General features: G+C 43.0%; 3 protein-coding genes across 22 annotated transcripts; 1 reads left to right on the forward strand and 2 right to left on the reverse strand.

The window, feature by feature from the left end:
- Positions 1-762: 762 nt before the first annotated feature.
- On the reverse strand, positions 763-12,579 carry CBX3 (chromobox 3). 4 transcript variants are annotated; one of them, XM_015447621.3, is made up of 6 exons: positions 12,455-12,579; positions 10,984-11,035; positions 7,555-7,697; positions 5,531-5,693; positions 2,346-2,440; positions 763-2,023 (listed from the first exon to the last, which is right to left on the reverse strand). In XM_015447621.3, exons 2-6 carry the CDS (start codon positions 11,005-11,007, stop codon positions 1,897-1,899), a joined length of 552 nt encoding a protein of 183 aa, XP_015303107.1. In that variant the 5' UTR covers positions 11,008-11,035; positions 12,455-12,579; the 3' UTR covers positions 763-1,896. The 4 variants fall into 4 exon arrangements, with proteins under 4 accessions (XP_015303107.1, XP_005550003.1, XP_015303108.1 ...); XM_005549946.4 differs by lacking the exon at positions 12,455-12,579 and adding an exon at positions 12,189-12,266; XM_015447622.3 differs by lacking the exon at positions 12,455-12,579 and adding an exon at positions 11,551-12,266.
- Positions 12,580-13,276: 697 nt separating this feature from the next.
- Positions 13,277-23,920, forward strand: HNRNPA2B1 (heterogeneous nuclear ribonucleoprotein A2/B1). Of its 15 annotated transcripts, none has more exons than XR_006696506.2 (14): positions 13,277-13,451; positions 16,193-16,228; positions 16,327-16,437; positions 16,599-16,745; positions 17,040-17,250; positions 17,395-17,496; positions 17,570-17,650; positions 18,146-18,208; positions 20,334-20,453; positions 20,688-20,810; positions 21,473-21,555; positions 22,401-22,629; positions 22,923-23,058; positions 23,587-23,920. XR_006696506.2 is itself a non-coding variant. In XM_015447302.3 (12 exons), the coding sequence occupies exons 1-11, from the start codon at positions 13,446-13,448 to the stop codon at positions 21,532-21,534; spliced, it is 1,062 nt and encodes a 353-aa protein (XP_015302788.1). In that variant the 5' UTR covers positions 13,277-13,445; the 3' UTR covers positions 21,535-21,555; positions 23,587-23,920. The 15 variants fall into 15 exon arrangements, 4 of the variants coding, with proteins under 4 accessions (XP_015302788.1, XP_045243553.1, XP_073891428.1 ...); XR_010585725.1 differs by having other exon boundaries at positions 22,923-22,995; XR_012432586.1 differs by having other exon boundaries at positions 22,401-23,058.
- Positions 23,921-27,709: 3,789 nt separating this feature from the next.
- On the reverse strand, positions 27,710-57,767 carry NFE2L3 (NFE2 like bZIP transcription factor 3). 3 transcript variants are annotated; one of them, XM_005549948.5, is made up of 4 exons: positions 56,894-57,767; positions 36,072-36,251; positions 30,254-30,337; positions 27,710-29,472 (listed from the first exon to the last, which is right to left on the reverse strand). In XM_005549948.5, the coding sequence occupies exons 1-4, from the start codon at positions 57,464-57,466 to the stop codon at positions 28,228-28,230; spliced, it is 2,082 nt and encodes a 693-aa protein (XP_005550005.3). In that variant the 5' UTR covers positions 57,467-57,767; the 3' UTR covers positions 27,710-28,227. The 3 variants fall into 3 exon arrangements, with proteins under 3 accessions (XP_005550005.3, XP_073891427.1, XP_073891426.1); XM_074035326.1 differs by having other exon boundaries at positions 27,710-29,681; XM_074035325.1 differs by lacking the exon at positions 56,894-57,767 and adding an exon at positions 40,257-40,605.
- Between the last annotated feature and the right edge of the window lie 86,084 nt (positions 57,768-143,851).

Below are 143,851 nucleotides of genomic sequence, written 5' to 3' on the forward strand. Positions count from 1 at the left end.
CACAGAATAACCTGACTTCAGCTCGCTGATTTTTGGACTTCTGACCCACAGAACTATTTTAAGCCATAAATGGGTTAAATTTGTGGTAATTTGTTAAAGCACCAATAGGAAAGTAATACAAACACGAGTATAAAAGGACAGTATTTTAAAAAATTTTTTGAGAGACAGAGTCTGTCATCCAGGCTGGAGCACAGTGGCATGTATATACTGTCTTAAACTCCTAGGCTTAAGGGACCTTCCCAAGTAGCAAGGACTACAGGTACAAGACACCACACCCAGCTAATTTTAAATTTTTTTGTAGAGGTGCGGGTCTCGCTATGTTGCCGGGCTTATCTCAAACTCCTGGGATTCAAGTAATCTTCCTGCCTTGGCCTCCCCAAATTTTGGGATTACAGGACATCAGTTATTTCCTTTTCTGTATGGATTTTGGAAATCAATTAAAATGTGTCTATCATCACACTGAGCCCTATCAGAATACTTTACGTTCTTTAGAAGACAGTTACAACCACCAGATTTTAAAACCTCATTTTAATGAGACAATTCCTCCTAGCGATCACATGAAACTAACTTTTATCTCCCAACTGTGGAAACACTCCTGTGGAAATACATATTCAAGTTTAAAACTCATAAGCTCAAAAGATCTAGGATATGTACTCTAATGCCTTACTGGTATCATCCAACTTATAAACAAAGATAATCCAATGAGTGTGGGCGTTTCTATTTCTATCGTAAAGGCGTATCAAATAAAGAAAAGTCTAATAATTGCATAAAGGAATATAAAACTATTTATTAACCACTGTTCACCAGTATTTACAATAAAGTAAACAATATACAGTTGGATAACACTCTGATTACTACAAAGTTGTTCTTCCTGGCTTTTGTTGAACCAGTAAAGCAAATAACTGAAGATTGAGCCTACATGTAAGGAATCAGTTGGGGTAAAGAAAAAACATGCAGGTCAATAGATTAGATTACAAAAGGCTGTTCACACATTTATGGCAGCAGGTCCTCAACTGCCAACATCTCTAACCATCTGATTAGGTTTTTATGAGCCAAATCTTACATATTCCATTCATCATTACCTTTCAGTCAATGTAGCAACAGGGATTTCAACATTTTGTTAAGGAATGGCTCACTAGGGAAAATTTTAAATTTTCGTTTAACTTAAGTTTTGTTTAGCTAGTTAAAACACACTAGCATTTGTCTAGTGTCCTCATCTGGATGAAGAAACCTGCTGTGACGGCAGTGATAAAATTTTTCCTTTTAGGAATTTTGCAAATAAACCACTGCAATTATAGATACTTTAAAATTATCCAATTTAAATTGTCCTATTTAGAATTACTTATTCTACTTGAAATGTATGGCTTCAGGAAAAATTTCAATTTAACTTGAAGTGATTATCTCTTATTTTGGTCAGAATAATGGCATCTCAGAAACATGGGTTTACCTGTGATTTTTTGTTTGGGTGAATGCTTAAAAACAAAGAAAAATTTACATATGCATTTTATGGATACACACACACACAAAAACATGTAAAAAACCTAAAATGGTCCTTAGGCTTATGAGAACACAAGTTTTGATTAATGACTATGGACATTTCCCCCAACATTTAGAAAAGCTGTTCTTCAATGAAGAGGAAATAATATACCATGGTATCAAATGTTCTTTTCTGATAAAGGAAGCAACTACAGAAAGCTTTTATTTATTTGTTCAAAGTAACCAGTGCTATAGATGCAAAAAAACCCCCCAACAACTCTTCCAACGCTACTTTCAAAACAAACATATCAAACTTGATTTTCATTAGGATGTAGTTATTTCGTCACACTAGTAAATCAAAATCCAAGACCCAAATTTTATATATATATATAAATATATATAAAAAAACAATGTGAACAATTATTGAGCTTCATCTTCTGGACAAGAATGCCAAGTTAGTCTCTCTTCATAAAAAGCAATTACAATTTGAGGACACTTCATATTTGCCTCTTTCGCCAGCACCAAGTCTGCCTCATCTGAATCTTTCCTGTTTTAAGAAAAAGAAAAATTCAGTTACAAGTCTAAGTTGTTTGTCAACTGACAACCATTCATTTAAAAAAATAATAGTCCAAACAAAAGGTATTAAGTGCTCCAGGAGGGTTATATATGTATACTTGTTGCTATGTTCTAATAAACTTCATTTTCAAAACAGGCCACAGTGTGCTGACCCTTGCTTTAAAACACTACTAGTAAAACCAGAATCATCCTCTCGGCAGATAATTTTTCCCTGCCTAATGATAAAAACCATTTCACAAATTAAAAAAAAAGTCTATTCTTTCTTTCAAATCTAACAGTCCCTGCATACTCACCATTTCATAAGAAACATCAATTCTCCACTGCTGTCTGTGGCACCAATTATTCTTTCAGGATCAAGACCTCTGGCAAATCCTCTTGGTTTGTCAGCCTGTTTAGAAGACATTTTTTTCATACAGCAAACTCAAGAGTATTAAATTGTTTTCATGGCATTATTTTAAATAAACACGTTCCAATAGCGAGACAGACACGACTACAGCAAGAACCCATATTTGGTAATTAAAAACATCTGATTTCCATTAACTTTACAAGTAGAAAAACAACCTGAGTTTGATATGCAGAACACTTAAAATTTCCAAAAACATTCAGAATCAAAACTCAAGAAAATTACTGCGTTCAGTGACACCAAAGGCAGAGTTGTGTGGGCATACAGAAAAACTAATCTCTTTATTTCTGGTAATAATAAAGTCTTAAAAGTTAATATATTTCAAATTACTTCCAGGAATTAGTCTGAATTACCAATGCATTTTAAAAGCATAAACAAAACACAAACAGTGAGAAATATTAAAAATGTTAAAACTCACACCAACTATCTGTGATCATTCTAAATGATAGGAAATGTTAGAACAAACTTGTCTAACCTGCGGCCCAGGACGGCTCCGAAGGCGGCCCAACACAAATTTGTGAACTTTCTTATACTGAGACTTTCTTGGGATTTTTTTTTTTTTTTTTTTAGCTCATCAGTTGTGGTTGGTGTTAAGTCTATTTTATGTGTAGCCCTAGACAATTCTCCTAACGTGGCCCAGGGCTGCCAAAAGATTAGACGCCCTGCATTAGAAAGTACTTAATATAAACCAGTGGTTCTCAAAATGTGGTCTACGGATTCATTGGGGATTCTAGAGTTCTTTTTGGGAGGGGGTTGTGTAAGGCCCCCTTTTTTCACCTATTTGTGACTTTGGATTGTCTTCATATACCTCCACCAAAACAATACGCCACAGCAATCAAATGTGTTTAAGTAAAATTGCCTTAAGACCCAAGTCGAAGATTTGTAAAAATGTAAAACGCTACTCAACTTTTTTAGAAAGTCATTTTAGAAATTTGTTTTAATTTCTACTATGTTAGTATTGATAGTTATAACCCATACAAACAAAAGCTCTTTGGGGATCCTCAATAATTTTATTAGAGTGTAAACAGGCCTTAAGACCAAAAAAAGTTGGAGAACGAATGATATCAATAAATCCTTTATTCCTGTCAGAGCTTTATGTCAATGTCATAGGCTCTGGAGTAACACTGCCAGGGTGAGAATGATGGACCTACCCCACTTACGAACTGTGTGGCTTTGGGCAAGTTAATCAACCTCTTTGTGGTTTCACAAAACAGAATTTTAGTATCTACAGCACAGGTATTTCACAGCACATTAAAAGCAAAAGATTTGGCACAGAGTATGGCACATGGTAAGGGCTCAATAAGTATTGTTAAAAGTTGTGCTTGATTTATTATTTAATAATTTTTGGAGACAAGGTCTTGCTCCATTGCCTAAGCTGACGTGCACTGGCATAATCACAGTTCACTGCACCTTCAACTCCCAGGCTCAAGCAATCCTTCTGCCGCAGCCTTCCAAGTAGCTGAGACTACAGGAGGCATCCACCATGTCTTGCTGATTTTTTTTTTCTTTTTAGAGATGGGGTCTCACTAAGTTGCCCAAACTGGCCTCCAACTCCTGGGCTCAAGCAATGTTCCTGCTTTGGTTTCCCAACGTGCTGGGATTATAGGCGCGAGCCACCGTGCCTGGCCAAAACTGTGCTTCTGTTAAGCATGTGATTTACTTTCAAAACCAAATTTGTAGTCATTCTCTTGTTTCCTCATCTGTAATAGCAATTATACCTATGACCTTATACAGAGTTATCATGAAGGTTGTACTTCTTTGCTTCTAGTTCAAATGATCAAGTTTTAAATCATGTTTATAGTGCCTAAGCCTAGAACCTAATTCAGCACCAAGATGTTTCCCCAAATTGCCACATTAGGACAGTGGGCAACATAAGTATAATCTGTTTTACAGTCAAGGATGTAAGTAGGAAGTTACCTGACTTGCCTGAAGCCACAGAGACATAAGTAAAGCAAAGACTGGACCAAAACACACGTAGAGTGAATCAAATGAATGTCTCAATTCATGTCAAGAAAGTGTGTAACGATTATCAAAGATTATAGACTTCAAAATCAAGGCACTGTTTGGCAATACAAAGATGACATGCAAATACTTTTTGGTGGTCAATGCCATTAATGGACTATAATCAGAAAGTTCTATTTGCATTGTTTTTACTATAGTGCAAAGGCTTTCAATAATCCAATCTTAGTATTGTTTGTACCTAAGATTGCTAGCCTGGGATCACAGGTAATTAATGGGTCTACTCAGGGATCAAATCCATGAAACTAAGAAAAATTGCACTAGCACAACCTAAGTGGCATAAGCACTTACTGCACATTTAACACAATGTAGGCTAAACCATGCCCATCCTTATTGTCCTAAATATTATAATATTTAAAATACGATTAAGAGGCCTTTTATAAAAGTATCTGAGTTTTAAAAAAGCAAGCCATCAAAGCTGGGCTTGGTGGGGTGCCTCACGCCTGTAATCCCATCACTCTGGGAGGCCGAGGCGGGTGGATCACCTGAGGTCAGAGTTCAAGATCAGTCTGGCCAACATGATGAAACCCCGTCTCTACTAAACATACAAAAATCAGCCAGGTGTGGTGGCGCACCCTTATAATCCCAGCTACTCTGGAGGCGGAGTGTTGCAGTGAGCGGAGATAGTGTACCACTGCACTCCTGCCTGGGCGACAGAGGGAGACTCTGTCTCAAAAAAAAAAAAAAAAAAAAAAAAAAAAAAAAAAAAAAAAGCTGGGTGTGGTGGCTCACACCTGTCATCCCAGCACTTTGGGAGGATGAGGTGGGAGGATCACAAGGTCAGGAGTTCAAGACCAGCCTGGCCAACATGGTGAAACCCTATCTCTATTAAAAATACCAAATTAGGCGGGAGCCTGTAATTCCAGCTACTTGGGAGGCTCAGGCAGGAGAATGGCTTGAACCTGGGAGGTGGTGTTGCAGTGAGCCAAGATCATGCCATTGCACTCCAGCCTGGGCGACAAGAGCAAGTCTCCATCTCATGGGGGGGGAAAAAAAGAAATCAAGCCATTGACGTTTTACAGAAGGACAAGCTGGTGGGCAATATTTTATACTTACAGCATCTCTTTTCTTCTTTGATTTGCTGTCATCAGATTCACTGTCAGATAAAGATTTTCTTTTTGTACCATCTTTTTCTTTGCCAGCTTTCTGAGAGTTAAGAAATGCTTCAATCAACTCTGGACAATCTAAATTTTCTTCAGGTTCCCAAGTATTGTCAGCACTGTTTAGTTTAAAAAAAAAATTTGATTGAATTAGACACGATTCATCACCATTATCCAGATCCATTTTAATAGACACCTGGGGGAATAAAAAATCCTCTGTACTGCAGATACTAATAATTTCCTCCTTCCCTACATTACCCCACCTCCCCGCCTGCCTCTGCCAAAGACAGGGTCTTGCTTTGTTGCCCAGACGGGAGTACAGTGGTGGAATCATAGCTCACTGAAGATTCCAACTCCCGGCTCAGGCAATCCTCTGCCTTAGCCCAAGTAGCTGGGACTGCAGGTATGCAACACCATGCCCAGCTAACTTAAAACACACACTTCTTTTTTTTTTTTTTTTTAAATAGAGAAAGGGTCTCATTTTGTTGGCCAGGCTGGTCTTGAATTCCTGGTTTCAAGTGATCCTCCAGCCTTGGACCCTCAAAGTGCTGGAATTGCAGGTGTGAGCCACTGCACCCAGGCCCTACATTCTAATTTGAGACTCTAAATTAGTAAATCCAAATTACTGGGTAGAGAACAATAAAAGTCTCTGCTCTGTAATATTATTTTCATTAAAGTCTTCTTGGCTGGGTGTGGTGGCTCACACCTGTAATCCCAGAACTTTGGGAGGTCAAAGCAGGTGGATCCCTTGAGGTCAGGAGTTTGGGATCAGCCTGGCCAACATGGTGAAACCCTGTCTCTGCTAAAATACAAAAATTAGCTGGGCATAGTGGCAAATGCCTGTAGTCCCAGCTACTCGGGAGGCTGAGGCAGGAAAATTGCTTGAACTCGGGAGACAGAGGTTGCAGTGAGCTGAGATCACGCCACTGCACTCCAGCCTGGGCAACAGGGCGAGACTCCGTCTAAAAAAAAAAAGAAAAGAGTCTTTTACATTACTTATTACACTGCACATGGCCAAATGCAGTATAATTTTGCTAGTGGCCTTAAGTTTTGGGAGAAGAAAAAGGGAGGAGCCCATTCATTTCCTAAAGTTTTGCTGGGTAAAAATAATTTTTCATGTTTCATGGGCTTAATAAAGTATGGACTTATGATACATACTTAATTTCAACTAAAAACACTGGAGGATAAAACAGGAAAACGTAAATCTCCCATTCAACTCATATTTCCCAAACTGCTATGAATTAAATGTGAAGAGCAGGGAAAGCACGAGATAACAGATATGTGAAGCCCAATCATTTGACTACCATATGCTCTATCTCCAGCAAGCTCAGGAAATTGATCTCCACCTATCCATTTTTAATTGTCACTGCCTATGGAGCTTTGTGGTGTAACAGGGAAGAATCAAAGCAGATAAGCACAACAAACACCAAGTGTTAAAGTATGTAATTGCTGCATGTTCAAGTTATTCACATTTTGTGAAAATTATCAAGAATCCGTATCAAAGAACACAAGGAACCAGAGAGCTTAAAACAAGCCCAGGCTCTACTTCTTAGGTATTAGGACATAATAAACTTAGTATAAAGCCTAGATTATAGGTAATCCTGTATGAGACCCACTAGTCTATACTATATAGCTTCAATGTTTTTTAGTACCCTCTGTGTGGAGGAAAACAATGCAGATTGTTATAATCAGTATAATATCTAACCACATTAAAATACATTATATAGTAAACTACACTCTATAATTTTACAAATTTGACTCCCCAGGGTAATAAACTAGTCTCTAGTCTGCTCAGCTTCAACTGTACAATAAAGTTTTGGTTCTTTTTAAATAGACTTCAAATAAGATACCTAAATTCAAGGTGTCTTTACATTTAAAGACATCTATGGGAAAGCAGGTAAAAGAGTCAGGTTAAAAACAAATTCTAAAACCACTTAGCTGCAGTCAAACATACAATACAGATGCACTAAAGTTTCTTACTCTGTAAATCCCTTCCACTTCAGGAAATACTCCACTTTCCCATTCACTACACGTCGATCTAGTACTTTTTCCACCACAAATTCTTCAGGCTCTGCCTCTTCAACTTTTTTACTCTTTCCATTCTGTTTTTTCCCCATTTTTTGCTAAAATAAAACAAATGAGAAATTAAGAAATATTCTTCTTGAATTTTGGGTACATTTTCAAGGCTCAATTGCTTACATTATTATTACATTCAACATAAATTTTTACTTTTTACTTCCACATCCCAGGGCAGACAGGGAAAGATTAAAAGTCAACAGACAATAAAATAAAAGAATGCTTTATTTTGTTGATTTAGCTCAAACTTATGACCCACCACCAAAATAATACAATCAAAAACACTATCTGGAAAAATTACTTTTTTTCCAGTCTTTTTTTTTTTGAGACAGGGTCTCTCACTCTGTTGCCCAGGCTGGAGTGCAATGGCGTGATCTCGGCTCACTGCAACCTCTGCCTCCCTAGGTTCAAGCAATTATCAAGCCTCAGCCTCCCAAGTAGCTGGGATTACAGGCACATGCCACCATGCCGGGCTAATTTTTTTTGTATTTTTATTAGAAACGGGGTTTCACCATGTTGACCAGGCTGGTCTCAAACTCCTGACTTCAAGTGATTTTGCCTCCCAAAGTGCTGGGATTACAGGCGTAAGCCACTGCGCCCGGCCCTGTAGTCTTAAAAGACCAAGTTTACTAGAGTTTTCACTCATTTTAACAACACAGCAACTATGCAGGAAGTACTTACAGGGTGATACAGAGAAGAAAATAGTAGTGACAGGTCTTAGGTGAACCAACGACAGACCTAAGAGCCTCCTTCTCAATTCAAATACTAATGTCAAAAGCTTCAATAATACAAATAAAAGGTAAGCGCAGAATGAACACGTGGTTCACAATCCTGATACCAACTGCAAGGTCAACTATGGAGACCACTAGGAGGTTAAAGGACAAGATTATTTTTCCATCTCTGTAGATAATATTTCCTACCACTTAGAACCTATAAAGCTGTCACTTCAAGAGGACAAAAGGGGAGATTTTAATTCTCTAAGGTGAAAAAAATCCTTCCTTCCTGGTTTCTCAAGACAAAGTCTATATTGGTAGCCAACTTCACTTTAAACAGGCATTTTTTTGTATGACACTATTTAAGAGAAGCAGGAAACCAACCTCAATCAGCTCTCTTCAATAGCTCAAGATTTGCTATGAGAGGATTAAAAATGGGGAAAATTTTTATGAGATTAAAAATGCGGGGGAAAAACCCCGAAATGGTTAATCAGAAGATCCTATGGGCAGAGAAGAAATCCACCTTAACATTTCATCTTAAAACAAATGCTACTGCCAGGCGTGGTGGCTCATGCCTGTAATGCCAGCACTTTGGGAGGCTGAGGTGGGCAGATCACCTGATGTCAGGAGTTTGAGACCAGCCTGACCAACATGGAGAAACGCTGTCTCTACTAAAAATAAAAAAGTAGCCAGGCATGGTGATGCATGCCTGTAATCCCAGCTACTTGGGAGGCTGAGGCAGGAGAATCGCTTGAACCCGGGAGGCCGAGGTTGCGATGAGCCAAGATCACGCCATTGCACTCTAGCCTGGACAAGAGAAAAACTGTCTCAAAAAAACCCCCCCACAAAACCAAAAAACCCAAATACTATCAAAAAAAGATAAACCTTAATTGCCCAGTCACTAAAGCCATCCCACAAGTAAAGCAGCAAGCAGAAAAAAGTTAACAGCAACACCTCAAGGCTACAAAAGGACATTTCAAGCTATGCAGGCATATGAAGTGCGCAGACACACATGTAAGAAAGGCCTCAAGACTGCAAAATGACATTTCAAGCTATGCAAGCAAGCATATAGGTAACACACACACACACACACACACACACACACACACACACACACTCCCCTGGAATACAAAAAAATGCAGCAAACACCTGACTTTCTCGGATACCATTTCCAAGTCAGGTCTTATGATTCTCATTAGTCAAGATACTTGAGTACTGGGCCCAAACAGATTTCTGTCATTGTACAGTACAAGAAGGTAGAAATAATAGTGGGAGAAGCAAAAACAAATTGGAAGAGACAGAAGTGTATTAGATACCTATACTACATGAAAAACAAAACAGCTACTGCCACAAAGGGAGAAGGCTAACAAAATAAAGAAGTAAAAAATAAGTATAGAAAATGAAAAGGATACATACTAAGGTTAAAAAAAAGAAAAAAAAAAGGGGCAGACAAAATACCATACAGTATTTACTACTATGGCATTCATAAGCTAGTTTCAAATGCTCACCATTTTCTTTTGTAGTATATGTTTGGCTTAACCCAGTACTTTTTTCCAAATGTGGATTTGAGTCAAAATAAATTTCCCATTATTTAAGTGAAATTAACAGTACATATATCTCACAACACTAATGAATTTTTAAAATGAAAAGTTAAAAAAAGTTTTAAAGTGGCCAACCTGTGATCCCTCACAAAATAAACTATTTAAATACCAATAAATAACAGACCCCAAAGAGTATCAATTGCATGCAAAAACAAATTCTGTTTTCCAGGGTATCTGACTTAACATAGAATCTAATGATGGCACAAATTAAAAATCACCAACGTGCCCTTTCTAGTGTGAAACCCAGAGAGAACATATACAGACCAAAAACAAATGCTTTACTTTACCTAGGAGACATTAACATTCACCTTTACGCGCTTAAGATTAATGCAATATGTTGAGAGTTAAATATTGTGAAAACTGTAACTTTGAATTTCATGATTTTTATGTGAATATTCCAAGGTTTTAAAAAACTTGTAACATGACATAGCTGAAGAAGATACAAAAAATCTAGCCTTTTCTCCCTTCTGGATCGTATTTGCTATTTCGATCATTTTTTTTAAAAAAAACAAAACACCGCAATGAATTGTATTCAAGATTCTTCTATATTTCAGAGTAAGTTAAAACAAGATAAAGTGACCAAAGCCATTTGAAAGATTCACTAACTTGCTCCAACCTAGGTGCACAAGGTACCTGGTTCTTCAAATTTGGCTTTAATGAAAATACTTCTCCAGAATTCTGGGGATTTAAGGAAAATTATGCCAACCAACAAGGGCTTTATTATTTTATGTAATATTTTGCAAAAACGTGGGTATTTCTATCTGAAGATAAAAATCCTCAGCAAAATCCACATTGCACTGTCCTTCAAAGATTAAACTAGTTAAGACGCTATTAAGTCAAGTCAGCAAGTATCTCCATGTAATGAATTCGTTTTGCTCCTAATTTTCCCCTATAATTATACTGGGAGAGCTGGGAAATATGTCGATGTAAATTTCTCAACCACAAAGATGCAAAGTTATACTTTGGGGGAAAAAACCTTGGGTTAAATCCTTACATACTTTAGCTTTTCATTAACTTACCAATGTAGTTTTATTGGAGGCCATTTTTTATTGCAGACTTGAAGAACTATTACTAGAAAAATGCATGACAGTTAAGAGAAGTTTGCACGACACAAAAAAGGTAACTAAATACAAGTTCTGTTTGGATTCCAACCCCCAAGTAGGGAGCGCACATTTCAAACGTTGATACAAATCCAGAGTAGATTTGCGCTCCTACCTACATTGCTTATGATGCACGTAAGTACGTGTTCTAAACATGTGAGTCTAGAAAGACTTTACTGGGGATCTTGGTACCTAAGGCAGCTTCACATGGCTTAACATAGGGGACAAATATCTTTTCTAATCTAAATCCCATTTGTAATCAAGTCCATGTTCCATTTTTAAAGGACAATCCTTTCGGTTTAAAACCATGCACGATTACCCAAACAACTCACAACTGTAAACCCCTGTGAATCTTCTCTGTTCTGCAATCCTAAGTTTGTTTCTGCTCAGAAACCCTCTCTTTTTCCAATCAGCAGTTAACTAACTAAAGGAAAAAACTTAACGATGCTTCAACCCCGTTTCGTGACACTTTGAAGACGCAATCACCTTTTGCACACACCCGCTCCCCCTCCGCCTCCGACCCTCTCCGCTGGAGCTCTGCGTCCCGAGGCCTAAGCGCAGCTGCCCGCCCCCACCCGGGAGCGCGGGCCTCGTGGTCAGCGCATCCGCAGGGAGAAACAAAGGCCGCGGCGCGGGGGCTCAAGGGCACTGCGCCACACGGCACGCGCCTACCCCCCGCGGCGGCCACGTTAACGGGACGGCCGCCGCAACCTCGGGACAGTCGGCCGCGCGCCGCCAGGCCTCGCGGACACGGGACCACGCGCCGCCCTCCCGGAGGCCCAAGTCTCGACCCAGCCCCGCGTGGCGGCTGGGGGAGGGGGCGCCTCCGCCGGAACGCTGGTGGGGGAGGGGAGGGAAAATGCGCTTTGTCTCGAAATAGGGCGACCGTCGCCACAGCTCCCTACCCCCTCGAGGACCGAACAGTCCCCCCACTAACTGCCGGCGCCGGCCCCGAGCCAGGTCAGCCGCGAGGCCACCGCCCGACCCTCTCCACTCCTTCCCGCAGCTCCCGGCGCGGTGTCCGGCAAGGAAGGGAGGGGAGCGGAGAAGCGGGCCCCCGGGGCGCGTGCAGCATCTGATGCACCACCACCGAGCGAGGGCTAGAGAGAAGGAAAACCACCGACTTCACCGCCTCTGAGCTGCTCCGGGTCGCGGGTCTGCAGCGTCTCCGGCCTTGCGCGCCTACAGCTCGAGCCACATCCGAGGGGTGAGGGAGCCGGGAGCTGTGCGCGGGGCCGCCGGGGGGGGGAGGGGTGGCACCGCCCACGCCGGGCGGCCACGAAGGGCGGGGCAGCGGGCGCGCGCCCGGCGGGGGGGAGGGGCCGCGCGCCGCACCCGCTGGGAATTGGGGCCCTAGGGGGAGGGCGGCTGCGAAGACCGCGGCACTTACCGTTCGCCCCGTGGCGCCTGGTGGTCCCCAAGGGGAGGGAGGGGGGAGGAGGGGCGAGGACGGTAACCGGAGTCTCCTCAGCGGTGGCTTTTCTGCTTTGCAGCCTCAGTGCTGGCGCCAAAACCGGACTCCGCCCACTTCCTCGCCCCTGCGGTGCGAGGGTGCGGAATCCTCCAAACGCTTGGGGAGAGAGAGTTGGGAGCTTAAAAACTAGTACCCCTTTGGGACCACTTTCAGCAGAGACCCCTCCTGTACCCCAGGGGTCAGCTGCATAGACGCGGGTCAGGGTTAGGTCAGTGTGGCGTGAACGATAATTTGACTAGAAGTTGATTCGGGTGTTTCCGGAAGGGGCCGAGTCAATCCGCCGAGTTGGGACACGAAAAACGAAAAGGGAAGGCTCATATTATACTACGATTTTTCTGGCGGGGGTTATCAAAGGCGTAGCTGCAGGGACCACCTCCCAGGTTGAGAGGGCTGGAACTCCGGGCTCCGGATTAAGCTCCTCCCGTCGGCGTTAATTTCAAACTGCGCGACCGTTTCTCACCTGCCTTGCGCCAAGGCCGGGGGCGGGACCCTATTCCGAGAGGTAGTAACTCGCGGGACTCGAGCCTTCCGCAATTCACTGAGCGCATTTACGGAAGTAACGTCGGGCACTGTCGCTGGCCACAGGAGGGGGAGGAGTACGCATTTGGCGTAAGGAGGGGCGTAGAGCCTTCCCGCCATTGGCGGCGGTTAGGGCGTTTACGCAACGGCCTGACGTAGAGGAAGACGCGTTAGTGGGGGGGAAGGTTCTAGAAAAGCGGCGGCAGCGGCTCTAGCGGCAGTAGCAGCAGCGCCGGGTCCCGTGCGGAGGTACTCCTAGCGGTGTTGTTTCTCGAGGAGAGGCAGTTCTCACTACAGCGCCAGGACGAGTCCGGTTCGTGTTCGTCCGCGGAGATCTCTCTCATCTCGCTCGGCTGCGGGAAATCGGGCTGAAGCGACTGAGTCCGCGATGGAGGTAACGGGTTTGAAATCAATGAGTTATTGGAAAGGGCATGGCGAGGCCGTTGGCCCCCTTGTGGAAGTCGGCCGGCCGCCTCCGTGGGAGAGCGGCAGGAAATCGGACCGCTTCAGTAGCAGTGGGGCTTGAGGTTTATGAACGGGGTCTTGACCGGAGGCCTGAGCGTACAAACAAGCTTCCCCACCCTCGGCCTCCCGGCGCCATTTCCCTTCACTGGGGGTGGGGGATGGGGAGCTTTCACATGGCGGACGCTGCCCCGCTGGAGTGAAAGTGGGGCGCGGAGGCGGGAATTCTTATTCCCTTTTTAAAGCACGATGCTTTGGGGGCCACGGCGTCTCCGCGGCGAGTGTTTCGGCGGGCAGCGGGTACCCGTGAGCGAGGCTGCGGAGCTTCCCCTCCCCCTCTCTCCCGGGAACCGGATTTGGCGGCCGCCATTTTCATGGCTCGCCTTCCTCTCAGCGTTTTTCTTTTAATTCTCTTATTCTTTTAGTGTGCTTTCTCTGTCAAGGCATAGAAGTGGTTAACTATTTTTCTTTCTTCTCGGGCTCTTTTCATATCGTTTCGAGGTGGATTTGGAGTGTTTTGTGAGCTTGGATCTTTAGAGTCCTGCGCACCTCATTAAAGGCGCTCAGCCTTCCCCTCGATGAAATGGCGCCATTGCGTTCGGAAGCCACACCGAAGAGCGGGCGGGGGGGTGCTCCGGGTTTGCGGGCCCGGTTTCAGAGAAGATACCACCACCCAGGGCGTCGGGCCGGGTTTAATGCGAGCTATAGGACAAAGAAACCGTTTTGTAGTTTTCCTGTTTTTTAAATTTATTTGAGTAACGGATATATTTGGGTCTGCAGTCACTAAAACGGCAGATGAACAGCAGCAAAAATAAACACTTTGGAAGCCATCGGCCACGAGGGGCAGGGACGAGGATGGTTTTTCTGGGCGGGGGAGGGATATTCGCGTCAGAAGCCTTTACTGTTCTTAAGGATTCCGCTTAAGTTGTAGAGCCGACTCGTATTTTAAGTAATGTTTTTCCTGAGAAGTTTAATCCTTACGGGACAGTTCCATGGACCATTATAGATGATTAGTTAGAAATTACGAGGAAAGCGAAATAACGATTTTATCCTTAGTTGTACTTCGGTTAAAACATGGCTTCAGAGGCTCTTTCCTGTAATGCGTGTGTATTTTTGTGCAAAATTGTTTTGGGCCTGGGCCGCTCTGTATTTGAACTTTGTTACTTTTCTCATTTATGTTTGCAATCTTGGTTGAACATTACATTGATAAGCATAAGGTCTCAAGCGAAGGGGGTCTACCTGGTTATTTTCTTTGACCCTAAGCACGTTTATAAAATAACATTGTTTAAAATCGATAGTGGACATCGGGTAAGTTTGGAAAAATTGTGAGGTAAGTAATGAGTTTTTGCTTTTTGTTAGTGATCTGTAAGACTTGTTATAAATGTACATTATCGGTAATTTCAGTTTAGAGACACCTATGTGCTGACGACAATTAAGAAAAAACTAATTGAGAAAATGAAAATATCTATTTTGGCAAGTAACCATTTCAAGACTGCGTTGTGTCTCATAGGAAGTAGTTTAATCATTTCGGTTAATGTTTTTTTATTTTTTATTTTTACCAGTCCTGAAAACAATTACAGGAAAAAATCCGAACTGGCATTTACCACTGTTTTTTTTTAGCAGTTGGGAGCATGTGAATGGAGGGAGAGAGCTCTGTAGAACTGGGCTGAGAGCAGCAATTCTTCTTGCTAGGAACAAAAAATAATTCTTCATTCAAAATTACTTGTGACTTTTTAGTGTGCATTATGCATTCGTAGTAGTTGGTCCTGGATATCACTTCCTCTCGTTTAATTTTTTTTTTTAACGTAGTTACCTTTTAAGACAGGTTTACTTAACATTCTTAACTGCCCAAAATACAGGGTTGTATAATACGACATATTTGCTTGTTTGCAGGTATTAAAGATTTCAACTCTGAGGTTTTTCCTATTGAGTTAGAAAATTGTTTCGTGCCGTGTCGCTTGCCACATGGCCAATCAAGTTCAGTAAGCTTCAGCTTTCAGTAATAGTTAGCTTAGAGATTATGCCAGGTGAATGTATTTTATTGTACATAAGGTTAAGCTGAGTAATTCATATTCTGTATTGTCATATCCTGTATAGACAGTGTCCACCAAAAACCTGTTAAAACTTTTAAGCTTTGAGTGCTGCTGGTCATAAAAATGAATTTGTCCTGGTTTTAAGTAATTTTTAAGGTTATTGCTAATGCATATCATGATTTTAAATATTTTTGTCAGAGTCATAGGGAGAAACAGTATTTTAAAAAGTTTTTTTTTGGCTAATATACTTAGAATCACCACCAGAGGGGGCAGTTAAGGGAAAATGTTACTGAATCGTGAAATAAAAACTTTGGGTCATAACCATCGAACCAAAAGTTATTTTCTGATGTTTATAAATAGAAATCTGGGTTTTTAGGTTATAGGGTTGAAATTTTTGGTAAAGATTTAGTAATCTTTTGATAACCACGGTCTACATTTGTTCATTTCTCCTTAGAAATTTTTTAAATTAAGTAATAATACATTTGTTTAAGATAATTTAATGTTGAGTAAATTTAGATCAAGCATTAATGACTTTGAAACTTGTGTAGATCAGCTGAGGCAATTTTTTTGGTGTAACACAACTAATATGCAGTTTAACATATGGTTTAAATTTGATGTAAGTTTTTTTTTTCCCCCCCAGAAAACTTTAGAAACTGTTCCTTTGGAGAGGAAAAAGGTACTCTGCCAGCAGGTCACCTCATATTTAAGAATTTAATTTCCTGCATACAAAGAGGAAAATGTAAATAAAAATTGAAATGGTATTTTCCTTTGCAGAGAGAAAAGGAACAGTTCCGTAAGCTCTTTATTGGTGGCTTAAGCTTTGAAACCACAGAAGAAAGTTTGAGGAACTATTACGAACAATGGGGAAAGCTTACAGACTGTGTGGTACGTAAGTTACTGAATTGTTACTGTATGTTAGTATCGTAGCTGTTTAAGTGAATCATGGAGGAAGTAACTATATCAGCATAGTAAATTCTATTATAATGACTGTTTACTTATAAGTTATAATGAGATTAAATGCTAAAGTTTCCTCTTTGGTTTGAAAGGTAATGAGGGATCCTGCAAGCAAAAGATCAAGAGGATTTGGTTTTGTAACTTTCTCATCCATGGCTGAGGTTGATGCTGCCATGGCTGCAAGACCTCATTCAATTGATGGGAGAGTAGTTGAGCCAAAACGTGCTGTAGCAAGAGAGGTAAGCAAACCATGACTGTCTTGTGCAATTAACATAAAGAATGCTGCCTTGCTGAACATCGGAAAGTATCTCTGAATTTAGTTTTAACTCAAGATTTTATTAAAGCTCTGTTGGGTTTTTGGACCATTTTCTGAAGCTAACTTATTTGTCAAAAGCTAGGTCCCTAAAAGCTGTTGTTGTAGATCTGGTAGTTTTAAGGTCGATACAAGCCAAGTATGGTACAAAGGTCGGCTACTTTGAATCATGCTTGTGTTTTTTTCTGTCGGGATGACTTTTACCCCACCAATATTTTAGGAATCTGGAAAACCAGGGGCTCATGTAACTGTGAAGAAGCTGTTTGTTGGCGGAATTAAAGAAGATACTGAGGAACATCACCTTAGAGATTACTTTGAGGAATATGGAAAAATTGATACCATTGAGATAATTACTGATAGACAGTCTGGAAAGAAAAGAGGCTTTGGCTTTGTTACTTTTGATGACCATGATCCTGTGGATAAAATCGTATGTAAGTGTCTAACCACAAATGTACTGTTCTTACCATGTATTCAATTTTGTGTATGTTAACATCTAATTTTATTGAAAGGTAAACTTTTAAAGTTGTTTAATGTTGTTGATTTAATTTAAAAGGAGTTTGAATTTTTCATTGCAGTGCAGAAATACCATACCATCAATGGTCATAATGCAGAAGTAAGAAAGGCTTTGTCTAGACAAGAAATGCAAGAAGTTCAGAGTTCTAGGAGTGGAAGAGGAGGTAATTTCAATTCTGTTTCTTCTTTATTTTTATTCATGTAAGGGCTTGCTTCTAACTGGGGCATTTATTGTAGGCAACTTCGGCTTCGGGGATTCGCGTGGTGGCGGTGGAAATTTCGGACCAGGACCAGGAAGTAACTTCAGAGGAGGATCTGGTAAGTTCAAATTCTATGTGTTTAAAGGATGAGTGTGCTTTTATTTTAAATATGATTAGGTTTTCATTAGTAGAATCAGGAAATCAACGTAAATCAAAACCTTTCCCTAAGACTTCAAATAGATAGTATCCTGGCAAGTTCCTGTGACTTGGCCAGACAAGAAGTTTAATAGGGTTGTGTTAATAAGTTATCTGGATTGATAATGTAAAATGAAGTGTCATCAGAAAAGCTTTGGCCCCATGAAGTGTCATTCTTATGTATAAATGAAATGGAATCTCTAAAATTGAGACTTGTTCAGTTAAGAGTTCAAAATTTAGGTGGTAATGAGATTTAATTATATGCTTTCATGTTTTGTGAATAAACTAGTAGCACTAGCGTGTGCTTTTCTGAGGTTCTTAATTATTGTGCTGAGGTATTAAGAGAACTGAAAAAATGAGTATTAGTAATAATGGTGAACAGCTTATAGTAAATGTAATCTTTTTTGCTCCCTAACAGATGGATATGGCAGTGGACGTGGATTTGGGGATGGCTATAATGGGTATGGAGGAGGGCCTGGAGGTCAGTTTCCTCTATATTTTGGTTTGTTTATGTGACTAATACTTAACCATATTGTATATTTAGTTCATTTATATTTTGAGTTTTTAAACATTTTATATTGCCCCTTATAAAGGGCTTAGGTGATAGTGGTCCAGTTATTTCTTTTATAAGTAATTTGACGTCTTAGTAGTTACAGCCTAAGGAATACAGTGCTATTTAAAATGAAAATTTAAAGATAATCACAGTATTCCATCTTAAGCAAAATAATTGGATCTAGATATGTTTTTGTACTGTGCTTTCTGGAAAAGTGCAGAAGACTGGATTTAACTGAGTAAAATCTAAGGGGGGAGAATACGTAGGAGAAAAATGTAAAATATGTCTAAACCCTTAACTAGATGGTAAGCATCCCAGGATAACTTTCAAAAAGTAACCTAAGGAAATTTTCCAAAATGTTCACTGTGCTCCTGGCTACAGATAAGGTTATGAACTACCATTGAACCTGAAATGTGATATAATAAATATATCAGTTTTATTGGCGTACAGAAAAGGCTGGTGCCCAAGACAGATTTTGTGATAAGGAAGGGACATTTAAAACTATGAGCTGGTAATAGACTTGATTTCTGGTGTTGCCACTCATTAGGTGTGACTTAAGTTCTACCATTTAAAATTTTAGAGAAAGCTGAGTTCTTGTATTTAACTACAAGTAATTTGAGACTCAGCCCACAACAGAAGCTTTTTTTTTTTTTTCCCCTTTTTATAAGGTGGCTTTTGTTTTTTTGAGACAGCCTTGCTCTGTTGCCCAGGCTGGAGTGTAGTGGCGTGTGTCTGCTCACTACAACCTCTGCCTTCCCGGTCCAAGTGATTCTCCTGCCTCAGCCTCCTGAGTAGCTGGGATTACCGGTGTGCACCACCACGCCCACCTAATTTTGGTATTTAGTAGAGACAGGGTTTCCCCATGTTGGTCAGGCTGGTCTTAAACTCCTGACCTCGTGATCCGCCCACCTTGGCCTCCCAAAAGTGCTGGGATTACAGGCGTGAGCCACTGTGCCCGGATGTTTTGTTTTGTTTAGGTTTTGCATTATGTGAAAGTGTTTCATTTGTCCCTACTTCTGTTTACAGTAAAGAACATACTGTGTAGAGTGTTGTGCCTATTTTTTTTTCTTTGAGATGGGGTCTGGCTTTGTTGCTCAGACTGGAGTGCAGTGGTGTGATCTTAGCTCACTGCACCCTTAGCCTCAAGCCATCCTCCCACCTTAGCCTCCTGGGTAGCTGGAGCTACAGGGTGCACCACTGTTAACCAGCTAATTTTGTGTTTTTTTGTAGGGGTGTAGGGGTTTTGCTATGTCGCCCTGACTGGTCTTGAATTCCTGGGCTCAAGCAATCCACCCGCCTCAACTTCCCTTACTGCTGGGATTACAGATGTGAGCTCCTGGGCCTGGCCAACAACATTGTTTTGTTTTGTTTCAGAGAGTCTCTCTGTCGCCCAGGCTGGAGTGCAGTGGCGCAATAACAGCTCACTGCAACCTTTGCCTCCCTGGTTCACTCCATTCTCCTGACTCAGCCTCCCGAGTAGTTAGGACTACAGGCGCCTGCCACTACACCCGGCTAATTTTTTGTATTTTTAGTGGAGATGGGTTTCACCGTGTTAGCCAGATGGTCTTCTTATCTCTTGACCTTGTGATCCACCCACCTCAGCCTCCCAAAGTTTACAGGCGGGAGCCCCCGTGCCTGACCGAGAACATTGTTTTAAAAGATGTAATTCGTAGGGAGACATAATAGAAACTTTCTTTTGGGCCAGTAGGGGGAAGTGCTCTTTTACTTTCTCCCTAACCCACACTGCTAGTCTAGCCTCACAACCTTACCCACTATATACATGTAGTATTTCAAGATAACTTAAGATTTTTAGTATTGAGGGAAAGCTGTAGCGTTACAGGTATTTAAGTGGGTACACATGGTGTTATCCATTTGGCTGGGTAGGCACTCTAGCCACCACATGTTTACCAAGGGTAGGTATTCAGTCCTTCAAGCTGTTTTAGAGGAATTTCATTGAATGTTTCACATGCAAACTTGGAAATGGATGTGAGGAGACAGTTCAAAATGGCATTGAAAATATTAAGTGATTACTTAAAGGCTTATTTTATAATAGGTGGCAATTTTGGAGGTAGCCCCGGTTATGGAGGAGGAAGAGGAGGATATGGTGGTGGAGGACCTGGATATGGCAACCAGGGTGGGGGCTACGGAGGTGGTTATGACAACTATGGAGGAGGTAATAAATTCACCTGCAACCTTTATGTGGGAATTTGGAATTAATGGCTTTGTAATACTTGATCTTTTATTTCAATGTTTGTCACTAGATAAAGTGTTTGCTTTTGTTTTTGTGGGAGCTTTGTCCTAAATCCTTAGCATGTATCTTTGGTTTAATGTTTTTCTGGTTTAATGTTCTTTTGGTTTAATGTATTGTTCTGAGGTCCATTATACTAGTGTTCCAATTTTTTTATAGGAAATTATGGAAGTGGAAATTACAATGATTTTGGAAATTATAACCAGCAACCTTCTAACTATGGTCCAATGAAGAGTGGAAACTTTGGTGGTAGCAGGAACATGGGGGGACCATATGGTGGAGGTAATTTATAACAATTGAGATTTTTCAGATGTTTGTGATTAAAGGATTAGCCTTTTGTGACTTAAAGGGAAAATAACATACTAAATAGTTTGGGTTGTGGGATATACGGTCTTAGTGAAAATAAAGAAATTTTGCATAAATCTCCACAGAAGTACTCAGCAAGCAGTTACAACATCAAATTGGGATTAGGGGTGTTGGAGGTGGGGAAGTTCAGTAGTTTAATTTCTGGTGGGGGCTGGTAAACAGCTAAGTAAAATTGTAACCCACATTGCAAGTGGGTGTAAATTGGAATGAGGGTCTTTGAAGTTAAATTATTAAACCATGATTCAAACCATTGCTTAGCTTATTCTTGAGGTTTTTAGCAGGAGTAAACATTTTCTGTGTCTTGGTCTTGGTGTACTTTAAAAAAATCCCTTAGTCCAAATGAGGATGAGAGGACCCTTTATTTAAAAGAATAGCATAGCATCAGCCACGAAATAAAAATGTCTATGAACCTGAGTAATTTATCTCCCAAGTAATTCTGCTAACTGGCTGCAAAGGGTTAGGATCTGCTTGTTTTTATTAAAGACTGGATGGATAGAAAATAGAATCAGCTGTAGTGTTATAGTGATTATGGGAAATCAAAGTAAGTTTGTTTTCTCTTGCTGTTCCAACAATTATAGGAAACTATGGTCCAGGAGGCAGTGGAGGAAGTGGGGGTTATGGTGGGAGGAGCCGATACTGAGCTTCTTCCTATTTGCCATGGGTAAGTAGCTTTTGAGTTTTACAATTATTATTATCTTGGGAGACATAGCTGCAGGAGTAAAAGCTTTTTAGGATCATGTTATCTTTCCTTAAAATCTGGTTAGATGGATAATTTCATAACCTATTTTTTTTTTACTCTTTACTTCTGTTGAAACAGGCTTCACTGTATAAATAGGAGAGGATGAGAGCCCAGAGGTAACAGAACAGCTTCAGGTTATCGAAATAACAATGTTAAGGAAACTCTTATCTCAGTCATGCATAAATATGCAGTGATATGGCAGAAGACACCAGAGCAGATGCAGAGAGCCATTTTGTGAATGGATTGGATTATTTAATAACATTACCTTACTGTGGAGGAAGGATTGTAAAAAAAAAAATGCCTTTGAGACAGTTTCTTAGCTTTTTAATTGTTGTTTCTTTCTAGTGGTCTTTGTAAGAGTGTAGAAGCATTCCTTCTTTGATAATGTTAAATTTGTAAGTTTCAGGTGACATGTGAAACCTTTTTTAAGATTTTTCTCAAAGTTTTGAAAAGCTATTAGCCAGGATCATGGTGTAATAAGACATAACGTTTTTCCTTTAAAAAATTTAAGTGCGTGTGTAGAGTTAAGAAGCTGTTGTACATTTATGATTTAATAAAATAATTCTAAAGGAAATTGTGTAATTATAGACTTTTTATTTTAAATAAGTTAAGGAGTGGGTAGTATAATTAAGGTCCGTTGCAAAGCTGTTGTTATATTTGTATAAGATAAATGCTGGTCAGATATAAGTGTGTTGTCTGCAATTCATCAGGATTAAATTATGTAGATAACTTAAGGGATATCTCTGCAAGGAGAAACACCTTTTTAGATCTTTTAGATGCTGCTTCTTCAATGCAAGGAAAGGAAATAACCCCAGCGAGGTACTCTTCAGGGACACAGGTCTAGTACAAGAGAACTCTTGACGGCTACTAAGTTCAGCCAGTCTTAAAAAACTGTGCTGTTTCTACAAAACTTTAACTACAGTAGTTTTTAAGGATGCCAACGAAAGCTGAGGGTGTAGAGCAAAATAGTTCTAAGCTTCAGTTAAACTTCTTTAGGTAAGATCTTATTTACTTTTCCTTTCTTAATTTTCCTCCCTAAAAGATAAACTAATACTCTTAAATGGTCTTTCAGTATAGTGGTTCTTACGTAGTTTAACATAGCTATAAATTGAGTTTAACAATTTATAAACTCAAGAGAATAATTTTTATAAACCCTGTTTTCCAATCTGTCATTTACTTAAATTATTTTGGTTGTTTTTCCCTTTTTTTCCTTCTTTTCCTACCCCCTCCCCCTCCGTGTGAAGATTTGGGTGCTTAACATATCATTTTTTTCCCTGCTGGAATTTTAGCATTGATATGAACCATGGACAAGTATATTCTGCTGCCACAAAGACTGTAAAGTGCTTCATTTCAACAGCTGAGGCAAGCCAAGTGATCATTAATAAAGCTTTTCTTGGTTCCTTCAGTGGTGTTGGTAGTAAAATGGTAGGTAAAAGTTAGGCTGCAAGTTCAATAAATCATGAGATTTCCCATCGTTACACCCTTGTGTATTCACATTTCTTGGATCAAACATTTTGAGTGAACTAGGGGTTTTTATTAAAGACATTTGTTGTATTTATGGTTGTAACTGTACATGCTTATCAGGAAGAGGCTGAAGGTAGGGCAAAAATGGTTGAATCTATTTTCAGATAGTTCATACTTGAGTGAAGTGTCTGTCTACATTATGAAGCCTGTATGTATCCAGTACCAAGTAGGTGGGTTAAATGTGGTTATTTTAGTTCAGTGTCTTACCCTGAAGAGAAAGTTGTAGTTTGGCTGTTGAAATTCATTCCTTAGATACCATCAGTTTGATTGCCCGGCTTTATTGCCTTTACAGGAATGTGATACTCAGGGCTTACTCTACTATATGCACCAGTGAGTCTTCTTTGATCCTAAGACCACCACTGAAGTTGTTTAGGTTCTTTTGGACAAACATGATAAACTTCTTCAGATACTTTTTTTTTCCTTTGGCAGGAAGGTGTCTTGCTGCAGGTAACTAATGAAGAAGTGGTCAACCACAGAGTCTTCAAGAAATAAGAAATTCTGTACCATCTGAAAGTAGTTCTTGTTGGTGCCTTCATTTAAAAAGCACTCTTTAAAATAAAAGGGAAATGTTTTCTGATAAAACAAACATTTAGTTCAGGTTCTTGATATAAAACAATTAAAAAATGAGTATTGTTTGTAAAACTAACATCAAATTGGCTAGAGAGAGAAATGTATCATGTTTTAAATTAGGTTTTGTGAGTAGACAGATTACAATTCTATTTTAAATATAAAGTTTATAAAATAAATATTTTTTGTATCCAAATACTTGGTGTAATGTTTACACATAAAATGTGTGAATCTTGTTCTATAAACATTCGGTTGTCTAAAAGATCACCATCCCCTAAATTTTTTAAAGCAGTTTGGGGCTATGCATATTTTCTTTAAATATTAACAGATAAATGAGAAGAGCATTGTGGACATTATTGACTGTCCCCAATAAAATGCTGTTCATTATGCACTGTATATTCAGCGTTTGAGTACTCCTACTAAAGTTTCTGGCTTTACCTTGTATGTTCAGCAATACTGGTGGCATTTTGAAAATCATGGATTTTAAAGGTGAACCGGCCAGAGTGGTCTAGATTAACTGGCTTTGCAAAAGCACTGAGGGCTTAAAATATGTACTAGATTGTCACATGTCAATTAGTTTTATTGTGTTTCACACAGAGTAAATGAATATCAGTGTGTTTTTCTTTTTATGTGTTTATTTGGACATTTATCTGAATTAAGAAAACCAAAAAATAAGGGCCAAGTTAATTGATTTGTTTCTATGATTTGTTTTGGTTTTGATAATTTGAGATCTAACAGGTAAGTCACACTAACAGTGGGTAACACATAGAAAGCACTTTTCTGTTTTAAATAGCTGAATTCATCACAGACTTGTACAAATATCCCAACTTCAGGAAAATTTTGAAGTTTTAAAAATGTTTGGATGTACAAAGACGTTGAACTTTGAAATACATCAGGTTGATATGCATAACCTCAAAATACCAACTCCTATCCAGCAAGGTCAAGGGAATATCACACAAATAGGGGAGAATTAGGTAATTACACAATAGACTGAAATGAACTGATGGAAGAAGAGTTTACTGAAACATAGTGTAATGTTGGATATTCAACATAGGCTTATTTCCTGTGTGTATAGTGTTGAATCTGTTTTTCTTGGAGAAATTGAAGTTTAAGGTAGTTCTTGTGCAGCTTTGAGACAGTGCCCTAAAATAAAGAAAGGCTGCCTTTTGTCCGGGGCTTTATATTGTTGCTGTGTAACAACTTACTTTTAGAGCAGTTTAGAGAAACAAACTTCAGTATCTATGGGTCAGCAGTTGGGAGCAACTTAACTGATTCTGGGTAAAGCTCACAGTTTGCAATCACAGAAAACTAGGATTGGATAATTTTTTTTTATATATCCAGAGTGGCATACTAACAGGGCTGAAAAGGTAATGCTGGTTGTCATCTTCCCTCGGTGAGTGAGCAAGAAAAGCTGTAAAATGAACACACTACAAAGTAGTCATGCCATCTTACATCCTTTATGGTCACAGAATGTGGTGGGAGGGTTCTATTCACTGGTAAATTACCAAGCAGGCAAGGATCATTGGGAACTATCTTAGATGCTGGCTGTCACACTCAAGGGTGTGCCCTTATTCAGTGTATGCATGAGTGTAAAACCGGATTTCCCTGTGTAAGGTTTTCCTTGTAGCCCAATTCGGTAGATGCCAAATTGCTTGACCTAATAAATGTTAGGTATTGGGAGCTAACAATGTAAGGCAACAAGTCTCAGTTTGTCACTGATGGTTGAAAAGTGCAAAAGGTAGAAAACACCTATCTCAGGTCACCTGGAGTGCATGTTATTTAAATTTGCTATCTTTAAGGTTTGGAACTAAAGTACTGAGATGGTTGACAGGCCCTACATAACTTTGACATTTGTACTATTAAGTAATGCACTAACACTGGCTTGTTTTGGGAGGGGAATTGGGGTAACCAGTGAGTTGCATGGATTTACCAGAGAACAAATAGTTCGAAAACTGAGATGGGGAAAGAAGGATCTAGCCACTTGAGTGCATTTAGGGAAGTTAGTATTACCACAAAAACCCTGTATACTGGTTCTGTAGCTCTGCTCAACTGAAGCCTGCCTTTTCCATACAATTGGCCTAAAATCTGATCACACTTCGGAAGATGCTCAAGTGACTTTTAATTGGAAAAGATATCCTACCCACTTGGGTTGTCTTTATCCCTATCTTCCTCATTCTGATTAAGACGTTAGATACTATAATCAAGATTACTCAACTAGGTAGGTAAAGTGGAGGGTCCTAGGCAATGGTGGTTTGGTTTTTGGCATTGACTTTGTAATCTAGTTGGTTTGCACTGGAAAGCAAATGTGGAATTCCTTCTACCTTTAAAACTGGACTGTCGGAAAAGCAGTTCGTTTATATGCCTTGAATCCAGCATGTTAAGATGGAGACGGGGTTGTGTCAGGAAGCCAACCCATAGCCAATTAGATCTTGTAAAGCTGGCTGCTTAATGCACCAATTAAAAGTCCCTTGGTATGGGAGAGGGGACATCAGTTTCAGGAACCTACACTACCAAAATATGCTGTAGTCCTCTTGTATGAAACGTGTATTTGCACATGACCTAAGCACGTCTCATACACTTGAGTTGTCTCTAGGTTACTCTCATTTAATCCAAGATAGAAGCTTGGTAAATAGTATGCTGCATTGTATGGGGAATAATTGACAAAGTTCAGTACAGACATTACTATAAATATATTCCATTTGCAGTTACTTGATCTGTGTGCTGTATTTAAGGTTTTTTATAGCTTAAACTTCAGGCCAGACATGGTGCATAATCTGAGCAGCTTGGGAGGCTGAGGTAGGTGGATTTGAGTTCGAGGCTGGATCTTTGGGGGCCACTGCACTTCAGCAGTGCCAAGACTCACCATGATTACCAATTCTGCTCTCTGCTGTCCTTTCCTTTTAGAGGTTTGAAGAATGCTATCTGATAAGCAGTCACTCGTGCGAGTGCACTTAGTCAACTTTGAAACAAGTAAATTGGTACTGTAGGATTTCCTACTGTGGACTGAAATGTTTTACGTGTGTCCTTAAATTATAACTATCAAAAGCTTAAGACATTTGAAATACTCCCTTGTAAAAAGCAGCTCGTCAGCAGACTAAACAAATGATCATTGAACACCATGAGTCATTGAATGGGGCAATAATTTTATCTAGAAGCATTTCTGGCAAAATAACAGGTCTTGGGAAGAAAACTTTTATTACAAAAATCCAACGGTATATATAAACTGCGTTTCTCTAGCCCAAGATATTTATGTGATACTCTACACTGTAACGGCAGAAATAGCATCTGAGAAACTTCATTTTGAAAAATTGGACATAAAATTTTATGTACACATTATAGTACACATAATGTGTTGATGTTCCCCGGACTTGACAGTCATCTAGGTGAGGTCATTGCTGTTTTCAGAAAACTCAATCTGTTTATTGTTAGAGTGAACTTAGTGAGGTTTTCATTTCAAATGCCATTATTTCTAGAATTTACCTTACCCTGGTTTATTTTCACATTCACCTGTTTTTTTCCCCCCAATAGCTTTTGCCTATTTTAAACAATCTTAGATGGTTTCACTGTTACTCTTCCCCTACTGTTGGTTTGTTTATATGGCTTACAGTGTTCTGGTGAGATCTCAGTATTCTAAGATGTGAGGCCATCCCTTCAGGCTGGCTTTACTACTGCCAGAGATTTTATGGATTTAATACACGCACAAGGAGTTCTGTTTGTGCAAGTAGCCCATTCTATCTCTGGTTACATGAGGAAGGCCTGTGGCTTAAACTACCAGTGACTCCAGGTCTTCAATGCACTCTATATCACATAGTATTCAGTGTGTTAAGTATTGGGATGGAGGGGGGTGGATTTGCCTTACTTTGGCATACTATGTTGGCCTCAATTTGGCTTGAGTCTGATCAATTTGCTATGCTGCCCTATTTGTTATTCATCTATATTCCTGAATGTGGATATTTTGGAAGAAAAACAAGAAATTTGCTTGAGATTTCTGTATAAAAGGGAAAAGTTAATTTTTAATACAAATACAAAATTTATTTCAACAAAGCAAAATTTATAAGTTAAATATAAAGATTAAAATAGTGTTTGAAAAGCTTACTATAGTGCTAACTAAATGAAAATAAGGCTATTTTGCATTTAAAAAACTGAAATACCTCTTAAAATAATTTGATCCCCAGTGTTTGCTCTTTCTGAAGTAACTGACTTACTAAAAAGGATGGCTGCCAAAAAGTCTTAGTGGGTTTTCAAAATGTTAACCTATTCTTTGGACATAACTTAATTTTGTATACAATGCATTTCATGAAAAGTTGTGGCTCCCCCAGATTTCCCACAAGTGTGATCTTGAAGTCCTAAATATTTGTCCATATAAGCTTCAAAACAGCCTTAACTGAGTTATTCAGGTAGCAGTACTTAAAGATAATTCTTGAAGCAGTTTCGATGGTTTCTGATCCAAATCAGTTTCCGAACATTACTACTTCACATAATGAGTCCATCTTCAGTTTCTTCTCACTTTCTCTTTCCCTTTTGGGTTTCCTTTTTGTGGCCTGAGGCCCCCAGTTCTTTGGGTACTAACAAGACACTTCCATCATGAGTACACTGAAGTGCATAGTGGTTTGGATTGACTGGCCTACCTTCGTCATCTCTTAATCTACTAAAAACATCATGATAAAGGTCATGCAGTTTCTGTTTCATTATGTTAATAGCTTTGTTACATTGTGTTCGCTCTCTCTTAAGAGTTTCCTTCTTTGCTTGCAAGTTACATACATCATTTTCTAGATTCAAAATTATGTCCAATTTGCGTTTACGACAGTTCTGTGCAGCAACTTTGTTTTTCCCTCTTCGTCTGATATCACGGATAAGTGAGACTTGTAGGTCTGTCAGATAGTACCTACTTAACATGCTATTGAAAGAATCAACAGGCATGCCGACAATTTCATCTACAGAAAAAGGGATATGCAAAGCTTTAGCACGTCGTTCATCACGGCTCAAGTTTCTATCTGTGTCTTCGAGGTACCTACTCCTTATCTTCTGTGACCTCCCAGGCCACGAAAAAGGTTCAGAAGTAGATTCTGGTGCACTTGGCTGTAAGTGGTAAGTGTGGTTATGAAATATGTGTTGAAATGTAAGATCCCCATGGAAACCAGAATCACTATGATCCATGTGACAAAGCTTACTAGGTTCTGGGTAGTCACCGCCTATGGCACCTTCTAAGTCATGGTGGGAACTAGATTCATGGTCAGTACAATAACCTGTAGCACCTTCACACACACAGTGAGAGGAATTAGACTTGGTGACAGAGGTACTATTGTGACTTGAATCTAAAGAAAGGCCAGAATCAGAATCTGGTTCATCAAAAAGCTGAGAAACATCGATTGGATCAAAGTCGTCTTCTGTGGCCAATGACATTAAGTTTATCTCATCAAATATATTTACGTCAAGGTCATACAGTAGGTCTTGGCTTGTTAGATTCCGCATATGATTGTTAACTGGTGAAAGAAATCCTGTCGAGTTAGTTCCAGGAAGGGTTTGCTCAGGATTGGTGGTATGAGAATTTAACTGCAGAAATGGTTCTTGTGACTGTGAAGTCCTTGTTGGATTTCGTCTAAATGTATTGTTGGGACAAAGCAAGATGGCCTCGTGAAGATTCACATCCTGACTTATAGCCTGGCTGAAGTTTACATGATAATGTGCTGAAGAATTCATGCCATCACTGATACTGCCTGGAAGAGGAGTATCTCCCAATGAGATGCCCTGAAAAACGAAAAACACTTTAAACATGAATAGCCCTATTTCTGAAGCAGTCCTATTACCTAACACAACTTTTGTTTCCTCTCTTGTCAGTTCCTTTAATAGAGAGATGCTGTTGGCAGTAACTTCCTGGTTAAAGTGCAGTCAATACATGATGTGAGTCCAAATCAGAATACTTGGAATTCTGCAGAATACTTGGAATTCTGAGTAACCTAGAAATTAAGATTGATTAGTATAAAAGCTAACTGCATTTTTGTATTAAAAAGTCTAATGTTACAATCTTGTAATTTACTACTTTATAATAAGATGTAACTCTCATCCTAGCAGGTTGGTAATCACATTGTGGCGGGTCAGGGATAATAAACTACAGTGAAGGAGTAGTCTAGAGGAAAGAGGTTGCTTAAATGCCTCTAAGCACTAAAATGATAAAGCTATTATGAATGTTGCTGCAATAAACATGGGGGTGCAGGTGTCCCTTTGATACACCGATTTCCTTTCCTTTGGATAAATACCTGATAGTGGGATCACATGGCAGTTCAATTTTTAGTTTTTTGAGAAACCTCCATACTGTTTTCCATGACCAGTCTAAATTTGATTACACCTTTGGGATTTGGAAAGAGGAATGCTATACATACTTGGTTAATTCTAAGCTGAAGTGCTTCTATAAAAATAAGCATTACTTTAAACTGCTGTGTCAACCAAGTAAAGAAAGGAGTTGTATTTATTCACCAAAAAGTCAGTGCAGATACGTTCCTGCAAGGATAAAAGCCAAGGTTCCAATTACCTCCAGTGAATTTTCAGGCTGCGATGAAAGCAACTGTAATAAATCTTCCAGAGAGAAAGAAGTATCTGTCCCATTCAGATGTCTCTGTAGAGAAACACAAAAGGTGCATCCTTCACGTCAAAGACCAAACTGGTTGTCTGGGGCTTTAGGCTTTATCTTTAAAGGATCACCAGGTCTTATCTCCACACTGGGTTTTTATCCTATTATGTTCCTCGGTTGTAAGTTTTACTTTTTATTATTTTTTGAGACGGAGTCTCACTCTGTTGCTCAGAATGGAGTGCAGTGGTGTAATCTCGGCTCATTACAACCTCTGCCTCCCAGGTTCAAAGGATTCTCCTGCTTTAGCCTCTGGAGTAGCTGGGATTATAGCCGTGCACCACTATGTCTGGCTAATTTTTGTATTTTTAGTAGAGACAGGGTTTCACCATGTTGGCCAGGTTGGTCTCGAACTTCTGACCTCAAGTAATCCACCCACCTAGGCCTCCCAAAGTGCTGGGATTACAGATGGGAGCCACTGCAGGTGGCCTATTTCTTTTCTTTTTTTTTTTTTTGAGACAGAGTCTCGCTCTGTCGCCCAGGCTGGAGTGCAGTGGCCACATCTCAGCTCACTGCAAGCTCCTCCTCCCGGGTTTACGCCATTCTCCTGCCTCAGCCTCCCGAGTAGCTGGGACTACAGGCGCCCACCACCTCGCCCGGCTAGTTTTTTTTGTATTTTTTAGTAGAGACGGGGTTTCACCGTGTTAGCCAGGATGGTCTCGATCTCCTGACCTCGTGATTCGCCCGTCTCGGCCTCCCAAAGTGCTGGGATTACAGGCTTGAGCCACTGCGCCCGGCCCTATTTCTTATAGTACTCAATATTTCAACATGCATACTTAAAGAGTTAATCAGTATTTCTATACCTTCCATAAACAACTTCCGTATAATTTTTGGCTAGTTCTTAATTTCAGCTTATTTTGCCCCTCCACAGCCAGCCCTCCCAGTTGGTTACACAATTACGTAATTTTGGCCAGGTGTGGTGGCTTACGCTTGTAATCCCAGAACTGGGAGGTCAAAGCAGGCAGATCGCTTGAGCCCAGGAGTTGGAGACCAGCTTGGGCAACATAACAAGACCGTCTCTACAAATAAAATGAGCTGGGTGTGGTGGTGTGCACCTGTGGTCCCAGCTACTCCGTGAAGCTGAGGCAGGAGGACTGCCCGAGTCCAGGAGGTTGAGGCTGCAGTGAGTTGTGACAGCGCTGCCACACTCCAGCCTAACAGAATGAGATCTTGTCTCAAAAAGTAATTTTTACAGTCAATACTTATTTACATGTACTCCATTTTTTTTTTTTTTTAAAACCAACTTATCAATGCTTCATCTCACTCCTGGCCTTCATGGTTTAGCTTCTTTCTAGTTGAAAGAACTCTTCAGAATTCTTTTTAGAGAGACCCTGAGCAGTAAACTCAGTTTTTGTTACATGGAATTATTATTTCACTGCAATCTCTACCTCCTGGGTTCAAGTGATTCTTGTGTCTCAGCCTCCCGAATAGCTGGGACTACAGGCATTTGCCACTGCACCTGGCTAATTTTTATATTTTTAGTAGAGATGGGTTTTTGCCATGTTGGCCAGGCTTGTCTTGAACTGCTGACCACAGGTGATCCACTGGCCTTGGCCTCACAAAGAGGGGATTACAGGCATGAGCCACCATGCCTGGCCTACATGGAATTATTTTGCCTTCATGCTTAAATGATGAGTTAACAGGTAAATTTAAGGTTTAATGTTTTCCCTCACTACTCTGTCTTACGGCATTTATTACTAATGGTAAGTTTGCTCTCTGTTATTTATAATGAACCTTTTCTATCTCAGGTAATTTAAAAGATTTTTCTTCTTAGTTCTTGATGTTCTGTTTCAATCTGATATGTCTCGGACTTAATTTGTCTTTATTACGAGCTCTATGTACTCCTTTAATCTGAGGACTTTTCTGGAAATATTCTGCCATAAACTCATTTTAAATATTGCTTCTCTTTCATATTTTATATCTCTTCTGGGACTCCTATTAGAAGTAATGTAGATTTTTCTCTTCTATCATTGTCTCAATTTTGCTTTCATATTTTGCATCTTTGTGGTACATTCTAGATAATTTTCTTAGATATGTCTTCCAACTTACCCTTTTCTTTAGCTGTTCACACCACTTCCACTGAATTTTCAATGAAAATGACTATTTTTCATATCTAGAATTTCATGTGGGCTCTTTTCTAGATCTTTTTTTTTCATGATAGTCTGTTCTTGCCTTATAGATTCTGTTCCTTCATGAACAATTTAAACACTATTTTAGAGTCTTTTTCAGAGGACTAGGAATCCTGACTCTTGCATATGCTGACTCATGGCTATTTATGTCATTTTTAATTCTTAAAAGGTGAGCTTTTCGGGGAGCAGTTTTGCATTCTTCTCTTCAAGAACCAGTGTTTGTATCGTTTTCCAGACTGTACTTCTCTTGTCTGAGGATTCTTGATGGTGATGGTAGTGTGAGTTCAGATCTTATATCTAGCTTTGGGGCCCCCACTGGGGTTCTGATTTCTAAAGCATAGCCAGAATTGTACCAGTCCCCATTTCCTAGATATTCTTCCAGAGTTGTCATCTGGAAGAATGGAAATGCCAGTGATTCACTGGTCTAACTCATTTTTATTTCAACAAGCTTTAAAAGCACCTTCTAAGTAATAGCCCAATAAAAGAACAGAAACATATTGTCAGAACTACCATAAGAAATGTGACTGGGTGCTGTGGTTCACACCTGTGATCCCAGCACTTTGGGAGGCCAAAGTGGGCAGACTGCTTGAGCCCAGGAGTTTGAGACCAGCCTGAGCAACATGGTGAAACCCCACCTCTACTGAAAATACAAAAAATTAGCTGGGCATGGTGGTGTGCACCTATAGCCCCAGTTACTTGGGAGGCTGAAGTGGGAGATCACCTGAGCTCGGGAGGTTGAGGCTGCGGTGAGCCATGATAGCGCCACTGCACTTTAGCCTGGGTGACAGTGTGAGATCCTGTCCTCCCCCAACCCAAAAAAAAAGTGTAAGTACACAAAGATGTGATGTAAATGCTCAGGCTAGGAACATGGAGATACACAATGAGGAACCAAGCCTGATAAGAACTAGGCACAAATGCCTGGCTTTGAATGATTAGTGTGTTTCTGAAAAGTTTTGTCCAAATTGATGTTTGTCCTATGTCAAATTATATTTTTAATTCTCTCCAAGGAAGCTCTCTACTTCATTTGTCTTGTCATTAATATTTAGTAAGTGCCTATTCTGTGCCTAGCTGTGAATTAATTTGTTACAGGTAGAGGTAGAGAAAACAGTTCTTGCTTTGCTGGGAAGCCCAGTGAGGGAGTAAAGATGAAGACATACCTCGGAGAAAGGCAATATACGATTCAGTGTTAAGTAAGTGAAAGACTAGTGAAAACATCTTTTCCCTCAAAGAGAACTGTGAACACTCAGGGAAGTGGTCAGAAATGTCCCCTTCAAAATACATATGGTTCTGTCCATATTTTAATGTAAAAGTCCATGGGTATTGATTTGACAATACAGTATGTATGCTGTGGGGAGAGTGGTAAAACCATACAACGCATCCAAATATAAATATAAAGCCCAGATAAGTCAGAGGAGCTGGGGAGAAAACCAGCTGGGAAAAAAGAACAGGCAGTTGCCAAATGCCAGGCTGCAATTGAGGGTTACAAAAGGGTTGAAGCTGCAGTGGTCAGAGTGAAAATGGGAGGGTTCCTTGGGGTGTGCTCTCTACCCCTCCCCTTCATCTGAAGAATGGCAAAAAGAGCCTCAAGGAGACCATTTAGAACTTGGTGTGTGTTCTCTGCACTTTGGGGACACAGAAGCTTAGTGTCCCACTTTTGCCTGGGAAATATAAAGGGTGAGAAACCATGCAAGAGCCATAGTTAGGGAACTGAAAAAGGGTCTAAGGTGCTAGGTGGCCAGCAAATGGTTCAGAGGGCCACCTGGAGAGGTGAGATGCATGTATGCCACAGAACATTCAGGGAACAGCCCTAAAGGACCAGCTGCAGTGGAGATGCATTTGCCTCTGTCAAGAGGAAGACTCCCAGCTGTGGGGCCAGGGGTCTCCAAAGAACCTATACATGAAAAAGTGCCCACGTGACAAAGAGTTGTATAATATTTAAATGTATGGGATGGTCAAGAGAAACAATTTCCTATGTTCTTAGCACCCCACACCCTCAACCCCAGAGAAATCAGGGCAGGCCACACAAAACTGAGGGAAGATGCTGACTTTTAGCTCAGTGTTTTTTGTTTTGGATTTTTCTTTTTGAGACAGGGTCCTGCTCTGTCACCCTGTCTGAAGTGTAGTGGCATGATGACGGCTCAGTGCAGCCTCAACTTCCTGGGCTCAAGTGATCCTCCTACCTCAGCCTGCCAAGCAGCTGGGACCACAGGCACACACTACCACGCCCAGCTAACTTTTGGTTCAGCATTCTTGAAAATTACACTGGGTTATACCTTTTTTTTTTTTTGAGACAGGGTCTCACTCTGTTGCCCAGGTTGGAGTGCACTGGTGTGATCACAGCTCACTGCAGCCTTGACCTCCCAGGCTCGGGTGATCCTTCCACCTCAGCCTCCTGGGTAGCTAGAACTACAGGAAGACATCACCACACCAACTAATTTTTGTAATTTTTGTGGAGATGTGGTTTTTCCATGTTGCCCAGGCTGATCTCCAACTCTTGGGCTCAAGTGATCTGCCTGCTTTGGCTTCCCAAAGTGCTGGGATTACAGGCGTGAGCAACTGTAGATGGCCACATTGGGTTATTCTTATCAATTGCTGCACTGGGATGGCCAAAGGGATTTTCATGAGTATCTAGAATTTATGGGACCTGCCCTAGATTTCACCAAGGGGCTCTAGGTGGAAGCTGGAGGGGCAAGGGAGTGGCAGGTAGGCAGAGAACAAACCTGTTTTCTGATTTCATGCCAGATAAGTAATGTTCCATGTAATATTACAAGCCCTAATAATACGCAGCCCTAAACTCCACCTTCTGGGAAGGGGACAGGCTAAAGCAGGTGATGGCTAAGAGAACCATTAGGGCAAGACCTGTGAGGGTATGCCTTCCAGGTGGAAGTGCCACGTGGTTATTAAATATCTCTGGAGTGCCTGTTTGCTATGCTGTGGGCAGGACCTCAGCAGGGCTGAAGAGAAACCACAGTACAGCCCAAATGAAAGGAGAAGGAAGCACAGATCACAGGAAGCATCCATCCCTTCAGCCTGGCTCTGGGAGTTCATTTGTACACCTCTTCTCACAGCTAAAGAGTAAGGTTAGGCAATGAGGAGTTAAGGAAGTGGTCCCACTGGACCATGGATGCCCAGTGGTTCGGCCAGGCCTGCCAGGAGACTGAACAAAGATTTGAGTCCAAGCCTTAGCTGACATCATGGGTGTTTGGCTGTCGGGCTGGTCCTCAGCTTGCTCTCCTGGACTAGGCCAGCCTGGCTGCCTGTTCATGTGGCTGGTTGAGGACTCCTAGGTTCACCATTTGTTCATCCCTTGCCTTGGCAAACATAACTAGCAAAACCTGCTAGCAAGGTCCTGGAAGGGGGTGTGTGCATACAGACACAAAATCTTGAGTTTAACCAGAGGAAATAACTGTATGGGCTAATTCATTTATAAATCAAATTGCTACTCCCATAACTTAAAGACAGAGGTATTTTCATATATGATATTTGTTAACAGTAGAGCATACTTACATGCTCATTCTTAACACAAACTGTCAATGCCACAAAATCTACATTAAAACCAAAATGGCAAGGCTTGAATATTCTGACAGGCGTACCTCATTTCTAGATTCAGTGGTCTTTTCTCCCTCCCAATCAGGTTTCTCTGCTACTTTGTTTTCATCTTCATTATTCTGCTGAAGTGAGTTCTCCTTCTGGGCTGACACCCTTTCTTCATTTTCCTCACGCTGGGAACTATGATCCACAGCTTCGTGCTTTTCTCTTAGTACCTCGTTCTCCTATAAAAGTAACAAATTGCATCAAATAAGCAAACAGTCTTTAAAACTGCATTGTGCTTATTGTTCAGGGACCATGAAACCCACAAGTCAAAAGCTAAGACTGGCATTTCATTATTTTAGTATCAAAGAAACATTTAATTCAGAAACAAAGGTCAGTTTTATATCCTGTCCTGAGACAGGCTGTTCGAATCTGTGCAATTTAAATTAACACACACTTATAAAGCCCCTGAATTTAAAATACTCATGAGTTAGATTAGATATGGAAATTAATATTGCCAGTAGGCAGTTTTAGTTTTCTGTTCAAAATCAATCAAACAGCTAAGTTGGAAGCAAACACTGATCAAATATGGAAACTATTATTACAAACTATTAATTGTGGTTCTCTCTGGAAGGTTGGGAACAGGGTGGGAAAGAGTTTACTTCACTTTATACATGTCTATAACTGTGAATATTTTACAACACACACATATTGCTTTATTTATTTTTGAGACGGAGTCTCACTCTATAGCCCAGGCTGGAGTGCAGTGGCGAGATCTCGGCTCACTGCAAGCTCCGCCTCCCAGGTTCACACCATTCTCCTGCCTCAGCCTCCTGAGTAGCTGGGACTACAGGTGCCTGCCACCACGCCCAGCTATTTTTTTAAATTTTTAAATTTTTTTTATTTTTAGTAGAGATGGGGTTTCACCGTGTTAGCCAGGATAGTCTCAATCCCCTGACCTCATGATCCACCTGCCTCGGCCTCCCAAAGTGCTGGGATTACAGGCGTGAGCCACTGTGCCCGGCCATATTCCTTTTATAATCAAGAAAATGATAAATATAAAACATCTCCACAGATCTACACTTATTTACCCAGATATGTCCTTCTACCTTAATTTACTTTATAAATAAGGAGACCTAAATAACTAAAAGGCTAGAGAATTCCTCTAAACATTCAAATATGGTTACCATTTAGAGTGTACTGCATGTTCAGATAGTTTCAACTATGATATCAAAAGCTCTCTGGATATATTTTTTTCCCCTATAACATTAAAGCTTGTCAAACTTTTTCACAATTTCTGTTCTTCCAGGAACAGACACACACTGGCACACCCCCTTCCCACCAAACCACAGGAAAAAAATTTTTAAGTGAAGGTTGAAGAAATGGAAATTTACAGATGCCAGAAGAAAGGAGAAAAATCATGGCAAGATAAGGAAAAAAGGAGGCTGATATTCTGCTGGCCCACTTGGTTTACTGGCTTCTCTGTCTGATTGTGCCTAAGTGTGACACTGTGCCTTCCCTCTAGACACTGTAGATGATGTTCGGTCCTAGCTCAGTCTCTCCCTTTGCACATTCTGTTACAACCCTGCTCATGTGCTCAAGATACTGCTCCTGCTACTCTCCCCTCTCTTCTGCATCAACAGTTGTTTCTCATCTACTGGACAATTCCCATCAGCCTACTATCATACACGAATACCCCCACCTTTAAAAACCACTCCCTTGGTCCCACACTAGTCTTCAGATCCCATCCCATTTTTCTGCTCCCCTTTAAACCAAAAACCTCCTAAGAGTTATCTGTACTCAGTGTATTTTCTCTTCATCCATCAGCAAAATTTGACTTAGTTACCACCTCCTCCTGGAAACAGCTTCTTCACCTGGCATCCAAGTACCTCTCTATTCTCCTACCTCATTAAGAACTTCTGCTTTGCTGATTCTTCATCCCCTTGATATCTAAACATAGCAATGTCCCAAGGCTCAGTCCTCAGGTCCACCAAGCACTCTCCCACTTCACAGCCCTTGTATTTGCAGCCCTTTCTGCCTATAAGCTCTCTCAACCCTCTTATCCTCCTGCCCCCAGGTCTCTTCAAATATCTGCCATCCCAGTTTTCTTTCTTAATCACTCTACATAAAAAACTACACCAAAATCTATTTCCCTTATCTTGCTTTATTTTTTCTCCACAGCATTTAGCACCAGCTGATATATTACCATGTTTATTTGTTTGCTGTTTGTCCTACTAGAATGCTAGTTTTTGGAAGGCAAGGGCTTTGTCTGCTTGGTTTCTGCTATTGGCCACTTCCTAACCCAGATTCTGGCACATAACAGACCCTTACTACATATTTGTTGAATAGCTGAACTCTTAGACACAATATCCTAAGACTTTGATAGAGATCCTACTTCTGATGGATTGTTCTTTCCTGCAACAATACTGATAAAAATCTGGGGAAGGAAGAAAAGGTGACTGATCACTTTTTACCTCTCATCTTTTGCCAAGGGTAAGGTTTTCTGTTGTTGTTAAATCTGAAGATAATCAAATTCAAAACTTTGGATACCTGAGGCAGCTAACTTTGTTTAAAAATTTGCTGTTGGTAGAGAGAGAAACTTCTAATCTCTAAATCAAATGATCTATTTTAGAACCATGAAGCAAACTCCCCTAAATATGTAATATATGCATTAATACAACACACATGGACACACACAAACATGTAAACACAAGAATGTCACCTATATTACATAAATAGTAACAGGGAAACAAGTGGTTGATATAGATCAAACCCATAGAGGAACTGATCAAGAAAACTTTAGTCTGGGAAGGCTTTTTTTGTGGGGGAAACTTTTTGAGTGTAATGAATTGGTAACAAAGGTATGTAAGATGTCTTGCCTGAAAACTCAGGAAGAGAATGACTGGAGGCAGAGAAATTCTATATGGTCAAAATTCACACTACAAGAAGCCAAAATTAGGTCAAAAATCCTATAATATAATAATGGTCATAACTCATTGAATAAAATGAGTTGAACAAAAGAATCAATGAGTGCACTCAAATATAAACAAATAAATGAAGGAAAGAGGAAATCTCTTTCTTAAAGTAGAATACAAATAATAAATATAAAAGGAGAATGATGAATTAGAAAACCATCAATGGATGCTTAACTTAGGGAGTGAAAATTTTATGAGAAATAAGATACTTAAATAGTCTCAAAGTATCACTCTGCAGATTACTTGTTAATTACAAATAATAATAATAATAATAACAACACTACAGGAGAAATCTGGCAGACACCATCTAAATCAAATGGTCAACTCTATCATCAAAATACGGAGTTAAACCAACATTGTGCTCTCCTGATATGGAGGGCACGATACAATTTCTGTGGTTTTCTCACCAAAAATTCATAATCTCAATCTAATCATTGAGGAAACATCAGATAAATCAACATTGGGGGTCATTTTTACAAACTAACTGATTGATGCCCTTCAGCAATCTAAAGGTGAAGAAACACCAAGAGTGAGGAGTGTTTCCACATTACAGGTGACTAAACAGACTTGGCAACTAAATACATACTGGCAGATTCTGAAAATGGACTGTAGATTAGATAGTAGCCTTACATTCATATTAAATGTCCTGATTTGATAACTGGCTATAGAAAAGAAAATCACTGTTCTTAGGAAATATACACTAATAAGTATCTGGGTGTTGAGGGATGCAATGGTTTCAATTCAGGTATGCAATGGTTTCAATTCACTTATAAACGTTTCAAAACAGAATTACATATGTATACAGAGAGACATGGTTATTAATATAGCTAAATGAGGTAAAACATAAATAGGTAAATCTGGGTAAAGGGTATATATATATATATGCCATTTTTTAAAAGTTTGAAATTATATTTAGCTAAAAGGTTCACCTAAAAATGCCTACATAGCAAAATCACTTTGGCCAAGGCAACAGCAAAGGGTTAGCCCAGAATAATTCTCCCATTAAATTTTCTGTTTATTTGTATTTTGCCCCCAAGTGTATAGACACATAAACTTTAATATTTTCAAATTGCTTTGGCTATGCTTCCCAAATAATGCTAAATAATAACGGTATATTTTTGCTGATTAATTTTAATGAGAATGCTTCACCAATAAGGATGACTTGTATTTGAGATACAGTCAGTCATTTTAAATTGAATATCGAATACGACACTAGTGCTGGGAATACGATAGTAAAAAATACAATCAGAGCCTGCCCCCTTCACATCTTACATTCTATTTTTATTTTTTTGTAGAGATGGGGTCTTGCTATGTTGCCCAGGCTAGTCTTGAACTCCTGGCCTCAAACAATTCTTCCTCCATGGCCTCCCAAAACACTGGGATTATAGGTGTGGGCCATCACTCCTGGCCAGATCTCACATTCTAAAGAGAGAGGGAACCAAAAATACAAGTGAACTAATGAAGTAACTGCAAGTTATGGTAAGTGAGAGAGCTAGCTATGTGAAAAAAGGAGACAAAGGAATTCAAGGCATAGATAATATCCAAATGGTATACTCATTTGCCTCTTATTTAACTGACTTTTTTTTCTCTCTTTTGAGGAGTTTTGATCTTGTTGCCCAGGCTGGAGTGCAATGGCACAATCTCAGCTCACTACAACCTCTACCTGCAGGGTTCCAACGATTCTCCTGCCTCAGCCTCCCAAGTAGCTGGGATTACAGGCACGTGCCACCACACCCAGATAATTTTCGTATTTTTAGTAGAGACGAGGTTTCATCACGTTGACCAGGTTAGTCTCGAACTCCTGGCTTCAGGTGATCCACCTGCCAGCCTCCCAAAGTGCTGAGATTATAGGCATAAACCACCACACCCAGCCTAACTGGCTTCTTAATGGTGGATAGTTGTCTGTAATCTTTTCTTGTAACAGATATTAAAATCTCCTCACCCATAGTTCTTTGCACACATGTGCAAGTAGGATACATTCCTGGAATTTTTGCTGGGTCAATGGATATGTGTATTTTTTATTTGATGGAATCTACTGAAAAGGCCTTCAAAAAAGGATAAAAGTGCCAATCTGATAGATGAAAACTGGTGATCATGGCTTACTGCAGCCTCAAACTCTTGGGCTCAAGTGATCCTCTCACCTCTCAGCTTCCCTAGTAGCTGGGACTACAGAAGCATGCCACCATGCCTGGCTAATGTTTACTTTTTGTAGAGATAAGGGTCTTGCTGTTTTGCCCAGGCTGGTTTCAAAACTTCTAGGCTCAAGTGATGCTCCCCACTCAGCCTTCCAAAAGGACTGAGTCATGCAGGCCAAGAGTGATTCATGGTTTTCTTTGATGTGCTTTTTTAGGCCTTGGTATCGTTGTTATCCTGGTTTTGAAAAATGAATTGGGAAGGTTTATTTAACATTGGAATTCTTTATACTTGGAATATTTGAAAGAATTCCCCTTGAATGCTGTCTGTGCCAGGAGTTTTTTGTTTTTCTGAAGAAACTATTCTGACAACTTTTTAAACTTATTTCATGGGATATACCAACAGACATCCAAAAAGGCTGTTCCAACCTACACTGCCATCTGGTATGTGAGCACACCCATTTCCTCACAGCCCACCTACCCTGGGTTTGTTTCTCAATATTTGCTAATTAAAAGGTGAGAAACACAGCTCATGAGCAGGACAGTCTCGCGGGTATCAGTGTACATAGGAAACAAGGGGTGACTATGAAGACAGGGCACAACTCTGGACTGAGGTGGGGATAGATTTGAAATGTTAGAGTGTCTGCCTGCTCTTAAAGATGAGCAACTAAAAGAGCCAAGGGAAGGAAGGTAGTGGCTACAGTGGGTATTTTTTTTTAGCTGGGTAGAGAGAGGCAGGAGAGGAAGGCAGCAAGACCTGGGGGCCATGCCATATCAGTGTTGAAAACCTGGTTTCCTGAGAAGGCCCCTTCCAGCTCTGACACTCCAAAGGTCTATGAATAAGTGACCGTATAATTTATCACCAAACGCATCCACTTTTGAGAGGGTAAGAGGGTACTATTAACAATTAGGCTGGGCAACAAGCATAAACCAGGACTATTCCACATGGTGACCCACCTGAGGCCACAGGGGAAGAAGAGATTGCATAGCTCTTAAGAAACTTTTTTTTTTTTTTGGTAGAGACGGGGTCTCGCCATGTTGCCCACGTTGGTCTTGAACTCCTGGGGCTCAAGCAATCCTCCCACCTCAGCCTCCCAAAGGGCTGGGATTACAGGTGTGAGCCACTACACCCGGCCACTCTCAAGAATCTGGATAGCAGACTGAATTCCACAAACTGAGGGAAGAAAAATACTTCAACCTGCACAGACTTAGGTATTGAATAAGTATCTTCTTAGATGATCCTTCCTGTATCCATTCGACTTTTCTTTCTTGAGAGCCTATTATGAAGCAAATATAATAAACACAACAAGCATCGTAAGTGATAAACGAGAGGAAGCATTTCCCCCAGGGCTAGTGGGATGCATGTGGAGATGTGCAGCCGAGGTCCCCTTCAAAGGAGGACTTGTGGCTATTCCCGGATACCTGTGGGCGGCCAGCCTCCACCATCCAAGAGCTGCCTCCCCTAAGGTCACACCCATCCCAGTGTGCCCACATCCCATTACCTGTCAGGTGAGAGTAGAGAGACAAGGCCATCTAGGCCCAATGTGGGACAAGTCTGATGCACCAGTGTCAGCCCAGGTGCTGGGTTCTGCCAGCCTGCATCACAATTCGACTTCTGCTTCTGTCTAATCCCGCCTGTCTCCAGTTATTGATCCCAAGGGTTCCCTCTAATAAACCTCTTTCACCCTAAAGGTAGTCTCAGAGTCTGCTTCCCAGAGAACCCAACTTGTAACAGTTAGCAATTATTCTACCTTGAGGGAGAGAAAGGGAGAATCTCAAGGCAGGGAGGGGTGGAGGATTTGCTACTGTAATATTTACAAAGTAAAAAGGGCCTGTGGAATTTGTAATATAATTTGCAATTGCTTCTCAGCCTTTTGGCTAGAATCAAGTGTAATATAATATGCAGTCTGCAAAGCCCAAAACAGCCTAGTGGCTAGGAGGGCCCAAGTTCAAACCAGCTGAGTAAAAAGGCCTATCCTACCCAATAGCTGGGTAACACTGGGCCAGCTGCTAAACCTCTTTGACCCTCAGTTTCCCCATGTGCGAAATGAGAAGATAATATCTAATTCATATTTTAAGGAATTAGTTGAAAACAGCCTCTTCAGGAACACTTTTACACTGCTGGTGGGAAGTGCACTGCTGGTGGGGATGTAAACCACTATGGAAAACAGTATAGAGATTCCTCATAGAACTAAGAGTAGAACTACCATTTGATCCAGCAATCCCACTACTGGGTATCTACCCAGAGGAAATGAAGTCATTATACAAAAAAGATACTTGCATATGCATGTTTATAGCAGCACAATTCGCACTTGCAAAAATACGTAACCAGCACAAATGCCCATCAATCAATGAGTGGATAAAGAAATTGTGAGAGAGATATATATAGAGAGATTTTATATAGATATATAATATATATATTCCATCATATATATATGTATTCCATCATATATATATATATTTTATATATATATAATCTCTCAGCCATAAAAAAGAATGAATTAATGGCATTCACAGCAACCTGGATGGAAATGGAGACTATTATTTTAAGTGAAGTAACTCAGGAATAGAAAACCAAACATCGTATGTTCTCACTCATAAATGGGAGCTAAGCTATGAGGATACAAAGGCATAAGAATGACAAGAATGGCCAGGCATGGTGGCTCACACCTGTAATCCCACTGCTTTGGGAGGCTGAGGCAGGTGGATCACCTGAGGTCAGGAGTTTGAGACCAGCCTGGGCAACATGGTGAAACCCTTTCTCTACTAAAAATACAAAAATTAGCCAGGCATGGTGGTATGTGCCTGTAGTCCCAACTACTTGGGAGGCTGAGGAAGGAGAATCACTTGAACCCAGGAGGTGGAGGTTGCAGTGAGCAGAGATCACGCCATTGCACTCCAGTCTGGGTGACAGAGTAAGACTCTGTCTCAAAAAAAAAAAAAAATGACAAGAATGGCACAATGGACTTCAAGGACTTGAGGGGAGGGGGGAAGGGCAAGGGGGGTAAGGGATAAAAGACTACAAATTGGGTTCAGTGTATACGGCTTGGGTGACGGGTGCACCAAAATCTCATAAATCACCACTAAAGAACTTACTCATGTAACCAAATACCACCTGTTCAGAAATAAAAAAATTAAACATAATTTAAAAATTAAAAAATCAGATATTCATTTTAAAAATAGCCCCTTCATATGTCTAAGCTGCTATATAAACATGAATTACTCCTTTCTACTGCTTTTTGATTCTGAAGATTTGCAATTAATGATTAACTGCCAATAACTCAATCTGGATTTCAAGAGAAAGTGAAACCAGCTAGCCCTGGTAGCCAGTAACTATTATCTCTGCTTTCTTTTTCTGTTTTTCTTCTCAACTCAGTGACAAGGAACTGAGATAGAGTATGTTTTACTAGTTCTATTGTGTATACTTGAGGTTTATAGTTCATGCTCTTTATTTAAAGAATAGGCAAGTTAAACCCATCATTAGGTTACTTTTTATTTGTGAACAGGTGACTTTTACTCTTGTGGGGCTGGGACAATTAAAAAAAAAAAAAGTACATTTTCACACCTGCCACACAGGAAGCTATCGTAAACTTGTGAGCTGGGGCCCTTAGTCACAACTAAACACCTACTGACTTGTACAGAACTGGCACCTGCTGGAAAGGCCCGCCCCACCACATCGCTCTGTGCTGGTAACTGAACCATCCGTGCTCTGCAAGGATCCAGAACATTCTCAGTTTGGGCCCTTTAACCAAAACTGGGTTCTCCTGTCTCTAAAATCCCATGTCTTCTAGGGTTTCTCTTATGGCACTTATCCTGTTCTATCTAAGATCACAAATTATATGGGTCTTTTCTTTCCTACTGGCTGTAAACATGATACCTGCCCTCCAGCCATTCGCCTTTGCCACCTGTGTGAGGAGCAGAGCAGAAGAGTCTTGCGCAAAGGTTTTCTGAATCAGTAATGTAATGGAAAGGGGAAGAAAAGCTAGGCTTTTCTCTTCTCCTTGCAGTGTCTCTGAAACCCCTGTCAACTGGCAAGTGTGCTGCTTATGCTGTACTGGGATCTGAGTCATGTGGTAGAGGGTCTGCCTCTGAAAATACCCTTTGTGAACAGCCTCAGCTGCCTTAGCTAGGCCTTTCATTTATTCATCTGGAGGAGGAGGGATGGAGACCTGCTTTGACCTCTAGGGTTGGGAGAACCTTCAAAGACAAAGAACAGCGTGGTGCCTATGAGAAGGATGACATCAGAGGGAAAGTGGTAAGGCCAAAGCACTCTGAGGCCTGTCTCTAGGCTGGAGGCAAGCTGGAGTCATCAGGGCTAGAGAGAAACATGGAGCCAGATAAAGAGAGACTGTGTCCTGTTTGGCCTGGGTGGTTTTTAATAGCAGTTTGTAATAATTACAGCTTGTGTTGATTGAGCACTGGCTGTAGGCCAGGCCCTATGTACATTATCTCATTTAAGCTGCTCGGCATCCCTGTAAGGTAGGTATTGTTATTACAGAGGAATATTACAGAGGAAACTGAGGCACAGAGAGGTTAAGCAGCTTGCCTTAAGTCACACAGCCAGTAAATGACAGAACCAGGATTTGGCAGCAGGCATTTTTATTTCACAGCCAGTTCCTGGCCACAGTACTGGTTCTTGTTTGCCCCTCCAGGTCCATGTGTGTCCCTGAGCAACTCTAGGGCTCCTGTGCCGGCTGGCTTCCAGCTGGGTTCACCAGGGGAAGGCTAGAGCAGAACACAGGTGTAGCCAAGGGGGAGGGAGGTCAGAGCATTTCCTTCATGATCCACGATGACAGCCCCTCATCCTGGGCTCCAGCAACTCCTTCCATCACTTCTCACCGGGAGCCTCTGGGCACTCCAACATCCCTGTCTGTCCCTGACCACATGGCTGTAAGAAGTCATTCATTTAAGTGTCTTCCTTTGAGCCATCCAGGGTGAATTCTGCTCCCCCGCCCCCCGCCCCACCCGCTCGCTTCACACTGCATCACACAGATTACAACAGCAGTGCTGGCAGGAGCTGACTGCATACAAATCCAGTGAAGCACCTGTCTGCTTGAATATTACTTTATCATGCAAAAGCAGCTGGATACAATGCAAGGTATGGATCTCATCAGATTGTGATTCAAACCAACTATGAAAAATTATTCATGAGATAACAGGAAACTTGAACAGTGACTAGATATGTGATGATTATTAAAGAATCCTGGCCGGGTGTGGTTGCTCACTCCTGCAATCCCAGCACTTTGGGAGGCCGAGGCAGGCAGATCACCTGAGGTCAGGAGTTCGAGACCAGCCTGGTCAATATGGTGAAACCCCGTCTCTACTAAAAATACAAAAATTAGCCGGGCTTGGTAGCGCACGCTTGTAATCCTAGCTACTTGGGAAGCTGAGGCAGGAGAATTGCTTGAACCCGGGAGGCAGAGGTTGCAGTGAGCTGAGATTGTGCCACTGCACTCCAGCCTGGGCAACAAGAGCAAAACTCTGTTTCAAAAAAAAAAAAAAAAAAATTCCTTGTAAATTTATTTTAGGTGTGCTAATGGCATTGTGGTTATGTTTAGAAGAGTTCTTATGATTTGGGGATATATATTGAAATATTTACAGAAAGTTTTGAGTTAATGGAGGTAGTGGAAGAGTAAGAAAGGAACAATGCTTGTCTTTTCTCTTTTCCTTGCTAAGAAATGTCTGGGATTTGTTTCAAAAGAATAGAGGGGCAGACAGAGAGGGCGAGAGTTAAAGATGATACATGACTGGCCATGAATTGGTAACTGTTGAAGCTACGTGATGGGAAGGGGGGCATTATCCATCTCCATTTTCTCCACTAGTAATAAATGCTTGATATTTTCCATAATAAAATGTGATATGGACCTGTAATCCCAGCACTTTGGGAGGCCAAGGCAGGTGGATCACTTGAGCCCAGGAGTTTGAGACCACCCGGGGCAACATGGTGAAACCCATCACTACAAAGAATACAAGAAATTAGCCAGGTGTGGTGGTGCGCACCTGAAGTCCCAGCTACTCAGGAGGCTGAGGTGGGAGGATCACCTGAGCCTGGGAGGTCAAGGCTGCAGTGAGTCCTGATTATGCCACTGCACTCCAGCCTGGGCAACAGAGTTAGACCTTGTCTCAAAAGAAAAAAAAAAAAAAAAGTCAAATAGTCTAAACTTACTTCTAAAGTCCCCTGGAGAAGGCAGGGAAACAGCTGAAAAACTTGGCAGACATACTCTAGGTAGCTGAAGCTAAGACACAGAGGCCCATGTTCCATGGGGGCGGCAGTAAAGAGCATCACTTATGATTCATTTATTTAGGGTTAAATTATCCCAGCAGGCAGAATAGACCAACTGGTCCTCAAAATACATATTTTTGTATTTTTCCTTATTATGGAAAATTTCAAACATGTAAACAGAATACAGAATCATACAGTGCACTTTCCATGTAACTATTACCCAGTTTCAACAATGATCAGCACTCTTTTATCATCAATACCTTCACCCCTCCCCACTGAATTCTTCTTTAATAGTTTTTTAGGTAGGATTTATACACGCAGAAATGCAGCACTTTGACAAATGGAGGCACCCATGTAACTGACACCCCAACCACGATACAGAACATTTCAGAAAGTTCTCCCCTCCTGATATTTTTAGCTCAGCTTTGCCTGTTCTAGAACTGAAGAACGAATTTTTTTTTTTTTTTTTTTGAGATGCAGTCCAGCTGTATCGCCCAGGCTGGAGTGCAGTAGCGTGATCTCAGCTCACTGCAACCTCCACCTCCCGGGTTCAAGCGATTCTCATGCCTCAGCCTCCCAAGTAGCTGGGATTACACGTGTGTGCCACCATGCTCAGCTAATTTTTGTATTTTTAGTAGAGACAGGATTTCGCCATGTTGACCAGGCTGGTCTCAAACTCCTGACCTCAAGTGATCTTCCTGTCTTGGCCTCCCAAAGTGCTGGGATTACAGGCATGAGCCACTGCGCCTGGCATTAAAAGCATGAATTTTAAACTGCACTTATGTGCAAGCTAGTTCTGCATTCATTGTTTTTGAATGCTAGATCCCTATTCCCCAACCTACCTCCACCCCCACCCAGAGAGATGTTCTTTAGAATATATCAGGAAATAATAAAAAGAGCTAGGGAAATTGGGCTTTGACTTTTAAGTGCCTGGTAAGTCACTTTGGCCCAGTTTTTTAACTGCTCTGGACCTTAAATTCCTAGAAGGGCTTTCAGCCAGACACTCCTTCCATTCAGGTATTGCTGGACACTGAGGAGCCCTGGGGGAGGAGCACCAAGGCAGAGGACTTTAAGCTTGGGATGGCAAAAGAACCACCTGGGGGTCTGGAAAACTCCAGAGGTATTCATTCAGCCTGGTGGTAGATGGGTGGGCCTGGCAATCTGCATTTTAACTAGTGAGGCTCTCAATTTAGTCACTGAATTGCCCTTAGACCCTTGGAGAAACTCTAAAGAAAGGCAAGGCCAAAAAAAAGAGAGAGAAAAGCTAGGAAATTAAGTTCTTCCTGTGGTTGAGCTTTAGCAGAACTTCAGTGGGCATTTAGAGTTCTGCCTCCTCAACAAGTCCAAGGCCTCCTTCACATAACAGCTCTTCAAATATTTGAAGTTGGTGATCATGATCCTTCCTCAGTCTGATATTCTCAGCATGGAACTGCCTCAATTCATTCAACCATTTCCAGTATGACCTCCCCCTTGGGGAGGGAAGGGTTCCTTTCATGCTGAAGTGGATTCCGGTCTTTGGTAATTTCCTCTAGAAGACGAGGGGTGTCCTGGAGGTTTGACCTGGAGCTCAGAAGCAATAAAAGCGAATCATCTGTTGACCATCTATTACTATGCCAGGAACTGTACCAGCCCTTAAACATACAGTGTCATTTAATCCTCATAAGAACTCTTCAAGAAAGATATTAATTTTCTCCATCTACCAATTTGGAAACCATGATTTCCCAGGAAGAGGTGGAGCTGGATGGCGTCATGGTCAGTTTTAAATGTCAAGGAGCTAGGCTATTGTTCCTAGTCATTCTATTAAGTGCTAAGCTATGTGTTGCTCTGAAGGTATTCTGTACATGTGGTTAGCATCTACAATCAACCAGCTGACTTTAAGTAAAGGAGATTATCTTCAATAATCTGGGTGGGTCTCCAATTAATTGAAGAGCTTTAAGAGCAAAACTGGGGTTTCCTTGAGAAAGAAGAAATTCTCCCCGAAGCCTGCAGCATCACAGCTCCTGCAGAGCTTCCAGAGTTTCTGGGTGCCCTAGAGAGTTTGAATTTGCCAGCCTTCCCAATTATATCATCCAATTCCTTGAAATAAATCTGTGTGTATGTGTGTATTTATTTTTTCACATTCTACTTGTTCTGTTTTTCTGGAGAACTCTGACAGATAAAAACAGGAACCCAGTTCTCCCCAATTTCAAAATATCACGTCTTGCCTCTGTGACTTGCCCACATTCTGCCAACCACCAGCTGCAACTCCACCAAAAACAACTCAGGGATGTACCTCAGCCTAGGCAGGCTTCAGCTGCCCAGAACTGTATTTGAATGTCAACATAGATCCAGCCGGGTGAGGTGGCTCACACCTGTAATCCCAGGACTTTAGGAAAAGAGGCAGGAGGATAGCTTGAGCCCAGGAGTTTGAGACCAGCCTAAGTAGCATGGCGAGACCTTGTCTCTGCAAACAAATTTTTAAAAAATTAGCCAGGTGCAGTGGTGCATGCTTGTGGTCCCAGCCACTTAGGAGGCTAAGGCAGGAGGATGGCTGTGCCCAGGAGGTTGAGGCTGCAGTAAGATATGACTGCACCACTGCACTCCAGCCTGGGTGAGCAAGACCCTATCTTGGGTGCCTCCATTTGTGAAAGTGCTGCAAAAAAAAAAAAAAAAAAAAAAAGAAAAAAGAAAAGGAAAGGAAAAAAAAAAGTGACAAGATTTTGAGAATAAATTCTTCGGATCACAAGGCTGCCATGAATGGGAGAGACTTTTGTTTTTACCTTTGAAGGTTTATAGTGAGCAGGAGGTGTGGTTTACTCAGTGCTTAAGAACGGTGACTTGTTCTATTCCTAGCAAGGTCACTGACGTGCTATATAACTCTAGGCAATCCCAAGTTTCACCACTTGATTAATTATAATGCCAGCCTGAAAGTCTGCTTTCCACTGCCCCATCCACTCAGACAGTTGGCATTAAATAGTCAGATGGCCCATCAGGATTTCAGATCTGACCTACTTTCTAGTTGAGACTCGGGCCTTGAAGGACCCAAGACACCTTCACACCCGTGGTGTCTCTGAAGTTCTGCAAAGCCAATGTCATGAATGATAAGTGCTGAACAGACAGACACTGGCTGAACTGACCTCTGCTCCTAACCCTGTCCCTGGGTGCTGTTTCAGGTGAAAGCCAAGACCCAGTCTCCACACTCCAGCCACTGCAGTTCAAAGGAAAGGACGCCAAGTCCTATAGAAGAAACGTTACAGAGTGCAATAGGGCTCAAAGGGAAGAACAGGAAATGTTTTATGGATGAGGTGATGGTTGAGCTGAGTTTGAGAATTTAACCATAAAAGAGAGGAATGAAAGGAAGGCATTCTGGGCAAAGGTAAGAGAGTAAAGGGCAGGAGATCATGGCGTTGTTTGGGGAAAGGGATGGAGAAAGTTTTCTCCTGGAAAGAAGGCTACATGGAGAGGCCCAGCAAGAGCAGCTGGGGGCTGGGTCACATAAGCCACAAGGGCAGCCGTGAATGACAAAATACTGAATAAGTAGGCAATGGCGAGCTAGAGGAGGCATCCCACACAAAGCAGAGAGATGAACCAAGGTGTGCTTTGGAAACCTGCACCTGACAACGCAATGGACAGGAGTAAACTGGGGAGGAAGCAGTAGGAGCCCCACCTAAATTATTAACAGTGTATCAACCCTGCTCAACTTGCACTATTTCATTCAATCCTCACTACCACTTCCTAAGATGCTCTTACTATTCCATTTTACAGATAAGGGAACCAAGGCTCAGAACCGTTAAGAAGTGTGCCCCAGATCACACAACCAGTGTGGCACTGGGATATTCCCCAGCTGGTCTGATTCCAGGGCCAGCACACAAGACCCCTAGACCAGCCTGCATCAAGTCAGGGCTTGGGCCCTGCATGCTCATTTCCCACTGTCTGGGTTGAGAAGTAGGGGTCATAGAAAGAAGGAGAATGACACAAGAGACTTGGCAAAGATGATTTCTCCACAACCTACTAATGGAGGGGAAATATTGACTGGAAAAAGATGGTTTGAGCCAAGCTTCCCCAGGGTTGCACATCAAGCCAGCAAAACCCCAGATTTTCTCAGGAGCATATACCAAGTCCTGTGCAAATGATCCTCCATATAGACCAGCTGCTTTCAGAAACAGCTCACTTAGCTTTTAATCATAAGCAGGCTGAACACCCTGAGAGTTGACGGAAGGAAGATGGTGATTGTTACAGACTGAACTGTGTCCCCAAAATTCATGTTGAACTCCTAACCTCATACTTAGAACATGATCTTATTTGGAAACTGGGTCCATTGCAGATGTAACTAGATAAGATAGGAAGGAGGGTAGACCCTTATCCAATGACTGACTGATGTCCTTATAAAAAGGGAAATTTGGCCAGCCTGGGCAAAATGGCAAAACCCTCGTCTCTACAAAAATTAAAAAATTAGCTGGGCGTGGTGGCAGGCGCCTGTAATGCCAGCTACTCAGGAGGCTGAGGCAGGAGAATCGCTTGATCCGGGGAGGCAGAGGTTGCAGTGAGCCGAGATTGCACCATTGAAGTCCAGCCTGGGAGACAGAGCAAGATTCCATCTCAAAAATAAAAAACAAAACAAAACAAAACAAACCCAACAACAAAAAAGGGAAATCTGGATATAGACATGCCCATAGGGAGAACGCCATGTGAAGATAAAGGCAGAGCTCAGGTGATGGAGAAGAAACCAATGAATGCCAAAGATTGCCAGCAAACCACCAAAATGCAGGAGAGAGCTGTGGAACAACTTTCTCCCTCACAGCCCGCAGGAGGGCCAACTCTGCTGACACCTTGATCTTGGACTTCTTGCCTCCAGAACTGTTAGAGAACAAATTTCTGTTTAAGCCACCCAGTCTGTGGTATTTGTTATGGCAGCCCTAGCAAACTCATACAGTGACTTAAATGACATCCTTTCCCATACAAAGACAATAGTGCACCTTTAAACTTCCTTTAGTAAACAAAATGCAAATCCCACTGTGAACGCTTGTCATAAACGCCATGTATGTAATTTTAAGACTATTTCCGTAACATAGCTGTGATTTTAAAACGGGCAAATGTCTGAAATTTCTTTTCCAATTGCCCAGGTGTTAGAGACTGTTTTTTATTCTGAAATGAAAAACAATTTTTACTTTAACAATCAAGGACCTTCTTTCTCTTTCCTTTACTCTTAGAATTAAATATTGAGGCCAGGTGCAGTGGCTCATGCCTGTACTTGGGCCCAGGAGTTTGAGACCAGCCTGAGCAACATTGAGAGACCTTATTTCTATCAAAAAAAAAAAAAAAAAAAATTAGCCAGAAGCAGTGGTGCGTGTCGGTAGTCCGAGCTACTTGGGAGGCTGAGGTGGGAGAAGCGTTTGAGCCCAGGAGGTTGAGACAGCAGTGAGCTGTGATGGTACTACTATACTCCAGCCTGCGAGGCAAAGTGACCCTGTCTCAAAAAAAAATAAATATTGACTAGATCAGATTCTTTCTGTGCCCTGAAGAAACCAGCCCAACAGTTTCTTTTCTCTTTTTTCCTTTTGAGATGGAGTCTCACTTTGTCACCCAGGCTGGAGTGCAGTAGAGCAATCTTGGCTCATTGCAACCTCCACCTCCCAGGTTCAAGCGAGTCTCTTGCCTCAGGCTGGGTGGGACTACAGGGACGTGCCACCATGCCCGGCCACGATGCCCGGCTAATTTTTAGCATTTTTAGTAGAGACGGGGTTTCACCGTGTTAGCCAGGATGGTCTCGATGTCCTGACCTCGTAATCCTCCCGCCTCAGCCTCCCAAAGTGTTGGGATTACAGGCTTGAGCCACCATGCCCGGCCCAGCCCAACAGTTTCTTCAAGCAGTTAATCAAGAGGTCTTACCAGACCCCTCACCCAGCAGAAGGTCTCTGTACCAGGATAGGAAACCACATCAAAATGACCACAAGCCCTCTCAGTTTCAAAGTGGCAACAACTCTCTGAAATACTGAAGCTGGCTGTAAGCAGCTGTTCCATACGTTTACACATTCAATTCTACAAAAACTGTTCATTTCTTTGTTTAACCCGTGTGTTACTTGGAAGAACGCATGCTTCATCTGTTGTGAATGACTGTGGTTATGAAGGGAAGCATGTCGGCCCTGGGGAATTCCAGAGTCGGTTTTCAGATAATGATAAGCCCCAGTAAGAAGTGAAACCAAAGCAGTACTCCTTCTGATACTTGGAAAATCCCCTACTCCAAAATATTTTTGCATATGTACATAAATTATGGAAAATTATACTATAAAACTCCTGCAACTCAAATGTAAGCCACTGGAATTATCTATTTTTTAAAATTAAAAATTATGTTCCTAGGGGACAAAGCACTTCCTCTCTTTGAAGTTAACAGTAGCTAACATTTACTAAGCACTTAAGTGACAGGCAAGTTCTAAGCCCTTTACATGGAATGAACTTTTTAATTCTCACATCAACCCTCTGAGGCTAGCACCCTTCTGATTCCCACTGTGCAGGGGAAGAGAATGAAGCACAGAAAGGTTAAGCAACTTGTCCAAGGTCACAGAAGTAGTAGAACCGGGATTCAAAACCAGGCAGTCTGGGTCTAGCACACCCCACTTCTTTAATAACCAACCAAACTAGATATGTAGACAAAAAAGCCAAAAGGAATCCAGTGAGCAGGGACAGGTGAAGGAGGGTGGGTTAAGGACGGAGGGCAGAAGAGAGCAGCTATACAATCCAGGCACCACGCTGCCCTTCCCAATGGGCTTTTCCCACTTAATCAGCACAACTCCCTCTGGAGTACACATTCCTCTCCCACTTGACATGAGACCCTGAGGCTTGGAGTGATTCAAGCAGCGTATGGAAGGGCATACTAGCAGGTGATGCTCCCAAACCCAGGTCTAGCTGACTACAAAGACCAGTGTTGTTTTTCCAGCCCATTTTCTCCCCAAAGTCATGGTTCTAAATTGCAACCTCTTCATTATGAATGGCACAGTCTAGCACTGGAGAGTGGTTAGCGTGGGCAGTGGGAGGCTGAGTCACCCCATCCCAGATGCACTGAGACGTCCCAGATGTCCAGAGAGCCTGAGTACAGTGCAGGTACTTAATTAATGTGCCAGTCTGGGAGTCGGGAGACTCAGGCTCTAGTCCCTCTTTTTGCACTGACATGTGGCTTTAGCCAAATCCCTGGGCTTCTAGTTTTCTTCTTCTTTTTATTTTTTTCTTTTTGAGACAGATTCTCATTCCGTCACCCAGGATGGAGGTCAGTGGCACAATCTCGGCTCACTGCAACCTCCGCCTCCCAGATTCAAGCGATTCTCGTGCCTCAGCCTCCCAAGTAGCTGGGACTACAGGCATGTGCCACCACACCCAACTAATTTTTGTATTTTTAGTAAAGATGGGGTTTCACCATGTTGCCCAGTCTGGTCTCAAACTCTTGACCTCAAGTGATCTGCCCGTCTCAGCCTCCCAAAGTGCTGGGATAACAGGTGTGAGTCACCACACTCAGACCTATTTTTCGTAAGTACAAATTGTATATAAGGGTGCCTGGCCAGTGCATCACACAAGGTTGATGTAAAAGGCTACAAAAGTGAACTGGCCGTGACAACTGTAAGGAGCCAGACAGCTGATTTTTGCCAGATTGAATGTAACCAGGTCATCCCAGAAGTGAACATGGTGCACACATGCCAGCCCAGCCAGGAAGGCACTGCCAGGAGAATGGTTATCGGGGAACTTCACTCTCTCCCCTAGGAAAGCTGGACTCAGAGCCTCCACAGTGGTTTGGCTGGCCCAGGCTCCAAAGCTGCCTCTAAGGCAGGCCTGCCAGTCTAGGCCACCCACGGTGGCTCATGCCTGTAAACCCAGCACTTTGGGAGGCGGAGATGGGATGGTTACTTGAGCCAAGGAGTTCGAGACTAGCCTAGGCAACATAGTGAGACCTCTCTCTACAAAAAATTAGCCAGTATGATGGTGCACACCAGTTGTCCCAGCTACTTGGGAGACTGAAGTGGAAGTATCGCTGGAGCCGGGGAGGTTGAGGCTGCAGTGAGTCGTCGTTGCGCCTTTGCACTCCAGCCTGGGTGACAGAGCAAGACCCTGTATTTAAAACCAAACAAACAAAAAACAGCCAAGGGAAGGCCACCTTGTCTCCCAGGTCATGTAGGAGGGAAGTTTCTGAGGATTGAACAGCTTCCTCTCTCTCCTCCCTCCAAGTCCCTGTACACTTTGCACACGGGCTGGCATTCGGGTGTGGGTGGCAGAGTGCCATCTGCTACAGCATCCAGCACTAGGTTTCAATTCTGTGTTACAGAACCAGGAATGGTGGCAGTGCAGCATGTACTCGCTTATTAGAGGGCAGAGTATTTAGGTGAGACAGACCCCATAGGGTCCAGATTGGATAAGTGAGCGGGGAAGAACCTTCCACAGTATATCCTGAACACAGAAGGATCCCTCCAAGACTCTCACAGGCCCCCACCCCGTTGGTTCCGGTCCCCAGGAAGAGGAAGGGCTCAGATCAGCATAACAGTGAATCACCGAGCACTTCCACACAATGACCCCTCCGGGAGGGTGGAGAAGCTTGTCTGGCAACTGCCTACACAAACGGCAATTCTGAAGAGCAGCAAACAAACCAGTTTAGCCCCAAATCCCATTTTGCATAAGAATGCGCCCCACAAAAACAACACCCGAAGAACACTTGTTGATCACCACTGGTCGATCGATACCAGTTGCAAACACTAAAGTTTGAGCCAAGACAGAATTTTAAAAGTCCCGTGGAAGGAACTTTGAGTAAAGTGGTTTTGTGGAAATTGATGCTCAAGTGTCGTTACACTGAACTCAAACGTTCCATGGGGAGCACCAGATACTTCAACCAACAGATTTTGGTAAACTTGGTTTCAGAAAGAAGTTAAGCCAGAGAAGGGTTTGGACCCATAAACCAAAGGGAACTTGTTAGTCACTAGGTGACTGTCAAGGTACCTGTTTTCTTTATGGTAATAAGAGGTTACACAAATTCCAGGAAGAAGGATTGCTAGGTGCAGGGGATGGTTAAGTCACAGGGGGACCGCCTGCCAGCTGGCCTCTGAATAGACCCTGACCATGGCTCCTTAATCCAGGGAAGCAGCAAAAACGAACAGCAATTGGGTTGAAATCAGGGCGAAGGCCCTTGCGTTAGGCCGGGAGAGTCGTTCTTAAAAACGTGCATCCTCCCAGAGGTCACGGCTTCCTTCACATCGTCCAGGTCGGGCACGGGTCCCAGAGAATGACATCCCGGTGTACATGAGGTACTCAGCGAAGACAGCGGGCATTGCTTCTCCCCTCCCCATCCCCGAACTACTCTTGCCAGCCATCAAACACAAGGAAAGATGTTCTCTACAACCAAACGGATGATTTCATCCACTTCTTCCTTAAACACCTAAAAGCCACAGCAACAGCACTAGTAGCTTTGCGAACCTGCAAAGCCCAGGGACTAAGGGTGTCAGGACACAGCGAGAGTGGCCCCTGCCCAGATCCGACACAAGCCTCGAGGGCTCCGGGCGGCGTAGACGCCACACTTTGCTCGCGTCCCGCTCTGCACCTACCTCGCTCGCACATCCGCCAGCGTCCGGCACCTGAGCCGTCGGTTCCACAGGTGCCTTCTCCTCTTCCTCGGCGTCCAACGGGCCACTCCGAGCCGCTCGGGGGTCCCCGCCGGCCCCCTGCACAGCCTGGCTGCCGCCGTCCACGCTGGCGCCGGCTCCTCCGGCGGACGAGGCGGCGGCGGCGGCGCCGAGCAGCCCGTGGGCCTCGTCCGCGCTCCCGGCAGCCACGCTGTGCACCAGCCACGCATCCACCCGGGTGCGAGGGATGAAGGGGACTCCGAGCGCGCGCACCTCCCGGAGCAGCTGGCCCTCGGGCGGCGCGGCAGGGTCCAGCTCCCGGCCCTTGGGGTGCAACTGGCCCGCGCGCCCCCACCCTCCCGAGGCGGAGAAGGGGTAGAGCGCGTAGGCGGAGCTGGCCGGGCCGCCCAGGAGCAGCAGCTCGTCCCGGAGCACGGTGGGCGGCGGCAGCAGCAGGTAAAGGTCCAGGTCTACGCGAAGCCCCGCCAAGCTCAGCAGAAGGGTGAGGTGCAGGAGGCCGCCGCCGGCCGACCACCACCGCTTCAGGTGCTTCATCGCTGCCGCGCGCCCGGGAACGCCCCTGCCGGCGCCCGCAGGTCCCAGCGCCCCAGCCGCCGGGGTGACACGTGCGGACCCCACACGCCGCCCGCACCTGCCTGGAACCCGGAGAAGCGAAACAATGAACCGGGGCGCGCGGCGGCCGTCGCGGGTTCCCAGGACCGGGCACAAAGGTGTTCCCTCGGCAGCCGGCACCGTGCCTGGCACGGCCGGGAATCGGGAGAAACGAAGGAGGAGCCACCTGCGCACGGAGCCCGTTCGCCCGGCCGCCCGCAGCCAGGCGCGGTGGCCAAGCTCCGCCCCGGGCCGCGGGCGCAGCCGCCGGGAACACGCCCTCTGCCGCCCCGGGCCCGCGCCCGTGGGAGGGGCCGTGCGGGGCGGGGCTCCCCGAGCTCAAAGCCTCTTTATGTTCGGTGAACGCAAGGCTTTCTGGGAGCAGAAGCTGTTCTGGGCACCAAGTGGCTCCTTGCCACCCGTGAGCTGCACCATCCTAGCTGAAAGCCAAGGGCGGGAGTTGGGGTGGAGGACTAGGTGGAGGGTAGCTGGGTGGGAAGGGACAGGACGTGTAGATTAGGCGGAGAGTGACTGGGCAACTGCGAGGCCTCTGGCAGCTTGCAAAGGGCTTCCACCTCCACGTGAGGACACTTGGCGGGCACAGTGGGCAAGAGTAACTTCTCTCAGTTCCCCTCTCCGTAAAATGGGGATCATAGCGCCTGTCAAACAGGGATGTGATGAGGTCAGATGAAATATTTTGTGTACAGTTCGGAGTTTCACATATAAATTACACGTGAAATTTATATGTGCCTTGGGATCAGTCATCCTACCACTCTGCACACCCCAGTCCCCGCCTCACAGACCCCTCTCTCTTCTCTGGGCGTGCTCTGCATAGTGCTAGACCTCCTCTCTTGGTATCCTTTGCTCTTTATCCGTTGTTTCCTTGAGGGATGAGAGCACCAGCTCTACAGTTACCCTGAGTGAGTTCAAGTCCCCCCTCCACTTGAGGGGCGACCTTGGACAAATCTCTCCTTTTCTCTGTGCCTCAGTTTTCTCACTGTAAAATGAGACTAATAATAGCACCTCCCCAGCAGACCTTTTGTGAGCCCCAAATGAGATAATGCATGTAAACCACCGACCACAGCACTGCATAGGTAGGAAGTGCTCCCTGCTACCCATTGTTTGTATTACTCACCCTCAAGGCTTAGCTCCAAAGCTACATCCTCTGAATTTTCACCAGTTGGCATTAATCTCTCCCCCATCTGTTCCACAGTGCCTTCTCCGTTCGCCAACATTGTAACAGTTGGCTCATTCTACTCTGTGTTGTAGATGAGAATCAGTCTGATTTGCCCATTGTAAATTCTTGAGGACAAGGAACCTGTTTGGTTCACCTTTGTGCATGCACAGTACCCAGCACTGGGCCTTGCAAGGGTAGATTTTACTAACCTTAGCTCCCTTCCTTGGAAGAAAAGGGGAGAGGAGGGGATGTCCAACTGAGAACGGCCAGTTGTGTAAAAAGTTGAGCAAGACTTGTTTTAAAAGGCCCCTCCCTCCACCTGGGTTTTTCATCTCTCTCCTGGGCTAGTGTAGTAAGAAGAGAAAAGAACGGGGACCAGGGGAGCAGAAACAGACTTCTTAAAGTTGCTTCCGGCCGGGCGCGGTGGCTCAAGCCTGTAATCCCAGCACTTTGGGAGGCCGAGACGGGCGGATCACGAGGTCAGGAGATCGAGACCATCCTGGCTAACACAATGAAACCCCGTCTCTACTAAAAATACAAAAAAATTAGCCGGGCGTGGTGGCAGGCGCCTGTAGTCCCAGCTACTCGGGAGGCTGAGGCAGGAGAATGGCGGGAACCCGGGAGGCGGAGCTTGCAGTGAGCCGAGATCGCGCCACTGCACTCCAGCCTGGGCGACAGAGCGAGACTCGGCCTCAAAAAAAAAAAAAAAAAAAAAAAAAAAAAAAAAGTTGCTTCCTCTGTGCTAAGCCTTGGAGGATGGGTTGGGGTGGCAAAGAGGATGAAGAAAGGTGATTGCCAGGTTACCAAGACCCCGTTCACAGCATTTAGTCTCTGAACAGGGGATTCAGAGTCTCAGCTTAGTAAATGCTGCCTTCAGCTTTTTACTGAGAACCTACTAATTGCCTGAGGCTGTGCTGGAGGCATGAAGGATATGAAATGGAGTACTTTCGTTCTGTTAAGTTTATGGTTTCACTGGGAGATGAGATAAAAATTTGTGAGATACCAAGAAACAAGAGAAATAATGTATTCGATTGCCAAAATACTTAGATGTAAATTACTTCAGGGTTTATGTAGGGAGCTCTATAAACTGTTGAGAGTAGAGGCAGTGCCTTCTTCAAAGTGGTGCCCTCAAGAATCTTACACACAGTTGATGCTCAAAAAAAATATTTATTAGTTGAATTGAGGAGGTTACACTTGAGATGTATTTTGAGAAATCTGAATAGACTAGGAACAGGAAGCACATTCAAACTTCTAACATTTGTTGGGAAGTGGGCTGACCCCTCACCATTTTACAATGTGAATTGATAATCATAGTGTTAAATATCTTTCAGACTACACACTTCAAAAGCGTGGCTTAACTCTGTGGCTTCTGACTGGCAGGAACAATGGTACATAAAAGATCTTGCAGTAAAGTGTTAACCAGGAGACTATCCTACATACCCTTGACTTTACTCACAATAAAAAGTCCCATTTTTAGGAGCGTGGAGAGAATGGAATGAAATTAGAAGGAAAAACTTCCTAAGGTTTATTTCTAGAATCTTCCATCTAGGAATAGCCAAGTGAAAAGTCCAAACCATTGTCTTGTAAAAGCCTCGAAAAGTCATCTGCATTCATAAAATCCTGAAATCAGTGCAAATCAACTCAAAGGTTGACCTGAAACTGATGCCCGTATGTAAACTATTTGCTTCTGATCCAAATGAGATAAGTAATAGAATTGAGAATTGAAATAATTTTTTTTTCTTTTTGTAGAGATGGAGTCTTGCTGTGTTGCCCAGGCCTGTCTTGAACTCCTGGGCTCAAGCGATCCTCCTGCCTCAGCCTCCGTAAGTGCTGCGATTACAGGTGTGAGCCACCATGCTTGGCCTAAAGAAATTTATATAGCAATTTGACATCATTACAACATCAACAGATGAGCCGAGATTTTGCAGGTTTTTAATGCCTTTGTAATTTTAGGTTTCTAGAAATGAATTTCTATTTTATTTGACAAAAGTACTGACTTGCAACAAACTGAATTTTTTTTTTTAAGTTGATTCTTCACCAGGGTTAGTTTGAGAAGCACTGCCTTAAATGGCATCCTGGTAGGGTAGGCAATGCCTAAGATAATGTTCAGTGATTATTCCCTTCCCTTGAGCGTGGGCTAGACCTGGTGATGTGCTTCTAATAAACAAAATGTGGCAAAAATGGTGGGCTTTCATTTCTGAGTTTAGATTACAAAAAGATGGAGTGGCTTTTATCTTGCTTACCCTCTCTCCCACTTTCTCCCTCTTGGAGCCCTCACTCTGGGGGAAGGAAATGACCATTTTTTTTTTTTTTTTTTTTTTAGACGAGGCTCTTGTTGCCCAGGCTGGAGTGCAATGGTGCAATCTCGGCTCACTGCAGCCTCCACCTCCCAGGTTCAAGCAATTCTCCTGCCTCAGCCTCCTGAGTAGATGGGATTACAGGTGCCCACTAACACGCCCAGCTAATTTTTTGTATTTTTGGTAGAGATGGGGTTTCACCATGTTGGCCAAGCTGGTCTCGAACTCCTGACCTCAGTTGATCCACCCACCTTGGCTTCCCAAAGTCCTGGGATTACAGGCATGAGCCACCATGCCCAGCAGGGAAGCTACCATGTTTTAAGGAGTCCTACGTAGAGGCTCATGTGGCAAGGCCAATATCCAGTGAGAGAGAAGCTGAGGCTTGCCAGCAGCCACTTGAGTGGGCTTAGAAGCTGATCCTTCTTCAGTTGAGGTTTGAAGTGACTAAGTTGGCTTGTAGCCCATGCTAACTCCTTGATTGCAGCTTTGTGAAAGGCCCTGAGCAAGAGGACTACACTGCACATGGATTCCTGACCCAGAAATAAATCTAAGATAATAAATGTTGTTTGAAGTCACTACATTTTGGGGTGATTTGCTGCATAGTTGTAGGTAACTTGTATACCTTGTGTAAGAGGTGGACATCGCCGGGCGCAGTGGCTTACGCCTGTAATCCTAGCACTTTGGGAGGCTTAGGCGGGTGGATTGTCTGAGCTCAGTAGTTTGAGACCAGCCTGGGCAACATGGTGAAACACCGTCTCTACTAAAATACAAAAAATTAACCAGGCGCGGTGGCATGCGCCTGTAGTCCCAGCTACTCGGGAGGCTGAGGCAGGAGAATTGCTTGAACCCGGGAGGTGGAGGTTGCAGTAAGCCAAGATTGCACCACTGCACTCCAGCCTGGGTGACAGAGCGAGACTCTGTCTCCAAAAAAAAAAAAAAAAAGAGGTGGACCTCCAGTCTTGAGTCCAGGGTCCAGGAATTCAAGACCAGCCTGGGCAACATAGTGAGATTCTGTTTCTATTTAAAAAAGAAAAAGAGGTAGACATCAGTTAAGTAGAAGGAAAAGCTGAAAATGTAACTGCATTTGTGCCATACAGTTAATGATATAGTCAATAATTTATAACTAGGAAATAACTTTACAGTAGTACATTCTAGTCCCTAGATGTATTTAAAGGGCTTAACCCTTTAAATGTAAAATTATAACTTGCCATGAAAGATAGTAACCACTAAAACATGGCCACCCCTACCTGGTATGAGATGAACACAACATAGCAATTTCTTGTAGACTTCTAAATAGAAAACACTTTTTTCCTCCTCTCTATACTCTCACACAACACTTCTGACAACCAAATGTGTGGGTTTTCGACACCAAGCAATTCTTCAATTCCAGTTCTCTGGGGTCAACAGGGTGTCCTCCAACCCAACTCAATTCTGACACTATTTGCCTGGAGTTAACATCAGACCTCACTTCAGATGCCAATCTCATCTCTGCCTTCTGAACTTCTGACTGACAGGCTATACACTGGGGGTTCCCTTCTCAGGTTTGATAATTTGCTAGAATGGCTCATAAAACGCGGAAACATTTACTCATGTTTATGGGTTTGTTATAAAAGATACAATACATGGAAGAGACACATAGGGCAAGGTATGGGGAAGGGGCACGGAGCTTCCATAACTTCTCCAGGTACACCACCCTCCCAGCATCTCTATGAGTGCATCAACCCAGATGGTCTCCAAACCCCGTCCTTTTAGTTGTCTATTTATTTTTTATGAAGTATTCATTACGTAGGCATGATTTTTTTTTTTTTTTTTTTGAAACAGAGTCTTGCTCTATTGCCCAGGCTGGAGTGCAGTGGTGCAATCTTGGTTCACTGTAACCTCCACCTCCTGGTTCAAGTGATTCTCTCGTGCCTCAGCCTCCCCTAGTAGCTGGAACTACAGGCATGTACCACCATGCCTGGCTAATTTTTTTTATTTTTTATTTTTTTATTTTTTATTTTTAGTAGAGATAGGGTTTCGCCACATTGGCAAGGCTGGTCTCGAACTCCTGGTCTCAAGTGATTTGCTTGTCTCAGCCTCCAAAAGTGCTGGGATTAGAGGCGTGAGCCACCACACCAGGCTTGTAGGCATAATTGATTAATTCCTTAGGCTTTGGGGACTGAACTCAATCTCTAGCCCCTTTCCTGTCCCACTCTTATCACATTGTAAGTTATAAGGGTTTTAGGTGCTCTGGCCAGGAGCCAAGACAAAGACCAAAGACCTATGTATATATGGTGGGTTTGGAGTTTTTCTTTTTTCTTTCTTTTTTTTTTTTTTTTCTGGGACAGAGTCTCCCTCTGTCACTCAGGCTGGAGTGCAGCGGTGCAATCTTGACTGACTGTACCCCCTGTGTCTTGGGCTGAAGAGATCCTCCCAAAGAGATCCTCCCACCTCAGTCTCCTGAGTAGCTGGGACCACACGAAGCTAATTTTTGTAGTTTTTGTAGAGACGGGGTCTCTCTGCATTGCCAAGATTGGTCTTGAACTCCTGGACTCAAGCGATCCACCCACCTCAGCCTCCCAAAGTGCAGGGATTACAGGCTTGAGCCACGGCACCCAGCCAAAGATATATTTCTCATTGTATTACAAGATCACAGCATCTATCCAAATTCAGCAAGAAAGAAAACAGGTCAAAACCTTGACATCCTTCTTTTAGAAAGTGTCTGTTAATATTAGCCACAGGAAATTTAAATTTGTGGTAGAAATTCCATGATTAAGCAAAATAGCCTGTTAAAGTCCAAGACATAAATTAAGATATACATTGTATCATCTAGGAGGGATAATTAAGTATAGTTAGTTTAAAACAGGTATAGTCACTAGAATTGAAGTTCTTGGGACATTTTGCCAAAGGCTTTTGCAAAAGAGAATAGCTTTATGAATGACCTGATTTGCTGTGTAATACCAATCTTGGTGATGAAGAATCAACTGATACTTAATGCAAAGGATGAGTTTGTGCTTTTTTTTTGGTTAGTTTATAATATTCCAAAAGTTTGACTTTAACGTTGCTTTGGACATCATGAGGACAATGATCGCTAAGTGCTTGCACATAGTATTCACAATAGTAGCCACGATGTACTGAACCCTGCTCCGCGCTGGCCCCTTTTTGTGCATTTATTCCTTACAGCATCTTTGTGAAGTAGGGTAGCCGGGGATAAAAACCAAATATCATAACAAAAGATGCTTTTGTCACTTTATTTATTTATTTATTTATTTATTTATTTTTATTTATTTATTTTTATTTATTTATTTATTTGAGACGGAGACTCGCTCTGTTGCCCAGGCTGGAGTGCAGTGGCATGATCTCGGCTAACTGCAACCTCTGCCTCCTGGGTTCAAGCGATTCTTCTGCATCAGCCTCCTGAGTAGCTGGGACTACAGGCGCCCGCCACCACGACTGGCTAATTTTTGTATTTTTAGTGGAGACAGATTTCACCATATTGACCAGGCCGGTCTCAAACTCCTGACCTCGTGATCCGCCCGCCTCAGCCTCCCAAAGTGCTGGGATTACAGGCATGAGCCACCACGCCTGGCCACTTTTATCACTCTTATCACTTAGGAAGTTACAAGGGTTTTAGGAACTCTAGCCAGAGTTCCTAAAATTATCTTCATTTTATGTAGTCTAGATGAGGACACTGAGGCTCAGGGACATGCCACCCTCTGCCTAAGGAAATTCCCTCAATAAACGGCAGAGTCAGAATTGAAATTAACAATCTGTCAACTTTCTGTTGCTGTCCGCCACTCCTCTGCACTGTTTTGCTTGTTTATTCATGACTCAGCCTCCTCCTTTTGCAAGAGGGAATGCCCTTCTTCAACCAAGCATTCTTTTCCCAGCTTTGGAAAACGTAAAATCTGCCAAAATCTCTTCTCTGCAAAGTGTCAGAAGAAATGAAGTATTGGATTTTGCCCCTTCGTACGATGCCTTTCTTGATCTTTTACACAAAAACAACTAACTGTATTTAAAGCATTTTATCTTGTTGCTTGGCTCTTTGGTGATTCCTGCATTCTTTTCGTTCCTATTGATTCATGCCGGCCTTGTTTACTCTCAAAGACATATTTTAAGCATCCATTTGTGACAGTCCCTGGGATACAAAGACTGTCAGGGCAAGAGCTTGCGGTCTTATTAGGGAAGCAGGGTGTGTACAGGGTGAAATGCATGCCACTGATTGAGGAGTCTGGGACTCCTCATATGAGAAACATGTTTAGGACCAGGCCTATCCCAGGGAAATCATAAGCTAAGTAGGCTTGCTGACTCCCACCTAGTCTCTTTGGTGTGACTTGGAATTCTTACACTCAGGTTAAGGTTCCAGGGTTTGTGACTGCGCTCGCGCTCTCTCTCTCTCTCTCTCTCTCTCTCTCTCTCTCTCTCTCTCTCTGTGTGTGTGTGTGTGTGTGTGTGTGTGTGTGTGTGTGTGTGTGTGCAGAGGATGGAAAAGGAATTAGGAAAAGTGGTCTAGGGGACATTGGAGTCAAGCTGATCAGTGGGGATTATAGCATACATCATTTGGAAGCAAAGGGGAACTACCATTGGCAACCTTTGTCCTGTCCATCAGATCCAAAGTGCTGGATCTGGTTCTGTTTAACGACCCACACAAGCGTAGTGCACTAATCAGGATGGGATAGCCACTATAACAATCCCCAAATCTCAGTGCTTTAACCCGACAGGGTCTGGCTCTGTCACCCAGGCTGGAATGCAGTAGCACGATCTTGGCTCATTGTAACCTCTGCCTTGCGGGCTCAAGCCATCCCCGCCCCCCCACCTTAGCCTCCCCAGTAGCTGGGACTATAGGTGCACACCACCACACACAGCTAATTTTTGTATTTTAGAGACGAGGTCTTGCTGTGTTGCCCTGGCTGGTCTTGAACTCCTGGGCTCAAGTGATCCTCCAGCCTTGGCCTCCCAGAAGTGCTGGGATTACAAGCGTGAGCCACTGCACCTGGCCTCTTGCTTATTTTGTGGTTCAGAAAAAGGGTGTAAGATAAAGGGAGACCGTGTCCTTTAAAGTCGTTTGAGGACACAGGCTCTTTTCTTATTGTGGCTCTGGGCTCCTCTGGATCCTCAGAGTCCTGTCCATTCAGCCGGTGGATGGAGCAAGTGAAAATCAAGCACGGGAGGATGGTATGGGCCAGGCTAGGAAGTGGCGTTCATGACTTCCACTTCACACTTCATTGGCCAGAACCGCGCCACAGGGCCACACCTAAAGGGCGAGGTGTTACAGTAGGTAGCTAGTCAGACATCAACAGGGCAGGAGAGGGCTTCCCTCTCCCCACCAGGAATGTCAGGTGGCCATCAGGTGATGGTTAACTGTCTCTCTAAAATAATAATTGGTCACAGCCGACACCAGGGAAAGGCAGTCTCCCAACAGACAGAAAAACCTGAAACTGGTGATCAGCACTTTCCCAACACGATCTCAGGAGTTGAGTGAGTGGGCTCACGCATGCGCACTAAGAGGCAAAATGGCAGCATTTAACTGCTCTATGATCTTACTCTAGGAAGGCCTCAAGTGAGCATGCATAGAACTTCAGTAAACACACTGCTCCTGCAGCCCCTCCCAAGCACTGGCAGACCACTGCACATGCTGACAGCCCACCCCAAGGCAAGAATCAGGGGAGAAGTAACAGCAAGACCTCAGAAGCCGAGCGCCGTGGCCCATGCCTGTAATCCCAGCACTTTGGGAGGCTAAGGCAGGTGGATCACGAGGTCAGGAGATCAAGACTATCCTGGCTAACACGGTGAAACCCCGTCTCTACTAAAAATACAAAAAATTAGCCGGGCGTGTTGGCGGGCGCCTGTAGTCCCAGCTACTCCGGAGGCTGAGGCAGGAGAATGGCATGAACCCGGGAGGCGGAGCTTGCAGTTAGCGGAGATCATGCCACTGCACTCCAGCCTGGGAGAGAGAGGGGTACTTCCGTCTCAAAAACAAAACAAAACAAAACACCCTCAGAAGTATGCCAACGCAGAAAACTTGAAGTCAAAGGTCAAACCATGCACTTGGTCTCTCAAGTTGTCTGCTTGGCCCTCTTCCAAGTATACATTATGTCCTTGCATTCCTGCCCCAAAACTTTTTAATAAACTTTCATTCCTCTTCTAAAACTTGCCTCAGTCTCTCACTCTGCCTTATTCCCCCTTGTTTGCATTCTTTCTTCTGAGGAGGCAAGAATTGAGGTTGCTGCAGAGCCTTATGGATTCACTGCTGGTAACAAAGGGAAGCTGCAAGGAGGACCTAACTCTGCTCAAGACCAAGAAGAGAGCATGGATGGCTATCTTTGCCGCATGTGGTAAGTTACTGTCCTTTGGTTTTATTCTGTATTCCATTCATTTGCAAACCACTTATTCAATACCTACTGGGTATCTTGCTCTTTTTTGACTAAACGTATTCTTTTAGCCACTCATAGTGAATTAATACACTAACACAAACCTCAATGATTTGTTCATGGTAGAGCAGCACTTTGCCCTGACAGTCCAGGTGTTTAGGAAATGCTGCCTGGTGAGAATGGTCAAAGTGGGGCACATCGTGGAAAGAGCTTGGGGTTTAGGTCTCATCATAGTTTGGCACAAGCAAGTCATTTTAGAAGGAACACCTACTACATCTCCGGACGTCAGAGCCGCTCACCTTCACAGTGAGGACTTGAAATGGACAGATTTCTAAGTTCCCTTTGCACCTTGAGTGTCTCTGAAAGCCCTGGCAACAAGTGAGGAATTATGCTAGATAATGACCAAACTCTGGTGTTCTTGCTTAACTCTGTGGCTTTCAGCCCTAAAAGCACTACCACATAGATTTGGAAAAGAAAGAAGATATTTCACTCTACTCTTGGTTAAATCTCCATCTGGAGGAAGAATCTGAAAGGCCTCTCTCTGGCTTTGGGATGCATCTTACTCTTTTTGTCAGCACATGTATCTGCCGGATGACATTGTGAACATGTGACACTCATATGGATCTGCATTCCCTAATTGCACACTATTTGACAGTAGGAAAGCTGCACACATGTAAGTTGGACTGTAGGCAAAGTCACTGATTATTTACAAAGTAGAAAACCCAAGCACCTGTAACTGAAAATTAACACAAGCACAGTTGGCAGAGGGCCTAATTATTACTCCTTTGCTAGAAAAAAACTTTAGTTTTGAGGCCAGTGACCCTGATCAGTATTTAATAAAGTTGATGGTTTTTTATATTTGAACTGACCGTTAGTTTAGCACCTGAATTCTCTCAATTGTTTGATCATCTCCCTTAAGTACATTTACATTTTTGGTAGCAGCTACAATACTCTCTTTAGTAATTCACATCATTAAACAATTCCTTTTCAACTGTTTGTTTGTCCTTGCTGGCTTTATCTAATTCCAAGTTTTATCATCAGCTCTGTGGAATCTCTGTCTGACCTTAAACAGGCAGCAGCCTTCTGATTGTCAGAAGGCAGGACCAGAACAGAAGGTGAGACTCCCCAGCCATCTAGGCCAACTTCTGAGCCCCTCAACCCCTGCCTTCTATCTGCTTTCTATAAGGTAAATGCTAGTTATAATTTTAGTTTGCTGAACAAATGTGTCTATGCTATTGGAGTGGGTTGAATATACCTCCCATCCCCAAATTCACATCTACCTCAACCTCAAAATTTGACCTATTTGGAAATAGGGTCTTTGCAGACATAACCCTAAGGTAAGGATGGAGATAAATCATACTGGATTAGTATGGGTCACAAATCTAATGAGAGTGCCTTAAAAGAGACAGAAAAACTCACACAAAGACACAGAGAAGCAGATGATATGAAGACAGAGGCAGAGATTGGACTGATGCTGTCCCAAGCCAAGGAATGCCAGGAGCCACCAGATGCTGGAAGAGGCAAGCAAGGATCCTCCTGTAGAGCCTTCAGAGGGAGCATGGCCCTGCCGGCACCTTGATTTCAGACTTTCTGGGCCCTGGAACTATGAGAGAATACATTTCTGTTGTCTTTTTTTTTTTTTCCTGAGACGGAGTCTTGCTCTGTTGCGGAGGCTGGAGTACAGAGGCGCTATCTCAGCTCACTGCAACCTCTGCTTCTCTGGTTCAAACAATTATCCTGCCTCAGCCTCCCAAGTAGCTGGGATTACAGGTGCATGCCACCATGCCCAGCTAATTTTTGTATTTTTAATAAAGACGGGGTTTCACCATGTTGGCTAGGCTGGTCTTGAACTCCTGACCTCAGGTGATCCGCCCACCTAGGTGTCCCACAGTGCTTGGATTACAGGCGTCAGCCACCACATCTGGCCCATTTCTGTTATCTTGAGCAACCAAGTTTGTGGTCATTTGTTATGGCATTCCAGGGAAACTAATACAGCTATGTTTTTTATTTTCCTTCCCTTTTTGTTTTGTTCTTATTATTACATAAGAACTCTTCCTTCCCTCCCTCCCTCCCTCCCTCCCTCCCTCCCTTCCTTCCTTCCTTTCTTTTTTAGATGGAGTCTTGTACTGTCACCCAGGCTGGAGTGCAGTGGTGCTATCTGGGCTCACTGCGACCTCCGCCTCCCAGGTTCAAGCGATTCTCCAGCCTCAGCCTCCTGAGTGGCTGGGATTACAGGCGCGTGCCACCACGCCCGGCTAATTTTCTTGTATTTTTAGTAGAGATGGGGTTTCACCATGTTGGCTAGGCTGGTCTCGAACTTCTGACCTCATGATTCGCCCACCTCGGCCTCCCAAAGTGCTGGGATTACAGGCGTGAGCCACCGTGCCTGGCCTACATAAGAACTATTTCTATGGAATATATATGTGTGTGTGTGTGTGTGTGTGTGTATATATTTTTTTTTTCTTTTGAGACAGGGTCTGGCTCTGTCGCCCAGGCTGGAGTACAATGGAGCATTCTCCATTGTTCGCGGTAACCTCTGCTTCCTGGGCCCACCTCAGCCTCCCAAGTAGCTTGGACTATAGGTGCACACCACCATGCCTGGCTAATTTTTGTATTTTTGATAGAGACAAAGTTTCACCATGGTGCCCAGGCCGGTCTCCAACTCCTGGGCTCAAGTGATCCTCCTGCTTCAGCTTCTCAAAGGGCTAGGATTACAGGCCTGAGCCACCATGTTCAGTTTTGGAATATTATTCAACCATAAAAAAGAAGAAAGTCCTGTTATTTGGCACAACATGGATGAATCTGGAGGACATCATGCCAAGTAAAATAAGCCAAACACAGAAAGACAGATACTGTATGATTTCACTTATGTATAGAATCTTTAAAATTTTTTTAATTAAAAAATTTTTTTTTAGTGACAGCGTCTTACTCTGTTGCCCAGGCTGGAGTGCAGTGGTGCAGTCATAGCTTACTGCAGCCTCAAATGCCTGGGCCCAAAGCAATCCTCCTGCCTCAGCTTCCTAAGTAGCTAGGACTACAGGTGTGCAACACCACACCCAGCTAAATGTGTCGAATCATTTAAAAAAAGAGTCAAACTCATAGAAGCAGAGAGTGAATTGGTGGTTTCTAGGGGCTAGGAGGTTGGTTAAAGGGTACAAACTTTGTTATAGGATGAGTAAGTTCTGAGAATCTAATGTACAGCATGATGATAATAGTTAATAATACTGTATTGTTTACTTGAAATTTGCAATGAGAATAGATTTTAAGTGTCTTCACTACACTCACACACATAAATGGCAACTAATTGCATTAGTTAGGTGATGGATGTGTTCATTCATTTGATGTAATCATCTCACAATGTATGTCATATATCAAGTCATCATATTGTATACCTTCAATATATATAATTTTAATTTGTCAATTACACCTCAATAAAACTGGGAAAAAAATGAACTCTTTCCCTGAGTAAAAACTGGGGGACTCTGGGTGCTGCTAAGTTCAAGGCAGCCTTGGAGCAAAGGTACAGGAGGGAGTACTGCTGAAGCAGGGTGTTGAGATACTGCCGCTCGGGGCCAGCACTTGTCTAACGTGATGGAGCATGAACACAGGAGATGGTCTGGCACTGACAGTGGGTTCTTGTCTGAGAAGACCACTTGAGTCCTTTCTTCTGTCCCTGTCTCACCTTCAAGGTTGATCTGTACCATCTTCATTTCATCCTTCTCCTCCCATCCCCAACAAGGCTGCAGGAAAACACAAACCTAAGGCTTTAATAAGAGAGTTATTGGGTCAGGCATGGTGGCTCATGCCTGTGATCTCAGCACTCTAGGAGGTCAAGGCAGGTGGATCACTTGAGGTCAGGAGTTCGAGACCAGCCTGACCAACATGGTGAAACCCCATCTCTACTAAAACTACAAAAATTAGCTGGGCATGATGGCACACGCCTCTAATCCCAGCTGCTCAGGAGGCTGAGTCAGGAGAATCACTTGAACCCAGGAGGTGGACATTGCAGTGAGCCGAGATTGCACCACTGTACTCCAGCCTAGGCAATAGGGCAAGACTCCATCTGAAAAACAAACAAGAAAAACAGTATATACAAATTTTGAATTACAGTAAATATTCCCTGATTTTCTAGGTAAACTACCATAACCTTGCTCTTACTAACATCTAGGTTGGAAAGGGTCTTTTTAAAAAAGTTTCAGGCTGGCGGTGGTGGCTCACACCTGTAATCCCAGCACTTTGGGAAGCTGAGGTGGGTAGATCACTTGAGTCCAGGAGTTCAAGACCAGTCTGGGCAATATGGCAAAACCCCATCTCCACAAAAAATACGAAAATTAGCTGAGTGTGGTGGTGCACACCTGCAGTTCCAGCTACTCAGAAGGCTGAGGTGGGGGGATCACTTAAGGCCGGGAGGCAGAGGTTGCAATGAGCTGAGATTGCACCACTGCACTCCAGGGTGGATGACAGAGCTGACCTTGTCTCAAAAACAATAAAAATAAAAATTTAAAAAGTTTCATAAAGCAATTTGAATTTTTGGGAAGCATTTTTCTTCTGTCCTCTCCTCTCTCCCTTTCTTTCCTGTCTCATTTCTGCTTGAAAGTGCTTTGTGATCACAGTGTCCCAGTATTATTTATTACTTTGTGACTTTTAGAAGCAGCAATTAACCAAGAACATTATTCTTCAAGATGTATGTCTTTTTATAATTCAATGGTAAGTGCGTTTTCACAATTCTATTGAACTACACCTCTTCAAACCTTCAAGATTGCCAAGAAGAGTTAGGAAGAAACAGGATCTGGATCAGTTTCCTACAAAAATGTCAATATTTGTTAAAACAAAGAGTACCCCCAATGGAATGCCATCTGTCCTTGTCTTTGAGGGCCTGCCGGAAAATCTTTACCCAGCCAAGAGACAATTATTTGGCGTAACTGACACACATTCAGTAACATGGCTTACAGATCAGAAACTGGCTTATCTAGGCCGGGTGCAGTGGCTCACGTCTGTAATCCCAGCACTTTGGGAGGCTGAGGCAGGTGGATCAGCTGAAGTCAGGAGTTCGAGACCAGCCTGGGCAACATGGTGAAACCCCGTCTCTACAAAAAATACAAAAAATTAGCCAGGCGTGGTGGCAGACGCCTGTAATCGCAGCTACTCAGGAGGCTGAGGCAGAAGAATGGCTTGAATTTGGGAGGTGGATGTTGCAATGAGCCGAGATTGCACCACAGCACTCCAGCCTGGGTGACAGAGCGAGACTCTGTCTAAAATAAATAAAGAGGTGCTTTGTTATGTGAAAACTGGAAGTACAGTAATGTGTTTCATTTTTGAAAGTATAGAGATTGTTTACCATGTTTACCAAAGTATTTCCCATAGGAAGCTTTTAAACAGCAAGATTACCTAATTGATTTAAACATTCAGTTCATTAACAAGTTATTTTGTCGTACAGCATTTTAGAAAGTAAGCAATTGATAGGTAAAACACAAGGCCCCTCTCATGGTTTTGTTGTTTCAACTATGCTGTCTCTGAAGCAAGTAAACTCACTACTTTCTCCTATTACGGATGGAAACACAGTTTTTTTGCAGTTTTCAGGCTGAAGCATAACACACTAAGTCTAGCACCTCAGAGTGTTGCAGTTCCCAGGTCTATGCTGGTACCTCACCCCCATCATCAATAGCCTTTCTTTTTAGGAGGCAAGTGTGTTCAACATGCTTCTGAGTATGGTCAGTTATCTGAGTTGAGTTCCAAAGGAGGGTTTTAGCTACCTGAATTCCTCTGGAGAAAACTCAAGATTCCTTCAAATAGTAACCTGAAGAGTAATTCAAAAGGTCATCTCAGGTGGGAATTGTGAAAGTTGATCAATAAATTGGGTCATCTTTGTTCTACCCAACTAAAACAGTTGAGAGGCCAGGGGGAGAAGGCCCTCAGGGCACATAACATTGCTCCAAGAATGTCATTCTCTGCAAGCCTGGCTGCTGAAACTGCCTGCTGTAGCCTAAAGCCAGTTTTATCTACTAGCTACTGAAACTACCTCCTGTGACTCTAAGAATTATTTTACCCTTTGCCATCATTTACCAATCAAAACTTGCCAGCTTCCTAAAACCTTACTAGTGCCAATGAACTTTCTCAAAGAGCAATATGTAACATTTATCCTTTTAAAGAAAACTTCCGACCTTCTCTTTGTTCTTCAGACATACTGAAGACCACCTGGTCTGTGTGTATGGCCCAAATGGCAATTCTTTCTTCCCAAATAAAACATTTTAATTTCAGAGATTTGGCTGTGTATTTCATTTGAGTTCAACAAAGTGAAATTCTTCAAAATGCATTAGACAGTTTTCAGGGCCCATTTCTCCTCCTGCAGTGGATTGCTCAGTGGGATGTTTGCCACCTCAGAATTTCTATCCATCTGTGTCTCCTCTAGCTCTCCCTGAAAATGAATTAATTTGGAAACCTCAAACCATCTGTAGAGTCTGACTCCACAACATTCTTGCAGCCCCCAAACACTCCATCCAGCTATGCCATTCCTTCCCAATTTATTTTCTACAGATACTGCCACCCTTTATTTAGACCTTCATCGAATCTCACTTTTCCCAAGAAAAGAACAGTCATCCCAGCCTCAGCCAGGGTCCTAGGCCAGCTGCTGCAGTTGTCCCTCCCTTAGGTTGGAATAGACCAGGAGTGTGTGTCTTCTTCCATTGCAAGGCATTCAGCTGCTCTGCAGACATCTTAGCACAGTTTAACTAGATACAGCTCATCTAGGAGGACCTTGGCCACCATGGAAACACTTAATTCCAGCCTCCAAAGATACATGGGCAAGTTTACCAAATAGGTTTTTGTATGTGCTAAGTTAATTAATTAATTCAAAAAATATTTCATGGGCACCTGCTATATTTAAGGCATTGATCTGAGAACATTGTTCCATGAATAAAACAAAGTCCCAGATCTAATGGAGCTTGCAATCCACTTGGGAGAGACAGACAACAGATTTTTTTTTTTTTTTTCTAGTGGATACTAAGTGATAAGAAGAAAAATAAAACAGGGGCAAAAGAATGAAGGGGAGGAGAGTGATGGTATGTAGATGGGATCATCTACCTGTGTTACATAAGGAGGTGGGCAGGGAAAGTCTGACCTGAAAGAGGGAGAAAGCCACACAGTTATTGGTGGTTGGGCAAGAGTATTTCAGGAAGTGTGAATAGCAAGTACAAAGAACCTGAGGCAGGAGAGGACCAACCATGTTTGAGGAATGGAGAGAGGCCAATGTAGGAGGAAGGAAAAACTGTATTATGTACCAATTATACTGAACATCACAGACTGTGGTGAAGAATTTGTATTTCATTCTGAGAAGGGTAGGAAGCTAGTAGAGGATTTTATTTTTATTCATTTATTTTTATTGAGATGCAGTCTCGCTTTGCCAGCCAGGCTGGAGTGCAGTGGCATGATCTCAGCTTACTGCAAACTCTGCCTTCTGGGTTCAAGTGATTCTCTTGCCTCAGTCTCTTGAGTATCTGGGACTACAGATGTGTACCACCACACCTGGCTATTTTTTATTTTTAGTAAAGATAGGGTTTCACCATGTTGGTCAGGCTGGTCTCAAATTCCTGACCTCAAGTGATCCTCCTGCCTTGGCCTCCCAAAATGCTGGGATTATAGGTGTAAGCCACTGTCCCCAGCCTATTAGAGGATTTTGAACAGGAAATTAATACATACAAAACACAATATGTCACACATAGTGAGTACTGAAAAAAGCCTACCTTTAAATTTTACTTTTCCTTGACGCTAAAGGAGCTCTCTATTCTGCTTTATAAAAATTGTGTTGTCTTTTTCTAACGGTATTGTCTTTTCTAAAATTGACAGAAAAGATGGAAAGCAAATATAAAAATCCTGGTCTTGTAATCTCTAGGTGAATTTCCACATCCTACATCTACAAAAGGTAGGATTATTAGAAAATTAAGGCCCCATGTCCAAGGCTTTAAGCCCTTCTCTACATTTTGCTGCTCAGCAATGTATTTTTTTTTAAAAAACTTCTTCTTATGGAAAATTTCAAATTCAATACAAGATTAGATAGAACAGGCATCTCCAAGCAATTATGAATTCAAGGCTATTCTTGTTTCTTCTATTCTGCCATCCATTTTCTTTCCCTTCCTTACACTGAGTTATTTTGAGGCAAATTCAAGACATATCTTTTCATCTATGAATGCTTCAGTATGTATCTCTAAAAATAAAACCTTTTCTTTTTGCATTGCCACAATACCATAATCACACCTAAAAGTTTAACTATAACTTCTTAATACAACCAAAAATCCAGCCAGTTATGACATTTCCCTGGTTGTTTCATTAATGTGTTTTTAAAAATAGTTGATTTGTTTAAATCAAGATTCAAACACTGCATTCATTTGGTTGATAGGTCTTATAAATCTAAAAAGAATAAACGTGATTATTTACCCTACCATCCTTTTTGTTTGTTTGTTTTGAGACAAGGTCTCACTCTGTCACCTAGGTTGGAGTGCAATGGCACGATCTTGGCTCACTGCAACCTCCATCTCCTGAGTTCAAGCGATTCTTGTGTCTCAGCCTCTGGAGTAGCTGGGACTATAGGCACATGCTACCACACCCAGCTAATTTTTGTATTTTTTGGTAGAGAAAAGGTTTCAACATGTTGGCCAGGCTGCCTTCTTTCCTTCCTTCCTTCCTTCCTTCCTTCCTTCCTTCCTTCCTTCCTTCCTTCCTTCCTTCCTTCCTTCCTTCCTTTCTTTCTTTCTTTCTTTCTTTCTTTCTTTCTTTCTTTCTTTCTTTCTTTCTTTCTCTCTCTCTTTCTTTCTTTCTTTTCATTTATTTGTTGAAGAAACTTGACCATTTTTCCTTAGATGTCCCTGATTCTGGATTTTGTTGAATACATTCCCATGACATTAGTGAAAATGTTTCACTTCCTTCTATATTTCCTACAGATAGTAGTCAGTTCTAGAAGCATAATCAGTGGGATTTTTTGGCAAGACAACCTCATAGGAGGTGCTGGGAACTTCTCATTGCATCCCATCAGGAGGCGTCCTGCCTCGCTGCCTCTCTTTTTGTGTTGTTAGGATTGATGGGTGGGTTCAGTTGGCATTAACCTGATCCATTTATGATTAAGTTCTCTGTGAGTCTTTTCATCTAACAGCTTTAGCTGCCATTGACAGTCACTGCCTACTACAGTAGGGTTCCTACAGTGTGCTTTTCATAGAGGTGAGGTGCTCTGACCATTTTGCTTTTAGTTAACGTTAAAGCAGCTCTGTTTTAGGCAACCAAATTCATGGGACTCTCTGAGGGGAAAAAAATGGGGGTGGAGGTGAAGGAGGGATTAGTGACCAAAACGTGAGGAAAAACCTGCTTCTGATGGCCTCCTCTTTCCGCAGCCTCCACTGCCACTGCCCCTGGGAAGTTATGCAGGAAAGAAGCCCATTTAGCTTTGTTTGATTCTGTATTTTCCAAGTACACTTGACTACGAACTTTGTATTCTATGTGGAGTCCTAATAAGGGAAAGGGAGTTAGGCTGGTGGGAGCAGGGGAAAACAAAAAGAAAAAGAAGATAAGCTTTAAGGCTGCCTTTCTTCATGGTCCAGGACATGTAGCCCTCCTGCACAAAAAACTCACAATCCCTGCACTGATTTATCACCAGATCCTCGGCTGATAGAAAAATCCAAGTTAGCTCACCGCAACCTTGGTGTTATCAGCACAGCATAACATATCGGTATAGCCCTCTCCGGCACAAGCACCATCTTATAAATTCCCCAGCAAACTTTTGTCTCCTGGCAGTCAGCTCCTCTCTTGCTGATCTGCCCATTGCACCCTTGCAATGTATTTTCATACTTTCTCCTATAAATCTGCCTTTTTTTTTTTACTTACAATTGTCTTGGTAAATTCCTTAACTATGTGCCACCAGCCCCAGCTAGTTGCTACTTGCAACATTGTTTGCTCTTGCAACATTGTTTATCATATCTTTTACTACCCACTGGAGTAAGCTTTGGATAATACTGTTTTAGTGTCTAGGTTACTTAAAATAATACCACTTATTAATATATGCATGTGTTCCTTAGCTGTCTGGAACCAATCTGACAGTCTCCTGGAGGCTGTGTTCACAATAAGCTGAATGCATTCTTAGATAAGCCCTGGATGGCAGAATTGGCAATATTTCTGGCAAAGGTTCACCTGGAAACTCTGAATTGACATTGTATCCCTGGGAATGAATGCCAGAGGCAAAAAAGAAAATATAAATTTCATGTATCACCTCAATCTTACAGTGCTTGCTGGTAGCCCCTGTGATAAACCTTCAAGAAATGCCACATTGGGGTGCACCCAGGGATGCTAATACTATTCTCTGTCTTTGCTTTCCTCCACGTAATCTCTGAAGCACACCTAGGGGACCATTCCCCTTCTGTTTCCCTGAGTCACAGTGCTGTCAACTCTGTCACCGCTTGCACGTTGTGGTTAGCTGATAGCAAATGAGACATTGGAGAGGTGATGTAGTAGAGGCCTTGACTGACTTTCTTTTATTTATTTATTTATTTATTTATTTATTTATTTATTTATTTATTTTTTGAGAAGGAGTCTTGCCCTGTTGCCCAAGCTGGGATGCAATTGCGCAATCTCGGCTCACTGCAACCTCCGCCTCCTGGGTTCAAACGATTCTCCTGCCTCAGCCTCCTGAGTAGCTGAGATTACATGTGCCCGCCACTATACCCAACTAATTTTTGTATTTTTAGTAGAGATGGGGTTTCACCATGTTGGCCAGGCAGGTATTGAACTCCTGACCTTGTGATCTGACTGCTTCGGCCTCCCAAAGTGCTGGGATTACAGGCATGAGCCACCGCATCTGGCCCTTGACTGACTTTGTAAAGACAGGGATTTCATAGTGTTTCTTTCATGTGACCTTTAGGAAGAAGTGTCCACTCTCATTGTGTTTCACTTACCAGCTTGCTTTTAAAGAGCCAGGACCAGTCCACTAGCTGTGCGGAGTGCTGACCTCATGGACAAGAGCCCTGCCCTCATAGGATATCTGAGCTTGTCATAATTCAGGTAGGCTCTGTAGGGAAGCAGGGGCTCGTAGGGAGTGGGAGGAAGCTGGGGAGAAGATGAGGTGTGAGCAGTCCGGTGTGAAGGAAAGTGGGGATCCTGGGCCAACTTACCATTAAGAGGGTCCAGTCCTGTGACTGCTGTGAAGTAAGCAGGATTCCATATAGAGATGGGATTCAAAGTCAGCCCAGGTGCAGCATGGTGGTCCTAGGTAAGAGGTTTGCTTTGATAGGACCCCAGCCAGGAGCTGGCGATACAGAGTTAGGGCCAAGCCCCTGGGGAAGGGACCTGGTAAGAGCTGGACAGGGTGCCAGGATCCCAGCAATAAACTGCCTTGGTCCTGATGGGCTCAGAAGTTAGGCAGGGCTGAGTACGCTTATGGGAGGCTTCTCTGGCTAAAATAATAGAACCTGGCCTGGTGTGGTGGCTCACATCTGTAATCCCAGCACTTTGGGAGGCCTGATGGGAGGATTACATGAGGTCAGGAGTTCGAGACCAGCCTGGCCAAGATGACGAAACCCCATCTCTACTAAAAATACAAAAATTAACGTGATGGCAGGCTCCTGTAATCCCAGCTACTTGGGAGGCTGAGGCAGGAAAATCATTTGAACCTGGGAGGCAGAAGTTGCAGTGACCCAAGACTGCACCACTGCACTCTAGCCTGGGCGATGGAGTGAGACTCTGTCTTAAAAAAAAAAAAAAAAAAAAAAAAAAAGCAGGGCCTAAACATTAACAGACACATCCTAATATCTAACACTATAGGACAGGTTGAAATGGAGAGCCAGGATAATGGAGTGATTAAAACTATAGATGCTGATGCCAGCCTTCCAGGGTTCAAATCCTAGTGCAGCTATGTGACCTCAGGCAAGTTGCTCCACCTCCCTGTGTCCCAGGCTCCCCATCTATAAAGTGGAGACAAATACTTCCCTCATAGTGTTGTTATGAGGATTAAAGGAGTTGAGATACGTAAAAGCACTTAGAACAGTGCCCGGCACAACGTCAAATGCTGAGTGTTACCTGTTAATATCAAATTGTGGGTTTAGAGGACAGATCAGTGATTTCAGCCCGGTGCACTCTGAGGAAAGGACCGTAACTTCAGTAAGGTGTCCGAGAGCTGAGTGCAAGCTGGATAAGCCATGGTAAGGAGGGGGTGCTCCAGGGCAGGTGGACAGGAGCCAAGGCAGGGAGGGAGCAGACATAGCCACCAGTGAGAGAGTGAGGGAAAGCTGTGGTCCTCATCGCACAGACAGCTATTTCGAGGATAAGGAGGGTCATAGGCCCCCTTTCCAGGCTCATAGGCCTAGGTCATGGTTTGCTGCTCTCTTCCGGGTAAGAAGGGGTGATGGCCGGCTCATATCTGTGTCTCTAGGTCACTTGATTTCCCCTGGTGGCCTCCTTTCTAGAGGCCCCCATGTATCTCCCATCCTGTTCTCTTCAGGTCACTCACTAAAGTTTCAAACTTAATGTCAGGTTATAATTTTTCATTTTCTGATCACTCAGCTTGCTTTTTCTTTTTCTTTTTTTACACAAGAAAAGAAGATTTGGCTCATTCCAGAGTTTTCATGGGATTCGGAAATATATTTTTCCTTCCTCTTGATAACAGTTCGATGAAAGTGGGGTGGGGAGAGTGCCAAGTGCCTCAAAGTCCCAGGGGTTCAGAAGTTTCTGCGGCGGCCGGCTGTCTGGCCTGTCTGCACCAGGGGCTCTGGGCAGTCACTGCCCCAGCTTTTCAGGGCAGGAATCCGACCTTCTATGCCAGCACCATGCCAGCTGCCCAGTGCAGTGTCTCCAGCCCCACTTTCCTCCCCTCTCATGGTAATCTGGGGCTCTAATGCCAGGCCAAGCAACTACTATTGCCCCCCTCCTGATACCATCCATTTTCACTTTTGTCTTGGAAAAATCTGGCCCCTTACACTTGGTGCTCTAGAAATATACTGATGTTTTTTTTTTTTTGTTTTGTTTTTAATTTAAGCTAGGTGTTGTAGTTCATACCTGTAATCCCAGCACTTTGGGAGGCCAAGGTGGGAGGATGACTTGAGCCCAGGAGTTTGAGACCTCATCTCTCAAAAAATTTAAGAAAACCATCAGCTGGACATGGTGGTATGCACCTGTGGTCCCAGCTACTTGTGAGGCTGAGGCGGGAGGATGGCTTGAGGCCAGGAGTTCAAGGCTGCAGTGAGCTATGGTTGTGCCTCTGCACTCCTTATTTTATTGTTATTTTTAGAGACAGGGTCTCACATCCTCTGGGTCATTCCTCAGCTCTATACTTCTGCACAAAATCATGAATATTGGGCTTCTAGTTCTTCCCACCTCTCACTTCTATGTCCCTCTGTCTTCTCTCAGCAGCACCTCTGGGCCAGTCCAGTGAGGTGTAGCGTGAAGCTGAGTCCTCGGTTCATCCTTGGTTCCATTGTGAAGTCACACAGTAGCTTGGTGTGTTAAAGGCAAACCTCATGGGTGTCTAGTAAGCCTTGATTGTTTCTAACAGACTGCTTTGGCATTCTCTAATTAGCAGCCTCAGTCCCTGTGTCAGTCTGAGAGCCACCTCCCAATTCATAATCATTGTTAACCTTAAAAAGTAGGTACAAGTCAGACAAAGTGGTGGCATATGTCTGTGGACCCAGCTACTCGAGAGGCTGAGGCAGAAGAATTGCTTGAGTCCAGGAGTTCGAGGCTGTAGTGAGCTATGATTGCACCACTCCACTCCAGCCTGGGCAACATAGCAAGACCCCTGTCTCTAAAAACAAAAAAAATGGTACAGTATCTATTTGGTCCTGCCCACTTATCAAGCATGAGATGCTAAAGCTCTCATTATTTGTTGCTAAGTTCTTTGTGAATCTGAGTCAGCTGGTTATTTTCCCTGTTCACAGAGGAGGTATGTGCTTCCCTGTGCTTGGCAGTCTGGGTGAGGAACAAGGTGGTGAGGTGCTACTAAGGCCAAATACAAGGCCTGCCTCCCTTCCATGACATCTGCAGACATGATTTCAGGGCCAGGTCTGGGTACTGCTTGAAACAGTACTTTCTGAAGGAAAGTACCACAGAAGGAAATTACCTCGTAAGAATAAAAGGAGAACTTCAAACATGCTGTCAATATTTGATGAAGCAACCAGTTCAGGTCACGCTGGGTAGTCAACAGCTCTTGGGTTGAGAAAACCATGGCTAATGAGACAAGGAAGCACACCTGAGCCAACTTGCTCACGAGCTGAAATATTCAAATGTGGGCACAAAGCAGTTACCTAAGTCTTGCACCTGCTGTGACTCAGCGCACACCAGAGTGTCAAATCGAGATTTGACAGGATGCCAGTACCAGCGGCAGAAAGAGCATTTCACAATGATGCCACCCAAATGGTGCCAGGGAAGGGAGGAGAGAGCCCACTGCGTCCTGCCGTCACCTATGCAGGACTTTCTGGAACCTTTCATCTAACAGCAGGGGACGGGCTGATGTCTGGCTTCCTTGGAGTAGCTTGCAAAATAAATTAGCATGGATCTGATATTTCAAATTTGCCAATTGTAGATTTTTAAAGTGTATTGAGCGGTGTGTGTGTGTGGGGGGGTTGGTTTCATGATTGCTGCTAAAAATTTTTGCCACTCACATGACTATATACAATTTTCACTGATTTAATTACTGCTTAGAAAAGAAGTTGCCAGATTGAGGTGCCCAGGAAAAGACATGAGTAGCATGCATCACATTACTCATGGTGTCCAAGGCAGAGTCAGTATTGCTCAAAACCTTTCAGCAGCCTTTAGTCTACATCCAGTGGTTTTAAAGTGACATGTAATTAGCTGACTTATTTTGTGGTCCCTTCTTCATGATTGTGCCTTGGACAAGTATCAAAAGAGATCTGCCTGCAGGTGTTTATATAAATCTTTCAATTCAGTATCTTGTGGGCTTACAGAAGTGCTTTCAAGTGCTTATGGGAGAAAATCTTGAAAAGATGGTAGACCCATTTATAGGAGAGGTGGCAAACTATGTACTGTTTAGAGTATAGAAAAAAAGATGTATGTATCTGCTTTAAGCATCATTTTATTAGAACACAAGGCTTACTCTATAAGTAGTAAAACCTAAGGCTTGGCAGCATTTTTAATACTCCAGGGACTGCAGCTAACGTGGAAAGGGCTAATTTGGTTCATGGCAAGATCCAAATAAGTTCTAGAATAATTAGAAAATCCAACTCAAAATACGTGTTGACTGAGTGGTTCTGAGACTGAGAGCTGTTCCTGGCAGGTGGGGTGTCTACCACCTGGATGCATTTGAATCATCGTCACAGAGCAGGCGAGGACCTTAGCTGGCATCTTCTCCAGCTTCCCCTGCTTCGAGTCCTGCAATTGATTCTTTGACAGTCTAGATGGTTGAACATGCCCGGGACCTCACAGGCAGCCTAGCTCATGGGTGCTTGCCCTGCTCAAAGTTTGTAAAGTCCTCCTGTGGCTTCTAACCATGAGGCCTGATCTCTGGAACTTCTCACAGTGAATCCCACTTCTATAAAACAGGCTTTCTAAGATTTGAAGTTAGGTCTTATGCTTCCCATACTCTCCCTTTTCCTTTTCCAGCCTAGTTCTGTAGATCTGGGTGCTTCTGAAGTTGCTCACTTAATCAAAGAGGGTGAACTTCCCATAGAGCAGTGCTTCAGTCAAGCAATAGCAGTAGCTGTGCTTCTGAACCAGGCTCTCCAAAAGGCCCACATGCACTTTTCCAGACCAGCACCCATTCCTCCCTGGCAGTTTCCAGATCTTTTACCATCATGCAGGACAGTTTTCTGGGTGACCTTGGACTGGCCCAGTTCTCCCCGACTTTCTTGCTTGCAGTTCTCAAGAATAACTGTAGAATGTGCTGGGAGTGCAACATCCCGAGATAGGGAGGGACTGACTGGAACAGCCTGAATTCTCTCCAGCTCCCCCACTAGAAACAGGATGTCCTTCAATGCTTTATCCCAGCAACTCATGTTCCCTGGGGTATAAAACCCAGGGAGGTCGCTTTTGGGGGAACCTTTAGCTGCTGGGCAAGTGAAGCACATGTGGGAGACTCCATCCACTCCGGGCAGCTTTCCTGAGCCCTGGGGAACCAGCTCACCCTGAATCCTGGGCTTCTGTTGTCTCTTGCTGCCTGTCTGAAGTAGTAAATCCCCTTCATGTAACTTGTGTGTGGGTGTTCAGTCTCATCCGACTCAAACAAGTTAATTACCAGTGTTCTGTGAATCTGCTTTACACATTCTGGAGGTCCACCATGAGATGGGCATCAATTAGCCAATGGTCTTAAAATGGATGCCCAGCAAAGAAATGAAATATGGTGGGTGTAGTCTGGTCAGAGCTCCCTTTTCTGGGCAATGTAATTTTAAATGGTTGGGCAGGTTGAGAGATTCACCTACCTCCTTTTGGCTGTATTTAACATTTCTTGAACATCTTTTACAAATTATTATTTGTATGATGTAAATTATTTAATTTAATATGACCATTTTGGAAAACAATTTGGCATAGTAAAGTTGACCCGGCAATTCCATTTGTAGTTGTATACTCTACAGAATCTCTTGCACATATGTACCAGGAGACATGTAAAGACTGTGTGTGGTAGCATTGTCTGCAATAACAAAAACAAGCAAACCAAACTGGACATATCCCAAATGTCCATTGATATGAGAATGGGTATATTATTCATTCTTTTTTTTCTATTTTTTTTGTTGTGGTAAAACATACACAACCTAAAATTTACAACTTTAACCATTTTTAAGTGTCCAGTTTAGTGGCATTAAGTGTCCAGTTTAGTGGCATTAAGTATATTCACATTTTTGTTGTGTAACCATCACCACCATCCATTTCCAGGATGTTTTCATCTTCCCCACCTGAAACTCTGCACCCATCTGTATTAGTCAGGGTTCTCTAGAGGGACAGAACTAATAGGATAGCTATATATATATATGAGTTTATTAAGTATTAACTCACGCGACCACAAGGTCCCATAATAGGCCATCTGCAAGCTGAGGAGCAAGGAGAGCCAGTCTGAGTACGAAAACTGAAGAACTTGGAGTCCAATGTTCGAGGGGAGGAAGCATCCAGCACAGGAGAAAGATGTAGTCTGGGAGGCTAGGCTAGTCTAGTCTTTTCATATTTTTCTGCCTGCTTTATATTCTAGTTGTGCTGGCAGCTGATTAGATGGTGCCCACCCAGATTAAGGGTGGGTCTGCCTTTCCCAGTCCACTGACTCAAATTTTTTTTTTTTTTTTAATACTTTAAGTTCTAGGGTACATGTGCACAACGTGCAGGTTTGTTACGTATGTATACATGTGCCATGTTAGTGTGCTGCACCCATTAACTCGTCATTTACATTAGGTATATCTCCTAATGCTATCCCTCCCCGCCCCTCCCCACAATAGGACCCAGTGTGTGATGATCCCCTTCCTGTGTCCAAGTGATCTCATTGTTCAATTCCCACCTATGAGTGAGAACATGCGGTATTTGGTTTTCTGTTCTTGTGATAATTTGCTGAGAATGATGGTTTCCAGTTGTATCCATGTCCCTACAAAGGACACGAACTCATCCTTTTTTATGGCTGCATAGTATTCCATGGTGTATATGTGCCACATTTTCTTAATCCAGTCTGTCACTGATGGACATTTGGGTTGATTCCAAGTCTTTGCTATTGTGAATAGTGCTGCAATAAACATACATGTGCATGTGTCTTTACAGCAGCATGACTTATAATCCTTTGGGTATATCCCCAGTAATGGGATGGCTGGGTAGAATGGTATTTCTAGTTCTAGATCCTTGAGGAATCGCCATACTGTTTTCCACAATGGTTGAACTAGTTTACAGTCCCACCAACAGTGTAAAAGTGTTCCTATTTCTCCACATCCTCTCCAGCACCTGTTGTTTCCTGATTTTTTTAATGATTGCCATTCTAACTGGTGTGAGATGGTATCTCATTGTGGTTTTGATTTGCATTTCTCTGATGGCGAGTGATGATGAGCATTTTTTCATGTGTCTGTTGGCTGTATGAATGTCTTCTTTTGAGAAGTATCTGTTCATATCCTTTGCCCATTTTTTGATGGGATTGTTTGTTTTTTCCTTGTAAATTTGATTGAGTTCTTTATAGGTTCTGGATATTAGTCCTTTGTCAGATGAGTAGATTGCAAAAACTTTCTCCCATTCTGTAGGTTGCCTGTTCACTCTGATGGTAGTTTCTTTTGCAGTGCAGAAGAAGCTCTTTAGTTTAATTAGATCCCATTTGTCAATTGTGGCTTTTGTTGCTGTTGCTTTTGGTGTTTTAGACATGAAGTCCTTGCCCATGCCTATGTCCTGAATGGTATTACCTAGGTTTTCTTCTAGGGTTTTTATGGTTTTAGGTCTAACATTTAAGCCTCTAATCCATCTTGAATTAATTTTCGTATAAGGAGCAAGGAAAGGATCCAGTTTCAGCTTTCTACTTATGGCTAGCCAATTTTCCCAGCACCATTTATTAAATAGGGAATCCTTTCCCCATTTCTTGTTTTTGTCAGGTTTATCAAAGATCAGATGGCTGTAGATGTGTGGTATTATTTCTGAGGGCTCTGTTCTGTTCCATTGGTTTATCTCTCTCTCTGTTTTGGTACCAGTACCATGCTGTTTTGGTTAGTGTAGCCTTGTAGTATAGTTTGAAGCACTGACTCAAACGTTAATCTCCTTTGGCAACACCCTCAGAGACACACCCAGTATCAATACTTTGTATCCTTCAATCCAATCAAGTTGACACTCAGTATTAACCATCACAAGTCCACCCCTTGTCAACTTGAACCCATACACATCTCCTGAGATCATACATAGTCTTCAAATAAAGACAATAATAAGGTCATAGTTATGCTTAACATAATACAACTATCCTTCATACAACCAGAAACACACCAATCCCCAACCAAAATATTATTACATAAAATTGACAATACTTAAATGTTGATATGAGGTCAACACATCTTATGTCACATGATAAAGGAAATAGGAAATAAAGTGAAATAAAATTAGTATAAGTGTATACATGCACAAACATGTTTTTAGCAAAGAAGGAAGAAATACTCATGACAATTACAGTCCTTGTTTCTGCAGTTGATCACATGGTCATAGCTGGTATTGATGACTACTACTTCTACTACTCATTCTGTATTCCCTTTGCCTTCAGCAAGCATCTCGGCAGGTCGTATTTTTTTTTTTTTTTTCCTTGTGGAGTGACCCAAACCTTCATTCCCGAAGAGTCTGGGCCATCTGTAGCCTTACCTGGCTTGGGCTGTTGTAGTTTCCCATTGACCTTCATCATAGGGCATGGTAATACTAAGAGAGGCCCTAATGGATCTCCTGTATTCCATGCATACTCTTCCTTACCTCTGTTGTGGAGTAGTAGACTGATTTCATCTTGATAGTCTGGGTCAATCACCCCAGCCAACACTGTAACTCCCTTAGCCTGTTGACTTAAAGACAGGAGGATCCCAAAGTGTCCAGGTGGCACTCGTAACTTTCCAGTTTAATGGAATCGTTGTTTTATCTCCTGGTGGCAGCATTCCTCCCTCTGGAACTAAGACCTCTAGGCCAGCAGAATGTAATGTTGCAGGAACAGGAAGCACAAATTTTGCTAGTGGATCACTTGAGGTAATGGTGAGTGGTGCCACTTCCACTTCCACCCCTTGATTCCTGGATCCATGAATCCTGGCTATGGGAGAAGCAGTACAGTATACTGGATGTTGATTCAGGGCATACACGGCCTTCTGGAGAACTTGCCCCAGCCCTGCAAAGTATTGTCAAGTAGATGGCATTGTAATTGTGACTTCAAAAGGCCATTCCATTGTTCTATCATTCCAGCTGCCTCAGGATGATGAGGAACATGGTAAGACCGGTAAATTTCACGAGCATGAGCACACTGCTGTACTTCTTTAGCCATAAAGTGAGTGCCTTGGTCAGAGGCAATGCTGTGTGGAACACCATGATGGTGGATAAGTCATTCTGTGAGTCCACAGATGGTAGTCTTGGCAGAAGCATTGCGTGCAGAATAGGCAAACCCATATTTGGAGTAAGTAACTATTCCAGTGAAGACAAACCTCTGCCCTTTCCATGATGGAAGAGGTCCAATATAATTAACCTGCCACCAGGTCGTTGGCTGATTACCCCGAGGAATGGTGCCATATCGAGGGCTCAGTGTTGGTCTCTGCTGCTGGTTAATTGGGCACTCAGCAGTGGGTGTAGCCAGATCAGTATTGGTGAGTGGAAGTCCATGTTGCTGAGCCCATGCTTAACCTCCATCACTGTCACCATGGCCACTTTGTTCATGGGCCAATTGGGTGATGTCAGCGGTGGCTGGGGAAAGTGGCTGACTGGTGTTCACAGAACGAGTCATCAATTCACCTGATTATTAAAATCCTCCTCTGCTGAGGTCACCTGTTGGTGAGCACTTACATGGGATACAAATCTCTTCATAGTTTTTGACCATTCTAGAAGTCCATCCACACCTCTTCCCCAAATTTCTTTGTCACCAACTTTCCAATCATGCTTTTTCCAAGTGCATGACCATCCAGCCAAACCATTGGCTACAGCCCATCAATCAGTATATAATCACATATCTGGCCATTTCTCCTTCCACACAAAGTGCACTGCTCAAAGTTCTTCCCACTGGGAAGATTTCTCTCCTCCACTGTCCTTCAGGGATGTCCTAGAAAGGGGCTGTAGCGTTACAGCTGTTCCCTTTTGGGTGGTGCCTGCATATCATGCGGACCCATCTGTGAACCAGGCCCTAGTCTTTCCTTCTCTGTCAACTGATCATAGGGAACTCCCCATGAGGCCATTAGTGCAGGCTCGGGGAGAGAAGGCAGGGTGGCAGGAGTGGAGACCATGGGCATTTGAGCCACTTCCTTATGTGACTTACTTGTGCCTTTAGGACCTGCTCCAGCCTGATCACGTATATACCACTTCCATTTGTTGATAGAATGCTGCTGCGCATGACTCACTTTATGGATAGATAGGTCAGAAAGCACCCAGTTCATGATGGGTAGTTCAGGTTTACATGTTGACTTGATGACCAATAGTCAATGTTCAGTTTCCACCAAAGCCCAGTAACAGGCCAAGAGCTGTCACTTAAAAGGAGAGTAGTTATCTGCAGAAGAAAACTCTAAATTCTCCTCTTCCCCCAACCCCTGGCAACCTCTATTCTACTTTCTGTCTCTATGAATTTGCCTACTTTAGGTACCTCATATAAGATACTTGTCCTTTTGTGACTGACTTATCTTACTTAGCATAACGTCCTCAGGTTCATCCATTTAAGTTAAGGCTGAATAATATTCCATCATACACACACACACCACATTTCGTTTATCCATTCATCCATTGATGGACACTTGGTTTGCTCCCACCTTATGGCTATTGTGAATCATGCTATGACATAAGCGTACAAATGTATGTTCTTATTCCTGCTTTCACTTCTTTTTGGTATATACCCAGATGTGGAATTGTATGGTAATCCTATGTTTAAATTTTTGAAGAATTTTTTATTTAAAATAAAAAAAATTAAATTTAAAATTTTGAAGAATCATACTATATTCTACAGCAGCTGTACCTGTTAATTCATTTTGTGCTACATATATTTTATAGTATAAATGTAATTCTTTAGATATTGCCAAACTTTTTTCTAAAGTGGTTTGCTAATATATATATAAAACCATCAAGAGTGGATTAAGAATTCCTAGTGATCCATATTTTTGCCAATACAGAGTATTAACAGATTTCTTTATTTTTGCCAATTCAGTGGCTTTAAAATGAGTATCTTATGATAGCCTTGATTTAATTTCCTTGATTGTCATTGTGATTACTCCTCATTTTATATGTTTGAAAGTTTTATTTTTCACATGGAAGTCTTTAGTCCATTTAGAATTATTATTTTTGAGATGGAGTTTCCCTCTTGTAGCCTAGGCTGGAGTGCAATGGTGCAATCTGGGCTCACTGCAACCTCCTCCTCCCAGGTTCAAGCGATTCTCCTGCCTCAGCCTTCTGAGTAGCTGGGATTACAGGTGCCAGCCACCACACCCTGCTAATTTTGTACTTTTAGTAGAGATGGGTTTCACCATGTAGGTCTCGAACTCCTGACCTCAGGTGATCTGCCCACCTTGGCCTCCCAGAGTGCTGGCGTCACAGGCGTAAGCCGCAGCGCCCAGCCCATTTAGAATTATTTTTTATGTATCATGTATGATACGGGCTCTAATTTCATTCCTTTGTTACATGGACCACTGAATGTGCTGGCTCCATCCTTTTCCCAGTGCACCTCTTATATTCCAGGTTTCTGTATCTAGTGGGTCTACCTCTGAGCTCTCCAACTGTTCCTTAGTCAATTTGTCCACTAGGGTTAATGGTATCTCCCTCCACAGTGATGGATCAAGGGGACTGATGCTGGGTTAATCAGGCACTTATCCTGTACTGTAATCGTACCTGCATATGGACTGTGTGGTTAGAATTGGCCCACTGGTTTAATAAAACATGGTCCATGCACTCATGGGGCTCTCAGACACATATTTAAATCCTGATGCAATGTAGTAGTGTGGCAAAGGAAGAATGTTTGAAATGTTATGAGAAAAAGACAGTGAAGGAAACAATTAATTCTAGGAAGAGGGTGTCCAAGAAGGTAACAGTTATGGAAGCTGACTATGTCAAACAGTAGGTGTATAATGTCATGGGTGAGAGCTGAGATCTAGAGGTAGACAAACTCATGTTTGAATCCAAGCACCCACACTTATTAGCTGTGTGACCCTGACAAATCCCTGAGTCCTTGATGAGCCTTGACACCCTACCTCAGAAGGTTGTTGGGAAAATTAAAACAGATCATGTGTCAGGAGCACATAGCAGTACCTGACGCATTGTTAAGTGCTCAGTAAATGGAAACCTTTGAATTCATCCAATAATACTGAGTACCTACCAGGTGCCAGACATGGTAGTAAGCTATAAATACAAGTCTGAGTGAAGCAAATGGTCTCAGCCCTCAGTGTGATTTTCAGTGGGATAGATAGGTGCTCATAAAATAATGACACAATTAGATCATGAAAGACTTTGATGAGAACTATCAAAGAAATTATATAGTAAGCTAAGACAGAGTCGAATAGGGAAACATGATTTATGATTATTATTTTCACTACTTCTGAGCCAAAACTTGAAGGATGTTTAGGAGTTTCTGGGGGAGTGGCAGATCACCTGAGTTCAGGAGTTTGAGACCAGCTTGACTAACATAGTGAAAACCTATCTCTACTAAAAAAATACAGAAATTAGCCAGGCATGGTGGTGGGCACCTGTAACCACAGCTACTTGGGAGGCTGAGGCAGGAGAATTGCTTGAACTGGGAGGTGGAGGTTGCAGTGAGCCAAGGTCGTGCCACTGCATTCCAGGCTGGGCAACAGAACGAGACTCTGTCTCAAAAAAAAAAAAAAAAAAAAAAAAAAAAAGAATGGGCTCTTTCTTTTCCATTTCCCCTCAGGTGCCTCAGTGTCAGCTGGGGACCTTAGGCAGGATTTCCTGGACAGGTAGCATGAGCATGTGAAACTGGGAGGGTCGGAAACAGGAATTAAGCTGATTGGGCAGCCAGCCTATCCCAGCCAAGTCAATATGCTTTTCTACACATTGTTCTGACCCAAAACACATATCTTTAGGCTTTATGCTGCTCACTGCTGCCAACTGGCCACCCAACCATGGATTCATGTAAAAGTGTTGGAGTTATCAGTATAGGCTCTGGACTTGGTTAACTTCAGTTAGAGTCCTAGCTCTGCCACTTACTAACATGCAACCTTGGACCAATTACTGAACCCCTCTGAGCCCTTCCTTCCCCTCTGGTGTGGAAAAGCTTCCGTGAGGAAGGGTAATAAATGAGTGTGTCTGGCACAGGGGCTGGCATACAGTGAGCAGGCAACATGGGGCACACTCCTGCCCATTGCACAGAAGGCGGACAGAGCCAGGCAGACATATAGTCCTGCACACAGCCCCTCTTGTCCTGACCTCTGAACTTTTGCTGTTTCTTCTCCTTGGATAAACTTCCATCTCATTCTCATATACTTTTTTTTTTTTGAGACAGGGTCTCACTCTGTCACCCAAGCTGGAGTGCAGTGGTGTGATCACAGCTCACTGCAGCCTTGACCTCCCAGGCTCACGCAATCCTCCCACCTCAGCCTCTGCCTTCTACAGTGCTGGGATTACAGGCATAAACTACTGTGCCCAGCTATAATTCCCGTGTACATTTAACTAAATTATTTTCAGAGCTCAACTGAAGTTCCACTTCTATGAAATCTTTTAATGTAGCAGTAGCTTTAGCTTCCAGGGATGTTTTCTTTCTCTAGATTACTGTTACGGCTTTAATCCACACCTGCCCCATTTAGGTTCTGGTTACATTCTGCTTTATGCTGATCTGTAATCATTACATGGACATTTTGTCATTTCATCTAAAATAAAACTCTTGGAAGTCAGGGTAAATATTTTGCTTCTAGTAACTACAGGAAAAACCTGTATATGTAAAAGGGAGGTAGAAGTTTGCATTGCCAAGCTGGGCATGGTGGCTCACACCTGTAATCCCAGCACTTTGGGAGGCCAAGGTGGATAGATTTCTTGAGCCCTGGAGTTTGAGACCAGACTGGGTAGCACGGTGAAACCCTACGAAAGCTACAAAAAATAAATCAGGCATGGTGGTAGGTGCCTGTAGTGCCAGCTACTTCAGGAAGCTGAGACCAGGAAGTTGAGGCTATAATGAGCTGTGATTGAGCCACTGCACTCCAGCCTGGGTGACACAGTGAGACCTGTCTCAGAAAAAACAACAACAAAAAAGGAGTTTGCATTGACTAGCTTGAGGTACTCTCTTTTTCTTCCTTTTTCTTTTGAGATAGGGTCTTGCTCTGTTGCCCAGGTTGGAGTGCAGTGTTATGATTATACTTCACTGCAACTGTGATCTCCTGGACTCATGCAAACCTCCCACCTCAGCCTCCCAAGTAGCTGAGACTATAGTTGTGCACTACCTACCATGCCTGGCTAATTTTATTTTTATTTGTTATTATTATTTTTTTTAGAGACAGGGTCTCACTATTTGGCCAGGCTGGTCTTGGATTCCTGGGCTCAAGCAATTCTTCTGCCTCGGCTTCCTGAGTAGCTGAGAGTACAGTCTCGAGCCACCGTGCCCAGCTGATGTAATTTTTCTTGCTTAGTAAAGAGCTAAGGCTCTGAATTTTCATAATTCTCATATACAAATTCTTACATAATTTTCAAAGAATCATGCTTTCTTTATATTTGATTATATATTCCTGTCCATTATAAATACAGAAATAGGAGAAATTCATTAGCAAACTATATCTACCCCTTTCTCCTCAACACATGCACACTCCAAAGGAGGGACAGTTGGAGGCCAAGATTATCACAAAAAAGATGTTGGTACTGGGATGCTAGTCTCCAGAGTTTCCACTGGGGGCTGGTGTCCTCTCCTCTTACGTGCGTACGTGCTGATGTGGGGGTTGTCGTCCTCAGTCCCAACCCCTTCTTGGTTGGTTGTGAATGGATCTGGAGGCTGCTGGTGGCTGTCCCTGTCACTGCCCCACTGTGGCTCTACTCTGAGGCAGAGGCTCTGCATCACTGCTTTTCAAATGTTTTGCTTATGTAGCAGGACGAGCCACAGACAAAACTCCTCAGACACCGAGTTAAAGAAGGAAGGGGTTTATTTGGCCGGGGGCATCGGTAAGACTCCTGTCTCAAGAGCCAAGCTCCCCGAGTGAGCAATTCCTGTTCCTTTTAAGGGCTCACAACTCTAAGGGGGTGCGCGTGAGAGGGTCGTGATCGATTGAGCAAGCAGGGGGTACGTGACTAGGGGCTGCATGCACTGGTAATTAGATTGGAACAAAATAGGACAGGGATTTTCACAGTCCTTTTCTATACAATGTCTGTAATCTATAGATAACATAACGGATTAGGTCAGGGGTCGATCTTTAACTACCAGGCCCAGGGTGTGGCACCGGGCTGTCTGCTTGTGGATTTCATTTCTGCCTTTTAGTTTTTACTTTTTCTTTCTTTGGAGGCAGAAATTGGGCATAAGACAATATGAGGGGTGGTCTCCTCCCTTACTTAGACACTGTTCTCTTCCCATCCCCAAAAAGGACACCCTCTTCAAGCAAAATGCCCTCAGCCAGCAGTGGATGGTCTGCACTGAAGGTTATCACAGCTGCCCAGAAGCAGGTTGGCAGCTCCTGGGAGGCTAGGCTGGGGGCATTCGCATGACACACCCCTGTGTAGCAGCCTTCACCTTTGGTCTTGAAATAAAGCATGCAATTTTTGAATTTCCTCTACCTTCGCTCTCTCTCTTCTGAGGACATTGTTTCCAAAAGGGTGGCTTTCAGGGGTCTCAGCCTCATAGTCTGGGAGCTTGATCTTTCATCCCCAGTCCTTTCCCTTTTCCTCCTGGGAAGTCCAAGGTCTTTCCCGCAGTGTGACCTCTACAGGCCTGCTGTGGCATCCCAGTGACATCCAGGAAAGGCCCTCCCTTCATTTTGACACCAAATGTAAGCGTCCAAGGTAAGCATCCTGCCTGCCGTGAAGCAGGTCTGGAAATGGATGAAAGAATCTTTTTAAAAAGTTACCATTTCTCTTAGAAGAAAAATCTCAGTTTAAACTCTGACAACCAGTTTCTCTGGTCAACGCCCATTTCTCTGGTCAACGCCCGTTTCTCTAGTACATTTTCACATGCAGTTGGGCAGACTTGTCCTCCCACTTCTCAGAACAGAGAACACCTAATTTTCACAGTCCAGATTCCCTATTTGTATTAAAAGAATCTCTCCATATGTTTGTCAATCCCTGAAGGCTTTCTAGGCTTGTATTATTTTATCCTTTACAAAACGTCTTACTCAATTTAGGATGAGAAAACAAACCCATGACAAACTTTCACCGCCCGTGGGTGTTCACCATAAACTCCCCTACTGCCTGCAGATACTTTTTGTTGTGGTCCTGAAAGTTGACGAATGAAAAGAACCTACTTTTCCAACTTGCTTTGGCTTACTTTGTAGTGAGGTTTTGCAAGGTTCTCACCAGGAGGAAATTAAGGAGGACCAGGACCAGACATCTACAGATCTGTCCGTTTCTAGAGAACAAGTACGTTTTACAGGACTCTACAAAAGACGGTTCGCAGCACTGTACTTCAGAGCAGAGTCAAAACACCAAGTCATGTGAAGTGGTTTACAGTGAGGAGAAAAAATGACCTGCTGTCTTTTAGTTATGAAGTTGCTAATACTCATCTTGAGGGAGAAATTCACATTAATTTCACCAACACCATAAGCTTCCAATTCGATTCAAAAACTCCGATGTTGCCAAATAGAAACGTACGCCCTTATTCATTCTCAAGTAGAATGAAATAAAATTGATTGTCTATAAAATATTTATCAGCTCTAGGCTAGTGTTTGAATTATAATATCTCCTGCAGGCTTTAAAATGTCCTCTCTCTGCTTATTTCATTATTGAGTAGGCAGACAAAATTTTTTACTTAATGCAGTAACTATAATGTGTTTACTGGGATTAATTTACACACCCTTGAGGATTAATTTAATTCCTTTATGATAGCAATTTTTCCTGGGATATTTTTCCCCCAAGGGGTCACATCCAAATTTATTAGACTGTTATATGGGTCACAATTATTTGGGTGTAACTGAATAATTTATGCCCATGTTTGCCAAGCCTGGCTGCCCATCAGAGTTACCTGGGGAACATCTTAAAAATGTAGATTTCCAGGTCCTTCTCCAGATCCAGTGAAGCAGAGTACAGCCTGAGAATTCTTGCATTTAAAGATGCTCCCCAGTGATTCAGGTATAGCAGCCTAGTTAGTGGACGAGGGTTTGGGAACTGATAAATATAGTTTAGTTTCATGTGATTTTAAGGTAAAACGTTATTGTTTTTAGCTGCAGAATTTTCTGTTGCTAACACCACATGCCCTTGTTTCTTTTCCTCCTGCCACTCACCAGAATTGCCCAAGCTTCCCTCCCTATATTAGAAGTAGAAATGAGAGGAGGAGAACACGTGAGATGAAAAAGGTTTGGAGTGGAACTGTGTTGTCACTGATGGTGGTCAGTGTGACCAGAAGAGCCAGCAGGACCAAACAGAACAGACCCCAGATAAGGTTCTCATTCTCCTTCCTGCTGGCCTGGCCTGTCCCAAGCTTTTTGAGTCAGTGTTGCTCTATTCGACTGGGTCACTGTAAGCGCTCAAAAAAGCGAGGTTGGTCCTGGGTTATGTCCTGACCTGAATTCACCTTGCTCAGTGATATGCATTGGTATCTGGGCACAGGATTTGAAAAACACTGACCAGTAAAGTTGATGATGGGTAGACATAGTTACACCATTTCAAAGCCATCAAGTCTAAAACAACCACAACAAAAACACTAAAAAAATCCTTAGGTGTTATTTCCCTCTCCTTAATGCCAATGAGAGGTTTTTCTGTACTGCACGAAGGACACCCATCTATTTATTTATTTATTTATTTATTTATTTATTTATTTATTTATGAGATGGAGTCTTGCTCTGTCGCTCAGGCTGGAGTGCAGTAACACGATCTCAGCTTACTGCAGCCTCTGCCTCCCGGGTTCAAGCGATTCTCGTGCCTCAGCCTCCCGAGTAGCTGGGATTACAGGTGCATGCCACTAATCTTGGTTAATTTTTGTAGTTTTAGTAGAGACGGGGTTTTGCCATGTTGGCCAGGCTGGTCTTGAACTCTTTTTTTTTTTTTTTTTTTTTTTTTTGAGACAGAGTCTCGCTTAGTCGCCCAGGCTGGAGTGCAATGGCGCGATCTCGGCTCACTGCAAGCTCCGCCTCCCGGGTTCACGCCATTCTCCTGCCTCAGCCTCCCGAGTAGCTGGGACTACAGGCGCCCGCCGCCTCGCCCGGCTAATTTTTTGCATTTTTAGTAGAGACGGGGTTTCACCGTGTTAGCCAGGATGGTCTCGATCTCCTGACCTCGTGATCCGCCCGCCTCGGCCTCCCAAAGTGCTGGGATTACAGGCGTGAGCCACCGCGCCCGGCCGGTCTTGAACTCTTGACCTCAGGTGATCCACCCGCCTCAGCCTCCCAAAATGCCTGGGGTTAGAGGCGTGAGTCACCACTCCCAGTCTAGATCCATCTATTTTGAGCTAAAAATTAATCTTCTGGTTTAATCTAGGATTTTATGAAAATAAATTTATCCATTAGAAAAGTCTTACTTGTCCTACAAAAACATTTTAAGGCATGTGTTTCGGGAGCACATGGCAAGTTCCAACCATACAAAAGGCATAAGGTAAAAAATAAAGCTCTTTCTCATCCTTTCTAGGTTTTATTCTTTAGAGACACTCACTGATACCACTTTCTTGGCTACTCTTTGAAAAATGTTTTGTACTCATACCAAATACCAGCTCATATGTATATAGGCATCCCCTTATAAAACCAGTTGTTTCCAGCCTTTTTGCTATTATAAAAAATGCTCTAATGAACATATATACATATACATACCTGTGCCTGTGTCTCTGAACCATGGGGCAGTATATCTGAAGGAGAAATTTTGGGAAGTAAGGTTCCTGGCTCAATGAGTTTTGACAGATAGTCCAAATTGCCCCCAAGGGCTTGTGCCAGTTTGCCACTCATCAATGGTGTGAAAGTAATTTTGCTGTATGTTCTTATTGTTTCTAAAAGCATTTTGTCTTTTGAGATGGAGTTTTACACTGTTGCCCAGGCTGGAGTGCAGTGGTGTGATCTTGGCTCACTGCAACCTCCCCCTCCCAGGTTCAAGTGGTTTTCCTGCCTCAGCCTCCCAAGTAGCTGGGATTATAGGTGCGCGCTACCACGCCTCGCTAATTTTTGTATTTTTAGTAGAGATGGGGTTTCACCATGTTGGCTAGGCTGGTCTCAAACTCCTGACCTCAGGTGATCCTCCTGCCTCGGCCTCTCAAAGTGCTGGGATTACAGGTATGAGCCACTGTGCCAGACCCTTTTTTTTTTTTTTTTGAGTCAGGGTCTTGCTTTGACACCCAGGATGGAGTGCAACGGTATGATCAAGGCTCACTGCAGCTTTGAACTTCTGGACTCAAACAATCCTCCTACCTCAGTCTCCCAGGTAGCTGGGACTACATGTGCACGCCACCACACCCAGCTAATTTTTTTTTTTTTGTTTTTTTTTTTTTGTTTGTTTTTTTTTGAGACGGAGTCTCGCTCTATAGCCCAGGCTGGAGTGCAGTGGCCGGATCTCAGCTCACTGCAAGCTCCGCCTCCCGGGTTCACGCCATTCTCTGGCCTCAGCCTCCCGAGTAGCTGGGACTACAGGCGCCTGCCACCTCGCCCGGCTAGTTTTTTGTATTTCTTAGTAGAGACGGGGTTTCACCGTGTTAGCCAGGATGGTCTCGATCTCCTGACCTCATGATCCACCCGTCTCGGCCTCCCAAAGTGCTGGGATTACAGGCTTGAGCCACCGCGCCCGGCCCCAGCTAATTTCTAAATTAGTTTTAGAGATGGAGGTCTCACTAAGTTCCCAGGCTGGTCTCCAACTCCTGTCTGGAACTCCTGGGCTCAAACGATCCTCCCATTTTAGCTTCCCAAAGTGCTGGGATTACAGGAATGAGCCACCACACCTGGCCTTCTAAAAGCTTTTCTGTTGATTTTGTGTGTTTTTCATGATATATAATAGTCATCTGCAGGTCAAGATAATTTTACCTCCTTATTTTCTATTTTAATACCTCTATTTCTTTCTTTTGCATTAGTGATTCTAGAGCAATTTAACCAATAATGGTGAGAATGGGTATCTTTGTCTTTTTCCTGGCTGTAATGGAAAAGCTTCCATTATTTCCCCATTAAGCATAAAAATTAAAAAAATAATTTTTTCTTTGCTGAAATTTCTTTTTAAAGAATCAGGAATAAAATGTTAAGTTTTATCAAATGCCGTTTTGGAATCTATATACATTATTCTATTAAAAATCATTTATTACATTAATTTAAGACTGTTCAGTAAATCCAGGACTTTCGATTGCCTTGAATCTGTTAAAAAGTGTATGGCTACAACATTATTTTTAATATGAAAAAACCCTAGAAACTATGAAAATGTCTCACACTAGGGAAATGGTTATAGCACTTTCATGTAGTGAAAAACTATGCAGCTCTTATAAAAAATAATGAAGTAGATTATATATGCCAAGATGAATCAATCTGAGACCTGAGGTCAAGTAAAAATGGCAAGTGCAATACAGTGTGTGTTCTTATTTGTGTAAACAAAAAGGGACATCATATGCAAATATGCATGTATACACAAAGAAACATTCCAGAAGGATAGAGGTTGAGATCTAAGACAATTTACTGTGTCTGAATTAAAAAAAATCTTGTGCATTTATTCCTTTTCCAATGAAAAAAAGAATAACAAAAAAAGAAATGTAATTATTACATGGATGCCATAATCCCAGCACTTCGGGAGGCTGAGGCAAGAAGATTGCTTGAACCCAAGAGTTCAAGACCAGCCCAGGCAACATGGCAAAACCTGATCTCCACCAAAAATACAAAGGTTTAGCTGGGCACAGTGGTGCGAGCCTGTAGTCCCAGCTACTCAGGAGGCTGAGGTAGGAGGATCACATGAGTCTGGGAGGTTGAGGCTGCAGTGAGCTGTGATCAGATCTGGTGACAGAGTGAGACTCTGACTCAAAACAAAACAAAACAAAACAAAGTAATGTTTAAAGTTTTTTGTTGTTGTTGTTGCTCATGTTAAAAGTTTACATGCCAGTAACTAAAAGGGGAAAACAAGCAATATTCAACACAACTGATTATGGGTAAAATTTTCGTTCTTTGGTGTGGCTTTCTTGTTTTGTTTTTCATTTTGTCCCTGAGGTGGGAAGCTCATCCTTTTGTCCTAGTGCTAGCTCTAAGATGAATCACCAGATTCTGGAATTTTCCCCATACCTTTCTGTAGTAGGAGCTTATCCCAGCTGAGCTGGCCTCACTCTTGCATCTGAAGGAGTCACATAGAGCTTTCATAGTAATTGTTCTCGGAATAGAGTTCCCAACTCAAAACTTAATAGCAAATGGAAGCTTCTTTGGTCTTGTACTGATACTCTTTCAGCCTGGGTGAACAATAGGGAAATGATTTACTAAATTAGGGCCAACAATATGCTGATATACCCTTTGTAAAAAATTGTGATTATGAAACTTATAGGAGAAAATACCTGCCATAATCATAAGTGAAAGCAGCAGATGAACAGATCACATATACATTATGAATCTAATTTTGCAGAAACAAAAGGGGGACATATTGATCAGCTAGCTTTTGGAGTGATCTGGTAAATTGGATATTTGGGTTTTTCCCAAACATTGACTTCATTTTGGCATTACATGAATGTATTGTATTAAAAAGTTAAAAAGGAAGCAGTGAAAATTGTGAGATCCTAATATGAAAAAAGAAAATATATTTTATTGTTTCCCTTTAATGTCCTGATATGAAGAAGGGAAGTGCCCAGGCTCAAGGTCACGCATAGCTAAGAAATTCAAGACAGGACCATAGTGCAGGGATGACTCCTTGATTACACTTCTGGGCACACAAATGGGGATTCTGCCGTGGCAAGGTTGGGCACAGGTACGACTATAAAATCCCATTTTGGAGGGATTCCCCTTGGAACTTCCTAATGGATGGTGGCCATCATGGTTTGAGTCTACATCAGCGTGTCTGGCCCTGCTGCTCATTCATCATTTATAAGTGCTCTGCCTCACTGTGTCTTGATACAAGGCCCAATTATTCTCTAGGTTGATATAAATTATTTGCTGTTGGAGGACAATGGTTTAGCAACTTAGTGAAAGCTTTAGAAAATTCTCCTTGAATGTCCAAAGAGCTTGGACTCTGGGAAATCTGACTGAGTCCAAGTCCCATTGTTAGGAGGAGATTTGCCTCCTTTCATTCCCTTACACATTTTGTCCCTCAGCTAATATGGTAACCAGCACTGCTCTCTGCTCATTAATTGCCAGGCGTATCAGGTAAGGCCCAGTCTTCCTCAATTTCTTTCTTCCTATTCTAAAATAAATAATGCCCAGGGGTTATTCTATTTTTGCCTCTTTCCAGGTGTGACTTTGTCTATGTAGGTAGATAAAGCACTATCATCCTTTTGGCTAGTGCTAAACTACTCTGCTGCTTTGCTGACTGCTGCAGAAGCCTTGCCTCGACTAGAATAAATCCTCCTGTCCCTCCTGTACAGTGTCCTTTGGGAAAAGTGGGTCTTCATAAGATGATGCTTGAAACCTTCCTACTTTGGTCAGTTCAGAGAATGACTAGATGGGGAGAGAAGTCACCAACTCTGAGGTTTTGTGAATTAGCAGCTGAGAGATTACTTATATTGCAGGGAAAAGTAAAACCATGAAGTTTGAATTGGAAAAAGAGCAGAACTTTGGGAAAATGTAATATGTAGGGACATTTTTTGCAAGCAACTTTTAGTCACATAATAAACCTTCAGCAAAAAGCTGAGAATAGCAATGAAAGGCATCAATGGAGAAATTCCAGGAAATGATTGGCAAGGAAAAATCTCAGTAAAAGCAGTAAAGAGCACCTGTCTGAAATTTGAAAAATCTGGGTTTTCTTTCTCTCTTTTTTTTTGCACGGGAGAAAGGGATTATAAAATTAAACCAGTTATGCACGGCTCGGTGGCTCATGCCTGTAATCCCAGTACTTTGGGAGGCCGAGGTGGGTGGATCACGTGGGGTCAGGAGTTCGAGACCAGCCTGGCCAACATGGTGAAACCCTGTCTGTACTACAAATACAAAAATTAGCCAGGCACGGTGGTATGTGCCTGTAGTCCCAGCTATTTGGGAGGCTGAGGCATGAGAATGGCTTGAACCTGGGTGATGGAGGTTGCAGTGACCCAAGATTGTACCACTGCACTCCAGCCTGGGAGACAGAGCTGAGATTCGGTCTCAAAAAAAAAAAAAAAAAAAGTTCATGGAAAAGTGGTATAAAAACTTTATAAACTTTATTTCTCAATGTAAGCTCCATCAAATTCAAGACACTTTTGTAAGTGATGACACCAACCATTTAGTCCATCTCTAAAGAACCGAGGATCCTGGGAATGTAACCATTTCAATACTGTCTTTTTTTTACATTATCAACTGAAGAAAAATGGATGCCCTTTAAATCTGTATTTATTTAATTATTTTTTTTGAGACAGGGTCTCACTCTGTCGGCTGGGCTGGAGTGCTGTGGCATGATCTCTGCTCACTGCAACCTCTGCCTTCCGGGCTCAGGTGATTCTCCCACTTCAGTCTCCTGAATCGCTGGGACTACAGGCTACCACCACCACACCCAGCTAATGTTTTTGGTATTTTTTATAGAGTTGGGGTTTCACCACATTGCCTAAGCTAGTCTCGAACTCCTGGACTCAAGCAATCCACCTGCCTTGGTCTCCTAAAGTGCTGGGATCACAGCATAAGCCACCACACCTGGCCTAAAATTTTTCTTAAGATTAGAAAATTAAGAAGTCAGAAGGAGCCAAATCAGGACTGTAAGATGGATGCCTTATAATTTCTCATTGAAACTCTAGAAAAATTGCCCTTGTTTGATGGGAGGAATGAGCAGGAGTATTGTTTTGGTGGAGAAGGACTCTCTGGTGACACTTTTCTGGGTGTTTTTCTGTGGAAGCTTTGGCTAACTTTCTCAAAACACTCTCATAACAAGCAGATGTTATCATTCTTTGGCCCTCCAGAAAGTAAACAAGCAAAATGCCTTGAGCATCCCAAAAAACTGTTGCCATGACCTCTGCTCTTGACTGATCTGCTTTCGCTTTGACTGGACTTGTGTCTCTTGGTAGTCATTGCTTTGATCATACTTTGTCTTCAAGATCATACTGGTAAAGCCATGTTTCATCTCCGGTTACAGTTCTTCAAAGAAATTCTTCAGGATCTTGGTCCCACTTGTTTAAATTTCTGTTGAAAGCTCTGCTCTTGTCTGCAGCTGATCTGGGTGCAGTGGTTTTGGCAGCCATTGAATGGGAAGTTTGCTCAACTTTAAGTTTTCATTTAGAATTTTGTAAGCTGAACCAGTTGAGATAGTGTTGATTATTGTTTCTGCAGTTAATTGTCAGTCCTCTTTAATTAGGCACAAACAAGATGATTTTTTTTTTTTTTTTTTTTTTTTGGAAAATTGATGTGGATGGTCTGCTGCTGTGGGCTACATCTTCAACATCATCTCATCCCTTCTTAAAACAAGGCTGGGTGTTGTGGCTTGTGTTTGTAATCCCAGCACTTTGGGAGGCTGAGGCAGGAGGATTGCTTGAGCCCAGTAGTTCGAGACCAACCTGGCCAACATAGTGAGACCCCCCTCTCTACAAATTAAAAAACAAACAAACAAACAAAAAACTAAGTTATCTATTTGAAAACTGCTGATTTCTTTGGAGACATTATTTCCATATACTTTTTGTAAAGCATCATTGATCTTGCCATTCTTCCACCCAAGCTTCATCATAAATTTGATATTTGTCCTTGCTTCAGTTTTAGCAGAATTCATGTTGCTCTGACAGAGGCTCTTTTCAAACTTATGTCTTATTCTTCTTAGTGCCTTAAACTAGATCCTACTCAGACACATAACAAGTTAGTATCAGTTTATTTTTGAAATCTATGCATAGTTTTTTCATAATATGCATTTTCCATGAACTTTTTGCAGCGGGGAGACAGGGTCTTGCTCTGTCATCCAGGCTACAGTGCAGTGGCATGATCATAGTTCACTGTAGCCTCAAGCTCCTTGGTTCAAGGGATGCCCTGGCCTCAGCCTCCCAAGTAGCTGAGACTATGGGAACATATCACCATGCCACGCTAAGTTTTGAATTTTCGTAGAGACAGGCCCTCCCTATGTTGCCCAGGCTAGTCTCAAACTTCTGGGCTCAAGTGATCCTCCTGCCTTGGCCTCCCAAACTGCTGGGATTACAGACGTGCACCACCATGTCTGGCTTCTATGAGCTTTTTGAAGACCGTGTGTGTGTGTGTGTGTGTGTGTGTGTGTGTGTTTGAGCTAGAGAGAGAGGGGGTATTTTTTATTTTATTCTGGAAAAAAAAATTTAAACAAAAACTTAAAATCATTAAATAAGGAGTTGGAACCATTCAAGTGCACATGAATCATACCCCTGAAATCAAATTACTGGTCTCCAGGAAACAGAAGAATCCACCAGGTGCCTGGGGATAAATTGTGATTTGGGGCTTTGGGCATCAGGTTTCCCATTTGTCAAAGGAGCAGGCTGTTTCTGGGCATCTCTAAGGCCTTCTCAATTCTAGCCCAAGGCCATTCTTTAGTTGGTTATGGTGCCAGTATGTGGCAGAAGTGCCATCACCAAGCTCTGCAGGGGTTTTAACCAGTGCTTCAAGTGGTCCTAACGGAGTGGGTGGGGGTGTGAGCATGAACGCGGCACCCAGTCATGCTCCTCAGTGTCTTCTCTTTCCTACCTTCCCTTCCAGAGTGCCTGACTTCCCCCATAGCTTTGAGGCTATGCCCACATTTTACAAAAGTCTTCACATTTCATGAGCTGTCTTTAAAGTCCATATGAGACAATTTAGTGACTGAATAGAGGCACGTTTCCACTTAACATCTGGGCATTTTCCATTTGTCTATTTGTCCCATGATGCTTTTGAGCAATGGCCCGACTCAGATGAGTTTTGGTACTTGTGGTGGACATCTGTTTTGGTCTGACCAACATCCCTTTCCCTGCCATTGGAAAACAGCAGCCAGCTTTTCCTTTGGGGGAACTACCCTGACTCCACTGCCTGCAGTCTTGAGGGAACTGTCAATCAAGGAGCCTTGGATAGGTGAGATCTGAGACCCATGGCAGGCCGATCAGACTCTTCAGGGTATTTGATCATGAGTAGAATGACATCAGATCAGAAAAATAATTCAAGTCCAACAAAGCAGCATTAATTCCTGTTACGTCAAGTAGCACAATGATGAGACTGCAATGGACTGAACGTGTCCTCCTCAAATTTGTATGTTGAAAGACTAACCCACAGTGTGATGGTGTTAGGGTGTGGGGTGTGGGAGGTGATTAAGTTGTTAAGGTGGAGACCTCTTTTTTTTTTCTGTCACCCAGGCTGGAGTGCAGTGGCATGATCTTGGTTCACTGCAAACTCCACCTCCCGGGTTCAAGCAATTTTCCTGCCTTAGCCTCCCAAGTAACTGGGATTACAGGTGTGCACCACCACACCTGGCTAATTTTTGTATTTTCAGTAGAGACAGGGTTTTGCCATGTTAGCCAGGCGGGTCTCTAAATCCTGTACTCAGGTGGTAGGTGGAGCCCTCTTGAATGGGATTAGTGCTGTAACGAAAGGGACCCCAAGCCGGGCGCGGTGGCTCAAGCCTGTAATCCCAGCACTTTGGGAGGCCGAGACGGGCGGATCACGAGGTCAGGAGATCGAGACCATCCTGGCTAACACGGTGAAACCCCGTTTCTACTAAAAAAAAAAAAATACAAAAAATTAGCCGGGCGAGGTGGCAGGCGCCTGTAGTCCCAGCTACTCGGGAGGCTGAGGCAGGAGAATGGCATGAACCCGGGAGGTGGAGCTTGTAGTGAGCTGAGAACCGGCCACTGCACTCCAGCCTAGGTGGCAGAGTGAGACTCCGTCTCAAAAAAAAAAAAAAAACAGGGATCCCAGAGAGCTCTCTTGTTCTTTTCTGCCATGTGAAGACTCGAGAAGTAACCCGGATTCTCAACCCAGAAGAGGGTCTTTGCCAGAACCTGATCATGCCGGCACCCTCATCTTGGAGCTCTGGCCTCTGGAGCTATGGGAAGTGAATTTCTGTTGTTTCTAAGCCACCTCGCTTCTGGTACTTTGTTAGAGCAGCCCCAGCTAAGACAGAGGCCGCGTAGCCTTTGGAGTGTGGCCTGTGGAGCTGGATTGGGCTGGATTGAGCCAGAGACCCACTTACTAAAGAAACAGCCACTTACTATATAAGCCCTGGGGCAACCTTATTAATCTCCTGTGCCTCAGTTTCCTCAGACTGTAAAAGGGAATACTAGTCCTTCCTTCATAGGGTTTCTTGTGACATGATAGTGCAGGTGTATTAGTCAGGGCTCTTAAATAGGAACCATTCAGAGTATTTTAAGCAGAACCAAATTGATGCATGGATCTAGCAACATAAAAACCAGTGAAAGGCTAGAGAAGCTGGTCCCAGGCTGCAGGAATGGGTTCTGGAGTACGCTTCCCAACTGGCCTGCTGGGAGCTGCCTCCTTTGCCATCATTGGGAAGGAAGATTGTAGACCATCACAGGACGATTGACTTCAAGAATGCAATGCCATAGCTGTGATCCAGGGACCAGGAAGCTACTTGGCTGCTACTTAACCACCTCTCATCACTCAAGAAGTTGGAGACTGGGCCAGGCGTGTAATCCCCTGGGCTCACGCCTGTAATCCCAGCACTTTGGGAGGCCTAGGCGGGATCATGTGAGGTCGGGAGCTTGAGACTAGCCTGACTAACTTGGAGAAATCCCATCTCTACTAAAAATACAGAATTAGCCAGGCGTGGTGGTACATGCCTGTAATCCCATCTACTCAGGAGGCTGAGGCAGGAGAACCGGTTGAACCCGGGAGGTGGAAGTTGCGGTGAGCCGAGATTGCGCCATTGTGTATCAAGATTATGGGGGCTCACTTGTTAGTGCTGAAACAATGGTAAAAGTGCTTGCGTTTGTAAACAAGTGATGCATCTCGCAGGGAGTGATCTAACTCTGAGGACCCTCTCAGCTTTATAATTTTATAATTCCCAAGTCACATGCAAAAGTCAGTTCCATTAACTTGTAATTACGCATCATATCTTTTGTGATTATAAAGAGGGAAGATTGCAATTCATGGGCCCTCCAGCAGACTAGAAGCATTTATTACCTGCATCTTACTGACACCCTTTCAAGGAGTTACTGCCTCATTTCAATGCAGTTTTAATAGTGTAATTCACTTTTGTGATACTGGCCTGGTGAACTGGAGTTGGCACCAGGCAGTTGGCAGTGTGATCACATATGCTGTTGAGGCTGTCACTGAGTCAAAGGAGAAGCATCTGGACCCCAGCAACATGAGTCTGGTAGGGAGAAGGGAGAGAAGGAGGATGAGGAAGCTGGTGCTGATTGGGACCTCACAGTCAGGTGTCAGCTGTGAGAGAGAGTTGGGAGACTCACCTGCCCTGCAGAAGGCTGGAGGTCGGAGTGGGGTGGGATGAGGAATACTTTGGGTTCAAAGATGGCAATGTCAGCTGCAACTCCAGCTTCCATTCCTAACAGGAGAGCTGACCTAACAGCAGAACACTTCACAGGAAAACTCAGGGGCTTGACAAGTGGAGATGAGTTCAGGAGTCTCGGTTCTTACCCAGTCGGCCTTCCCTAGTGAGGAGGGCCTGCTGGGCTGTGAGCAGAGGATCAGAAGGGCTGACAGAGCTAAGCCGGGCATCGGAGCCACTTCCTCCTTCACGTCACCACTGGGATCTAGAATGGGTCCCAGCCGGGCGCGGTGGCTCATGCCTGTAATCCCAGCACTTTGGGATGCCAAGGTGGGTGGATTGCTTGAGCCCAGGAGTTTGAGACCAGCCTGGCCACCACGGTGAAACCCCGTTTCTACAAAAAATACAAAAATTAGCTGGGCCTGGTGGTGCGCACCTGTAGTCCCAGCTACTCAGCAGGCTGAAGTGGGAAGGACTGCTTGAGATCAAAGCTGCAGTGAGCTGTGATTACACCACTGCATTCCAGCCTGGGCAACAAGAGCAAGACCCTGTCTCAAAAACAACAAACAAAAACAAAACAAAAAAACAACATCAAAACAAAGAACAGGCCCCAGTTACTCTGAGCAGAAATTCTACTAAACAGCATTTCTTTCACTTGAATAGTACATAGACCTTTCTTTTTCTTAAATAAGAAATTCTTACAAGCTAAATACTAGATTAAGCAGTTTTTATAACTACTTAAATATGTAAAAAATATAAAATGAAATCATATCATTTAAAATATAAAGTGATATATAATCATATATATATATATATAAAATGATATAATGATAAAACAGTACAGTGTTGCATTAAGAACACAATTTCTGGAGCAAGACCCACTTGGGTTTAAATCCTAGACCTGTCACTTACATGGTGTGTAACCTCAGGCAAGTTAATTTCTCTGGGCCTCAGTTTACGGACTGGTAAGACGCAGGAAATAGCATCTATCTCATAGGATTGTTTTGAGGATTAAAGAGTCAATCTATGAAAAAGGCTTAGCACAGTGCCTGGCATGTGGTAAGCACTAATTATTATCATAAAAACAAAGCTGATGTATGAATGAAGCCCAAACACAACTGCAAAACCAGTATTGTATAAGTAACGCAACATTAGTTTAATATGACAGATGATGCTCTTGTCCTGAAACTAATGGTATAGTTATTGTCTTTGGCCTTTGGGTTCAGTGCTAATGCAGAGAATACCTGTTAGCTTTGCCTTGTTTGCTAGCTCGGAATAATCTGACCTCATAGTTAATTAAAACTCTGCCCTTGAGCATTCCTGAAATGCCGATTTTAATGAAAGGCCACTTGATCACTGAGGGACTGTCTTGTTCACTCAAAAGTAAAGTTAGCATTGCCACATGCTGGAAATCTGCCTTAAAGAAGTGTCTAATTGCATAATTGCTAGAATGAGGAACAGAAAGGTTTTTCATTGTTCATGTACTGCCACATTCACAACAAACTTTTACAAGGTGGGAGGTACAAAATAGGGTCCATGAACATGAGAATGTTGCTTTGATTGCTACAAGTTTCCTTTGAGCTTGGATAACAAAATGCTGGGCACTCTATTTAAATCATTTTGGATCCTTCATGGTTCATCACCACATGATATAATTTGGCCTTCACTTGAAGAGAATGTTTATGAATATAAATATAGACTGTATATTATATGGCAGAGGCTGGGTGCGGTGGTTCATGCCTGTAATCCTAGCACTTTGAGAGGCCGAGGTGGGCGGATCACCTGAGGTCAGGAGTTCAAGACAGGCTTGGCCAACATGGTGAAATCCCATCTCTACTAAAAATATAAAAAATTAGCTGGGTGTGGTGGCGGGCACCTGTAATCCCAGCTACTCGGGAGGCTGAGGCAGGGAGAATTACTTGAACCTGGGAGGCAGAGGTTGCAGTGAGCTGAGATTGTGCCACTGTACTCCAGCCTGGGCGACAGAGCGAGACTCTATCTCAAAAATTAAAAAAAAAAATTATATAGCAGAATATCAATTTTTTTTTTAAAAAAAGATTACCATCAAAGTGGAAAAAACAAACCAAACCAAACCAACACTCTTGTGGAGAAATGGAGACCCCCAGGAATTCCAATCCTCTCTCATTTAGGTAACCCAGTGCCTGGCATATATACAGTGGGTGCTCAGTACATATTTGTTTCTGAATGAGGGAAAGATTCGAATGAGGGAAGTGAAGGCCATTCCTGTGTGTTAGGTCAGTATGGTATGGGCAGGTGAGATGCTGGGATCTAGAGGTATTGCGGACCCCCAGGGCTCACCGTGGTACTCCAGCTCTGGAGCACCTTCAGGGAACAATTAGGAGCAGGGATGGTTGGGCCTGGGATGTCATGTCTGGAAAGGATGACCTAATTATCCGCACAGTGGGTAGAGGGTAGGGCCGAGATTCCTGCCATTGGGATTGCACCAGAAACTGGGACTGCCCAGCCCTGCAGCTGGCCCTGTAGGTAAAAACAGATCTGGGCAAACCGGTCCAGTGTGGAGGCAGGGAATGAGATAACCTCCACCTGAAAAATGGGACGAATCACACCAGATACATTCGTATGAATACTGTCACTGCCTCTATTTTGCTCAATTGGGGGAAAGTTAATTTTAACCTGAAATTTAAGGCAAACAGTACCCAATACAATAACAAGTTTCTCCAATAGAACAAGGCGACCCACAGGTACAGCCATGTAGCCCAGTGTTATACAGATTCCTGGGCCCCAGGCCCAAGAGGTTAGGATTAAGTCTCTTTCAGAACCCTGGCATCTGTATTTTCAACAAGCCCCAATCCCCCACCCCCACCAGGTGATTCTGATGTAGGAGGGCTGCAGCCCTGCCTTAACACTGATTCAGTTTCTTTAAAGACTCAACAGACCTGGCTGAGCTAAATAAGCTGCTGAGTTAATTAACGAAACAGCCAGACAATCTTTATTGATCTCCTCCCACGTGCAGGACTCTCTGCTGGGTTAGCAAGAGAGGCAATTGTCTCTCATCCTCAGCCCCACATTCAGTACCTGCTGTCTTTTTCCGGTAATTAAACCTTCCTCTTGTGCCCCAGTTTTACTCACTGGGCACCTGTATTGTTCCCCTCTGCCAGAATCCGCGTTGGTATTTGTCTCTTTGTTCCTCTGGAATCAGACTTCCGGGCTGCACCTAGGACTTGGGTCCTATCTGAGCTTTGCCCGTTTCCTGCTGTCGTACTTCCTGAAGCTGCAGGGCTCACGCAGACTGGTGGCCCCTGCCTACCCTCAGCCCCGCTGTCTAAGCAGCCACGCTGGGTCCCCGGGGCACCATTCCTCTCCCTACCCTCGGCCGATTGGATAAGTTTGACCCCCAAAACATCCCGCCCTGGTCAGGCTGGAGGTGTGTGTTGCTGGGAGAGAGGAGCTGGTTCCTTCCTTGGGAATTTGGAAATTTGGAAATTTGGAGTCCAGAAATTTGAAAAAGCATGAGGAACTTAGGTGCTAGTTTCATAGTTTTGTTGGATTTTTTACGTAGTTGTTAAAAATTGAGTTCCCGTAACAAGTAGTTTAAAGGAACATAATTAAAAAGTACAGACAGCAGAAAAGGGAATGGCTAGCTCTCAACTGCATCAGTTCCGCTTTCCTGAGATCGGGCTGTTTAGCTTAACCTGGGATTCTGAGGCTGTGGTCCTTTCCAGAGGTCTTGTTTTTCCAAGGCAGTAGGTCCTGGCAAGAATAGCTCAACTGCCTTCTCCGCACACTGTGTCCCTCCGCACCTGCCTGGACGACCCCTCGCCCCTGCCAGCACGCTCCAAATCATGTCATTTCTCTTACTGGGATGGAGTTTACTCCCCTGTGTGGGATGTGGCCCCAGGGGCTTGGGCACCCTCATTTGGGCTTGAGCCCATCCCATGGCCAGCCATGCTCACGATGTGGCCTAATTTTGTGCTCGTAAAAAGTTAAGTTTTAATGTCTTAATTTTTAAAATACATTTTAAATGTCATTTTGAAGAGACTGCGGGGGGGGGGGGGTGGTGGGGGCGGGGGTCTCACTATATTGCCCAGGCTGGTGTTGAACTCCCGGACTCAAGTGATCCTCCCTGCTCCACCTCCCAAAGTGCTGGGATTACAGGCACGAACCACTGCAGTAGGCGCCTTAAATTTTAATTTCTGATCTGTTCTTATATTTCGCAAAAGCAATTTCACTTCCTAAGTTTTTAAAAGACTGGGAACCATAAATATGAAACTTCTCCATTTCTGTCCATTAGACAAACTTCAGAATTACCCCTGGAAATAAGTGTGATTTAAGAGGAAATGACATTTTTCCTTTTCAGGATGCTGAAATTTTTACTTGAAGTCCTGATTATATGGAAATTCCTGCATAACTTTTGGTGGCGGGGCGGAGTAGAAAAGAAAAGGGTCCCCTAATAGATTTGATGTAAAAATTGCTAACCTTTATTCTTTCTATACCCTGCTATTATAGAGTGACGATCCATAAAATTATACTTCCTGTCAATGTGCAGGCAGTGCCTGTCAGATTTCACACTCCTAGAAGTCATTAGCCGGGTGCAGTGGCTCACACCTGTAATCCCAGCACTTCGGGAGGCCGAGGCAGGTGGATCACCAGTTCAGGCGTTCAAGACCAGCCTGGCCAATATGGTGAAACCCCGTTTCTACTAAAAATACAAAAATTAGCCAGGCATGGTGGTATGTGCCTAGTCCCGGCTACTCAGGAGGCTGAGGCAGAAGAATCACTTGAACCTGGGAGGCAGAGGTTGAAGTGAGCCGAGATTGTGCCACTGCACTCCAGCCTGGGTGACAGAGTGAGACTCAGTCTCAAAACAAACAAACACACACACACACAAAACAGGAAGTCATTGATGATGTGTGATTAGTGTGTACCTGTTTTTCATTCTAGGATCTATCTTTTCCTTCTTTTTTCTCCTTTGCCTTTCCCTTTTGTGTTCCTCTCTTCAGCAGTTGAACAAGGTTGCTGTTGAACAGCATCATTTTTTTTTCTTTTCTTTTGAGACAGAGTCTCACTCTGTAGCCCGGGCTGGAGTGCAGTGGTGCGATCCCAGCTCACTGCAACCTCTGCCTCCTGGGTTCAAGCGATTCTCCTACCTCAGCCACCTGAGTAGCTGGGACTATAGGCGTGCATCACCACGCCCAGCTAATTTTTTTTTTTGTATTTTTTAGTAGAGACGGGGTTTCTCCATATTGATCAGGCTGGTTTCGAACTCCTAACCTTGTGATCTGCCCACCTCGGCCTCCCAGTGTTGGGATTACAGGTGTGAGCCACTGCGCCTGGCCGAAACAGCATCTTACCTTAGGGTCAGACTTTGCATCTGCAGTGGCTGCTGTTGCATCACTGTGGCCTTTACTGGGCTCTCTGAGTTCTCTGCAGTTGAAAGGCAAAATTGTTCAAGAGCCCATGCACTTGCTGTCTGGGACAACCATCCAGCCCTGGGACTTCTGCTTTTGCTGGAGCTGGAAGATGGCACCAATGATGATGTTTGAGTGTGTTCTTGTTAGTATGTTGGAATATAAGACACATTTCGTGGCTGGGCATATGACTCATGCTTGTAATCCTAGCACTTTGGAAGGCTGAGGCAGGAGGATTGCTTGAGGCCAGGAGTTCGAGACCAGCCTGGGCAACATAGGGAGACAATGTCTCTACAAAAAATAAAAATTATTAGCTGGGCATGGTGGCACACACCTGTAGTCCAAGCTACTTGGGAGGCTGAAACAGGCACATTGATTTAGCCTGGGAGGTCAAGGCTGCAGAGAGCTGTAATTGTGCCACAGCACTCCAGCCTGAGCGACAAGTGAGACTGTCTCAAAAAAAAAAAAAAAAAAGAATCAAGAAACATTTATTGACAGTGACCTAACTGTAAGACTGTGCTGGATGCTATAAATAGGTGAGGGATAACTTTTCCTTACAATAATAAAAGAGAAAAACAATTTATAAAAATAATATAACCCAATGCCCAGTGAAGGAAGTCCCATGCACTCTAGTTACCAAATCTCATGCCACGTGTAAGGGAAGAAATTATTAGGATGACTTCTGTAGGATACAAAATTCTCGAGCTGGCAGAAAGTTTGGAGATTATTCCATATATGGACTTTGCAACCCGCCCTAAGCACTAAATTTTACACTGAGACCCGGTACACATGGACATAGATATGTAGCTGAAACACATTTTACAAACAATATTTTCTTGCCACGTGCAATGCCCTCTCACATATTCTATTTTATTCTATTATTTTAAAATGCTGTTTGCAAGCCTCTACATTGATTTCCTGGCCCATGAAAATCAAACTGTTGTCTGGAGTTTGAAAACACTGATTTGGTGCAGCTCCTTACCTACGTGTTATAGCTCTGAGGCCCAGGGAGGCAGTGTGGCATAGCTCAAGCTTCACGCCACAGTAGGGGCCCAGAGCTTACCGCCATTTTCTTCTCTTACCATGTTGGGTCACAAGCTTGGGAAAGTTCTTGGAGGTGAACACCAGCCAAGTAGAACAAAACAACCTAATGGCTGATGTCAGGATTACTGGCTTCCATTCTCAATGGGCAGTTGAAATATATCTTATGGCCACATGTGGGCTTCCTTTTCCTCTGACCAATGGTTTGTTCTGGTTTGCCCGGAACTGAGAGGTTTCCTGGGACATGGGGCTACCAGTGCTAAAACCAGGACAGTTCCATGCAAACTGGGACAGTTAGAAGACATTTACGCCCTACTACCCATGGTAAATGAGGGAATACCATTTGACCTCCATGTGCAAACAGCCATAGGCACAAACAGCTATGATTTTGATCTTTGGTATGTATTTTGACAACCACTGGGGAATGAATTGTCTCTGCAAGACAATACAAGCCCAGTGACATAGACTCATTCCTGTGTGTACCGCTCTTCCCTGTGCTACCAGAAAACTCCACTTTGACCCTTCTCTACAATATTTTCCAGAATTGGCTTAGAAGTATTGGCGTAGGTATCCATCTGGTTGCTTCTGGTTGTCTTAATAGGCTATAGATGTTCTCCCTCCTCCTCTCAACCCCAAGATTGTAGATATTCTCCCTCCTCCCCTACCCAGGTTCAGTAACTTGCCCAAGGTTGTAGATATTCTCATGCAATGAATGAGTCTAGTGAAAAGGACTGGTTGTAAGAAATGTTAAGAAATGATGACTTGGCCAGGCACGGTGGCTCACGTCTGTAATCCCAGCACTTTGGGAGGCTGAGGCAGGTGGATCACTAGGTTGGGAGTCGGAGACCAGCCTGGCTAACATGGTGAAACCCCGTCTCTACTAAAAAATACAAAAATTAGCTGGGTGTGGTGACGGGTGCCTGTAATCCCAGCTACTCGGGAGGCTAAGGCAGGAGAATTGCTTGAGCCCGGGCGGCAGAGGTTGCAGTGAGCTGAGATTGCACCATTGCACTCCAGCCTGGGTGACAAAGCAAGACTCCGTCTCAAAAACAAAACAAAACAAAACAAAAAAAAACCCAAAACAACAACAAAAAGACAATGACTCTGGGGTAACAACAAAGAACAAAGATATTTGATTTGGATTTAAGATCTCACATTTCTTGTGGCCTTTTAATTTCCTGTTTTCTTGCTTTGCTCTGCTGGTTTAGCCTTTGCATATGATGAGGAGGTTTCACTCACTACAATGTCACCTAGTTGAAAGATGACTTCTCTGTTCCTGATACAATAGAGGAATATTGATACATTTTTATTATTGACTATTTAAAAATATGTCTTAATTATTGAGTGCTAAAAAAACTGTATATATATTTATTTATATATATGTGTGTGTGTGTGTATATATATATATATATTTTTTTTTTTTTTGAGACAAAGTCTTGCTGTGTTGCCTGTGTTGGAGTGCACTGGCACGATCTTGGCTCATTGCAAACTCTGCCTTTTAGGTTCAAGCGATTCCTCTGCCTCAGCTTCCTGAATGACTGGGATTACAGGTGTGCACCACCATGCCTGGCTAATTTTTGTATTTTTAGTAGAGAAGGAGTTTCACCATGTTGGCCAGGCTGGTTTCCCAAAATGCTGGGATGATAGGTGTGAGCCACCATGCCCGGCCCTCAGTATTGTATCTTGTAGATACCTTTGAGGTTATTTGAACCATGGGTCAGGCCAAGGCGGGGGCAGATACGAACGCAAATGAGGCACTATTACGCTAGATACATTGTAAATGCGGATCCTAATGTACAGGTGTTAGACATAATGATGCTTATGATGTGTTCTTCTTGTTTTGTCCCCTCTGTGGAGTGGATAGATTTACTAAATCAACACTTGAAAATCATTTCTGGAACGATTTCTCTGGATTTGCTTTTAGAACCAGTGTAAAAGCCATGTAAGAAAATTAATTCTTATTACATGGCAATCATGTTTCCCTTTTGGTTTATAATCTGGGATTCTCAATCACCAACCAGTTCCTAATGCCCTTTAGTTATCTAGAAGAATCAAATGTACCCTCCAAATATGAAGATTTGCCACTACAGCAGATATTAAAAAGCACAGGCCTCAGTCTCTGTGTAGTGTTTCTAAAGAGGAATTTTAAAATGCTTTGAGCAATGATATCATTGTTGGAATAAAGATGGAGCCTCCTGAGGTTTGTAGTAATGAGGATGTGTAAGTTCTGATGCATTTGTTTAAAAATCTGTCGCAGAACTTTAGAGTTTCTCTCTCTATAGACGCAATACTACAAATAACTTGAATTGTGTGTCAGTTTGCTGTTGTTTGCAGGCATAGCCTGCAGAAATATGTGAGTGGCTTTCTAAATGATTCTTAATGGAGCATGAACATTTTTCATAACTCAAAATCATCATGTCGTGTGTTTCACTGGATTCATCTTTTTATGACATGAAAGTGTTACGTCAATCTTTTTTTTCTTTTCTTTTCTTTTTTTTTTTTTGAGATGGAGTCTTGCTCTGTCACCCAGGCTGGAGTGCAGTGGCATGATTTTGGCTCACTGCAACCTCCACCTCCTGGGTACAAGCAATTCTCCTGCCTCAGCCTCCCGAGTAGCTGGGACTACAGGGGCGCACCATCAGGCCCAGATAATTTTTGTATTTTTAGTAGAGACGGGGTTTCACCATGTTGGCCAGGATGGTCTCGATCTCTTGACCTTGTGATCCATCTGCCTCGGCCTCCCAAAGTGCTGGGATTACAGGTGTGAGCCACCGCGCCCAGCTATGTCAATCTTAGGACCTGCTTCTGGACATTGGGCCAGATTTGAGCAAATAATTTATTGTGCCATGGAATAAATCTTTACTGAGCACTTACTATGTGCTTGGCTATATGGAAATAATGATTTGAATGTCACCGTTGATTCTAATAAGTTAGATTTTCCTTTGTGTTTGAGGATTTCCTCTAATGTCAAGTATGGAAAGAAATTCAAGCATTGTGAACACCATGTAAAAGAGAACAAAAAAAATCCCCACAAGTCCTCTGTAAAGTGAAACCTTGCTTCTCCCAGCAGGCAGGATCATTCTCAGATGACATGGGGTATACTTTTCTTCCTTGAACTCCACTAATCAAAGCATTAACTCACCTTGAACAAGCTTTACCTGGTTAAAATGCCTTTCATCTCAGATGCCGAGGCTCTCCATAAACAGCAATTATGTTTCATAATGTCCTCGTTAGTCCCATTTGATGGACAAGAAAAGTGAGGTGAAGCAAGAGTCCACGACTTCCCGACGAGCCCCCAGGGAGGAATGATGCCCATGGCCTGCTGAGCCAAGTTGCTCAGTCTGCTCCGGTGTAACAGCTCGGTGAATACAATACTCCAGTTTCTTGATTTGATTTTCTGGTCACCTGGGTTCACAAAGTGAGCTTCTTAACACCCACCTTAGGGAACAGTAGGGAACTGTTATGAGGTCCTGGAAATCTTTCCCCAAACATTCCCTTTCTCTTTGTATGTAAGACATTGAAAAATTGCTCTGGCCTCTTTTGAAATGAGAATAGAAAGATACACAGGCCATATTTTCAGAACCCCAAATTGGGACACCTAGTGTGAAAAATTATAAGTTAATTTATAGGAACAATGAAAGAGAAACTCAAGATTAAGATTGTAGTGGAGAATCCTGAACACTCAGCAACCCTGGGCACGGGAATATAAGTGTCTTTAAGAGGGTTATAATAATAGATAATATTTTAGATCTACTGATGTGAACAATACTGCATCCCAGCAAAAGTTGGTGGTGATATGGGACGGGGAATAGAAACATGGTGACCTTCAAAATTTAGACAAAGAGAAGGAATTTGAATACAAATTCATGATACTCAATGATGGAAACGAGAGGGAGGTTGGATAATCAGGTTAAGGATGCAAGGACTTTAAGCAAGTATATATAGTAAGGTCATTTTTTGCTGTGGATGATTAAAGATTTTCTGAGTTTCAGCTATCATCAACGCTCAAACATAATTTAACCATCACTTTTTCTTCTCTTTTGGGTGTTTTGGAAGCCACTGTGATCATACAGACATACATACTTTTGGGAAGAACATTTCACTTGGCTCCCCTTTCTTGGAGGCCCTCTGGTTTCTTCTTTAACTGAGGTGGGCTCACTGCAGACTACCACGTTTCCCAGAAGAAAACAGTCAAGATGCTTTGGGGTAAGGGGTTGGGGGGAATGGGTAAAGAAAGGTGGAGGAAGAAAGGCAGACAAAGAAAGGGGAATGGTGAAGACGGGGTCTAGGGAAGAACTGTAGGATCAGCACAGCCATCATTAATTGCTCCTTTAAGGGAAGCAACTACAGATCCTCCTAAGAATATGTTGGGAGGTGCTCTCCTAATATGCCCAAGACAATAGAACTGCTTTGGGATATGTGAGTTATTGTAGTCGTAACAATGATGATGGTAAGGTAAAAACTCTAATAGTAATATCTACCTTTTTTTTTTTTTTTTTTTTTTGAGATGGAATCTCAGTCTATTACCCAGGCTGGAATGCAGTGGCTTGATCCCCGGAAGCAGAGGTTGCAGTGACCTGAGATCGCGCCACTGCACTCCAGCCTGGGTGACAGAGCAAGACTCCAAAAACAAACAAAACACACACATACACACACACAACAAAATAAAAAAACACAGTACTTGGCCTTGGGGGAAGTAGACTGAAGGAAATATTATTTAAATGGACTTTTAAAAAAACATACAATGGAATATATATACACATGCAAAGGTATATATTTATTAAAAACGTACAATGGAATATATATATACACATATACAATGATATATATTTTTAAAAAACATACAATGGAATATTGTATAACAATGAGTAGGAACAATCAATTGCTTCTCACAACAACATGGATATTTCTCCGAGAAATATGCTGGGTAAAAAAAGCCAGACACAAGGAGTACCTACTGCAAGATTCCATTTAGATCAAGTTCAAAATGAGGCAAAACTAGTCTATGGTGTTAAGCGTCAGGATGTGGTTACTATTGGGAGGGAATGAAGTGCTGGTTTCTTAATCTGGGTATGTTTGCCGTGAAAATCTATAGCTAATTTATAATTTGTATATATATATAGACAAGATATTTAGTAAAAAATGCATGCATTTACTATTTGTAGAAAAGTATCCCCATTATACCAGCAAGGTGGATTTTGTTATTGCCATTTGGTAAATGAAGAAACTGAGGTCTAAGAGTTTAAGTGATTTGTTGAAGGTCACATAGTAACAGGTGACAGAGCCAGGCTCTAAGCAGGCCTGTCTGGCCACCAGGATTATGGCTTCACACTCTCCCCCTGGGCTCTGACAGCTCCTCCCTGCCAGGTCCCCAGTTCCTCTTCTCTTTGGCCACAAGTGGAGTTTTCCATGGAGAAACTTTTGTTTTTTGATAGGACAGCTACAGAGCTAGAAGGCCTTCCTCCCACTTAGATTACAGCTGGGGAGGATCTGCAGTGCAAAGTTTTCATAGGCCTGATCTAACACTGAGAACAGCTCTATCGTGTTAGCTGTGGCCCTCTCTGTTGCTGGCAACTTCAGCTCCAAATTCCTCTGAAAGCTTCCATAAGGGGAGCAACATTCGAATAGTTGGATGGTGTTCACCTGTCAGAATCTAGCTAAAAATAAAAAGGAGGTTTTAATGAGATGCCACTGGTGGTATAATATCAGCTGATTAACACGTTCACATGGTTATTTCCACTGAAAAGAAACATCTAAAGCATAGCTGGTCCTGTTGTCCAACATGGCAGTAAATTCTGATCACTTATTGGCACAGTTTGAGCCAGAACAGGGGGTTATGCGAGGAAATAACACCAATGGCAGCTTCTTCCCTGAATACAAAGGAAAGTGATATACAGTGATTAAGTGAAATGTAGACATGCTTAGCACAGGAGAATTGGATCAACGCTGCATCAAGGCTGATGCTCTCTCTCACACACAGGAGAGGTTAGTATGAGAGTCGGGCCAACATTCGGCTGGAAAAACACAAGAGCTATGTTTGGGGTGAGATCCCTAATGTGCCCTCCATTTGAAAATGCATTTTTCAATGTAAGTTGATTCATTGAACTGAGATAGAATTTTAAGTGCAATATTGAGATCTTCTGAATAAATTTACCGGAAGTTCTTGAGGTTTTATTTCTCTTAGGGTCAGTCTATTCCTAAAGTGCTCCTTTTCACGTGTACGTGTGTTTTTTGGCTTAGTGGTCAGGATGTAAAAAGGTGTTGCCATAGAAACCTGAATCTTGAACACTGCCTGGGGCAAGATTTTAGTTTTTGGCACTTCCTGTTTGGAAGTTCTAGACAAGAAGGTTTCCCTGTCTCCTGAGGGTACTGCTGGTTGAAAAGGGTTCCTACTGGACTAGGCGTGCTTTGACACAGGGGAGGCATTTCTCAAGGGTCACATGGATTGACTGAAAATGGGGCTCTAATTTGCTTAGGGAGAAAAAAACTCAGCAAATATTAATTAATATTTTCTACTTAATTTTTAAATTCAGAGTTCTTGAGGGGAAAAAGTGTAACAGGAAGAAAGTAACAGAGGCTCTGGATCATACATAGTAGAGATATTTTAAATGAAAAATGACTCCCATCATATAGTTAAATTCTTTTTCAGCATCTCTTCTATCACAAAAACTTCCAAAAGGAGATGTTCCATCGCCACTCAAGATGGACTTATTTATTCATAAAAGGTGGTCCATTAATAAACTTTTACTTTGAGAGCACAGAATTTAAACTTTTATCGAAATCTACTTTCCTTAAGCTAATTTTGCCAATTCATGAGTGGAATTTACAGTAAGGACTAAAGTTGAGGGTAATATATTCTTTGGTATAAGGTTGGCTTTTTTCTCCCCTCAATTTTTTTTTTATTGTGATAAAATACACAAACGTAAAATTTATCATCTTAACTACCAGTATAAGCTTGGTTTTATAAGATTTACAAGAAATAGGTATATGAGACTTGAATGCTGATTTTTAGGAGAATGAGAAACTATTCTATTACATTTCTCCATTTTAAAAATTAAGGAGGAAGAAAATTCTTTGCTTTTAAGCATGTTGGGATCTCTGGGGACAATCTGAGAACGGGTTTTGTTTAATTGGATCTGAAATGGAGTGGCTGAGAACAGAGGGAGCCCTATTCATTTAGGCAAAACAGAGACATCTGCTGGTGGATTGGCAGACTTACTTTTCCACAACTTCCAAAGACCCTTGAAAGAGTAGTATTTGCAAGACAGGGACAAATCTGTCACCTTTTATGCCGACTTGAGTTTTAAAGAGCTGTTGTCTAATCATGGAATAAGAATGTTCATAAAAGAGAAGAAAATGTACATGTGTAATTTACTAAGCTATGTTGCTTTGGTAAGACTTTTCTTGTCTTGACTATACAAGAGCCAGAATTCTTTTAGAAAAGAATCACCATGCTGTGGATTAAAAGGTGAACTTTTGCCTACACCTTTCAATCCACAGCTTGCGGCAAAAGGGCCCTCAACTCAAGAGCGGTTCCGTGAGAAGGGCTCACTTATTCCTAGACGAGCCAGCCCGCACCATGCTGTGTACGGCTTCTTGGGCAGGAAGTGTCTGGCTGGGGTCTAGCCCAGCTTCTCTGTGGGCCAGCTACTTAATGCTCAGCATGTTACTTCTTCTTTTTTTTTTTTTTTTTTTACTTGAGACGGAGTCTCGCTTTGTCACCCAGGCTGGAGTGCAATGGTACAATCTCGGCTCTCTACAACCTCTGCCTCCCAGGTTCAAGTGATTCTCCTGCCTCAGCCTCTCAAGTAGCTGGGATTACAGGCACCCACCACAACACCCAGCTAATTTTTGTTTTTTCAGTAGAGACAGAGTTTCACCATGTTGGTCAGGCTGGTCTCGAACTCCTGACCTCAGGTAATTGACCTACCTCGGTCTCCCAAAGTGCTGGGATTACAGGCGTGAGCCACGGTGCCCGGCCCAGCATGTTACCTTTTAAAGGGCCTAAGCAATACCCATTTTATATGGATTAAATGAGATTTGAGATGTAAAGGTCAAGGATGGTCGATAAGGGCCAGTTTCTTCCCCTCTTACAGAGCCTTCCTAGCCACAGTCACTATCTCTCAGTTGGGCAGGCTCCTCTAATCTCAGAGATGACACTGTGAGAATGCTGGCTAGCATTCTTAACTCCCTAAACCAGCGTGTCCCTCTGTTAGCTCAGACACAACAGACTCCAAACAGAATTCATCACCTCTGTATTAGTTTGTTTTTATGCTGCTGATAAAGGCACACCCAAAACTGGGAATAAAAAGAGCTTTAATTGTGCTTACAGTTCCACGTGGCTGGGGAGGCCTCAGAATCATGGTGGAAGTGAAAGGCACTTTTTCATGGTGGCAGCAAGAGAAAAATGAGGAAGAAGCAAAAGCAGAAACCCTGATAAACCCATCAGATCTCGTGAGACTTATTCACTATCACAAGAACAGCACAGGAAAGACCGGCCCCCATGATTCAGTTACTTCCCCCTGGGTCCCTCCCGCAACACGTGGGAATTCTGAGAGAAACAATTCAAGCTGAGATTTGGGTGGGGACACAGCCAAACCATATCAACCTCCAACTACCTCCCTGACCTCAAATGGCTTTGAAGGAAAAAAAAGGAGCTATTCCTGATAAGAAATTGCGGCATCCAATGCATTGCTAGAGCCTGTTTATGCCGCTGGAAGCATAGGCGGTGAAGTTGGGGCCTTGGTTTTCTTTTCTTTAAGATGGGGACAATAACACCCCTTCTCCCAGGTATGTGGTGAGGATGCAGCGAGCTAAGCTCACAGGCTTGGTCTCGAGGTTACCTCGTAGGTACACTTACCTCCTAGTCCCAGTTGGTGAGCTTACCTTGTTGAATCTTCTAGGGCCTGGCCCAGAGGAGGTATTCAGCATGGCTACTTAATTTTTAATAATATATTCTCACAGCTGTGTCTTTTCTCCATTTCTGTTGTCTCCAGGCCTGGGTTAATGCAACCTCTGCCATATTGGTCTCCAGGCCTTCAAACTGCCCTCTCCCACTGCTCTTACAGGCTGTTGGCCAAGCGAATGCCCCTTGAGTTCACTTCTTGTTGGGCTATTTCCTAGTCAAGAAACCAGACAGGCTTCTTAAACAACCAGCCAAGCTCCCTAGCCTGTGTCTAAGCCCTCTGTACTCCGACTCTACCCCACAGTATCCAAATTTACGTCTCGCTAATCCCTGAGGCACAGTTTCCATTCCAGGCAGAAGGTCTCTGGGCACACCTTCTATATTTTGGCCCCGGGCCTTTGTTTATGCCGTTTCCCTTATCCTTCAGTCTTGCCTGTATCTTCTGAAGTAGCTCAAATCCCACCTCCACCGTGACCTTTTCTCTAATTCTACAGCCTAAGATGATTTTTTCCCACAGGCTAATTCCTATTGCTTTAATACATCCAAATTCCTATTTGGATAATAAATCCCATGCTGCATCCATCAGTGAGAATTTAATTGTTCTAGAATTTTTCTTATAAGCATTGTGTGAAGTAAGGACCTGTGCTGCTTTAACCTCTCTGTGCCTCAGTTTCCTCCTCTGTGAAATGGTGATAATCATAGTTCCTGTTTCATAGGATTATTGTAAAGATTAAGTCAACATATGTAAAGCAAGTGCCTAGCCCCTAGTAAGTGTTTAATAGTGTTAGCTGTTAATTATTGTTCTGGGAACATAAAAAAGGGATCAATACAGCTTGTTTGATTATCAGGCATGTTTTGTGGGGAAGCCATCAGGCGCTGGACTAAGGCCCTTCACAGCCATCTGACCCAACATATGTATCTTTTAAACAGCACATTAATTCATCTGACAAATATTTACTGAGTGCCTACCATGTTCCAGGTACATTCTGTACTCTAGGTGCTGGTCTTAGCTTTGTTTATTTTTGTATATGTGGCCAGCTAGCTGTTCATATCTTGAAAAAACAGTGTAGGTCAAATATGGTCATCAAAGGGGCTTTAAGTTCAAGTCTTGGCTCCATCTGTGTGGCCTTGAGCACATAATTGACCACATCTGGGCTTTAATCTCTGCTGCATAATGAGCGCTGAAGTTCAATTCTCCATCTTAATATTTGTCAAAAGAACCAACGATGCTTTAAGTCACACATTAGCCAGGCAGAGATGGGGCCTCTCTCTGTTCTTGTTCCCAGCAGGCCTGGATATGGGATCTGCTTGTCCGGACCTTCACTCCACGTGCTTGTTCTGCGACTATTAGTTAATCACCTTCTACTGTTTAAGGAAGGGCCTCTGAGGAACTCCCTGGCTTCATTCACATCACTACCCTTTTTGTTATTTTAGATGAATAGAAGAGAACACAATTTTGCTTCCCAAATGCTATAAGAGAAGGGACGTGTGTACCTTTATCTATTTGTCATCTCCCCCTTTTATTTGACTATTTTCCTGCTCTTTCGTAATTAAATTACACACATGCAAGCATGTACATACAGCTCATTTATATGCTCCTTAACACAAGGCCCTAAGATATATTTTTAAAAATCCAAAACATTCCTGGCAGCGCCTAACACAGTCCTAGTCCTGTATGCTTGCCTAATACATACTTGCTGTGTGGAAACTGCCCTAGCTGCCATCATGGAAATGGAATGCTTTTTTTTTTTTTTTTTCCAGTGATTTCCAAGTGTGAGTTGGTTGTGAACTCTACCATCTCCTTCTCTCCCCTTCCCAACTGAGTCAGAATTTCTGGAGCCAGGACCAGGCACCCAGATGTTTGACAAGTATCAAGGTGAAGCATCCAGCATACTGAAGTTGGAGGCCCAGGGAGGCTGACCCACCTGTGTCAAATTCAAATCAACTACAGCTGCCCATGAGCTAGATGAGGCCCCATTGACTGTTGGCTCAGAACTGCAGCTTCACAGGAAGAGGCAGCAGATGCCATTTAGCTCTGACTTGTCTTGTCTGAGTTACCAGTGCCTGCTCCGTGTTGCTCAGTCCTGAAGCCTGGTGTTCCCATGCACTCCCCTCAGTAGCCTCAGTCACCAATGGCACCTTTCCCTTCGATTGTCAGCCTTCGTCATGTGTGGCTTCCTGAATGAAGTTCGATTTCCCTTGAATGTGTGATTTGCAAACCTGGGCATGATCTAGTTGCTTGGATTTTTCAGGACTAGATTGCTATATTCTGGGGAGTAACATATTCTAGAGCAGCAGATTTAAAACTTTCTGGACTATGACTCAGTTTAAGAACTCCATTTTACTCCGAGACTCAGGCTATACACAGACACACACACACACACAAACACAAATATGCCCAGTGGCCAGGCGCGATGGCTCACACTTGTAATCCCAGCACTTTGGGAGGCCAAGGCAGGTGGATCACTTGAGGTCAGGAGTTTGAGACCAGTTTGGCCAACACGATGAAACCCCATCGCTACCAAAAATACAAAAAAATTAGCCGGGTATGGTGGCACATACCTGTAATCCCAACTACTCAGTAGGCTGAGGCGCGAGAATCGCTTGAACCCAAGGCAGACGTTGCAGTGAGCAGAAATCACGCCACTGCACTCCAGCCTGGGTGACAAAGCGAGACTCTGCCTCAATAAATAAATAAATATGCCCAGTGAACAAATATATCCATCATATGTTTGTGCTTTGACATTTTCTATTTCATCAAGAAGACAGTCTTTAGGTGCAAGATCCAAGTCTAGAGTCTCTGTGGAGAACGTGATGGAAGCTGTAGCTCTACCCCTCATCATTTTCAAATGATTTCAGGGTCTTCCATTGTTGTGCCGAACCCCTAATAACCTCAGTAGAGAAGGCACCAGGCTCAAGAGACCAAAGAAGAGACCCAGAGCCAGCAAATGAGACTCAGGGTTTTATTAAGGGATTACATACAGGGGAGAGAGTCCAGTGGCAGCGGGCTGGGCAGGAAAACCACTGCCACTTGCAAACAGCTTGCAGTGTATGTACCATTTCACTCAACACCCTACACCCAAGGACCTCCACCTGGCAACCTTCATCTAACCCAAAACTCAGGGCTTCAGTCCCTGCACAGCCGGTGTTCCGTGGGAGAGGCTGAGGGCTCAGATATTCCTTAGAGACAAGGAATGAATATCTGGCTTGGCCACGCCCAATTCCCTAGTTCAGAACACACATTCAGGTGCGTCTGCAATACAGGGTCATCCTCAGGGTATGCCGAAGTTATTGCTCTCAGGTGCGTTTACCATACAGCATCTTCCTAATCCATCTATAGAATCCAGCTGATGATGTACTTTCTTGTCCACTCTGGAAAGCACACCACCGTGTAGTGCAGAAGGGTGATATTAGGATAGACTTTTTAGAAGTAGATGTGGAATTATTTTCAAAATATGCTGCTTCCCCTCTCATACACTTTCAGAATGCCTGAGACAGGTTGGGGGTTCTCAGCCCCTGGAAGAGTAGTTGAAAGTGTTTCAAGTGGATTTTCTAACCTCCCCACTGTGCCTGGGGGTGGGCGAGGCACAAAACCTCTGAAAATCCCTGTAGCTGGGACCTACTTCCCTAATAGCAGCAGAGCCACCCTTAACATTTTAAAAGGGGACAAAAAGCTGAGAATCTTTCTGCTATTTATAGCAAAGTACTTGTAATACATTCTACAACCAACAGTGTGTGGTCACACCATGACTGCCTCAACCCTTAATAAGATTTTTTAGAGACCTTTCTGCATCGCATATGTAAAGCTGAAACTTGAATCAGACTACCCAGTGTCATCTGAGGTGTCTTTGAGGGATGCCTGCAAAGCTGGTTCCACTTGATCTGGCTACACCTCGGTCCTCATGGGCCTTCCAAACACATCTCCCAGCTGCTGGCTTTCCTTTCCTCATGCCATTCCTTTTCCACCCAGGCTTCCCACCTTCCTTTCTGAACAGTTCTCACCTTCCAAGATTTCTTTCCCTGAAGCCCACAGACACCGGCTGTACTGCGCAACTCTCTGCTTGCATGATTGAAATCAGGCCTATGCATCTTAATTCCAAATGAATGGAGGGGAAGGACTAGGTCTCACCCCTCTTTGGATTTACCTCCATGCCCTAAGAATAGCAGGAGCTCGATGAGAATTTCCTCCTAGCTCATACTCTGAGCTTAGAACCAGTGCCTTCTGCTTACCTCCCCACAGGCGTCCAGAGGTGATGCAGCAAAAGGGTTGGGGGTGCCCAGAGGTGATATAGCAAAATGGTTATCAGCACAGTTTTGGTGCTGGATAGTCTGAATCAAGTTTCAGCTTTACATATGCAGAGGCAGAAAGGTCTCTAAAAAATCTTACTAAAGGTTGAGGGGGAAAAACAAGTTACAGGACAGTGTATTTTGCTACCACTTGTGAGTGAAAGAGCATGTACACACATGTTTGTTAATGCATGGAATTTCTTTGGATGAATCCAAGCGAAACTAGCAGTAGCAACTTCCTCCATGGAGAGAGAAAAGGAGATTTATTTGCTTATTTTTCACTAGAGACCTTTTGAGTTTAGTAATGTGTGCATGTATTGTCTAATTTAAAACTTTACATTTTAAAAATTCCAGCTTTTGGCAGCCGGGCGTGGTGGCTTATGCCTGGCATCCCAGCACTTTGGGAGGCCGAGGTGGGTGGATCACCTGAGGTCAGGAGTTTGAGACCAGCTTGGCTAACATGGTGAAACCCCGTCTCTGCTAAAAATACAAAAATTAGCCGGGCGTGGTGGCGGGGGCCTGTAATCCCAGCTATTCAGGAGGCTGAAGCAGGAGAATCATTGGAACCTGGAAGGCAGAGGTTGCAGTGAGCCAAGATCACACCACTGCACTCCAGGCTGGGAGACAGAGCAAGACTCCATCTCAAAAATAATAATAATAAAATAAATAAATAAATAAATCCAGTTTTTGTGCTCACCAGCTGTGTACGTTGTAGAAAGTTATTTGATTTTCCTAATCCTCATTTCCCATCTGTAAAATGGAGCTAAGAAAGCCTGTATAACTGGATTGGGTAATGCACACAAATTATTTAGCAGACTGCCTGGCTCATTTATTGTATGAATTCATGAGATAGTAGCTATTATTGTTTTGTTGGCCGACCCAGGTACTTAGAATTCTGTTTCTTGCCTTCTTATTTTAACCCAAAGCCTAGAAGCTTGGAAAACAATGATCATTACCTTGTTGTTTCTCACGTTGTAGCATTTGGTGACCTGCGCCACGTCAGCATCTGGTTGAGGGCAGTATAACCACACTGCCTGTGCTAGGGGCTGACCCTTCCCTTCATTTCTTCCCCTCCATCATCCTCCCTTTCCCTTTTTACACTTGAGGCACTCTAAGCTTTGTTCCTTCCAATGATTATTCTGTAACTTAATCCCTCAAAGACGCCTCAGATGACACTAATGAGCACCTTAAAAAACTGGAAATTCTTGAATCAAAGCACAAGATTCTTTCTACCCAAGGTACCTAACTTCTGATTGGTTGCTTTCACCACAGTGAGGGAGCTCTACAAGCAGTGATTCATTTCAGCTCCTGTTGCCTGAGCCTATGTAACTTTGTCAGATTTATTGTGAGTCACATCAAATCTCTGCGTTAATTAACTTTTTCTGTTAAAGTGGTTTTAAGATAATGTACTTGCTTTTACTTAAATAATGGGAAATAGACCTTCTAGAGGTTAGAGCTTGATGCAAAATGATTGTCAACTCTTGCTATTTAATATTTTTCTGAAATCTTTTGGTAGTCGTGGCCATACCAAAGTGGATTACTTTCCAGTCTTATTCAGGAACAAGATGTATTATTCTAACTTGTAATGGGGGACAGGGAACTGTGGAAGAATAAGATTATGTGTCAGTGTCTAATCACATTAAAACATAAAAACAGCTAGTATTTATTGAACACTTACTATGCACCAGACCCTGTGCCAAACATTTATTTATTCAAATACTTATTTAGTTCTTGCCCTAATTCTACAAGGACTTGTCCTCATTTTACAGATGAAGAAATTAAGGGACTTGCCTGAGGAGTTAAGTGGCACAGCTTCCACCCCAGAACACTGGCCACAAAGCACATCCTCTTAACCAGTATCTAGATCATGGATCCAGGTGCTTTTTCTGTAAAGGGTCAGACAGTAAATATTTTAGGCTTTGTGGAAATATCTTACAGCAGAAGGCAGCTCTGGATAATATGTAAAAGAATGGTCATGACTCTGTTCCAATAAAACTTTACTTATGGGCAGTGAGATGTGAATTTCACATCTTTTTTTAATGCCATGACATATTATTTTTCTTTTGATTTCCCATCATTTAAAAAGGTAAAAACCATTTTTAGCTTACAGGTACAAAACAGATGCTGGACCAGACTTGGCTGCAGGCCATAGATTGCCAAGCTCTGATCTAGATCATTGAAAATAGAACAAATTAAGCGAGGATGAAACAATCACTGTAAGAGGACTCCCCATCCTATTCTAGATCCTTCTGGACTTTAGCCAGGATCTAAGTGTCACACTGGATGTTCCTTTTTTAATAAATCCCTTTCCACCTGAATCTCCTCTTCAACCTCAGAGTCTGCCTGCTCTCCTGGGTTGCTCAGAGCCTCTCCTGGACCCCTACTTAGACTGCCCCTTCCTAGGCAGTTTTTCTTCCTGCCTCTTCCCCCAGCCTCCTATCTCCTTAGAGAACTGGTATAAGCTAAAGTGTTTTTTCAAAATCTCTATTATGTGTATTTGCATTTTAAAGGAGGTTTCTGGATAGGGCAATTCAAAGATAGAACTCTGGAGCTTTTAGCCTGGGAAGATGGGTGTGGTGCATTTGGGGGATGTGGGAGGAGGAACTTTTGCACAGAGAGATTCTTATCACCCTTACAGTCATACTGAACAGAGCCTGGGAGGCTGGCCCTGACCGGGAACCCCAGGGCCTCCAAGACCTCTGGACTAGGCTTGGCTGTGGGTAGGGAAAGGCTATGCTGTACTGTGGGAACCCCCAGGGGTTCTTAACCTAACAGCTGTGATTAATGAGTTGAATGCAGGAGGGGATGACTTCCTTCCTTGGCCCACTCAGAGTTCCCCGGAGGTGACAGCCACTCCAGGCACTCATCGCTGTGGCAGGCACTCCGTGGGAAGAGGTTGCATCCACTCCAAGGTCTTTTCAGTTGCATCAGGTGGTCCTTAAGAACTGTATGTGGTGGTCTGAACTCCTGGACACAGCAGAGGAGCAGAAAGTCACCTTCTCAAAGGGGCACATGCTCCCTGAGCTGTTTTATGTCCCTGAGCTTTCCTGTGTCTTATGATTGTTTTCCCTCTGTCCCCTCCCCAAATATACATTACAGACACTTAATCTTGTGTTAATTCTATATATGTTTCTGAGCCTACCAAATTCATCTGCATGGAGAAGTTTACTTTTATCCCATGTCATAGTTGTAGGGGCCAAGGCTCTTGGTTCTGTAAAGGTTTGCTGAAAATCACTGAGACGAGGCAGGTTGATTAATTGGAGAAAAGGCATATACATTTATTTAACGTGCATTCACGGGAGCCTTCAGCATGAAGAATCAAAGATACAGAGGAAATTGTCCATTTTTATGCTTAGGTTCAACAAAGGACGGACAGCCATGTAGGAATATGATTGGAGGAAAAGGGTAGCTGTAAGGCTGATAGAAGGAGCGGGGAAGCCCAGCAGGTGCTGTCTGTCTAGACTCTCCCTGGCCTCTTGGAGCACGCATTTCTTACTTCCGGGTGTAGGGCAGGACCCTCTCTGGAATGGGGGTCTTATGACCTACTATCAAACAAGGTAGGTGGGATAATTTCTTTACGGCCAGTTTTAATTTTTATTATTTATTTATTTGACACAGAGCCTTGCTCTATTGCCCAGCCGGGAGTGCAGTGGTACGATCTCAGCTCACTGCAACCTCCGCCTCCCGGGTTCAAGCAATTCTCCTGCCTCAGCCTCTTGAGTAGCTGGGACTACAGGCCATGCCACCATGCCTGGCTAATTTTTGTATTTTTAGTAGAGATGGGGTTTCACCATGTTGGCCAGGCTGGTCTTGAACTCCTGACCTCAAGTGATCTTCCCGCCTCGGCCTCCCAAAGTGCTGGGATCACAGGCGAGAGCCACCGCGCCCGGCCCAGATGGCCAGTTTTCATACAGACAGGGTGGAGGGAAAGTTAAACTAATATTTTTAGGTTTTATGGATGGCTTTGGTAAAGGCTTCTGGTTTCTATGGCTAACCTCTGAGGAGAATGGGACTGAGAGACAGGAGGGCAAGAGAAGGTCAGAGAAAATCGTTTGCTACTGAGGCTGCTGCTGAGGGCTTCATTTTGGGGTGTTGTTTTCTGAGCCCCAGCACAGTCTTTCTGGGAAGGTAGGAGGGTACCTGACTCCGTTTATTGTAGATCCAGCTTAGACTCCATGGTTGTCCAGAGCTTTTTCTGTGCTTTTCTCATGGTAACTGCAAATGGTGAAAGGAGGATATTTGGCAGGCCTGTGCTCAAGGAATAGCAAGATGGAAGAAATGCCTGACTGCTATCCTTCTAGAGGTAGGATATTCCCAGGGAAATGCCTTTCTTTGTCAAAGTCTATTTTTCTTTTCTTTTCTTTTCTTTTTTTGCCAGCTGAGTATATGCATGTATTTTTGGACCTAGAGAAACAATAGTACGGACTGTTGTATTTTTATTCTCTTTGATTTTTTAAATTCCAGAATTTTCCTTTTCCTTTTTTGGGGAGGAAAAGAAAGTAAAATAAATAGTTAAACTGCGATACGATTTGACATTTCCCTGTAACTTCAGAAAGGAAATTTATATAATAAATATCTGTCTTTGGCCCTTTTCTCCCTCCAAGGTCAAGTTTGGTTTTTAGATGTGGCTTATAACATCTTTATATTGATAGAGGGTTTGAAACTCATCAATATTTGAACAACATCCTGAATTGGATGGTGTGTGGGTAGTGTTATATTTGGCCTCTGTGTCTGCCTCAGAGGTGGGGTTTTAGGATGGATTGATTAACACAGAATGTTAAGTCTAATAATGAAATTGTGGATGGTTCTGAGCTTGGAGCTCTCTATTCAGACTTTCTTCCGCTGAACAGTGTGGTGGCTCCATTCACCCCATGCTGCTTTTTCTAGACTCCTCTTCACTTATTACACTCACAGATTCCAATTTCTATTCTTGTCTGAACAGAGGAAGGGAGCCTTGAATACCCACGCGGGATTAGGCACATGAGTGGATAATCCACTTACAGTAGCCCACTTCCAGACAGCCCAAATTCTAGAAGAGCGTCTAAAGAGGGATGGGTATTATTTAAATTTGTTTCCATTTAATTTTCTGCATCCTTGGTCTAAGCACAGCTGTGTCGCTGTGGTGATGTCCCTTGCCTATTTGGGATGATGATTAGAGCTGGGATGGCATATGGTAATAACAGATATCATTTATTATTGAGCATTGACAGCAGAACTAAGAAGATGTATATGGGTTATCTTTTTAGTCCTCACAGTAACTCTGCAAGGTGGCATTTTCTTCATACGGCAGATGGGAAAACCGAGGCTAAGAAGGATTACCCAACTTGCCCCAAACCACACAGCTTGAGTAGCAGGGCAGCATTGCTCTCCAGGCCCGGCTAATTCCAGCTGTCTCTGCGCTTTCAACTCTTACCCCGCGACACCTGATCCTTCCGGCACAGGGCATGCGCGGGCGGTGTGGGCGCGTCGGCTCCTTCTCCCTTTGTCTGCAGCCAGTGATCCGCGCGCCCCCTGCCTGAGCCATCCCGGCTTTGCTTTGTCCGTTGCATTGTTGGCCAGACCTCTACTGTCCGAGTAGTTTGTTCAGTGCACAGTAAAGAGCTCTTTAGTTTTATTGAAATTATGTTTATGTTAAAAATTATATTATCTAAAATCTTGGATTTCAGAGCACCAGAACTGTTTGCAAGGATTACTGTGTAGTGAATTGTTACAGAAACACATTGTAAAATAATAAGTTATGTGAGCTGGAAGAATCAAAGACGTGGAACTGGGCAATGTAAACACTTTATTCCCGCCAGTAACAGCTGTAAAATGATGATAGCACAAGTCTCTTGACTTTATTCCCTTTCTCTGATTTTTATTTTACAGTACATTCACTTCTAGCTCTTGTTGCTAGTTTTTTTTTTTTAATTTTTATTATTATTATTATTTTTGAGACAGGATCTTGCTCTGTTGCCCTGGCTGGAGTGCAATGGTGAGATCACAGATCACTGCAGCCTGGAACTCCCAGGCTCCAGCAAGACTCCCACCTTAGCCTCCCAAGTAACTAGGACTGCAGGTGTGCGCCACCACGCTTGGCTACGTTTTGTTTTTAGTTGAGACGCAGGTGGTGGTGGGGTCTGCTTATGTTGCCCAGGCTGGTCTTGAACTCCTGATCGCAATGGATCCTCCCACCTCGGCCTCCCAGTGTTAGAACTACAGGTGTGAGCCACTGCTCCTGGCCATAGATCCTTTTTTTTTTTTTTAATACCTCACTCAATTAAAAAATTTTTTTTATATCAAACATGATTTAAAACACATTGTTTTAAAAAGTAATTGGGGAGGAATACTATTTCAGAGGATGGCTTACAGAAATCTCTATTATATGACACAGTTTCTTGTTGGTAAACACCATTAGAAAAGTTCAGAAGATTCCATGAGAACTTATAAATTACCCATGGTCTATTTAGAATCCTAAACAAATACACAGTGATTTACAGTGAACTGAGAGAGGAAGATCTAGGAAGAAGAAATTTTAAATTTGCTTGGCTCTTTTTCTTCTCTTCTCTTCTCTTCTTTTCTTTGATAGAGTCTCACTGCCACCCAGACTGGAATGCAGTGGTGCTATCTCGGCTCACTGCAACCTCTGCCTCCCAGGCTCAAGCAATCCTCATGCCACAGCCCCCTAAGTAGGTGGGATTACAGGCGTGCACCACTACACCCGGCTAATTTTCTTTGTATTTTTTGTAGAGAGGAGGTTTTATCCTGTTGTCCGGGCTGGTCTCAAACTCTTGGGCTCCAGCGATCTGCCTGCCTCGGCCCGTCAAAGGACTGGGATTACAGCTCTGAGCCATCGTGTCCGGCCCCAATTTTATTTTCAAAAATATATTTAGTGACAAAAAGTCACTTTCTACCTACATACTGAATTTTGGTTTCTCTCAGTTTTATTTTGTTTTTGACACATTTCAATTCCCTAAATACTGTAATAAAAACATTCTAAATACATTCTAAACATTTTAAGCCATTTCTTCCCTCTCTCCCTCCTTCCCTCCCTTCCTCCTTCCCTCCCTTCCTTTCTTTCTTCTTCCTTTGTTCCATCTTTTCTTCTCCCTTTCCCTCTCTTCTTCTTCATTTTAATCACAAGGTGCTTTCCCCTGTTGGGAATGAGACAATCATTTTGTAAACATATTAATTTAAAATATTTGTTTAGAGATGTCCTTTGAAGTGAAGCTTCCATACTTTTCATACTTTGGAATTTTTCAAAAATATTTGTCTAGAAGGAAGTCTTGTTAAAATCTAAAGGACCGAGAAACATATTTTAGTTCTAAGGTGTTTTTATAGAGACTCTGATAGCAAATGAATGGAAAGAAATGCTGCTTTACGCGCTGTGGAAATGCAATGATTGTCTTGCTGGCTGCCAACGTAACCTGGAGTGATATATAACCACCTCTCCTGGCCTGGGAGTTTAATGAAATGACTCTAATTTTGGCAACCCTTCACACCAAGAGTGGGTAACGTAACTCTAAGCTGATTTGTGCAAAGGGCAGAGCAGACTTTAAACAGAGCATCATGGCTTCTACTCACTTTGGTGACATTCAGAGTGCTATTTCAGCCCTATTTGATGAAGGTTGTCCGGGACTTCCTCAACCTCTGTTTCCACGCCTGCACCGAGATGACACTGTGACTGCAGTCCAACTTGCATCCTCTGTCAGATGACATGCCCTTCCAATGATTGCATTTGCCAGTTAAAGAACACTTTTTGAGACGGAATATTGCTCTGTTGCCTAGGCTGGAGTGGTATGATCTCAGCTCACTGCAACCTCCGCCTCCTGGGTTCAAGCAATTCTCCTGCCTCAGCCTCCAAGTAGCTGGGACTACAGGCACCTGCCACCATGCTCAGCTAATTTTTGTATTTTTAGTAGAGATGGGGTTAAGTTGTGTTGGCCAGGCTGGTCTTGAACTCCTGACCACAGGTGATCCACCTGCCTCGGCCTGCCAAAGTGCTGGGATTACAAGCATGAGCCACCACGCCTGGCCCACTTGGTGTTTTGATCAATCTTATAGGAATGCATGCCTTGTGTTTCAAGATTCAACTATTTTTTTGGTTACTGCTTCACTTCTACCTCTTTCAATTATTCGTGCTACCTACGTCAAAAGGGGGCTTCTTCTTTGCAGCCAGCCCATAGGACTCTTAAGGTGATCTGTTTCTGTGGTAGCTAAGAGAATGAGCTTTGGAGGCTCCCTGGCTGGGTTCAAATCCGCTCCCATCAGCACCTCATGAGGGTGTTACAATGATTAAATGAGACACTATGTGCAGGAAAACACAGAGCCTAGAACAGAGAAAAAGGATCTGTGTGTGTGTGTGTGTGTGTGTGTGTGTGTGTGTGTGTGTGTGTGTGTTAAACAAAACCATCTGAATGTTTTGGTTCAATGGTTTTCTTCTAACAGCTTATATTATATTATCAGAGCCCATTGACCATAATGCCAATAACATCATGAAAGGAGACATGGCACTTCTGGTGGAGGAACATGACCCCTCCAATAAAGCTGTCCTGTCAAACATCAAGCCCATATCTATTCAAGCCTTCGTCTAACTAGCAGTTCTCAGAAAATAATAGGGCTCAGGCGGCACAGCTCAGAACATGGGAACCCCTAGAACAAATGACTCAATGTCTTCAATGAGGGAATAGCCAGAAAAAGTGTGTGGGGAGGGAACCTCAGACTAAAAAAATGTCAATGGAATGGCAGCCAACTGCCACATGTGGACAGGTCCATTTAGGAGACAATTGGGAAAAGTGAACATTGACTGGACACTTGATACAATTAAAGACTTATGGTTAATTTTTAGTGGGTTTTTTTTTTTTTTGACAGGACCTCACTCTGTTGCTCAGGATGGTCTTTGCTCAGGCAATCTGCTTGCCTTGGCCTCCCAAAGTGTGGGGATTACAGGCATAAGCCAGCACACCTGGTCAATTTTTTTAGTAGTGATAATGGTTTTGGATTGGTTTTTAAAAGGTCTTTATTTTTAGAAATGTGTAAGTAAATATTTTAGAAATACGCACTTAAATATTTACTTAAAATTTATGGATGAAATGATATGATGTCTGAGTATAGAAGGAACGAGAGTGGCACTGCCTTGGTAATTGTCGGAGCTCTCTGGTCGGTACATGGTGGCTTATCTGTCTACTTTTATGTATGTTGAGATCTTCCATGAGATGAACTAAAAATGATGAAAACAAAGCAAAATAACTACAACAAAAACAACCGTGCCAAAATCTAGTGGATCCGCAATATAAAGAAGCACATTCCCGCAATTCCTCCACCTGCTTTCTGCTCAAATCATGGTCCCCTGTTTCTAGGTCATTGATTACAAGAGGCTTCCTTACTAGGGCAGGTGGTTTCCCCCATCATGGTTTATTATCCTTAACAGAATTTGAGAAAATGGCTGTTTCAGGTTGGTTGCTGTCACCTGCCTCTGAGGTCAAATACTGCTATCAGGAGTTGACAGTTGCTATTTGGCTCAAAGTACTTGAGGTCATGGTCATTCCATTATCTTTCTAAGACTGCAATTTTTGAACCTGCCTTTACTGAATATCAGGTGCTCGGTTGGTTGTCTTTTTATAGATGGCATCAATATCAGGTGGCATATAAAAGCTTTTCCAAACCATGATTGCCTTATTAATCAATTCATAAAACTGATCAGGAAAGTGTTAGGGTATCTATTAATGTAGTAGTTAGGAAATAAATCTAAACCCTACCTTTGTCTGATAAGTAGGTTTTAAAAAAGGAATGAGGATGAAGTTCAAGCAAACAAATGCATCTTATTATTTAATTTGCTCTTCTCTCTCTTGGCCTGTAATTTTTGCTCCATGCAATGTCTTCAGTTAGCAACTAAAAATATTTCTCTTTTCTGAGTGCAGATAGCCATAATTTGACAGCATGGGCTCCTTTTGTTATTGCCTTTATCTTGGAGAAACTGGACATAGATTTTGGGGTTATTAAAATAAATTTCCAGCTAGCAGATTAGATATTTTTGAATTAAAAAAAATCAATTCAAACGGCCAGGCATGGTAGCTCACTCCTGTAATCTCAGCACTTTGGGAGGCTGAGGCGGGCAGATCACATGAGCCCAGGAGTTCAAGACCAGCATGGCCAACATGGTGAAACCTCATCTCTACTAAAAATACAAAAATTATTTGGACATGGTGGTGTGGGCTTGTAATCCCAGCTACTCGGGAGGCTGGGGCATGAGAGTCACTTGAACCCAAGAGGTGGAGGTTGCAGTCCTGGGCAAAGGAATGAGACTGTGTCCCAAAAACAAAACAAAACAAAACAACAATTCATTTGGCTTAAATAAAATTCTGTCTTCATGCTGTCACATTTAATCAAGATGGGCAGCATACGTCTTTCAGAAATACTAATTGGTTTATCAGAACTCTGGACCAAAACATTTACTGTTTAAGTCAAATAAAATACTTATCTTATTAAAATCACTGTGTTGGCTGGGCACGGTTGCTCACTCCTGTAAACCCAGTGTTTCTGGAGGCTGAGGAGGGAGGATCACTTGAGCCCAGGAATTTGAGACCATCCTGGGCACATAGTGAGACCCCATCTCTACAAACAATTTTTAAACATTACCCAAGTGTGGTGGCACATGACTATACCATCTACTTGGGAGGCAGAGGTGGGAGGGTCACTTGAGCCTGGCAGTTCAAGGCTATGATTGCACCACTGCACTCCAGCCTGGGCGACAGAGGGAGACCTCGTTTTTATAAAATAAATAAGTACATGAAAATAAAATCACTATATTGGGGATTATTTATTAAAATTCATGGGCATGCTAAAAGTTAAAAATATTATATTTTATTAGTAAATGACACATTCTATCAGAGGAGGAAGTATAATTGTTATAATTCATTAACAATTCCACATATTTTATGATGGATACTAAATTTCAAGAATTTAAGAGTTTCTGATCCCCACCGGCCTTGTAAGTTTCTAGACCCTCAGAACATTTTGTCACTCTCCTCCACAAGCTTGACTGTATGTGTGTTTCCGGTTCCTGATTATCAAAATGCTGGTAATTTTCCTCTCCTTCTCACGGTGGTCTCAGGGGCAGTTTGGTTCTACATCTGGGTGGACTAGAAGCTTCTTTCTGTTTCTCTAATTCTTCCACGTTCTGTAAGAGCTGGTTTAAATGTTATTTCTTCTGTGAAGTTTTCTACTTTGTTACCACAGCCCCCACCCCACAACTAAATTAAGCTCACCTTCAGCATTTAATCTGTTGTGTATACACTGCAGATTTAGAGTTTAGACATCCTCACACTCAGCGCTGGATGTCCCAGGATTTGGTGGCTTGCCTTTCTTGGCAACCCTAGGGCCCAGCAGGGTTCCAGGGCCGCCATAAATGTCTGTTGAATGACGGTGTTTCCCGCTTCTGCTGTGACCTCCATTTTGTCTTCTGAAGCTTTGCCCTATGCTTTCGAAAGGACTTTCCTTTCAATTATTCCCTTAATACCTCCTACCAGCCCTGAGACGTAGCTAAAGGAGTTCTAACAACTCTGAGTTTAAAGAGGCAGGCAGTTTACCTTACCAAGGTCCTACACTCAGTTTCTGGAAGAAATCTGACTACTACCAGGTCTCTCTACTCTCCTAAGACAGGTGCTTTGTTCTGGTTTTTGTTTGTACCAAAAAGTTGTTAAAATAGCTTAAATATTAACATTTCTTACATATTCTCCACTCCTGAGAGATAGATAAGAACTGAACCATCACTCATTCCTCTATGGCAATCCTAGGGCTGACTTTGGGACTATATCCAAAACCTCAGGGAGGCACCTGTTCTCGACTCTCTCCATAGGATTCTGAGGCTCTGGAAAGGGGGCAGCAACCTGAGCTGGGTGAATCACCCCGGGCTCTCTGGGTTTTCAGGTTCTATGTGCTACCTCGATGAGGGGAGTATTTAAACTGGGGAAAGGAAACTATGTCACAATGTCTTATATTTCTTTTTCTGACTGCTGTCATTTTTCCCTAAAGTGTATCACTAATATGTGACAGATGGAGCATCTCCATTTCATAAGTTGAAGTGCTGAGACCTGGGCATGGTGGCCATGCCCTTTATGAAGGAGAGCATTGTTCAAGGCCTGACAGTCACTGATGCAGGTCTGAAATCCCCAGCCTGCCCTGCCTTTTGGGGTACCAATGGGACTGATGTTTTAAGGCTGAAGTTTTAGATGCATTTCCTGTGAACATGCTCCTATCCAGCTAAAAAGAGAGCAAGGACTCTGTGTGTATTTCACACATGTCTCTGCATACCAGTTTATAATAATTGTGTAATAAAAATGGCTTAGCCGAGAGTTGCTATGCCACACTGTTTAGCAGCTTGCTTCCAATATTGCATTTACAAAAATTACATATTTCATATAATCAGGGCTGTCTCTTACTTAATCATCCTACACATCATATAAATCTTTAAAATGGACAGGTCTATAAATCACTAGCATTTTTCATTTACCACTTATTCTAAGCCAGGCAGTTTCTTATTTAAATTGCCATACGAATAAATCTAATAATCCTTATTCACTTACATCATCTCAAACTTTAAATCTTATTCCAGCTGAGGTCATAAGTGAAATCAGTATTGAGGGCAGAACTAGCAGCTGTAACAACTATAATAGCTTGCCAAATCATATTAAAGGGCCTAAATAACATTAAAAAAATGAGGAAAAATTGAATTACATGATTAAAGTGTGATGTGCTGAATCAGGCAAACGTGGGGCCTAAACAGAGCCTCTGCCTGGGGTGTCGCTTCCATGCGGGATTGGTGCCAACTGGAAGAGAGAGCCACTTTCCTAAATTCTCTTGTCTGCAAACCTTGATTAAAATATAGTTCAGGGTTTCTCAACCTTGGCGCTATTGACTTTTTATTTTTATTTTTATTTATTTTTTATTTTTTATTTATTATTATTTTTTTTTTGACGCGGAGTCTTGCTCTGTGCCCCAGGCTGGAGTGCAGTGGCGCGATCTCGGCTCACTGCAAGCTCCGCTCCCCCGGGTTCACGCCATTCTCCTGCCTCAGCCTCCCGAGTAGCTGGGACTACAGGCGCCCGCCACCTCGCCCGGCTAATTTTCTTGTATTTTTAGTAGAGACAGGGTTTCACCATGTTAGCCAGGATGGTCTCGATCTCCTGACCTCATGATCCGCCCGTCTCGGCCTCCCAAAGTGCTGGGATTACAGGCTTGAGCCACCGCGCCCGGCTGCTATTGACTTTTTAAAAAAGAGATGGAGTCTTGCTTTGTTACCCAGGGTAGCCCCAAACTCCTTGGACTAAAGTGATCCTCTCACTTCAGCCTCCCAAGCAGCTGGGACTACAGGTGTCCCAGCACTATTCACACTTGGGGTCAGACAGTTCTTCGTTATGGGGCCTGTTCTGTGCATAGTAGGATGTTTAGCAGAATCCCTGGTTTCCATCCGCTAGATGCCAGTGACACCCTCTACCCCCAACTGTAGCAGCTGAAAATGTCTTCAGACATTGCAAATGTTTCCTGGGGGACAGTCACCCCCATTAATAACTACTGGTCTGGATAATGAGACAGGGTTGGATTTGAGCCTCTCCCAGGGATGTTGGGACGTCTCTGGGTCTTCCAGGGAGAAATGTTCTGCATTGTGCCCCTTTCTTTAGCCTTGGTTTTGCGGTGTTAGAGGACAAACAAGGAGTTCAGTGTGTATCTCATTCAAACAGTGGTCCAGGAGAAGAAGCAAAGGAGAAGGAACCATGATAAGGAGAGTAGGGAGAACATTCAGTGGACAGGACAACTCTGAACTCAGGGCAAAGCGTCTCTGATCTTGAGGACAGATCATTTCCTTACCCTTTCCCATTGAATTCACAGCCCGCTCTAGGCCCTTTATGAGAATACAGGGGCATCACAGACCTGACATTCACAGCAGCTCACAGCATGACTGTAGAGTAAAAATGATTTTTGTATGCACCATAAGTAGTTCAGAAAGGTGATGTGATTTTTGTAGTGATCAAAGGAAAATGGTTAATGTTTGTATAGGGGACATTTCAATCTCAATAATTGGCCTTTGAGAAACTTTGCATTAACCGGCATGTACCAATGTTGAGAATGAGGGATCTGGTTTCCTCTCTTCTTATGGCTGGTAGATTGTGTCTTATGATGGCTGGCAAAGATGCCAATAGTTCACTTCTGAGCTGGGGAAGGAACTGGCTGCAATTAGTTTCCCAGAAAGATTCTGCCAGGTCTTTGACAGACTAAGGAGTTATTCCCCATATAAATCATTCTTGCTCTGCCATCTTAAATGCACATGCTATTTTAGAAGGGCATCCATCCTACATCACCTAAGACCAAATAAAGCAAATAGTGCCATTACAATTTGGAGATGAAACTCACTGACAGCTCAATGTAACAGAATGCCGGGGGGAGGCATTTGTAATTATGGGTTGGCAGTATCTCATGCCTAACTAATGGGAATGGTGACATCATTTATACTGAGGATCAGAAAGACAGAACCAGGAAACAAAATTAGAATGAAATTTGTTGTGTCCAGGAACTCTGCTTTTTGAAAGGTTTTTGATTAGCATTGAGAATGGCAAAGTTGTTCCATTGTCTTAAACCTATGGTGATTTCTGACTCATTGAGCTGTCAAACCGATTCACTTTGTATAGGAAAGAGACCATTAATCTAGCTCAAGTTCATGTGTAATTTTTGGGACCTCACTCCATCTTTCCCCTTTATTTCTCCATATAAAATATTATTTTCATTCATGTTCTTTAAAGATGAGCTTAAAGCTCCCAGCTATTTCATTTAGTCGTACTACAGAAGATACAAATGATGCCTTCTGGTATCTTCCCACCTAATTAAAATGCTCCAGGATGCCTGATATTTAAGATAGCACTGTTACTCCAACAGTAAAGAGTGTAATTTTTCCTCACAGCCAATTTTCTGCATCTCCCTGAGTAGACAGACAGGACAAGAAGCCAGGGAATGGCCCATGCTTTCCTGGTGTAGTTGAACCCACTGCCACGGTCAAGTCACTATCTCAATTTCCACTTTATCTTTCGATTTGCTACGAATATTAGCAGTAATTGGCCTTGGTGGTTTGGAGTAATTTCTACGTGTTTGGCACGTGAATGTGTTTTTTGGGTTCCAGAACTAATATTTGGCGACTCTAAGGCCAGGATTAAAAATGAAGAGATGAGGAGACAAGATTTCCTGGCCTCTAATTGGCAGCACCCATGGACTCTGCTCATGACCAGACTCATGAACACTTCATCCAAGGTTTCATGTCATCAGTATGAGGAGCCTGTCTGATTTGAGAAAATTCTTTCTTAAAATGGGCTTCTAGTGGTAAAGCCATTGTCTTTTTAGGAAATCATCAAATACCTTAAAACCAGACATGCAATCAACTGTATAAATGACACACTCACTAAATCAGTCCTTTATCGGGTAAGATGGTGGAGTCAATGCCTGTTTTACTGACAGATCATTTTGTATCTTACATAAAATATTTTGCATTTTTAAGGACCCCTTTTATCTGGGAGAGTAAACACTTACAGGCCAACATTAGCCTGTTTTTCTTGGTCACCATTGATGCTGATGGTTGATATGCATACTCCAAAGTTGGTCACCTGTATCAATATGGGGAGATAAAGCCTGCTAGAAGGTTCACACTAGAGGCCCATGGAATGGGTCATTGCTAAAAAACAAATGGGCTACAGTGATTTGACTGGCTGCTACTTGGTAGTAGAGTCTACATCTTTTCTGTTACCCATGTCCAGTCCAGGGCCTGTTACATATAATAACAAAAATAACTTTCATTAAGCACCACAATGTGCCAGCGGGGGAGTGCTCAGCACCACACGTGTAACCCATTTAAATCTCACAACAGCCCAGTGAGGTCGTGAGCTGGTGATTTGCTCATTTGCTCTTAGGTCCATTCTCTGCCCTTTTCCTGGTCTGCTCTGTACTTCAGCCATCGACATTTCCCAGGCTCCCTGGCTTCTCATTAGAGAAGATGTGAGGGTATTGATCCCTTTCCTGTGGTGATATCGGTGCTGGCTCCAGGAGCAGCTGTGTCTCCCCTATGGACCCAGTGCCCAGTAGCCCTGGCTTTTGGGCTCTACTGTCACCACCTGTTCTGGTTGTCCCTGCAGCCCTATGGATGGTGGTGGCTTCTTGCTGCAGCTCATCTCCAGGTCATCTCAGCATCCCACTTAGCTTTCCCACTCTTCCCTCACCTAGGGAACCAGTTCCACATATTAAATGCCCTCTTTGAAATGCCTAGAGTGGTTTCTTTTTTCCTGGTTGGAACCTGACTGATATAGATGGTTAATAAATTACCTAAATTCTACATATGAGAAAACTAGGGCTCAGAGAGGTTAAGAAACATACACAGGCCTGGTTATTCAGCCCATGCCTCTTAACCATGAAGTAATCTTGCCTCAAAATACAAATAAAGGCTTGGTGTGGTGGCTCTCACCAGTAATCCCAGCACTTTGGGAGGCTGAGGTGGGAGGATTGCTTGAGCCCAGGAGTTTGAGACCAGCCTAACCAATTTTTTGTAGAGACATGGTGAAACCCTCTCTCTGCAAAAAATACAAAAAATGAGCTGGGCGTGGTTTTGTGCACCTGTAGTCTCAGCTACTCAGGAGGCTGAGGTTGGAGGGTCACTTGAGACTGTGAGGTGGAGGGTGCAGTGAGCAGAGATTGTACCACTGCACTGCAGCCTGGGCAACAGAGCAAGACTGTCTCAAAAAACAAACACACAAACAAACCGAAACAACCCCAAAAAACAAACAAAAAGCTATCAAGTTGTCAGTGAAGAAACTCAAACTTGGACACATCAGACTTGGACACATTGGGTTAAGAAAACTTTTACTATACTTGCATCTTTGCTAGAAGATATGTTTTAGCAAGTTGTGTGTGTCCTTCCCTCCCTCCCTCCCTCCCTCCCTCTCTTCCTTCCTTCCTTCCTTCCTTCCTTCCTTCCTTCCTTCCTTCCTTCCTTCCTTCCTTCCTTCCTTCCTTCCATTTCCCACCCCCCACCTCTCTCTCTTTCTTTTCTTTCTTTCTTTTTTGAGATAGAGTCTCCCTCTGTTGCCCAGGTTGGAGTGCAGTAGCATGATCTTAGCTCACTGCAACCTCTGTCTCATGGGTTCAAATGATTCTCCTGCCTCAGCTTCCTGAGTAGGTGGGATTATAGGTGTGCACTACCACACCTGGCTAATTTCTTTCTTTCTTTTTTTTTTTTTTTTTGGCATTTTTACTAGAGACGGGGTTTCACCACGTTGGCCAAGTTGGTTTTGAACTCCTGACCTCAAATGATCCACCCGCCTCGGCCTCCCAAAGTGCTGGGATTACAAGTGGGAGCCTCCTTACCTGGCCAAGTTATGTGTCTTTGTTTAACCATCATAAAACTGCCTTAATCACCTCACAGGATGATTCTAATATAAAATACAAGGCAAGAAAGACTTAGCCACTTGGGTTCTCCCAGGAAACCATGCCCTGGAGGTGGAGTCTCATTGTGCCATGAAGTTTATGTGGGCGTACCCATACAGGGGATTCTGTATATCTCATTTTGGTTCAACTACAAGTTTGACAAATATTTTTGAAAGCTTGCCATGTGCTAGGCACTATTCTAGGCCCACAGATTTAGCTGTGAACAAAATAGACAAAAAAAAAAAAAAAAAAA

This window comes from Macaca fascicularis, chromosome 3, assembly GCF_037993035.2.
Source record: "Macaca fascicularis isolate 582-1 chromosome 3, T2T-MFA8v1.1".
NCBI lineage: Eukaryota > Metazoa > Chordata > Mammalia > Primates > Cercopithecidae > Macaca > Macaca fascicularis.

Coding starts and splice junctions, on each gene's coding strand:
- CBX3 (XM_015447621.3), bottom strand. CDS start 11,007: ATGGCCTCCAATAAAACTACATTG. Junction 7,698..10,983: donor CCTCCAATAAAACTACATTG/GTAAGTTAATGA, acceptor GTTTTATTTTAG/CAAAAAATGGGGAAAAAACA. Junction 2,024..2,345: donor TTGATGTTTCTTATGAAATG/GTGAGTATGCAG, acceptor TTCTTAAAACAG/GAAAGATTCAGATGAGGCAG.
- HNRNPA2B1 (XM_015447302.3), top strand. Junction 17,251..17,394: donor TCCTGTGGATAAAATCGTAT/GTAAGTGTCTAA, acceptor TTTTCATTGCAG/TGCAGAAATACCATACCATC. Junction 20,811..21,472: donor GGGGGGACCATATGGTGGAG/GTAATTTATAAC, acceptor CAACAATTATAG/GAAACTATGGTCCAGGAGGC.
- NFE2L3 (XM_005549948.5), bottom strand. CDS start 57,466: ATGAAGCACCTGAAGCGGTGGTGGTCGGCCGGCGGCGGCCTCCTGCAC. Junction 30,338..36,071: donor CCACTGAATCTAGAAATGAG/GTACGCCTGTCA, acceptor GTTTCTCTACAG/AGACATCTGAATGGGACAGA. Junction 29,473..30,253: donor AGCCTGAAAATTCACTGGAG/GTAATTGGAACC, acceptor TTCGTTTTTCAG/GGCATCTCATTGGGAGATAC.